The sequence below is a fragment of the Periplaneta americana genome, chromosome 2 (genome assembly GCF_040183065.1).
Source record: "Periplaneta americana isolate PAMFEO1 chromosome 2, P.americana_PAMFEO1_priV1, whole genome shotgun sequence".
Classification (NCBI taxonomy): domain Eukaryota; kingdom Metazoa; phylum Arthropoda; class Insecta; order Blattodea; family Blattidae; genus Periplaneta; species Periplaneta americana.
The window spans coordinates 116,322,217-116,466,395 of record NC_091118.1 but is presented as its reverse complement, the minus strand read 5'-3'; the positions used below and the strand labels follow the sequence as shown (position 1 = coordinate 116,466,395).

Sequence of the window (144,179 nt, the reverse complement as noted above, 5' to 3'; positions counted from 1 at the left end):
TAGGCTTTCGTGGTGACTGATTAGAACTAAGCTTTAGGGCAGCGTTGTCAGACACAGCCTAAATGGAGCGGAGCGCTCCACTATAAAGCCTTGGTTTCTCTGAACCGACGCATGCGACGTGCGAGTTGCGAGGCCGCCGCTGCGAACCATCTTCGCAATGACGCTGCGAGGCTTGTGGTTTCTCTAGCTACGAGATCACGTGGATCAGTCGCTGAGAGCATGGTGGATCTCTTCATCTGTTTGCTAATGCTAGAAGAGGAAGATAATTATGAAGAGGAAATGATTCTGATCCTGCATTATTTTTGGTGAAGACAGTGATATCTTCAAGAATAGGAAAAGCGAGGGTGCTTACAATATTCTTGCAAACCGCCATCTGATTGATAGTGAAACAAAATTCAAAATTTATTTTGGAGTCTCAAGGGACCTCTTCTATAGAATTTTGTATTTAATTAACCCATTAAAGTCCATATTATTTTTATTTAAAAATTAAAAGAATGTATCTATTTCATAAATTTAATCCATAAGATGTCAAGAATCTATTTTGTTTCTTCTGCCGTGCACCAAGTAGTTGAATATCACCCTGTCTATAAATAGACCGCTGGGCACTTATGATATCTGCGTATTCATTTGCAATAAAGTAAATATATTTATTTATATTTAATGTTTTATAACCAGAAACATTTACACCAATATAAATAAATTAATGACGGTTTTAGTATTTAAAGCTACACTACAATGCTGCAGCAATAATGAAATACACTTATTTTAGTAATGTCTGTCTTTACCGAGTGTGGTAAGGCTTAAATCATCTTTGACAGAGCGTTACATCACACTTCTTGCGGAATGTTACTGGTCTGCATTTACACTATTCCATCAGGCAGTGTTTCTGAGAGGGTCGTTTTGCCATGAACTGACCTCTATTATCAAACCTCATATCAAATTTCACTATCGAGGTGATGAAATAGGGCGCCCCATTCTCTTGCAATTCGAAAACATCTTGAGATATTGAACAGCCGAGTATCATCGGAATTCAAGTAGGTCCAGGGAGTCTCGTCAATGTATTTCTCTGTATGTAATCCAACCATTTACTATATCCATATCCAACTTTCTGACAACTCTTTTCCACAGATTAAAGTGGCATATTTGCCTGCTAACCAGTTATCATGCTCCAATCAACCTTTGTACTTACTGTAGTTCTCTATTATCTGTGATCCACACCGTGGATTAACGGTTAGCGCGTCTGGCCGCGAAACCAGGTGGCCCAGATTCGATTCCCGGTCGGGGAAAGTTACCTGGTTAAGGTTTTTCCGGGGTTTTCCCTCTACCAAATATGAGCAAATGCTAGGTAACTGTCGGTGCTGGACCCTGGACTCATTTCACCGGCATTATCACCTTCATCTCATTCAGACGCTAAATAACCTAAGATATTCATAAAGCGTCTTAAAATAAACTAACCTACATCTTCCGGCTGCGAAACGAATCATGTGGAAGGGCGTTGTAATATTTTCTATTTAGCTTTAATGTTGCTATATGATAGCTCAGCACACATCAGGGAGGTTTAAACTCTGTTGCTTGATGGGGACATCTGAAAACTTCGACCGAGTTTAAACCTTCCTGAGATATGATTGCCGGTTTTTTTTTACACATTTTCTACAGATTTACGCTTCCCTATGCTAATCTACTACTATATTCACGGTTATTTGCATCCAGTAGACACTATCTCCCTACTCCATCATCATCATCATCATCATCATCACTATACTCATCATTAATTATCTTGGATTAGGCCTTCTCGTCTGTTCCGCTTCAGACTGAACGCTGATTAAAAGCTGGTCTCTCCACCGCTTCCGACTTTTTCCTGAAAATTTCGAGTATTTGAAAGTATCCTCAGACTAGGGCATTAGTCCCTCATTGAGTGAGTTTCGTGGTGGGACTGTTACCTTAAAACTTCTAAACCTGTCTGCTTTTCTATCTAGTTATGACCCCATAGCCAGAGGATTCCGGTTTGTACGGAACGGACCTACGCTCTCATTCTCTCCCGTTTTCTATAACATTGAACAATAAGAATTTTGCTCCGACTTAAAACAATGTGTTCCTTATGGTTTTGTGTGCGCTGAATCTGAAAATGCACCTAAAGCTAATGCATTTTATGAGTTTATAACTTATTTCCGGTTTCTTATGGTTGTTGGCATTTTATTTTGTACTCGTAATACATTAACATATATTGGTCCCTTCTATTCAGTAAATTTCAGAACAGTTCAACGTGAAGTATACGCAATGAATAAACAAGGGTGTGGTTTTCAGTATTTAAAAGAAAAGTTAACCAGTTTGAGTGAAGGTAAATTAAAAGTAGGCATTTGCATCGGTTCACAAATTCACAAAGTTATGGCTGACTCTTTGTTTGAGGAATAACTTTCCATTATAGAAAAATGGCATGACGTGCTTTCAAAGATGTATGCTGAAATTTCCTTGGAAATTCCATGGCAGACAACTACATAGAACTTGTGGAAGCCATGTCACGTGCATATGAGAAAATGGGGTGTAATATGTCTCCCAAAATACCCTTATTACATTCTCATCTGAATTTCTTTTCTCCCAACCTTGGAGCGGTAAGCGAGCATGGGAAAAGAGTTCATCAAGAAATATCTGAAATGGAAAGACGATATAAAGGAAGATCATCCAGGATGCTTGGAAACTATTGTTCGTTCGTTGTAAAAGAAAGTATCGAGTCTAGTTATAAACAGAAGTGATCCAGAAAATTCGTTTAATGTAAGTTCAAATTTCAAAAATTTTCTTATTATATGCATGAAATATTTTTATTGTTGTTCTGTTTTAAACTATATAACATCATGTTTGTATCCAGTAAACATTTTTCAAATATTATGAGGCGTTTTGAATCCCAAGTGTGGTGTCATTTTACCAGAAGCAGTGAAAAATTAAAAACAAGTTTTTCATTAAAAATTAAATTCATTTTCCGTGGAAAATGGTACATAATGGGGCAATTTGGATTTTAAATTCAGATTTAGGGTACACATAATTATTAGTAATATTCACCTATTTTTGTTTCGGAGCAAGATAAAATATAAAAATTTGTTCAGTGTAACCACAGATTACACTGCCCCGGGGACCACGACGTGGACGTGAATGGAGGTTTTCCCTACTCAACATATCTAAATTATAATAATTTTATTTTCCCATATACTTCATTATTTTCTTTATTTATCTGTTTATGTGAACTCTCATATTGATCTTCAACTTCTCACTCCCCTTTTTTTCGCCTATGACGAAGATAAAACCATTCTACGAAACGTTGTGAATACATTTACAATTAAGCAATGTAAAAATAATCCAATCTACATCTCTCCTATACAACCCGCCATTGTTTCTTCCCTCTAGATGCAAAGCTATTTTCTGAAGCCTCGCAGTGCGCGCCTCGCACAAATTCGGCCGGACGAATCTGTCCGAGGTGACGCAGCGAGACCTCTCTGCGACGCTGCGAGGCCTCTCTGCGAACCTCCGCAGATTGCGCACTTCGCAGCCATAGAAACCACTCACTATCTCTCATGTAGTCCAGATTTGTGCGAGGCGGGCCTCGCACCTCGCACGTCGCATGCGTCGGTTCAGAAAAACCAAGGCTTTAATTGTGCAGTTTTGTGCGCGGATCGTCGGCCTGTGCAGGTTGCATCAATCAGGCGTTGCTCTTACCCGTTCTTAGCTGGAGGGGTGTACAATAATCTATTCTGCGCTGCTAGGGTATTTGGACATTATAAACATAGTTAGCATAACGAAAAAAACACGATTATCAGTGTCTATATTTGACAATTATTGTAATACATAGTACAAGAAACTTTAGGCTTACTCAGTTATACTTCACAAAGTAGTGGTTTGTAAAGCATAATTTATTAATACGATTTTTATATAGTATTTGAAGAAAAAAAATATTGCAGTAATTTCGAAACAAGAAACGAACAAGTATTTCATTTTACGTAGTAGGTACTAATTATTTTAAAGTAATAGACCCTACTCTTTCATTGTTCGTCAAGCATTATTATTTACTGTGACCATTGGTACAAATGTTGAAGAAAATATTATACTCTCAATTAATTACATGCAGTAGGACATTGTGAAGTTTTTACACTGAAATCATTTCTTTGCTGTATGTCAGTATAAATTAATATTAATATTAATAAATATGAATTAAGCTTAGAATTTAAATTCACATATAGTTTATTTGAAAACGTTGAGAGCAAGTATCGAAAAGTTGGGAGCGTTACTCAAAGAAATTAAAAGTGTAGTTAACAAGCTGTGAAGCGACGATACTGTATAAGTATATTGAATTAATATTGTGACGTGAGATGGAAAATTTGCCATTATATATTTTTCCAGAAAATTTTTCCGCCTTGCAAATAGTTTTCTTCTCTCCTTATAACCTTAACAGCCTCACATGTATTCCTCACTACATTCTCATCACTTACCATTTTGTGAAATGAAAGTCGTAAGTCGTCTAACCTTTGATGGCTGTGTTAGTACAGACCCCAAAACAACGCCATTGTCAAGTACGTTTTGCCGTGAGAGTACTGATTAAGAAATAAGCGCTGGCAATATCATATTTTGAGAACTTTACTAATCTGATCTAAACTGTCACCTCACAACACTATTACCTCGACATAGGCTGATGAAAGCCTTTCATTTTAAAATAATTATTATTGTTGACTGAGGAAAAGATTATAACAATTATGTTATATGATTCGTAATTTCTCTTCTCCGTTATCTGTGAACTCCTCACTTTATTTATCATAACTCATTCACAGACACAGCCAAATCGGCACTCGTACTGAAACTGTGTTACTGAAACAAAAGCTGCTGCAGGTATTGCACAGCCCTGTCGCGTTCCCTCCAAGGCGATTCACTCCCTCCAGGTAGGGGAATAGAGAGTGCACATCGCACAATGTGCGCGACTGCACAATGTGCAGGGTTTTGACATGCCTGCCTTAAGAGAAAAGACTAACTGTAGTTAACTTTAGGAACATCACTTTTATTGACGTCATATAAAATTTTATTCCAATATTATTTTTGAGAAGATTACATCCATATATAGGTGAAATTATTGGGATCATCAGTGCGGTTTTAGACGTAATAGACTTGATAAAATTTTTTGCATTCGACAAATATTGGGAAAAAAAATGGGAGTGTAAGTTTGAGTACATCAGTTATTTATAGATTTAAAAAAGTCATGACTAGAATAAGAGAGAAGTTTTATATAATATTATTGAATTTGGTATTCCCAAGAAACTAGTTCGATTAATTAAAATGTCTCTGAAACGTTCGGCGGAGTCCGTATAGGTCAGCTTCTGTCTGATGCTTTTGCAATTCACTGCAGACTAAAGCAAGGAGATGCACTATCACCTTTACTTTTTAACTTACTCTAGAATATGCCATTAGGAGGGTTTGGAATTGAACGGTTTGCATTAGCTTCTTGTCTACGCGGATGACGTGAATTTTAGGAGAAAATCCACCAACTATTAGGAAAAACACAGAAATTTTACTTAAAGCAAGTAAAGCGATAGATTTGGAAGTAAATCCCGAAACACAAAGTATGATTGTTTCGTGACCAGAACATTGTACAAAATGGAAATATAAAAATTGGAAGTTTCTTTGAAGTGGAAAAATTCAAATATCTAGGAGCAACAGTAACATATGACAGACGAGGGGAAATTAAATGCAGAATAAATATGGGAAATGCCTAAAAAAGCTAAAATTTATAAAACATTTTATTATCGATTGCTGTGTGTGGTTGTGAAACTTGGACTCTCACTTTAAGAGAGGAACCGAGGTTAAGGTGTTCGAGAATAAGGTGGTTAGAAAAATATTTGGGGCTAAGAGGGATGAAGTTACAGGAGAACGGAGAAAGTTAAACACAGAACTGTACGCATTTTATTCTTACTTAGCATAATTGAAGGGTTGATAGGAAAAACAACCCATGTCAGTTTTAGCCGAAAATGAGATATTGGTACTAATGGAAAGCTAAAATCATTTGGCGTCTGTGTATGCTTAAAATACAAGCAATATATTTATAAAGCATTGGGGTATTTATACCTATACTTTAAGTTTCTTATCCTTTTTACATAACGAGATATAATGTTTTTTCGCTCCCCTGAAAAAAGTGTTTTTTTGACATGGGTTGTTTTTCCTATCAACCCTTCAATTAGGAACATTAAATCCAGACGTTTGAGATGGGCAGGGCATGTAGCACATATGGGCGAATCCAAATATGCATATATTGGAAGACAGGAGAAAAAAAAATACCTTTGGGGAGGCCGAGATGTAGATGGGAAGATGTTAAAATGGATTTGAGGGAGGTGGGATATGATGGTAGATTGGATTAATCTTGCTCAGGATAGACCGATATGGCGGGCTTATGAGAGAGGCAATGAACTTCTGGGTTCTCTAAAAGCCTTTTGTAAGCAAGACCCTAAACTTTAAACCACAACTTCATGTTTGGAGTGCTACTACATCTGGTTACTAAACTCTTTAAAAAAAAAAAAATAACCGGTTACCATATGCTAAGTCCTCTTCGAGAGTCTTCGGTTAATTCCTTTAGAGCCTAGGTTTACACTTGAACGAATTTCTTAAGCAAGACTGCTCTTTTTTTCTTTTTGTTTATTTTTCTTTTTGTTTCTAGTCTATAACAAAGATATATCCAAGTGGGATAAATTAAATGCAGAATAAACAGCCTTTGTATAGACTTGTGAACCAGGCGCTGCTCGAAGTGAACTTCAGACGCATCACTCTACAGGAAAGCGGTCATTTTTTGTTCAAGGCTCTATACAGAATGAACCGTAATGTTATTAACTTCAGGCGGTTATTCTTTAAGATACGTTAAAGTTTAATACACAGTTTTGCTCGTTTTTTACTTCCTTTTCGAGATAAATTTCCATATGAACCATTTCATAGCGTGTTTTGAGAAAGCCATTGATTTAATTCCAAATATGCTCGGTAAATTTGAGAGCAGTGTATTATGATGAATGATTGAAACAGTTTTAGTCCCTAAAATGTGCAGAAATTTGATTCGAACAAATGTAACGTTTAGTTCTGCAAAGTAATTGTACAAGGCAATATTTGTAGACATTATTACAAAAACAACCCTTGTCAAAATTGCTATTTTTCAGGAGAACAACAAAAAAATATAACACATGTCAGCTGTTTCTGTACAACTGGGGTTTACCTTGTGGCTATTGCACTTGACATGAGTCGTTGTTGGAGTCTATGAACATTTGAAATAGTAGCAAATGTGTCCTTAATTCAATTTCATTAAAAATGACTAGGGCTGTTTTTGTAATAATGTCTTCATTTGTTCGGATCAAATTTCTGCACATTTAAAGAACAAAACTAAAATTATTTCAATCGATTATAAAAAACACTTTCTAAAATTGATCGAGCGTATTGGAAATTAAATTAATGGATTTCTCAAAGCACTCTATGAAATGTTCCATATAAAGAGTTTTTTCCAGAAAACTAAGCAAAAACGAGTGAAATTTTACGAAAAATTGTTTGAAATATCTCGAAGAATAATTCCCTGAAATTAATAACATCACGGTTCATCCTGTATACCTCTTAATTTGATTTGAGAATCTCTAGCAAAGCGTATAACATTACCCGAGGTTTGAATATGACTTTCGATTTATTTCAGATTGGAGTCCCTTGATGCCCTCTACAAACAGTGAGTTACCTCCAAGTGCAGCGTCGCGAGTTAGTGTTTGAGGGATTTACTACGGCGCCGTATCGGGGTATACACGCCATAGTGCGCTTTCAAGTGTGGGCATCGAATCCGATCCTAGATTCGATGAGCGATTACTGTAACCACCGGTAGTACGACTTCGGTGCGGCGCCGGTTGGAAGCAGGATTTTAGGATTAAGAGTCACGGCGGATGTTTATTTTATTTTTTTTTATACTTCACAAGTCTTTTAGTTCTAAGGTCCTCCGCTTCCTCCACGTTAGGCTCCTTTAACGTCGTCTTGCAATTGATGATTCTACGTCGACGTGATTGATGGATTTAGCTTTGTATCCATTAGCCCTTTGCTGGCAGAATATGAATTGTCCTTAGCCCATTGCTGGCACAATATGGACGTTCAATAAGGAGTGTTTAGCTTGTAAGATGCTTTTTTTTTTTTCATCACAGGGAAAACCGTGGCGATCGGACGTTTGCACGCCTAGTAACTTTTTTTTCGTTAGTCTCATTAGGAGACAGCCCTCACATATACAAAATTCTATTTCGGCGGGTTGCCGTAGGACCTCAGTGATGGGGTAGGACGAGCTCTGCCACTCAGGATTCTAGGGAAGGGGGTGTTCGCGTAAAAAAATAGCTAGCACATAGAAAAAGAATCAATATTCAGAAATTCTGTTCAAACATTGAAGTGTGTTGAACTCTGATATACTGTATACAGAACATTTTATTAAGGTTTCAGGCACATTAGTTTCCTCACATACCTTACTCAGTAAATGTAACGAAGTAAATTACAAACTGAATATAAATATTGCAAATGAAGTAATGGCAAAGTAATTGATAACTGAAACTGAATGTAAATATCTATTTAAAAAGGCAGTAATATTTCCCATAATGCAGAGTAATTGAGCCCTTAGTAGACAATACATGTAACGTTTGTGAGGAAACTGTCATCGATTTCATCGATCGCGCCGATTTGAAGAGTCATCCATCTCACAGATTTGAACAGTTGTCGATCTCATCGATTTGATACAGATCAAGAGGACGAATTTGAAGAATATTTTCTATTGATTTCCTCATATACCTTACTCAGTAAATGTAGTGAAGTAAATTACAAACTGAATATAAATATTTCAAATGAAGTAATGGCAAAGTAATTGATAACTCAAACTGAATGTGAATATCTATTTAAAAGGGCAGTAATATTTTTTATAATGCAGAGTAATTGAGCTCTTGGTAGACAATACGTGTAACGTCTGTGAGGAAACTGTCATCGATTTCATCGATCTCACCGATTTGAACAGTCGTCGATCTCACCGATTTGATACAGATCAAGAGGACGAATTTGAAGAATATTTTCTATTGCTTTCCTCATATACCTTACTCTGTAAATGTAATGAAGTAAATAATTACAAACTGGATATGCATGTATTTAAACATGGCATATGTAACAATTGTAAACGAAGTAACAGAAGTAACTGATAATTCAAACTGAACATTTATTTGAAAGGGCAATAATATAGTTCATACTGCACAGAGTAATTGAGCCCTTAGCAGACAATATATGTAACGTCTATGAGGAAACTGTAATCGATTTCATCGATCTCGCAGATTTGATGCAGATCAAGAGGACGAATTTGAAGATTTTGTTTCCTCATATACCTTACAATTTAAATGTAATGAAGTAAATAATTCATGCATATTCAAACTGAATATGCATGTATGCATGGCATGTGACAATAATTGTAAATTAGTTAACAGAAGTAACTGATAATTGAAACTGAACATTTATTTGAAAGGACATTAATATATTTCATAATGCAGAGAGTAATTGAATCGCCCCATGCAGAAAGGGCTTCAGTCCATTAGACCTGGTTTTGAGAAAACTAAGGAAAACAGTGTGTACTATGTATTCCTTTCTGTATAGAACTCTGAGCCTGACGCTTCAGTTTCTGTCTTTCCAAGCATTGGACTGAATACCTTTCTGCACAGGCTGATGGAACCATCCATAAAGATATGATTTCCATCGATATCTCGTTTTTTTCAAAATTTGTGACTGAAGCCCTTTCTGCATGGAGCGATTCAATTGAGCCCTTAGTAGCCAATATATGTAACGTCTATGAGGAAACTGTCATCGATTTCATCAATCTCGTAGATTTGATGCAGATCAAGAAGACTGCTTTGAAGAACTTGGCACACTTGGCAAGTGTTCACTACTGAATGCATTTATTTAAACATGGTATGTGATAATTGTAAATCAGGTATTGACAGAAGTACATAACTGATAATTGAAACTGAATATTTCAAAGGGCAGTCATGAGTCTCAATGAAGTAATTGAGTCCTTGCTAGACAAAACGTGTAACGTTTGCTCACAAACATTTTTCAGATTCATTATTTCTAACTTTTGAATACAATAAATGTAAAAATGTTCAATCTTATGACTTATCAATTTAATATTAACATTTGAAGAGTCCACCACAAGAATGATGGATGTCACTTTCTTGTCGAAAATGAACCAAGACTGTCAATGCATAGCTTAAGACATATAGAATGTACATAGAGAGTTATATGGCATTAACACTGATAGTCATTGTCCAGTAATGATCGGAAAATCTCAGTTAAGCTTTGAGCGCTAAGCATTTCAAACTTTCAATTGCGTCTCCTGCAAAATGTGTTCCAAATGACATCCATCATTCTTGCAGTGAACTCCATTTGTTAATATATGATGAATATAATGTACAAACGTTTTTGCCTTTTACAGCATCAGATACAACTTGCTTCTACCATATCTAAATTATATAGTGGAATTTTTGTTTTTTCTTACAGTAAATCCTCAAATTGGTGTAACAATAAATAATATGTACTGTAATGACTCGAGAGTTTTATGTATTTTACTTGTTGGGAAAAATTTAGGTTATAAATAAGTCTACATTTTATAACTAATTATATTCTATTTAGTATTGAAATACATAAAACACATGTTGCAATGGTTTCAGTTTTTGACAATTTAAAATACACATGTAACTGAACTCATTGTAACGTGAGATTTATGTATTTCAGTACTAAATAGAATGTAATTAGTTATACAATGTAGACTTGTTTATAACCTAAAAATTTTCCCAACAAGTAAAATACATAAAACTCGTGAGTCATTATTACATATTATTACTTATTATTATAACACCAATTTGATGGTTTACTATAAGAGAAAACAAAAATTCCACTATGTAATTTAGATATCGCAGAAGCAAATTATATCTGATGATACCTTAAAAGTCGAAAACGTTTATACATTTATATTTAACATGTATTAACAAATGTTAATATTAAATTGATAAGTCATAAGATTGAACAATTTCACATTTAATAACTGATCTATCTGAAAATCAAAACATTACTTGTAAAAAAATTAACTTCTGAAAATTTGTAGAAGCTGCATTTTATGTTTCTCACAACTTCTTAGGACTCAAATCTTCATTCTATTATAAACTTGTATCGAGTACAATAATTTCCAGCTCTATGCACTTGCTCATAGCATACGCCACCCGGCAATATATTTACTCAGATATTAACTTCTAAATCAAAGTGGCAAATTATCTCATAATTGCTCAGTTACAAAAATTTAGTTTTGAGGAAATACTAAATATCTACGAGCAAACTTCGATGCTGTCTTTTCGGTCTGTTACCGAGATTGTAATTCTCTTATCTTTTCAAAATTTTTCTTTGTGTAGTGGAAGCTCTTAAGAGCCTGAGAAAAGTTTAGATTTGTTTCGGCATGTTCAAACTATATAATATTAGGCTTTAGATTGTAATGCTTGTTGTTGACGTATTTCTCTTTCTCTTTCAGGTCCCGCCCATTATCCCTGCCTCATTGTGGCGGGCGGGTGTAACAAGGAAGGATCCAAAGTTCCTGTCGTAACAGAAATGAAAATAGCAGCAGTTGCATCCTTCCTTGGCTAAACGGGACAAATTATTTTAGTGTAAATTCTACACAGGACTTTAGGAAAACCAATACAATGTTGAAATTTGTTTCATTGGAAAATGATAGGAAGTGGAAAAAGATTGCGAAATTAAAGTTTACTCGTATGTCGAAATTAACTAAAAAATCTTCTTTCAGACTTTTCGAACCACCGCGGTGCACCGGCATACCTCAGGCGGTAGCGCGTTTGTCTGCCTGTCCGGAGTTGCTCTTGGGCGTGAGTTCGATTCTCGCTTGAGCTGATTACCTGGTTGGGTCCTTCCACGAGATTTTTCCGAACCATAAGGCGAATATCAGGTAATCTATGGCGAATCCTAGGTATCATTGCGCCAAATACCATCAACCCTGATCATATATCAGATTGACCACTTCCATGTTATGAAAGGGAAACAAAATGAGAACCATCATCACAGCCTTCAGAATGGAAAAGGCATTTTTGGTAAAGACTCCATGAAATTCCATAAGGGTTATAGTGTGAATTTTGCAACCGCTAGATGGCAGCATAGTGAAATTGACAAGTGGTTGCCTTGAAAGACCATTAGGTTGATCAATCTATTACGTGATGACTGCTATTACGAATTGCATTGACGCTAAATAACCCAGTAGTTGATACAGCGTAGTTAAAGTAAGAAAAAAATTGTAATATAGTTTTCCCCATTAAATTCTCAACTTCTATATACAGAGTGTTAAATGGCATTCAATATTTTTAGGTAGTAATAAAAACAAGAAAAATATCTAATAAACTTGTGTCCAAATATCTCCTATGTTGTGCTTTTAAATTGCATTTTTCATTCAAATTTTGTTGGATAGTTGATATAAAATTGAATATCTCGAATCTAATAATACGGAGCATTAAATTTAATTTTACTGGCATTTCAACATTTTTTCCCCTCGGAATTTGTGGTTTCTTTAGAAATAAAAATTGGTATGCTTAATATACAGTTTGTGCATTACTAAGAAATTTCAATATTTTTGAAAAGATATTGGTTTCTTCTTCTTCTTCCTCTTTTTCTTTTTCAACTTCAGGGTATAGGTCTCAAGGCTTGTTCCGACTTCAAAGGATGATGTCATCTATCCAGCGGGTTCTAGGTCTTCCATCGCTTCTCCTACCAATAGGATTGTAATTGAGGATTTTAGGAAGTCTATAATATTCCATACGTTGAATGAGTTCGTACCAGTTTTGTTTTTGTGCTTGTACTCGCTCATAAATATTATATATATATATATATATATATATATATATATATATATATATATATATATATATATATATATATATTCAACGTATGGAATATTATAGACTTCCTAAAATATATATATATGTAATCTATTGCGTATATCTTCAATTTTTTGTTTTTCTAATAATGTGAGGCCTGCAACACTTCGAAGAAATTTCATTTCGTTGCTAGGTTATTTTTTTAATTACGAAAATCTTCGGAGTATTTTGTTCAGTCGTTCGTACACTCAAAATAGTCTAGAATCTGCAGATTTTGCATGCTTGTATATTTCTCCCATGTGAACAACGTACTGCAGAATTTTTAATGCAAGTGTTTTTGGATTAAAATTTGTGATATATCAATATTTTTAAGTCTACTATATTCCATATTAAAGATGTGGAAGAAGTATACGTGGTGAATCGTAAGTAGTCATTAATTTCAGGAGGTCGTTCTTTGAGTTATTTCAAACAAAAATGTTTGACAATTTTGCTCGTTTTTGCTCCCTTTTTCACAAAAACATTGTTTTGTATGAAACATTTCATAATCTGTTTTGGGAAAATCATTTATTTAATTCACAATATGCTCAGTAAATTTAAGAGAGCACTGTTATGATGATAAATGATTGAAAGAATTAGTTGTGTCCTTTAAATGTGCAGAAATTTGATCCGAACAAATGTAACTTCGTTCTGAAAGAGAATTTAAAATGGTTAAATTTGTTGGGATCAAATTTCTGCACATTTAAAAGACAAGAATAAAATTATTTCAATGATGTATCATAATACACTACTCTCACTGAGAATATTGGGAATTAAATCAATGGTTTTCCCAAAATACGCTATGAAATGTTTCGAATAAAACAGTTCTCCAAAACAAAGCATAAACGAGTAAAATTGTATTATTAAACTTTTTTGTTTGGAATAACTCAATAACACCTGAAATTGTCATTAATTACAGCTCACTCTGCATATGAATACAACATTTCATCCATATCCTTTACATTAAAAAGAAGCTTGGGGACCTTTACTATCGTGTCAGTAAATATCTACGGATTTATTTTCAGACTCCAGCATCTCCAGTTTTGCTTGGCCCCTTCAACCTGATTTCTCATCACCCGCTTCAACCACAGCCCATGACGAGATCTCCAGGACTGCACATTTTGTCCCTTTGTGTTGCTTTATGATCGGTAAGGGTCACTGGTTAAATCATTTAGGAATTCGCGAACAACTGGCAAGATGATTGTAGTTCGCTGTAGAATTTTTTAGTTGTAAGCGTCAAGTTGGCTGGCTTGATTAGAAATGTTGCATAATTACGGACGTTGTCCTACGTTTCTCCTTTTCCCGCCCGTCGGTCAGGTTGTTTTTAGGGCCTTATATTTATCAGGATGTTAGTTATAACATGTGTAAATGTGTGGGGTTACATTGGTAGGGCAGTGTATTGACAGGCTGTGAGAGATTTGGCAACAGTGCTTCAGCCAAAGGCTGACATAAGGCAACAGAGTGAACAGGTGGGAATTACGCTTGCGAAAATACAAAAGCTCTGAGGACCAACAATTTTCAGAAATTGCTCATGAAACTGTTCTGTGTTAAATTTGCTTTACCTACGAACAAAAGTATGGATCATAAAATTTACAATTCTTACTTTGTTAAAATTTTATGATTGCTAATTTTGTTCATGTATATATCAAACAAATATAACGCAGAATAGTTTATTGCATTCCTGAAAACTTTGGTTGTCAGCACTTGCAAGATTTTCCCTTTTGCTAGCGATTAGCTTCTCTCAGCGTATCGAAATGGTGGCAACAAGGAAATGCATCGGAACTGCGAAGATTGATGTACAGTAGATGATTCGTGGAATGCTTTATGAAAGGATTTTATAAAACTTATATCTGCCAAATGGGAGTTTGGCAATAATTTGAAATGCTAGGGTGTTAATTTTAATGGATGAGTGGGTCTGTAAATAATTAAGGGGAGAAGATGCTGAAATGACTAAAAACCAGCAGTTTTATTTTTCTTTCTCTTCGAAATGTGAGAAACAAGTCTTAAAGAATGTAATGATCATTTTGGCCTTCTCAGTCGCTTAGAATAAAATTGGACATGGTTTTTAAGTTGACATCAAACTTTGATTGCAATTTCCCGTGATATTTTTCTTTAATTTTTTTTAATTAAAATTCCTAATCTTTGATATGTGGAACATACATTGCATAAAGATTTAACAAGTCTTTTTTTGTCTCGTCAGCTGCTGTGGTGTCATTGTTAGGTCTTCACCTGCACAAGGTTTTTAAACGACTATACTTCGATCTCAATTTCCCTCGTTCTTTATTTCATACTAAAAGTTTGATATCTTCGGAACAAGTAATGCTGCATGCACGATATTTGGTTTACACTTTCTTTCGGTTACTAGAAAATATTTCTGTGAATAAAAGATCGATTTGGTCGTATTTGAAACGTGCCTCTTCAAAAATACACCACCTCGCTTTTAAGATGTAATTGTTCATCATAACATTTTTCAAGCACAATATTAAAATTGTGCTGAAGCCATCTTAAGCGGTGCATTTAGGAGTAAAATGTTGCAATATATCTTTATAAAAATGGCTGAGATATAGGCCTACCAGTTTTAGTGGGTTTCGGATATTGGACAGAAATTTTATCTTCAAAACTAATCTCGAATATGTTCTTGCAGTAGTGACTTTTCTGCATTCAAAAGATTGAAATTGTGCGTAAATTAAGAAAAATTGAAAATATCACTATCTTCTCTCCTTCAGTGTTGAGTAGCAAAATGCCTGCTACCATTTTATTTAAATTACGAACACTTGCGCAAATATGTTTCCTGTATCAATTTTTTTCAGATTTCTAGTATTAATAAAACTAAAAATGTGCTTTTCTTTAAATTCGTGTCCTGAGACACATTTTCTTGGCGAAACAGGATCGATCTATAGTCCCGACGCTGTTATTTCCGACGTGACTCCGCCTCTTTGCTTACGTCTTAGAAAGTGAAGGCTCTATAAAGTCTAGGTAGGTAGTATCGTTAGCCATTTTTGTTCTTACGTTGCCGAGCTACCATACGAGGAATCTATTTTCCACACCGTTAAACATTATCATGTCGTAGCTCCTATGATAATAAATCAAACGCAATGTAATTCAGCAAATAATTGAGCGGCAAATAACGTCTTCGTGTGCTTTCTGCGAACGCCAACGATAGAGCTAAAATGGCGGGCGATTATATTAAGTATTTATCGAGCCTTAAGAAATGAATCAGCGAATCACAAGACGCACGCGTTTAAATGTAGCCGACCTGCAACGCGATTGGCTGCCGGAAATTAGAGCGACGGGACTAGCTACTTTATTAGAAAGTTAACGTCTTATTTCGATATTATTTCAGGTGTTTGGAGATGGACTACACGTTGTTCTGAGAGTGTTGTGGAACATGAAGCGTACAGATGCATCCTACAAGCTGAATAGCTTGAACATCAACTGGACAGTTTGCTGGTAACTTTTAACGGTAATTTTCTTACAATGGAGTATTACATTGTTGAGCACTGTTGGTAACTGGACATTTTATTTACTAATCTACTTTACAATTGGTTCAAAATTATTTGTAGAAAATCGTAACTTAAACTGAAAGATAGCGAAATCATTAGACTAATCATGTAATCTCGTTAAGGGGAATTAAATTTCCTACAGCAATATTGTGCGGCGACATTTCTGGTCATGTCTAAATTCGTGATGTTGATGTAGCTGTTAATAGCTTGAAATTGTGGCGTAACATTCAGTTCACTTCACTGAAACGATATTGAACATATTATTCGGTCATACAAAATAAAACGTCAACACAATCAGATTTAGATTTAGTGATAAACTTCCACGAGAAATTTTGTAGATGCGTCTAGAGCCATCCTAAGGAATTGTGCGCGTTCCTTTCCAACATTTTTCGGGAACCTATCCACTCGCCAATATTTTAATGACTGTTGCAATTCTGTACTAACAAAGGAACCGTCCCAGGTCGTGTAGCTTGAATTTAATGAAAATGCATATCTAAGTTAAATTTAGTTCGTTAAGAAACGTGGTGATATTCATTAGTTTCGCTTTTTCCTCTTTTACGAAATATGACTTGAAAGTCGATGCTACTTATGCCGCTCCTTGCGCGCACTCATCCTCCGCAACACCGTGTCATAGCTCTCGCATTAACGCTCTAGTCAACTTTCTTTTTCTCTTAACTTACATTGGTACAGTACATTTGCTGAAATACAAATTGAATTTGAATTTAAAATATGTATTAACTTTGTGGCTCACCTTAATATGAGATGGATTCGAAATGAAGTGATCGGCAGAGTTATTGAACAGTACAAACATTTTATATAGGCTAGTTTTTCACACTTTCCTATAAAACACACACACACACACACACACACACACACACACACACACACTCTCACCCACTCACTCACTCTGTAACATGCAACATTGTTGCAAGAACGTTATCAAACTTTCTCATATGTTTCTTAGTCACATATCCACATTTCTGCCACGCGTATATTAGTATGTCTTTGAGGACAGATGAATGAAACAGGTGAATGTAATGTCATTATGAAGCACCTATGGTGCAATGTATCTGAAATTTTTTCACAGATAATTTTTTGTGAAATACTCTTCTAGCCTTCGAATTGAAATTTTATATTGTCTAAAAAAAATACACATCGAAGGGTCGCAAAAATTTGTAGTTTTGGGAGGGATAATTTGTTTTAATTGTCCTACCATGTAAAATATTGTTTACTCCTTCAAAAGTAAACATAGTGTTATCTGACCACTCCAGGAGTCCATAAATAGTAGTCTTTCTTAACATCCGGGAGAAATGCATCTCTTAACCATCTTCTCTTATCAGTTTACCGGAACTACTTGCATCGACCACGACATTAAATGACTTATCATTATCTACATGTTTTACTCTAGGTCCAAATTCCCCTTTCTGTTCTTAAAAGCATAGTATGCATAGTTTGTACATTCGTGTTGCTAGACTTTCAGCTGCTTATCTAATGGATTTGGACGGTGTACGAATGAGTGAAAGATGCCATGGATTTCGCTACTACTTTATTAATGAAAGTTAAGAGAAAAAAAAACTGACTAGAACATTAATGCGAGAGGTATGATACGGTGTCGCGGAGCTATGAGTACGAGTGCGCGGAAGAAGCGGCATAAGTAGCAAAGATTTTAAAGTCCTATTTCGTAAACGAGGAAAAAGCGAAAATAAATGTAAAAAAAGTCAGTTTATAACGATGTTTTAAAATCTGTAAAAAAAAAGTCTTTTAAAATGATTCGGGCATCCTTCAGTGCAAAAATGCATAAATTAGATCTGTTTAGTGGTCTAATTGTTGTACAGCAATATTATAACAAATATATTTACAGAACTTATTAAGCAGTAGGCCGCTTTAGTTAGGGTTCTACTCGTACTTCTGTTTGAGATTTCAGAGCAGCGGCATCATGAATCTTGTCAGACACAGAATCTGACCTCACTAAAGTTGACCTTTGAAGCTTGTTCACTGAATGGATAGCATCATTATATTGTTGAGGTTATCTCGACGCTAAACCTGTTCGCTCAACTTCAGTTTACTGAACTCACGTTCACCAGATGCTACACTCGAGAAGTGTGTCGAAAAAATTTCAATTGTTGAAAACGTAATTATTACTTAAATATCTTTTATGTAAAGAAGTTTCGTGAAATCTTTGTAATATCTCAAAATACCTTTTAAAAATCGTGCTGGGCTCCGCGATCGAGTCCTATCCGCCGCCTCCCCCATCCTCCCCCCCCCCCCCCGCGTATGGGAGACCCTATCCAGGGAGCTTTTCACACACTAATAGTGTGTATAGGGGATAAAATAAAATTACCAACTGTAATTGAAATTCTGGAAAAGGTTAACTTGCTGGTATTGTTAATACTGTATTGTAATAGTAGCTCTATTGAAATTATTCTCGTCTGAGCGATTGTTTCTTCTGATTCTTACAGAATTTCAAATAATTCAACTTTTATTGATGAGGATTTTTTTTCTTTTAGTTTGGAGATGTTTTTATTAAAAGTACCAGGTCTCTTGGACTCTTGCCTTTTATAAAAAAAATATGATTATAGAAATTGAAATATAAACAGGTTAATAAGATCGCCAAAGACGAAGGTATTTGTTACGCCTCTTAGTAAAGGGTTGGCATGAAGTAGCTTATTGCTGTAAGTAGTCTGTAGATTTTGAATATGAGCAACCAGGAAGGGGATATGAAGTTCGTTGTAGAGTTTGACATTGTTTGTGAAATAGTGTACTCCAGTGATTGTTCTGCAGACATCTCTTTGAATTCTTTCCAGACTCTTGAGGTGACGGGGATGAGCATGACCCCATATCTCACAGCAGTAGTGGATGTATGAACGGTTGCTTTCCTTGAAGTCAAGCTTTTGAAAAGTGGTTAGTGTCGTGTATCTTTGAAATGCCTTGCCTCTTATGTTTTGAATGTGATGCCTGTAAGATATAAGTTCGTCTAGAAATACTCAGTTATTTAACTGATGTAGTAAAAGGTTTTATTTGGTTTTGAATGCTCGGTTGATCTATAACACTGGGAAAACGTTTAGTAAAAATCAATTGAGATTTTTCGCCTTCGACTTTTAACGTCCATTTGGTTGACCACTATGTTAATATATTTAGGAAATTTTGCATGTCGACACAAGCTACGTGGATTAGATGAGGATACTGAAAATTTGAAATTCCTTGCTTTCTCCTTGAAATTTTTAATTTTTTTTTGTGTACTGAACAACCGTACGCATAAAATCTAAATTTGAGTATTAGGTTCTTTAAAAAAGGCCCAAAATTGGCAATTAGCCCAAATTTGCAACTATTTACAAAAATTGATGTCAGTTTTTAGATATTTGGAAGTTCTTTTACCATTAGATTCACGAGAAGATCTATTACAAAATAGCTTCACTTTATTTTTAATATGCTTTACAGAAACATTGTAACTGATTTTAGAATATCGTGGATTCCAGTTTTCGAGTTCACTTCTTTGCATATTATTTTCGTATTTAATTTAAACATCAAAATACTAATGAAGCCGAATCCTTTTAAATAATCTGTTTAATATCTGTACAAAATCTTAGCTTCCTATTGTTGATAGTTTGAGTTATGTCAAATTATGATGAGCAAGGTGACCAAAAACAATATGCGGAAAAACACAACTAGTCACTTGATATAAACTTTCATTTGAAGGTCAGGCCATGATTGTTGTGGGATTACTTATTCACTGCATTTTTACATTTTCTGCCTCATTTTTTGAGCAGTTGCTCGTTTTCATATTTTTAAGTCTAGCCTTTTATTTGCTATACAGTACTGTCCATGATTTGCAACTATCTAAACAAATGCACTACAAAACACACAACTACACTAACTGCAACCTATACAGGGTGATTCACTAGGATTTACAGTCGCTTACGGAGCTTATTTCCGAAGACATTGAACAAAAAATGTTACAAACATATTTTGTTCTAATCTCAATATTTTCAAAGTTACATGAATTTGAAATTGCTAGTAAAATACTTTTTTCTTTAGTTTTAAGGGTAAACAAATATTACAAATCGAGAATAAACTATTCAGAAATGTCATTTCTTTAATTGGCTAGTATTCTGAACCTAAAAATGTGTTGTGAATTCCATAGTTGCTTAGTACAGAATATTTTTTTTTTCGATTTTTAACTACAAAATTAAATTTTCTTACGCACCACAACAATTGATACAAATCACATCACTCTTGTAAATTCTCTAAGACTGTGCATTAAGATTCATAATTAACAAAATTACATTTTTTTACGCACCACAACAATTGATACAAATTACATCACTCTTGTAAATTCTCTAAGACTGTGCATTAAGATGCATAATTAAACTGTAAAGAATCAAGTTCCTAAAGTCGTATGATTTGTAACAATTTTTGCGATAGGTACATAATTTACAATTCATTTTTATATTTCAATATGCCTGGTGAATTATTAAATAAGTATATAATAAATTTTCAATCTTAAGACATGCTAACTTGCAAATGTTTATTTGCTATTTAATAAGATATATGAACGTTTTCGCCGTTTGGGGCATCTTCAGATATAACAAAAACATATAATCTGAACATATAATAATAAATTATGCAAATAACAAAGAATAAAGAACAATGTATGTATGCAATGCATGAGATTCATGAGCTTTATGTAAAATGTGACATAATACAGGATAATTATTGATATAATCTTAATTAATACCGGACATGAATTAGGTCATTACCAGAATACATTAAGTATCCTAAAAACATACAATGATAATAAATTCATAAATGCAGCAGAAGAATTCTTCATTGCCTACTACCATAATAAAGATCAAAATATAATTAACGAAAACTTATTAAACTTTAAAAATCCACTGTATGCAATTTAAAATAGACCTATTCACATTGATCTTGATACGCCATTCAAATAGTTCCTTTCAAATCCCTCCGCCACTACATACCTCAATACACACGATTATCTAGGCCTCAGTTCTTTTAAAAACACCAACACCAACACCAACACATAGAAATGTAAGTATTCGAATGCCGTTAAATTCATTAATTACATCCTTCCCTCATATCAAATTGTAAAACAAATTAATATTCTTATTATTTATTTATAGAACATCTTCATTTATATACTTCAATAAATCTGTTGACACGCAATAGCCATAATTAATAGGATGCCATCAAACCAGAGTAATCACCAACGTCAAACAACATCCATTTCATAAGCGAACGATCTCTGTAAGTAATCTTATAATAATTATTATCGCTGCCTTAAATCACTTACATATATTTGGTATTATAGCTCATCTAATTATTACGAATTATAATGTTGATTTTCTCTACTTAACTTTAAGTGAACGATTGAAATTCATACCTAACTTATGATTTATCTATTACGAAATCATCGTATACTCCACGACATCCATAACCAACGAGCATTCATTTCAAATAATATCTCAACAAATCTGATTACACGTAACAGTCATTTATAATCAACAAGATGTCACCAAGTCAGATAATAAATTAAAACAGCAATCTCCAACATAAAATAACATTTAGTTCATTAGCGAACGTTGTTCAGTAAGTAGTCTTATAATAATAATTATCTGTGTCTCTATATAATAACTCGCATATATTTTTCACTTATTATCATTTCTCCATCTCAATTTTCAGATGAAACACATACATAACACATGAACATCAGCTACGCAAATTATCGTATATCCCACGACAATCCTCAACTAATGAGTACTCTTAAAATATCTATTTTATCAATCACCATTATAAATTTTAAATTTTAACATTATTGACAAATTTTAACCATAATTGTATATTTTATTTGTAACATGAGCTATATGTATAAAATATCCGTCCAATTCAATTTCAAAATCTAAAGATTATATCAATAATTATCCTGTATTATGTCACATTTTACATAAAGCTCATGAATCTCATGCATTGCATACATACATTGTTCTTTATTCTTTGTTATTTGCATAATTTATTATTATATGTTCAGATTATATGTTTTTGTCATATCTGAAGATGCCCCAAACGGCGAAAACGTTCATATATCTTATTAAATAGCAAATAAACATTTGCAAGTTGATATGTCTTAAGATTGAAAATTTATTATATACTTATTTAATAATTCACCAGGCATATTGAAATATAAAAATGAATTGTAAATTATGTACCTATCGCAAAAATTGTTACAAATCATACGACTTTAGGAACTTGATTCTTTACAGTTTAATTATGCATCTTAATGCACAGTCTTAGAGAATTTACAAGAGTGATGTAATTTGTATCAATTGTTGTGGTGCGTAAGAAAATGTAATTTTGTTAATTATGAATCTTAATGCACAGTCTTAGAGAATTTACAAGAGTGATGTGATTTGTATCAATTGTTGTGGTGCGTAAGAAAATTTAATTTTGTAGTTAAAAATCGAAAAAAAAAAATATTCTGTACTAAGCAACTATGGAATTCACAACACATTTTTAGCTTCAGAATATTAGCTAATTAAAGAAATGATACTCCTGAATAGTTCATTCTTTATCTGTAATATTCGTTTGCCCTTAAAACTCAAGGAAAATGGTATTTTACAAACAACTTCAAATTAGTGTGATTCTGAAAATATTGAGATTGGGAAAATGTTTGACTTTTTTTCTCAGAAATAAACTCCGTAAGGGATGGTAAATCCTCGTGAATTACCCTGTATAATGCATACTATTTACATACTATGTAACTATAATAACTATTTCTATCAAGATGCAAGAATCACATTTCTACACTTTAGATGAAAACAACTTCCAAGCATGTCTGACAAAAACAACTCCTATCTGGTGAATAAAATAAACTATTGGAGATAAGGCTTCCACACTATTGAATTAAATTGTATAAAATAAACAATCAAAATCAGATTGAGAATGCGGTAAATTTGAAAAAAAAAATGAGATTAGAAAATGAAGTGGGCCAACAGTTTTAAAAATGGCATCATTAGGCGTCATAGCATTGAGTTGAAGCTTAAATTTTATTTGTAATAGGCCTATATTCTCAACAGTAAAAAGATTTTTAAACTAAAACCTTTTTTTTTTTTCAAAAGAATGTGAATTTTAGTAAAATTTCAGCATCTTAAGTTCGAATCACTTCATCTACAATTCAAATTTTTATCTATGAAGAGGGAGTTGCCAGAGGTATAGATATTTCATAATGCAACATTCATAAAATGGTCGTATAATTTTTGTCTGTAGAATTCGTTTAGTTACATTTTGATTTATTGATTAAAACATTTTTCCTACATTAGAAATGTTCTTAATGGCTGGAAACTGTTTAGTTCACTCTTAAGAATCGAACATCTCTGATCTGTTATTTCAGGAAACGTCGCAAGTTACTTGTTCCTAGCGGTCAGACGATGAAGACATTTCAGAACATTGACAGCTTGTAGCAGCACATGAAGTGGAACGAAGATTGTAACCAACAGCAGTGTGAGGTTATGTTCACTGTGGCAATGCAGTGTTACACTTCATGTGAAGCGAGGAAAACGTGTGGACTGCAGAAAAAACTTTGATTTGATGTAACTTTTGAACACTGTAATTTTAAAGAAATAAATCGGTACGTGTTGAAATTAGTTTTATATTTTAATTTTTGTGTATTGACATTCAAAACCTTCAAATTTCCCAGAATTAAAAGGAAAACTTTCATACTAAAGATCAGAACTTTGTCTGGGGTTAAATGTGAACGGATTAATATAATTTAAATATAAGTTCAACTTCTGTTATCGGCACTCGATTATACAGCGCAAAAAATCTAATTGCTTACTGCAAACTTTTATTCTGGGTAATAACGCAGTTGGAGTGATTCTAATTTCGCACAGAATTCATTCATTCATAGTGTTCTGCCCATGGGCAGGTGTTTTACTGGAAACCCAGCTTTCTACAATCTTTCCTATGTTCTGTCTTCCTCTTTGCCTCCGCATATGATCCATATATCTTAATGTCGTGTAACATCTGGTACTTCTGTCCGGAACTCTTCTCCCGTTCACCATTCCTTCCAGTGCATCCTTCAGTAGCCAGTTTCTTCTTACAAGCAAACATTCTGATGGGGGCAGATAAAAAAGTTAATTTTTCCTTCCACCATGTTAATAACGTCAAAAGAAGTGCTTATAAAAATTTTTTCCACTCGACCGCAATTACGAGGCAGTACAGAAAGTGATTTTTCCTGGGGCCGTTTACAGAAAAAAACACAATTGCATGAAAAGATTTATTGAAACCGTTATAGCAGTTGTTGCGTTATTTGTCAACATATCCCTCACCGTAATTGAGACATTTGTCATATAATACCATGGGATAATTTTTTTTTATCCTTTTGTCGTAGAGGTCAGCCGTCTGCACCTCTGTCGATCCCATGATATAACAAATGTCTCAATTCCGATGGGGAATATGTTGAAAAATAGCTCAACAATTACTGTGTCTGTTCCAATAAATTTTTCCAATGAAATTGTGTTTTCTTTCTGTTAACGGTCCCTGGCGAACTTATTTTTTACGGCCCTCGTAATTGTGGTCGAGTGGCCAAAATTTGTATAAGCACTTTTGACATTATTAACGTGGTGAAAGAAAAAATGTTTTTATCTCCCTCCTCCCCCCCCCCCCCCCATCAGAATGTTTGCTTGTAAGAGGGATGAAGTTACAGGAGGTTGGAGAAAGTTACACAACGCAGAACAGCATGAATTGTATTCTTCACCTGACATAATTAGGAACATTAAATCTAGACGTTTGAGATGGGCAGGCATGTAACGCGTATGGGCGAATCCAGAAATTCATATAGTGTGTTAGTTGGGAGAGGCCGAATGGAAAAAGACCTTTGGGGAGACCGAGACTAAGTGAGAGGATATATTAAAATTGATTCGAGTGAGGTGAGATATGATTGTAGAGACTGCTCAGGATAGGGACCGATGGCGGGCATATGTGAGGACGGCAATGAACCTCAGAGTTCCTTAAGAGGCATAATTAAGTAAGTAAATCAGGTGGTCAGCCAATTAGTCAGCTAGTCATACACGATTATGTCATATAGTTATTGAACTCGTGAAAATTACGGAAAGTAGCGTCGCCCGTCTCCAATACAAACCAACCGCTCTCATAAAGCTACCAGGATGTGGAGAGTGAATTGAGGCTAGTAAAAGATATTTGGAAGCATGGTGGACGTATCCGTGAGGGAGTAATGGAGACAACTCGTACGTGTGCGTTATGATAATCACCAGGGAACGGATTTATATGGACTAAAAATATATGAAATATGTAAATATATATGTAGTTATTTTTACCAAAATATGGAATTAAATATGGATTTTTACCAAAATATGGAATTAAATATGGACTTAAAATTATAAAAAAATGACTATGTACGTTAAATATTGGTACATTTTAATCAAACTAAACAAAAAATATAATGGACGTACCTTATCTTCCAATGTAGTTTCAACAAAACACAATTTTTATTGTCTGTTACCATAACAATAGGTTACAAACATTTCTTTCAAGTGCTGAAAAGTGAATCTTCTTCTATTGTCTCTGAGGATAGATTTATACTGACTAAAAGAGCGTTCGACGTCACAAGAAGTAACTGGTACATAATTCAATTTCACAATGTCTGCTCGGGATAAGTCCAAGTTAATCTTCACTGTTGATTCACCACTCATCACAGCAACAACCTTTTGTAGTTCTTCATATCCAGGGTTTTTTGAAAGTACAGTGTCCACCTTAGCTCTTACTGCATCTGCAACTTTACCTCTACCACGATTCAGTTGTTCCACAGTACTATTTATAATTTCAAAACTTTCAGATAGTGAAAGGTGCCTATTTTGGAGACTTTTGAGCGTTTTTATGATGCATGAAAATGTATGCTGAATGTGAGCTAAGTCATTCTTCACACTTATGTCACAGGTAACTGTTTTCGCAGTATCAATTGAGACTGCATCTTCAGAGTCCAATGCAAGGAGAACATTGTTAATAGAGTCTATATGTTCGGCATAATATTCAACTGCTTCTAGCCATGTACCCCATCTAGTTAAAATTGGCTTTGGTGGCAATGGAATTTCAGGGTACATTTCTTTCAACACGTTAACTCTACTGGGAGCTTTGAGAAATACTTTTTTCACTGATGAAATCAACAAATCTACTTTAGGGAAATTGTCTCTGACCACTTCTGCCACACGATGAAATGCATGCGCCACACAAGTAAAATGAGTCAATTTAGGATATACAACAGATAATGCTTGTCCAGCTTTGACCATATAAGGGGCAGCATCGCTAATAAAGAATAACACATTATCGTACATAATACCCTTTGGCCACAGGATACCCATAGCTTCGTTGAACAGTTTAACTATAGTTTTGTTATTGCACTTTTCTAGAACATCACAATGTAAAAGAATTCGTTCAGAATATTGTTCACTTAACAAACCGATAACTACATTACCAACAAGTCTACCTTCTTTGTCGGGAGTCTCATCAATGGAAACCCAAATTGAACTATCTTTAATTTCATCTCTTATCTTCTGTATTGTCTCATCGTAGATGGATGGAGCATACGTCTTCCTAAGTGTTGACTCATCCGGGATTGTATGTTGAGTATATTTTTCAAGGAATTCCCTGAAGACCTTATTCTTTAGTTTGTAGAGAGGAATATCAGCAGAGATGAGAGAACGGCACAGGTCGATGTTAAACTCAGATCTTACATTCGATGTTGTTGGTTGTGTTAAAAACAATTGTCTCTGCTTGGAATTTAGTTGTTTGTTGGCCTGATGTTTACTAGTTGTAATGTGTTGTTGCACCAGGAACTTTTGTGTAGATGATACTGCACACTGACACAAATTACAAAATAATATTTTATTGTCAGTTGATAAACCATCTTCTTTAAATTCTGAAATGTAACTTGTTAGTTTTGATTTTAAATTGACTGAATGACGTACTTTTGGCATATTTACCGTCTTTATAGTATGATTTACAAAACTGAACCTATGTGTACTCTGACTGGCATTTAACTGTTGAGCTGCACAACTGAAGTCTGTTAAAAATTTTAAATTAAATTAATACAGTTTTGTAACTTACTTTCCCATTGTTGATAGGACTGCTAATTTTCAAATAACTCTGATGTTAAAGGGATTACTGAACATGTGTTTAAATCTCTATTGTTGAAATGTATTTTTAAAAGTTAATGGAATTTTGTTTTGTTTTATTGTTAAACCTAATATAATATGGACTGTTTTATATGAAATATGGAAAATATATGGAAATTAACGAAAATATGTACTAAACTCTAAAATATGGAAAAATATGGAAAATAAAAGTAGGATTTTTCAACCCTACACATTGTGAAACATAAAGATAATGCAAAATATAAATTATATTAGCTTTATAAGTAAATATGTATTTACATATAAATCCTTTCCCTGATAATCACCATATCGGTAAAAAAAACTTTATACCGAAATCACTGCATGGAGATCTCGAAAATTTTGAATGTGGATAGCCAGTCAATTATCCAGTCGGTTGGTTAGTCAGCTAGATAGTCGGTCTACCAATAAATCTGTCAGTAAGTCATGTGGTCAGCTACATAGCAAGTCATCCAGTCAATCTTTCAGTCGGTCAATTTGTCAATCAGTCAGTATACAGTACCAGTAACCTATGAGCTACCAGTAAGTCAGGTAATTAGCCGATCAGTGAGCCAGTAATCCAGTCAATCAGTCAGTCTGTCAGTTAGTTATTCAATCCGCCAATTAATTTGTCAGTATGTAGGTAAGTCAGGTGATCCGCCAATTAGTCAATAATCCAATCGATTATTCAGTCGGCCAGTAAGATAATCAGTCAATCAATGTCAGTATATCAGTAACCTGTGAGCAATCAGTAAATCAGGTTAACAGCGAATTAATGATATAGTCGTTCAGTCACTCGGTCAGTTATTTATTCGATCAACCAGTAAATCTGTCAGCAAGTAAGTCAGGTGGACACCCAATTAGCCAGTCATCCAGTCAATCATTCACTCGGTCAGTCAGTCAATCAATCAGTCAGTATGTCAGGTGATAAGTCAATTAGACAATCATCCAATCATTCAGTCGGTAAGTTAGTCAATCAATCAGTAGCTTGTGTGCGATTAGTAAGTCAGTGATCAGCCAGTCATCAAGTCAATCATGAATCAGTCAGTCAGTCAATCAGTCAGATGCCAGGCAATTAGTGAGCGAGTCATCCAGTCAGTTTACCAGTGGATCGGCTGCTGTCAGGCATATACTCAATCAATTGTTAATTAATTGATTTATTATTCCAATCGTTCATTAACCTTCTCATTATTCTTTATCCCTTCACTCACTTTCACGTGGTAACTTAATACTTTCATCCTCAACTATTCAGTAGTTAATCTTTCTTTTATTGATAGATTCGATTCATTCATTCTTCCTGCTTTACTATTTGATCTGCGTCTGCCTGTCTCCCTGCCCCTCCACGTTCAATACAAAGACGACGCTCATGCCACCTGGCGTCGCGGCGCGGAGGCTGGCATCTGCTGGACCGCATCTGCGTCTGCCACTCCCCAGTCGCGCGGGCGATGCTCGCAAAGGTTTTATTAATATCTTCGACCTTCGTCTCGAGTGATGCAGATCGCTGAGGAACTTGCAGCCTGCTGAACTATCGTTTCGGTAAGTAAGTGTCCGATTCATTTCGTAAGACATACATGTGCAGCCAGCAACAACCATAGCCATGCCGCCAGTCATGCCAACTAAGAATTTTGTAGTGGAATCTCATTCATATAAAGAATACATTATAGCGTTAGCCTCCATTTTCCAACCATTTCTGGTACATAACGAGCGTTACCATCATTAGCCGACGCTTATCGTGGACTATGAAGTCATGAGCTTCGGATATATTTTCGTGAGGTCATAAGCCTGTCTTGCATATTTCTTTCTCAATGTAAACATGACAGTTGGTCTTTATTCCAACACTGATGGAGTATAACCTCAGTTCCTCAAAGTTCTGTCAGAAACTCGAAAATAATTGTGACTCGGAACATTATACAACACGAAGAGTTTCCGTTTTAACCATTTACAACGTTGTGAGTGGTCTTACAGTTGAATGGAGATATAATTGCAGTATATGCACGTAGAAGTAGTGTTATTGACTCATTTTGAGTCACTTGGTGTTCTAGACGTATAAGTTCAATGAGCAGAACACTTGAGCGTCGACAAAATACAATATTTAAAATAGAATTCATTGCAGTCTCTCTTTAAATTATATGGAAATGTATAGTGAAATAATAATCCATTCACTTTAGGTTCAAAGAGTAAATATCACTGCGTATTATCAATGGAACAAAGCAAAGAACTGTGCTTGTTGCTAAGCATTGAGAGACGGCGGTAGGCTACGTTATTCCTTGCCGAAAAACGTGACCCGTTTTTTGCGTAAACACCTGACAGCAAATTCCCCCTCCTGTTGGACAGTGAGTACCAGGAAGAGTGCACGAACTCAAGTCATTACACTCCAGTCTGGTTCATGCCTTTACACAGTGAGCGCGTACAAAGGAGCAGCCGTAGTCAACCAGCGTGAAGTGTGTTTACGTATTTATCAAACGAGAGTGAACACAACAGACTGTCAGTATTACGGTTACCTCACCGGAATGAAAGTTTATTTCCAGTTAGCTGCACTCTCCGAACCCTCAGCTTGAGGGCAATTAGAATGGCTAGTGAGTATTTAATTGTTCTTTTATTTCAAACGCTACTTTTAGGACAAGGGTTACCAAACTTTCGAATGTAACGGAATTCTTAAAGCTCATATTTCGTTTTGGTGGACCCCCTAAAATGTTTTGCACAATTTAACCAGGTAAACAAACCTGTTCTAATCATTAAATATTTATATTATGTAGTGAATTAAGCATTCTTTATAAATTGAAAGCGATATTAAATTTGGGTTCTCTATAGCACGTAACACTGAAGGTTTTTTGACGAAAAAAGTGAAAAAAATGGTCCAATTTTCAGAGGAAAGGTAGTTTGGAATGTGAAGAATTCGTATAGGATGTCAGTTGACTTGAAAACATATTAGAAAATAGGTAACAATAGGAAAGAATTGATCGATGTAAATAAGCTAATAGTGATTATTTAACACGTGAAATAAAGATATATATTTTTTTTATTTAGTAGGTTATTTTACGACGCTTTATCAACATCTCATATATATATATATATATATATATATATATATATATATATATATATAACGCGAAACGCACATTTCACTTTACTTAATATATGCAAGGCATACAAAAAGCCTAAACTAATCTAACCTAACTTGCCACTGATTCGTATATGCAAGACATTCCAAAAACCTAAACTAACTTAATGTAACCTGTCACAGACTCGTATCGTATAATATACAAAGTACAGGGACATCATTTTATTTTTACTAACATTTTAAATATTAACCTGTCTATACCTTTAGAGAACCGGAAACACCGCTTGCTCCCCCCTCCAAAACTGGAGTTCGATGATACAGGCGTAAAACACAAATCACTCTACGAGGTATAGGAAGGAAGAAAAGTAGTTCATCCATTTACGTAAACTAGGAAATATCGCGATTTTGAGTTTGATAATTTTCATTAGGTTTTTCTTTAATGAAAGTACAGTACTGTATTAAGAATAAGTGTTTTTACTCACGAAGTGAGTTATCCATGCGAACGTATTCATTATGCGGTGTATATTATACTGTCTACAGCACATTAGCGTACAATATAGAGAAAGAAGTTAAATTGAAAAATAATCATAATATGAATATTTAAACACAATTTTGAAAATGGTGGCCGTTCATTTCGATACAGGCTTCAGTTCTTTTGTGCACATTATCGCACTATAGACTACTGCATCTAATTCCAATTGCCAGTTTCGTCCTTCTTACTAGTAACTCATGTTGAAATAATTCTATACCTACTCTAGGTAATGTTAATTCAATCTTCACTTCTGCCCGACCCGTAAATATAAAATTACTCAGGCATGCTATCTACTGTCCGTCCAAGTGGTTATGCCGCAGGATTGTAGAAAGGTAGGAAATCACGTGACAGTTAATTACTTAACGAGGCCCTTTTATTTAAGTTAAATTAAACAGCTGTATAATATTACGTAAACGCCCAATTCCTAAGAGAAATTAATGTTTTCAGAAAAGAGCTAAGACAGCCCAGCTTTTACAGAGGGGCGAGCAGAAGCAGGTGGGGGGAAATCGGGATGCGACGTAGGCAAACGGACAGTACCTGTGCGAAAATATGATTCAATATTGAAAGCTCTTTCGTCACTGGAAAACGCGAATATATTTCTGGAACGTACTATACTCAGTAACTCAGTACTGCTTACTATCTGCTGTCTTGGCTCTGTGTGGAGTTGGAACTTCATTAGTAGAAGGGGTGGGAGTGAAGTACATTAAAAAATTCGGGTACAATAAAAATTGAAGTAAAAATAAAATGATGTCCCTGTATAAGAAAAGCAACTAAGCTAATCTAACCTAATCTATTACAGATTCCTGCACCGGAGAACGCAGAAAAATTCAAGTTGGAAATTTCAGTGTCGCGTGCTATAGAAAAGCCTTAAATTTAATTTCGTTTTTTGAGTACTACATATGAGGCGTTCCGTAAGAGAAGGCCGAACCCGCCAAATGTACCGTTAGAGATAATCGATGTTCAAAGTATTTTATCTGTAAACGAGATAAGGACGAAGCCGCCAAGGACACGTCTGTAAATAATAATTACTTTGTACACTGAAAAACGAATACCTTTATTAAAAATTGCAATTAAATGTCCAATTTTATATTCCAGCTTAATAGTGGTCATTGATGACATTATGAATTCATGAATAATTTGAAAACGGTATATTAGAAAAAGCAAAGGGCGTAGAATGAACTCAATAGTGGCAGACATTAATAACAATATAATAATAATAATAATAATAATAATAATAATAATAATAACAACACTTAATCGCACTATGACGTGGCATTTACAAAGTGTCTGAAATTATTAATAAACAAAAATAAGTATATGCCTGTCATGTTATTACCCTTGCTATCAAAAGTGGTTTCACTTATTCTGGGAACAGAGGTGCTAATAATCCATTACATCATCTTCATGAAGATGTTCCTCTGAGTCGGTCACTGCTAGTTACACGTTTTTGTTGCTGATCATATCATCCAGAAACGTTCTGTGGCACACAGATAAGGAGAGCTTTCGGATCCTTTACTTTATCAGAAGTGAGCTTTATTGGCGTGGCAAAACCAGCTGAGAGAGGTTGGCCTGTTCTTAATGCAACATCTGTTCACATCAACACTGGTTACGAGCTTAGATATATAGGCATTCTGGAGGTCATAATCACCCAACTTCCAGAAATTACGAAATACAGGTTGTATTTTCTCCACACCTAATGCGTTGAAGCACCTACAAGTACATGGCGGGCCTATACCGCGATCTTGCACATGTTGAGATGTTTTCTTACTAATGTACGACTCACCTTTGTTCCTTTTAATCTTTGCTTGTAAGTTTATCCATTTTTCGACATGTCTCTGACGTTTCCTACAATAACCAGATATGCCTGGTTGATTATCACTGTCACTATTACTCATACTAAGCTATTACAATGTCCATAAATATACGTAATTCCTCACTACGGATGTACCCGTCTGCGTGGTTACAACAACACTGAGACAATGAATGCCGCGCGCCTTCAGACGGAGTGACGTATTCGCCCTTGTCGTACGGAGTAATATGAAAATTATGAACCTGTCACAGACTACGCAGTTTCTCCAACCATACGAACAGTGATAATTTCGATATAGCAAGGGAGAGTCCGCCAACGCCTGCCAGGCTTAAGTTGTAGATATATCTTAAATATTCGAAGGAGTAAAAAAATTTGACCCTTGGCGGGCTCGCCCTTCTCTTACGGAACGCCTCATATAATCTATAAATACATAAATAAAATTTTATTTTATTTTGTACTGTACACTTATCATGTCTTTGCTGTCAGAAATGAAACTAGCTTTTTAGAATTACATTAAGGTTGTCAATGGTATTGTTCATGTTACTTTGCAGCTGTCAGTTTCGTAAGATCTCGTTCGATTGTAGATAATAATGCCATTTGCATCAACATATTAGTGTGAGTGTAGTTACATTTTCTGATCTACTCTTCTACAATTATTATTCAAATTATTTTACTCTTAATAAGAGATTTAAGTTAGAGTAGTCACACTATATTTAGTCTCCAATAATGATTTAAAAAATGTATTTGGTAAAATAAGAATAATAATTATGAATATTATTATGTGTGCAAGTATTCTGTTCGCAGGCAATTGCAATTATTTATTCATGTGAAAGCTGTCATTTCCGGTGGTCTACTGGAGTATTTTTCTGCTATACTCCTGCTGTGGCAGTTTGTTTTTGCCAGTCGAAAGTTAGGTTGACTTTTTGACTGCTGGAGCTTGAAATGTTCCATGCACTTAAGACACTCATTGGGTCCATGAGTACTATACGTACAGCATTCGATTTTTGTTCGAAGTCCGACGGTCGTGACTCCGATGCTGACAGGTAGATCAGCTCTGAGAGAGACATCCTCCATCCCCAGACGAGTATTTGATGAGGTCTCGAATCTCCAATTCCTTAAATAGGCGTATTATATCAGCATCGGAGGCCTGTACTATATTTTGTCGTTCCTGCAATAACTCCTATGTGCAAAATATAAAATTTTTCAGTAGGAAGAAAAATCACATTTATTCATAGGAGACTGTGAATTCTTACATTTTCGAAACAAAGAAATATAATTACATATAGGAGATTTTACTATTTGCTGTATCACTATTTAAGTTATTTAATAGAGCAAAAATCTGAAAATCGATAAATATGCCACATAGGAGTTATTGCAGGAATAACGACGACTTATTTTAACTATTGCAGTAATCTTAGATTATGTAAGGTTAACAACTTCTACTGCGTTCAATAATGCAGGGGTTCCCAACAGGTGTGTCGCGGAGCCCCATGGAGTGTGTCGCGAAATTTTGGAATTTCATTGAAAAATAAATTTTATGCCATATAGAAAGTCTCTTTACAATACCTTTTTATTTACAACGAAGTCCTTGAAATGATACATTTTATTTTGAGACAAACTTTACCAATGAAACGTGAACACCTACAACAATGCTCAGTTTAATTTTTCTGCCTGGCGGTAATTCCAATGAAAATAAACATCTGCAACAATGCTTAGTAATTCGTTTACTCCTTCCACTTAGTAAGAAACAGAGTTTAGAATCGTCAGAACATATTGGTCAGTTTCGGTATATGTCGTGTAAGCGGGTGATAGTGCGACTCTTTTATCAAAAGTGTTTTATTTAGATTTTATCATGGACAAATGTTTAATTGAGGACCGTTTTTGCAAAACTTGCTAACTGCAAAATTTGCAAAATTGAGATTTTGATGGATTCGTTAACATAAGGCAGGCCTCTACATGATGTTCAAAGCGTCTTAGTAAAATTGACTTATTTATCTTCATTGTAGTGTGTCAAAGTATGATCGTTTTTTCAAAACTTGTTTTCTGCTATAAGTGAGAGATACAGCAAAACTTGCTTACTATAGTGTTTTGTCTCTCCTGTAAAATTTAGCTTTTTCAGTTAGCTAGTTTTGCAAAAACGGTCCTCAATTCCAGAAAGACAATCTGAATCAAGTTCTGGGTTAAACTACAGCAATACTAATTCAAATAATGTGAGCGAAAAATCCCTTCAGGGTTCACAAAAATGTACTGCATTTCCTAAATATAGTGATGAATACTTGCTATATAGTTTTACGTGGCTTGTAGATGAATATAAACAAAATCCCGAGTGCCTTTATATGCGGAAATGTTTTGTCAAATCAGTAGATGGTGCCAAAAAAAATTAAAAAGACATACATAACTGCCGTTCTCAACGTCATACTTTTGTGAATCAGAATTTTCTTCCATGAAAATAGTGAAATCTAAACTAAAGAACAGACTGCTGCATCGTGAACATGAACCTAAGTGCAGACTTCACATTAATTTAAATAGGTGAGTTTTCAAAAACTATAATAAAAATCTTTTATCGGACATCCAGCATAGATAGGTTTGGATTTTTGACACATACCTTTGTTTTTTCCTAATGCCACTCCAGTTGCAGGTTTTTTCCGATTGCGTGTTAACATCGACCTATCTACAACACTGGATATCCGACACTACACAGAAATTATTACCAGTGCTTTTTTTTCTGGCGGAACGCGCTGTTTTTAATACCTTGAAAGTCTACATTAGATCAAAAACTACAAAATTCACGTGCAGTGAACAATAATCACCTCCCCGTCCTCTATAAAATATTCTACACCACCTTCTTCTCCAGAAGAAAAGCGCTGTTTATTTTTATTATTATTATTATTATTATTATTATTATTATTATTATTATTATTATTATTATTATTATTATTAGAAACAAGTGTGTCGCGATATCGTGGGCGTTCAGTAAAGTGCGTCGTCAATCAAAAAAGGTTGAGAACCACTGCCATAATGTATGACAGACGATGAAAACATTGCCGGCAGAGGAAGGGAAAATGATAATAGCTAATCAGCCAATGGTAGAGGTCACATTCCAGACTTATCTTGAACTTGGGCGGAGGTAGAACGCTTCAGACAGCCCAACTTAAAGATTAGTCTGTAATTGGTTGATTGGAAATTCTTTCTGCCATCCTCTGCCGGCTGTGTTCATATCGCCTGTCAGACATTATGGAATGTAGTATAGTTACTATACCTTCATCATGTAACTCAATCTAGGCTACCCATTCAAGCGGCCCGGGATCAATCCCCAGTCAGGTCGTGATGCAGTGTGGTGGACAAGGATACGTTACAGAGGGTTTTTCTCTGGGTACTTGTTTCCCTCTGTCATTCCATCTCCATCTTCTCTTTATTTCATCTATCATCTGCAATAGTTAAAAAAGATTGGGGTGGAGACTTTGGATTGTACGGGATTCCGTTGCTGATACAGGATGGGCTTGAGACTCCGGGCCCTGGGGATTATCAGGTCCTCATCCGAGAATGGGACCAGCCTGTCAGGACTGATGCAGGATGGCCCACTTGTCAGCATCGAGTTCACGAATGTCACCCAGGCTACCTGTCTGAAAGTAGGCTATATTGTTATGAAATAAAATACCTTGCATTACAAGACACAACACTGTAGGCCTGCATAATAGTGTAAATAATGTTTGATCAATGTAGGGATACATTCTCTATGACAGTGTAAATAGTAAAATTAGCGTATTCTAGTTTACATAGTGTAAATAATTTAAATTGTAAGTATTATGATAATTGTTAAAATATTTCGTGTTTTGTTCCGCCTAATTTTGCCAAACAAGAGTCGCGTGAGCAGTCAGTCAGTAGTTCGCTTGCTACATGGATGCGTGTCGTCCATTACGTAATAACTCCAGCAACACTTATCCTGTAGCCTCTTGGGGCAAATAACTGTCCCTACTAATAAGAAACCAGCAAATAAGCAGATATGCTGTTCTCACAATACCCTTTTTTTTTATACAAAGTTTAATTTTAGGATACATGTTTATTAGATTTTGTTTTTATGAATACTACCACTCTCAGAATTCATTCATTCATAGTTTTCTGCCCAATGATAGGTCTTTCACTACAAATACAGCATTCTCTAATCTTCCCCATTTTTCGCCTTCATCTGTCTCCACATACAGTATGAGCCGCATGTCTTACTGTTATCTATTATCTGATATCTCCTCTCAGAATAATATTTTTATGGACATTACATTGAGCATCATCTATGTTGTTGGTCAACAAGAACTCATATATCGGAAAATATTGATTTTAGGACCCATGTTTATTAGACTTTTTTCTTGTTCTGATGAATACTACTATCTCTCAAAATATTGAATGACTTTCTTAACACTGTGTACATCCCCGTCAAGCAAGAAGAACCCAAGGACTTCAGTGTCTCTTACACAAATCTGAGTCATGAAGAACACATCGCCACTGCCAATTACCAGTCTTTGGACAAGCCGCTAGAAACACCTGTTGTGGCAGACAATCGATGAGGCGTCACGCAAAATGCACTATTTTTCGAGATGGAGGTGACAATGAAAGGGGACTTATGGAGAGAGTTGTGAAATGACGAGAGAAAAACGAGATAACTTGTCTACAAAATATACAGCTGCGCCTTCACCGAGATTTGAACTTAAATCCGCGGTCCTCGTAAGCTGGTGCTCTGCGAACTGAGATACTGAAGAAGCAATATCGTGGATTATACAGGGTGATTCACGACTAATTACCCAAGCTTTAGGAATAAGTTCTATGGGCCATTTTGAGTATAAAATGTCATATGAACATGGGTCCGATTATTATCAGCCGTTAAGGAGTTACAGTTGATTGAATCCTACGAAAGTAGCAGTGGTTTGAGTAGAACTAATAATAATATACTACTGTACTAATCATAAAATAAAGATACCTCAGTAACTAATGATAATCGGACCCATGTTCATATGAGATGTTATACTCAAAATGTCCTGTAGTACTGATTCATAAAGCGCGGGTACTTAGTCATGTACAGGTAGCGCATTTTCGTTCTCAAACGTACAGCGGATCGAGTAGTTTATTCTGGTAGCTACATCTATTACGTCACGTGGATGCGTAAGCAAGGTCGAATTTCAAGCATGGGGTCATTAAATAACAATGATGTAATGTATTATAAATATGTCCCTGTAACGTCATATGACGTAGAAACAACATTCTCTTAGTTTAAACAAATTTTATGTTACGTTCGTAAAATATTTGCATTTCATAACCTCAGAATATATGTTTTCATTCACTGCAACGGGATAGGTTTTGTTAAACAAATTATTTGTATATATTGTGTAAAATATAAATATTGATAATTTGTATATTGACTTTTGTTATTATTATTATTTTGTCCCTATAACGTCATGTGACGTAGGAAGAACATTTTCTTAGCTTAAACAAATTTTTACTGGCAGTTATAGTAAAAGATACGAATTGCATAATCTCAGGATATATATGTTTTTGTTCACAGTAACGGAGTTGGTTTCGTTAAATGAATTAATTGTATATATAGGTGTATAATTTAAGCTGTTTGTAATTCTAACACTGCTGTCCCCTTCTAAGGTACAGCTGTCAAAAAAAAAAAAAAAAAAAAAAAAAAGTGGCCGCACTCGTGAACAGCGAATATTTTCAAAGTCCACTTCGGGTCGCGGCGATGTTACACGATGCATGTGCTTGTACAAGCAGTTCCGGAACTATGAAAGTGTTCCATATCTGCGCCTCGTAGACCAGCGGTAGAGTGCTTGTTTAATGATTCAAAGGTCGTGGGTTCGGGCCTTCTTCAAGTTTTCATTTTATTTTTTAATCGTTCTTTAGCGATGTAAATGATATTCAAATTATCATTTATATCCAGTTATCGTTCTTTATGGATATCACGTTATTTATATTTTATCGTTCTTTAGAGATATGAATAAAATTCAGGTCATCATTTGTATTCTGTTATCGTATTATAACGATATGAATAATAATTATTATTGTATCTCCAATTGGGATTAGCCCTATTTTACATATGTAAGTTAGGGCTATAGTTTTATACACAAAAAAGATAAGCATAAAGAGAAATGGAAAAGAAAATTAAATTAGCTTACGCGATGTAAACAAAACATAAACAATCCGTAAATTAGGCATTGCGATTGCAAAACAAATATCAGGTATCAATTTGAAACATACAAAAACATTAACAACACACATTCTATAACACAAATACGCAGCTTTCCGTACCATACATCATAAATTAATACACAATAGTCACACAAACACAATCAAACTATAATTACGACATTGCGACGACATCAAGCATCCCATAACTGACTCACATACATAACAAATCAAGCATCCGTTACAACACATACACTTAAACATAGCAACCACACTTTTAAAAGTTACAAATTTGGCTCCAAGAAGAATAAATAAGACAATGTTACTAATTACTATTCTTCTACAATTTCTTAAATACATCTGTAATAAATCTGTGAAATTCCGATATGAATAATATTCACGTTTTTTATATTGTTATCGTTCTTTAGCGATTTAAATAATATTAAAGTTATCATTTATATTCTGTTTCCTTCATTAGCATTATAAAACAATATTCAAGTTATTTATATTGTTATTGTTCTTTCGCAATATATTAATTAAACAAACCGATATTTATCATTTATATTCTGTTATCGTTCTTTAGTGATACTGTATAAATAATATTCAAGTTATTTATATTGTAATCGTTCTTTAGCGATATAAATACCATAAATTTAATATTAGGTTTGGAAAAATCCAGTTGCATAATACTGCTATTAGTTTTCCTTTTTGTATTATTACATTATATTATCTTGAACCACAATAAAATGAAAAGGAGTAACGAGGAATTGAACCTGAGACGTTGACATCTAAATTCCGACGTTCGTACGCTGAGCTACGAGAGCAAAAGTGTGGAAACATTTTCGGAAAAATTGGCCCAATCACACGCTAAGATTTTCTGATGATTCGTAGAAGCTAGTCCAGGATGCGGGGGCAAAGGCTAATTGAGATTTCCCGGTCTCTGACAGGGTCAAACATCCTGATAGAATTAATATTTAACCCTTGCCGTGACTTTCGGTGAAGTCCGGAGGGCCCAATTAGTCAAATCCACTCTCCTCATCTCCACGCTTGGGCCCCCTGGAATTTAATAAGATGCGAAAGAGATAGTTGTGTGCGGAAAGCAACGGGATGTTACCGCATTTAGGCCTATCCTTCCTAAGAAAACTGCAAACATGAACAAAGGAAGCTTTTAATAGAAGAAGAAGAAGGATCTTCTGCGGACCTCTAGAAAAAGAACTAAGGAAGAGACTAGTGAAGTGCTTTGTGTGGAGTGTGGCATTGTATGGGGAAAGAACACGGACATTACGACGAAATGAAGAGAAACGAATTGAAGCATTTGAAATGTGGATGTGGAGAAGAACGGTGCGTGTAAAGTGGACAGACAGAATAAGAAATAAAATTGTGTTTGAAAAAGTGAGTGAAGAAAGAATGATGCTGAAACTGATTAGAAAGAGAAAAAGGAATTTGTTGGGTCTCTGGTTGAAAAGAATAATAGACGACATTAGGATATGTGGATCATATGCGGAGACTAAGAGGAAGGCAGAAAATAGGAAAGATTGGAGATTGCTGGGTTTGCAATGAAAGACCTGTACATGGACAGAACATTTATGTGTGTATGTTCAGAATGCCTGGAATATCGTGTCTAAGAACAGTCGCTACTTGCAAAGACTAGTCAATTCCATGCCCACTCGACTGCAAGGTGATCGAGATAAGAGGAAGATAGACTAAATATTGAATTGTGGCTTTTTGTTTTGTTTTCTGAACGCATAATTGTTTGAATGTTTTAAGGCCGACGCCAATAAATTTGTTATGTTTACGCCACGAAAGATATTTTATTGAGAATAAAATCTTTTTTCTTTCCATTTGCAGCCACAATATCATAATGATATTGATAAAGTCATGGCATAATATATTAATGAACCTGATGTTAATTACTAAAATAATCATAAAAGAGAAAGGAGCCATTATGTCTAGTTTGTCTCTCTCAAAAACATAACAAAAAAGAACATAAAAAGCACGAGGTTGTAGTCGAACGCAGGACCTCATGAATAAGAGGCCTGAACGCTACCATTATGCTATCGAATAACACACAGTATACTTCAATTATAACTGTAGATATCAGGCAACGTGGTCCAACAACATGTAACATCGCCTGTCTCCGAATTATAGCGAAGATACCCGAAGGGAACTTTGTTTCATGAGAGCGGCCACTTTTTCTTTTGACAGCTGTACCTATAATTAAATCAAATTTGTATAATTATATTCAGGTAGGTCTACATAAGTTTAGTTATCCATATCTTCATTCTAACATTGCTATCCCCTTCTGATGTGCCTATAAATACCTAAAAGAATATTTTAGAGCCTATTTTAATATGTTAAAATCTACTTGAGGTGTCTGAACGCGCTATGCTTTGAGCATAATGCAAATGGGTGAACAGAATCACGAAAACCATTTATTCGTATTTAGTGATTATTATTATTATAATAATAATTATTATTATTATTATTATTATTATTATTATTATTATTATTATTATTATTATTATTATTATATACTAGTAATTAGGGATGGGACCTCGATACTCGCAATACCTCGATACCTACGATACTCAGTAGTATCGAAGCATGTCTAATACATCGGGATAGTCCTCGATACCTTTTCGATACTTTCAATTTCTGCATTTCAAATAATATTTAATCCTAAATCCAAGAATTTCAGCACGTGATGATCATGTTAAGATCCTCTCTCCAAATGGCAAAAATCATTGTACCTGGCACGTCATCGATCAGTCAGGCAGGCTATCTGTAACTATCCCCACAGTAGGTTTTCACCTGACGACGAAGAGAGAGTCACTCTTCGAAACGTTGTACTGCAATTTTTTAAAATTAGCGATGGAAAAAGTCCAAACAACTCAACCATTGAACTGGCACCACAGTTCCCTCAATTAGTGATTAGAAAACAGAAATATACCTGTTTTCTGTCCAATACAATGCATGTGTCGCCTCTACCCTTTTCCTGTTATAACAGTTGGTTCAATTAGTGAATACACAATAACAAAAACTGGTGGTGTGGGAAAGTACCGACCTCTCAGCCTATAGCTGTTAACTTGTCAAAACAGCTACAGTAATAAATAACTATATAAACAATACCGTAAATATAAAATAATAAACCGTAGATTCGTAGAACTAGTTACAATACTTGTAATTTATAATAAAAACAGGGAGAGAAAAAGATGGTGTGAGAAGAGACGTAGTTTTTATTTATTTTATTGGGTTATTTTACAACGCTGTATCAACATCTAGCTTATTTAGCGTCTGAATGAAATGAAGGTGATAATGCCGGTGAAATGAGCCCGGGGTCCAGCACCGAAAGTTACCTAGCATTTGCTCGTATCGGGTTAAGGGAAAACCCCGGAAAAAACCTCAACCAGGTAACTTGCCCCGACCGGGATTCGAACCCGGGCCACTTGGTTTCGCGGCCAGACGCCCTGACCGTTACTCCACAAGTGTGGACAAGAGATGTAGTACCTAGCTACCTACAATAATAGTTCTTGGGAGACGAAGGGAAAAAGGGTGTTATTCTTAATGTTTTCAAAATAATTAGAATTCATTACAAAAGACATACCGTCATTTCCCATAACTATGGTCCACGATGCAACTATTCAAGGAACATTGTAGAAGTAACATAGACCGTTCATAGATAACTGCAGTACAGCAAAAATGAATCGTTTATTTCTAAAACGCCACAAGTGACAAAAATAAAACTTTTGGGAAACCAGTAAAAACTGTTTAGTTTCATTATCATACTTTTATTTTAATTGTTAAAATGTATTTAGGAAGTGATATTAGTTGCTAAATATGAGGTTTATTCACCATTAGTTGTGTTTTATAATATATATATAAAGTCCCCAAAAAAGTTAAATTAATTAGAATGTTATGGGGTGTTTCGAACAAACAAACTCAAACTAAGCAAAGCATTGCCTTTTCCAAGTATTAGAGTGAATGAAAGTAAGCATGAACAAACTTTATAATCTATGTAAAAACTACAGTATAAAATAACAAAAAATTAAAGTTTTTTCTGTGCAACAGACATTTTTCTTATCAGGACTTATTATTTTTTTAGTCTTCGCTTCCACTGTCATTACTATTTTTGTTGGTGATAGGCCATGTGTACAGTTCTGTGTAGAATCCTTTCACTTCATCCGGTATGTACTGCAAAATCTTCTTAAGGTCCTCCATTTTTTTAACATTGATTGGTAGCCTCGAGCTGTTATAAGCTAGGTCTGTTGGTGGTTCAAACGGTAAATTTTCAGCACAAACACTTTTCTCAGGAATTCGAATGGTGAATACTTCTGCCGGTATAATGCTGTCAATGAACTCTTTACAAAGAACTTAACCATTTTTGTTCATTGTAGTGAAGAAATTCATTCACCTTCGAAATTTTAAAATGTACCTTTTTATCCTTTGGTACACCACGGCCATAAGGTGAATCAGGCATGCATCAGGTAGCTTATAAAATTTTCGCTACCAAGCTTTGAAGTTAACCACATCATTAGCTGTGACTCGTTTTACCTTGAACTTAGACGAGTTCTCAATAATCCTCATTAGCAACATTTTTATCACTTGAACTAACCATCTTGTAACAAAATACTCAAAATAGATAATAATAAAGACAACACTTAATCAGCAATAGACCATAGACTTACTAAATAACCACTAGACTGCTCACTGGCGCTAGTGTTATGCTCCCAAATTGAACAGCCGGCGGGCGGCCATTTGTTTGTTAGAGCTGAATAAGCACAGTTCTTTCGTGCGCTGCTTTTAATTGCAGTAATGCACACGGATGTAAAGATAAAGTAGGAAGGAATGTTATATTTTACTGATTAGTTAATCCTTCATTTCTAAGACGATTTATTTCTCCATATTATGTTATAGAAGACAAATTATTGTACTTGTCATGTGACACTTTATGCTTCAAGTTTCCTCTGAGTAAAGATTCTATTAACCGAAAGTGGATAGGTGCAATCCGCAGAGAGATTTTCTACCCTACAATGCATCATTCAGTGTGTTCAACTCATTTCGAAGATAGTTTTTTACCTTTCAAACTATGCTATTACCATATACATTGCTATTGTCCTTCATCTACTCCATATCATTCATTTTATTCAAACAGTTCTTTTTTCAGTGCATACATGAATAATTATTCACCGAATTTAAAGCTACAGAAACTGCATAAGTTATAAAATTTTTTTAATATAACTGATTGAAAGTAATTCTTATCTTATTTACGAATTAATTAAACATTTTCTTATGCTACTACTGCTGCTGCTGTTGCTACTACTACTACTACCACTACCACTACCACTACCACTACCACTACCACTACCACTACCACTACCACTACCACTACCACTACCACTACCACTACTACTACTACTACTACTACTACTACTACTAATAATAATAATAATAATAATAATAATAATAATAATAATAATAATAATAATAATAGTAGTAATAATAATAATGCTTTTTGACTTCATGCAGCAGTTTAACCTATAGATTGAATTTAAAAGTTGACATTAATTCTTTTATTAACCGAGGTTATGAATATTCACATTCAGAGTTCCTACGAAAATGATACAAGTCTGACAGCCAGGCTTTCCGGGTATCCCAATTTAGGCGGGATTCTCCCAATTTCCTGGTTGAGTCCCGATTAAAGCGAGTCGGGATTGACAAAAAAACCCGATTTTACAGATTATTATTTAAACTAATTATGTCGGTATTACCTATTATCCGATATTTTTATTTAGGCCTATATATTGACTCAAATGGTAACATTGTAAACATAGAAGTTACCACGGATATTTAGTAATTCTGTGAGGTAGCCCAGCTGATTGCCGTAAGGCAAATAAAACTCGCAAAATAATACCTACTTCTCCTAGTTCTACCGCATTGTTGATTAATCCGTTTCGGTCCCTGGTCGCTGCCCTCACAATTATTAAATATTGTGTACTTTGAGTGCGTTGAGTGGCAAAAAAAGATAGCGTTTTGATATCGTGTAAACAATTGCTGTGTTTTAAAATTTAGTAAACTATGTTTAAACATGGATTCATCGTCAGATAGTGAAACTGTTGCAGTAACGGTTACAAAGTTAATTTAGTAGCAAATGGTTAAAACATATTCGTGGTTAATAAAAGAAAAAATTATAATGTTCATTGTACTGTGTGTCCTTTGTACTTTAGTGTTTATCACGGAGGCGAATAGGCCTATTACATTAAAAAGCACGCAAACACTACTTTGCAGAAAACTGCTATAAATTTTATGGTAAAATGTTGATAAGACTAGTGTCTTATGTTAGCTTCTGATTCCGATTTCCCTCGCAGAAAACCTAGCAACTCTGCTGACAGCAGAAACACGGTATTAAAGGTATCTCGCAAAGTATTGTTCCTTTACACAAAATCATTTAGCTTTAGGATACGCAATACACATATTTAAATAGCGGTTTCGAAATATCGCGCGTTTCCTACCAAACAAATGGCGGATTTCTGCTACTTCAATTTGGGAACATATTTCTCACTTCTCCGCTACGGCGTGGTAGGGGCTCGCAATAGACAGAACAAAACACTGATCCGGACGAGACGATAAAAGTCACCCTCGGCTCTCTTTTTCCGCATGCGCCATCGGTGTAGTATTTCCGCTTCCGGTGTGATGCCGGGCCTCGTTGTAAACATAAAAATTGTTTTATTCACCGCATTCTAGATTCACCTTCGTCACGATCATATATTATTTACATTTCGGTGATACAATTTACGTAATTATAATAATAGTGCATTGATAGATTTCACAATTATTACTCCAGCTCCTGTTATCCAAGTCAAACGTTATTTTCGTATAATTGTATTCCAGAATATTTCCTCATAAGTCTTGATAGGCTATATGTAATAAGAGTTAATTTCTGGTGGTAGTATTGATATTAAACTTGGCTAACACAGTATTCCATCTACAACTTCAGAGGGGCGGCAAGAACTAGCGCTGAGGTAGTTCTGGATATTTCAACTGTAAACCAACTTACGAATCTTGTGATATGCAAATAAATATCACCAAACGTAGGTGCCAACTTCAGAGGGGCTGCAAGACACTTTGTGTCCAAATTTATAAAACCAGGGGCATCACATCCAGTAAAATTAAGAGTGATCTCGACCTTGTTAACAATTCGAAGAGATATTCCTATGTAAATAAAGCGGCAAAACTAGCGCTGAAGTAGTTCTGGTGATTTCGGAAGTGAAAATTGTTGAATTTATAAGGGTTTCTTTTTATGTCGATACAGTTGATCGTATATGCATCATAGACAAATATATGCATGGCGTAACAAAACCCTAAACTAACCAAATCTAACCTGTCACAGATTCGTATATGCAACATGTATATAAGCGGGGAACTACTTCAGCACTAGTTTAGCCAAAAATTGAATTAATTTGTTTGAAAGATGAAGTAGGTTATAGGCCAAAGATTATTATTTGAACTCTATAGAGAGTAGTGGTTTGGTTCGACTGGAACATCTCGGAAAAAAGAAGATATATATATATATATATATCTTTATTATTACCGGTATAGACCTATATTCATTATTATTTATTATTCCACAGTTGAGTAACAAAATGGACAAGGAACCATCCAAAAGAACAAATCGGGACACCCTTAGAACAATAGCATTTTAAATATCATGGTAAGTTAGGAAACATACCACTAACTTTATGAGTTCCTGTAGGCCCTAAATGTTTTTTTATTCATCTAAATCACTGATAGAGGAGGTCAGCTGTCGAACATGTTAGTAAAGCAATTCACAATGCCGCTATCTTTCCTGAATTTGAGATTGGTGAATCTTCACACATGCAACAGAGTGACTCCACTTCTCTATCCATGATCCACATTTTTGTAGTTCAGTTCAAATCTATGAACTATTGGGATCGAACAGTAATGGTCCTAAGTCTTACCAAGCGGAAATAACACAGAGCTAACAGTTAATTAACAGTGTATGGTAATTATTTAGTAATAATCGGCCAGGCCTCCATATTCTCGCAATAGAGGTCCAGGGCACCTTCGTTATCATATGTATTTTCTTTTATTAAATTTCGTTTGTATATGATTAACTTGTCATCCAGTATCCACTTTACACCCTGGATCTCTGTTGTAGTAAGATGATGGCCTGGCCGATACGACCTGTCGATGGTTTGTTTCTACACAATTATTAAAATATATGTACATACTTGGTAATGTATCTATCCTGGATCTCTATTACGGGAAGATGGCCTGGCTGATGATTACTACTTAATTACCCAAAATTTAAAACTAACCATTATCAACACTCGTTTTTAGGTTGATTTTTTTTGTTATGATCGTCGTCGTAGGTGTGTGCTCGTTAATTGATTAGCAACGGCTATATAACTACTGATAATGGATAAATGCTTAATAAAGAAAATTGTCCCCACTGAAAGTGCAGTGAACGGGAATACAATGATAAATTGGGTTATATTAATGACGGTGAAACTAATGGCTCATCGTCGGGTGGCGATCAAAACCTTGTAATTCCAAAACTGGAAATTTTACAAGAGAAAGATATAATATTACTGATACGATATCATGTTCACTTGCTCTATTTTATGTACATGTCTTAAATGTCTGTTTAAATTCGACTGTTTACTAAATATGGTACTGCAATGTTTGTATACCACAGGCATTATTACAGAAGTTTGAAAACTAATCCATCAATCTCGAATGAAAGTAAAAGAAATCCAGTTCACAATTACTGCGGTAAATAAAACATTTTTATGCTTACAACGGGGCTCGGCGTCACACCGGAAGCGGAATTTCTTCACCGAAAGCGCATGCGAAATAAAGGGAGCCGAGGGTGACTTTTATCGTCTCGTCTGATCCGGCTGTGACTGAAATCAGCTGCTGGGTGCGACAGTGCTGCTGTCAGCTAGTGTGGCAGACTAATTTATTTGAAAAACACCATATGTGGTATTAGTTGTGGGGTTTTTACAATAAATGCATATTTCTTGTCAAATTTTTTTACATATTACAATCATGCTAGATATAGTTTTTATAGCAAAAGGTGCGCGTTCATGCTGAAAAAAAAAAAAAAAAAAAAAAGAGAGAGAAGCATTTTGTAAAAAAATGTCGGTTGTGGTGTTTTTACAATAAACGATTCAAATATAGATAAACGAGGTCCTACGTTATGGAGTACAAAATTTAAATGGACCATAGTTGTGTTCCAGACCATAGTTATGGGAAATGACGGTACCATATTATACTTTCCCTAACCCTTCCCTCTCAGCTTCGAGATTTATTTTAGCAGATTATAGTGTTACTGGTCCACACCTGTGGAGTAACGCTTAGCGCGTCTGGCCGCGTGGTCCGGGTACGATTCCCGGTCGGGAGAAGTTACCTGGTTGAGGTTTTTTCCGGGGTTTTCCCTCAACCCAATATGAGCAAATGCTGGGTAACAATCGGTGCTGGACCCAGGACTCATTTCACCGGCATTAGCACCTTCATCTCATTCAGACGCTAAATAACCTAAAATGTGATAAATCGTCGTAAAATAACCTATTAAAATAAAAGAAATAGTGTTACTGTCAGTATTGTAGTGTGTAGTTCATTTGTGCCTAACTATTCAATAGCGTGCAGGTACATTATGTATCATTTTAAAGATGTTTTTAACAACTGAGTATAGAGTATCAGTTTCAAAATTTTGGTATCGGTATCGGGTATTGAGTATCGACAAAAAGCGGTATCGTCCCATCCCCACTAGTAATGTTATATTTTACAGTTGTAGTATTAATATAATGTGACTAAGAGTACTAATAACATCGTAGTAATTTAATTTTTGAAACGCCATATAGTGAAGAGGACCACATGCTGCTTGCTGATGCTTGTCAATATAGCGGAGTAACTTCAGAAACGATCTTGGAAGCGACTCAGAAGTTACATACCGTGAAAAGTTTAAAGAGAAGGAACGCTTCTGTATCTCTGACTTCCTTTTCCTTCCCAGCAAGCCACCGTCACAAGCAGTTACGAGTCGGATGCTAACATTTCACATCGACCCTTGCGTTCAAATTCATCCCGAGTCAAACATTATACAGGATGATTCACAAGGACTTACCGCCACCTACGGAACTTACTTCTGAAGACATTGAGTAAAAAAGTCATATAAACTTGTGTTCTAATTTCAATATTTTCAGAGTTACATTAATTTGAAGTTGTAAGTAAAATACCTTTTTTCTTTAGTTATTACAAATAGAGCGGTTGTTCTATATGGTTGTGAAGCTTGGACTCTCACTTTGAGAGAGGAACAGAGATTAAGGGTGTTTGAGAATAAGGTTCTTAGAAAAATATTTGGGACTAAGAGGGATGGAGTTACAGGAGAATGGAGGAAGTTACATAACGCAGGGCTGCACGCATTGCATTCTTCACCTGACATAATTAGGAACATTAAATCCAGACGCTTGAGATGGGCAGGGCATGTAGCACGTATGGGCGAATCCAGAAATGAATATGAAGTGTTAGTTGGGAGGCCGGCGGGAAAAAGACCTTTGGGGAGGCCGAGACGTAGATGGGAAGATAATATTAAAATGGATTTGAGGGGGGTGGGATATGATGGTAGAGACTGGATTAATCTTGCTCAGGATAGGGATCAATGGCGGGCTTAGGCCTATGTGAGGGCGGCAATGAACCTCCGGTTCCTTAAAAGCCAATAAGTAAGTAAGTATTACAAATAGAGAATGAACTATTCAAAAGTATCATTTCTTTAATTGGCTTATGTTCTGAAGATAAAAATATGTTGCTAATTGCTTTGCACAGATTGTGTTTTTCAATTTTCAACTAAAGATTACATTATTCTTACGCATTTATCACAACAATTGTCACAAAATAAGAAGTTGATTGTGTTGATTAATTGCGCATCCTACTGTACAGTTTTGAAGAATTTACAAGAGTGGTGTGATTTGTAACGATTGTTGTGATGAGTGCGTAAGAAAAATGTAATTTTATAGTTAAAAATCGAAAAAAAAAATCTGTACGAAGCAACTATGAAACTCACAACACATTTTTAACTTCAGAATACTTGCTAATTAAAGAAATGACACTTCTGAATAATTCATTCTTTATCTGTAATATTTTTTTATTATTAAAACTAAAGAATAGTGGTGTTTTACAAACAACTTCAAATTAATGTAACTCTGAAAATATTGAGATTAGGACACATGTTTATATGACTTTTTTGTTCAGAATGTCTTCGTAAATAAGCTCAGTAAGTGGCAGTATATCTTCGTGAATCACTCTGTATAATATAAAAGCACAATAACGATATACACAAAAAAGAATAATAAATTAATTCATCCGTATACGCATAAAATATTTCTTTTAAAAATGAAAAGGGAAGCAATGCTTCCATCACATTAATGGACGCTACGCCCCTATTGTAATTGTTAATTCTCGAAATAATGACTCCTAGATCCAGGTATATAGATCGACCGCTGTACAGCACTGGCGCAGACAGCAACAGGACAAGACAAGGTCAGCCTGTATATGCACTATAATGGGTATTCAGTTGATCGCGTGCTTTCGTGTGACCGAGACTTGAGGATTTCTGACTTTTCTTTCTGCTTAAATTAATTTTTAAAGAATTTTTCTGTACGATTCATATGTGTTAACTGACTCGGCACGTGAACTTCAGAGACATTTCAGACTACGCGACGTTGAGGTTTCACGTTGTGCTATGGTACGCAGCTTGTTGAATCAATTTCGGGAGATAGAAAGTGTTGAAGGAAAAAGAACTTCAACAAGAGGGAAGAGTACTAATCGAGGAGACTTCGGATGACATTAGATTTCGATTTGAAAACTCCTCTATCAAATCGTTTATGATTCAGTGCAAAGTGTTAAAGTAGAGGAGGAAAGACCTGTCTTGTGATCTTATCATGTGCCATGGCTACCAATGGGTATGGAGGCAGAAGATAAGTTTTTGTTTCAGATGAACTTCCGTGTCAGTAGATTGGTATAATCATCTTGAAAGAAACTCTCTGAAAGCTAATTCTTTCCCCTGTTACATAGCTCACATGCCAGGTCTCGCCTCTTCAGCTATACAAAGTTACTGAAGTCAATGATACAAAATTATTGTGACATAAAACTACAACCTGGTGTTCCTTAACAGATGCAAGTAGATCTATGTATTTCAAAATATCTAGTTTTAATAATTTGTTACGGAATCGGCTGCTGTTATGTTACATTAGCTTGTATGGCAAACTTGCGTAAGACAGAAAAATACCCAGCAATTTGGCACAGCAGAGAAATAACGATTTTGACAAGCGAAAGTAATTTAAAAATGTATTATTATCCGCGTAAAGTTTCTCAAATAAAGTATAATACATTTTTTTATGTACACTTGGTCAAAATTAAAGTGGCCGGTCTCTTGAGCAGTGAAAATTTTCTAAATCCCTTCGGGTGAGCGCGCAGTTCACTACTTTAATCCTCCGTGCGCCGCTTTAGTTAACGCCATAATACAAGGCGCTGATTTGGGCTACCTCCACAGAATGCTTCGAATCTCCGTAGAGAAGGTTTTGTTTTGTCCTTTTTTTATTTTTAAAACTCCTTTTAGTGTAATATAATCAAATAATTTTGCTTATGTTAATTCATGTTACTTACAGATAATTACAAAATTGGTGAAAATTTGTGGTTATGATTTCAGGAAATCAGGATATATTTAGTCATCAGAATTACGGTTTTTCTTCTTGTTTACAATTACTACGTTTAGGCCCTGATGATCACGAATTTAGATTAGTATAATAATCATATTCCCTATAGCAAAACTTGCAAATTAATTATTGCCAATTATTTAACAGTCAACATATTTACTGAAAGTTCCTTACGCAATAGAGCGCAAAGCAGCAGGTATTAATAAAATAATTAACACAGCATTTTAATATGAAAGCCCTTAATTGTCGTCTTTAGTGTTACTTCCATCTAAGTCAGAAGTTTTTATTAACACGAAAAAAATAATAAAGTGAAAAGTATTCTAAGGATAAAAAAATGACGAAAACTTTTATATTTTCACTGATACATTTAAAAGCCAATAAAAGAAATTTAGTAATTCCACGAAGATTTGAACTTGCAACCTCACGAAGTCTTAGCTAACGCTCTACCACTGCTGTAAGAGTTTTACTGCAGTCAGAATGGCATTGTAACGAGCAATGGTCGTACTTTACTTGAGAACCTGTTACACAGTATATAGTGTTAATGTTACGGTATTCACTGTTTAAACACTCTGAACGATCTGTCTGTTTTAAATCTCGTATATGAATTATTTTCTCGGAAGATTTGAGTGATTAATAGGTTGTGTTCCCCATTATAACTACTAGAAGAATATACGCAATCTTTTGAACAAAGTCTGGCTGTCCCGAGCGCTCACGGAAATACCCGATTCGAACTTGACTCGCAGATGCCGGCCACTTTCATTTTTACCAAGTATACTTACATTTTATTATCAGACACTACATCTCGCTTGACGAGATATGTCAGAGGAAGAACAAAAAAGTTGTTTTGTAGCATCTGAAGTCTGATTAGTGTAATATGTTAGCGATGTGTGCAATGGAGGGGGAAAAGAACTGGTCACCTTACTCCATTATCTCTTAATTTAATTTCTTGAGTGGTGCCTTGTTGGTGCCACTTATGAGGTTCAGATCTGTCTTCGAACAGTTGACTAAGCAACAAAAACAGTCCTTTTTCTTCTTTTGATGCGAGCATTGGATGTTTATAAATTTTCCTCACGCTTCGCCTCCTCTTTGTTATTAACAGAGCAAGAAGAAGCACAGTTTCTTCCGATGACATTTTCTCAAATGAACAACAACAGCAACAAATTTCTTTTGCGTTGCGCCACCAGTAGGTGATACATTTTTTCACGTTGGCTAGCGAATTTAATGCTGCAGCTGCACCAGTTGCGCCGCCGGCGCCGGTGACGTAGTCTAATATTGGCCTTAGTGTTGCTCTCCAAATTCATCACAATGAGTGGGCACCGGTGCTATATACTGGAAGAAAATTAGACAAGTTCTTGCCACATGAGAACTCGAAGCAGAGCTCATTCCGTAATGTTAGTCCAAGACATGACATCTTGGACCATGCAGTTACGCCACCGGACAGTAGTAGCAGTAGCAGCAGTTTCCTAAACCGCACTTACGGCAGCTGATTCATACGTAACGACGCTACCATATGCGGAGGATTCGTTCCGCGCTTTTGTGGTTAGTATTGCGTAATGATGTATTTACCGAATTCACAATTCATGTTCGAAATGACGTCCTTGTGAATTTGGCAAGCTGCATATATCTTGAAGACATGTCCAGCAACTCGCCATAGTTCTCCGAAATGGCTCAAATTTATATCATGTAGCGGTTGTTCGTGAAAACGGTATGGATTTTCGCTCTCCCAGTAACGATTGTTTTGAGTGTTCACGTAACCACTGAGGTGGAAGCATGCTTCGTCACTATAAAAATTAAGGTGGGATCAAATAGTCCATCATACACTGACTGTTGGAATCACATGCAAAAACTAAGTCTGCCATAATCGGGTTCCATTAACCTCTGAATTACATGAATTTTGTAAGGTTTTAATTTTAATCGTTTCGTACCTCTTATCATTGAAGACTAAGACACACCTACCTGCTGAGCTAAACGGCGGGATGATGTCGTAGGACTTTTCTGTTGTCGATGGTCAATTTCATCTAACATCTCCACAGTCAGAACTTGGTTCATACATGTTGGTTTCTTATCCAATACTGATCCAGTTGTACAAAATTTTTTCACTAAATTGTAAAATCATTTCTTTAACCCCTTCATTCTCTGCGACAGCAACTTCAATGCCGCTTCATGGACAATAAGTTGTTGAGAGCGAGTCCTCTCAAGCGGACAGTTCATATCTGGAAATCCAGGCATCATGCTGTAAAAATGAGACTGTGGGAAATTCACAAAAACTTAAAAGGAGCCAAGAACAAACAATTAGACTTTTCCAAATAAAAACATAATTCGTGACTGAAAGGGTTAAAAGGCTCTGGCGAATCAGGGAATGACTGACTGAAGTTTGTTACAACTGTTCTCCAATATTCGTATTTCACAGAGTTGTAGTAAACAAACACTCGTTCAAGGCTGTATTTCATAATGGACAGACTTCTGCATTCTAAATGTACGGTATACAGCTTCACCCTCACTGTGTGAACGTGTTTACGTAACTAAACATGAAACATATGCGAGCAAGAGGTCTGATCACTGCGACGGCGCAGCAGTTACTACGCATACGACTTTCCGGTCACGCCGGTCTAGCCCTGGCTGACTCATTCTGTATTAATACAATGGAAAATTCAAGATTATCGAAACAAATTCTAACTTGTCAGGGACATGGGAAAGAAGGCTGGAAATACCTAAAATAAAGATGGCATGAGAACAGAACAGGTTACTCGGTCTAATTTCCCTGATAGGAAAGAGGGTACCGGTAGTAATAATTCTTAACGGCTTCATCTATTTGGCCCGTTTCATCCTCATTCTTGTGAGGGCTGTGAACCAACAATAAACATTCATAAGTATTGGGGCCCTTGGTCATGCAGTCAGCATAATACAATTACTACGGCTTGAGACAGCATAAGAGAAATACAAGGCATTGGACGGAAGCTCACTTCCTATGAAAGAAGGGTAAATCTTCACTTCCTACTGAGAATGGAAGACTTGCCCTAACTAAATATAAAAACGTAAATTTGGCATGCACATGCTGCATATGGTGAGATGATTTATATTGGTTCGAATACTAAATTAGCGATGTGCAAGTATGGCTACTCAGACCTGGCACGGGAATGGAGGTCGTCCACCACGACTAGGTCACTCGTCACTTGCTTGGCGTCTGCCAATTCCAAATATTTTTCTTCAATCGTAGAGGTAGGTCGTAAAATGAGTAACATTATTAGATTCGTCGGTATCGTTGCGTGCATTTGGTTTGATTGAGCTGGCCTTGAAGTTAGGAGCATATTTCAGGTAATTATGGAGTGATAATTTGTAAGTTACAGATAAAACTTTCGTGAAGTACGGAGTTACATTTTCCTGTTCTACGAAATAAATACAGTCTTATAAATATAGATTGTTACTAAATACGTTGCATGTTGTTAGTTCGTATTTGGTACGAATAATGTCATAAATAAATTATTTACATGAACGTAGGCGTTTTGTAGACTTTTGTTTTTGTAGTTGCCGGGCCTGAGTTCGATCCTCGGTCTGGTCATGATGGAATTTGTGGTGGTTATATCAGACTTTACAGAGGTTCCTTCTCGAGGTACTCCCGTTTCCATCTGCCATTCCACCAACATACTCTATCTTTCCATTATTTCAGTTACCATCTGCAGTAGTTAAATAAAAAAAAAGTGAGGTTAAGTCTTATTAGTAATATGGTTCTCCGATGTTGATGTAGAATTTGAGGGCTTGGTGTTCTAAGCTCTCACGTTCGTCAGAAAGAAATCTAGGTATCGGATCTGACTCTGGCAGGGTTGAGGTAGGATGGCTCGCCTGTCAGCATGGAATTCACGAATGGAATCCGGGTCCCACCTATCTGACTAGAACAACCATTACATATTAGGGAGCACAAGGTACATGGAAACATCCCTGGAATAGCCATTCAGTCAACCAATCAGTATGGGAATATTAATTGATTTCTAGCTGACAGTGCTTTGATTCTACGAATAGTTTTATGTACAGAATGGGCGAAAAGTTCTGGTACACCTGTTTACTTTTCCTGCAAAACAAACTGTACCTGAAAATTGTATTCATGTTACTCCTATTACATTGGCGGACATATTTCGAGGTGTGATCATGATTGGAGACATCTGGTGGATCTGAGGGAGACCATAACAAAAGGAAATTCCCAGCTATTCCAAGAGTGCAAGATGGCGAAGTGAATACGAGAGTTTTTAGTGTGGAGGAGAAACTTGAGGCTTTTGTATGGGTCCACGAGTGGCCACATACCGAAGAAACCATGAATAACACCATGTAGGATTGCAGGGCTGGTATTGGTAAGACGCCACCGAGCGGAGATAAGTTGTTGAAGTGAAAGAGAAAAGCTTTCAGCGCGGGATGCGTTAAAGACGCGATGGTCAATGAATTAACAGGCAAGAATTTGGACAGGCGCATGACACACGACTATTTATTGGTACTCATAGTTTTTCAGGTATGTGACCGCTCTTGAGACCACACAGAAGCCAAAGTCTCTTCTCCAGAAAAACTCGCTCCCAAAAAGTCTGCGTTTGCGTGTTGTAATCCAAAATAGTTGTCACTTATGTACCAAGAAATTAGGAAAAACTCTCTAATTCTCTTCACTAATCTGTTACCCTCCATAAGATGAATATGTTCATTTCATTTAATTTTTTTTTGTTCATTATCTAATTATTCACAGGTTCAATTTTGCATTCATCCCTAATTTTGTCGCTTCTGATTTTATCTCTTAGTGATTTTTGTGTAGTTCTTCTTAAAACCTTCATTTCTGTTGTTTTATTTATCCGCTTATTTTGTGTTATAGCTCTGGATTCACACGCTTAAGTAAAGGTCTAACAACTGATTTGTATATCCAAGTTTTGGTTTCCTTTCTTAAATTTTTATTATTCCATATCGTTGTACTGAGCCAACCTCCAATTTTGCTTATTATACTATTTATATGTTAAAAGTATTGACGAACTGAAAGAATATAGTCATTTTATAATAAATAATTTGCAACATTAATTTATTAACGACGTGAAGCAGTTTCATTTATTCAATGAACTTAAAAGTTGATTGAATAAAGAAAATGATGCAATGCCTGATAGTTCTGCAACCGAAACAGTACTTGTGTAAAAGATGTTGCCGTCTCAGCAAAGTATGGTTTTTACACTTGCACACACAGCGTCTAGTTTATATCTCAAGTAGAAAATTGAGCTTGTCAATGAAGTGCAATAGCGCGGTGGACTGAAGTTTGGAAACGCCCTGTCTTTCTTGTTACTCATGTTATTCAGAACATGGTAACAGCTTTAAAGTCGCTTAGTTATTCTTCGTACTGTTAGAGGTGTCCATTAGGGTGGAGTGAATCTATGCTTGAAATTGTTTTTATCTGTTTTCTAAATGTAATAGTTGCAAAAATCTGTATTTTCACCTAACATAAAAACATGGAGTTTCTATATTTAATTTTTGAGGTGCCCCAAGGGCTTTGAAGTTTCTTAAAATTATAATTTTTTTGCCTCTTTGTATATTTGTTCTATTATTTTGTTTTTAATTACATAGCTAATGAATTACTGTAAAACCACATATTTAATCTTTATTTGGAAGACTGTACATTGGAGTTGCAGTATATAGTATTTTGAGGAGATCGAAAGGGACAAAATATATAATATTTTACATAAAATATGACAAAAATTCCATTTCACCCCATTTGGTTTTTTAGTTAGAATTTATTCTTGTTTTATTTTTCATTTCTTTCTAAGTGGTAACTAAATTAACAGGTCCAATTATCATCCTTTCTGTTCTTTGCGCTAGTAAAACATTATTTCTTGTTTTGGAACATGGCGGTCTTTATCACAATTAGGCCTACAATATTTTTTTTTTTTTTTGCATTTGCATCTGCATATATGAAGTAGTTTGTTTGCTTCTTCTTTGAATTTTGCAATGTTGTCATTTTAGTTGCCGTCACTATGTCGTTTCTTACAAGGCTTCATTAAGTTTGTGTATTGATCATGGTAAGCACGAATCAGTTGTAATATTCTTGTATGACTGACTTTAGGAATTTATGCCTTTACCTGAATTTCCTTAGTTTTGACTACAACTCTTTCTGAAATCTATCCAACAGTAGATTCTTTTGATTTGAAGTCAGATTTTAATTCATTTTTGACCCATAGATAATATTTCATTACGTCATGATAGGTAGGTAATTGTGATTGGCTCAGCCGCTCTGGCATTGTGAATACAGGGTAGAAAGTCAGACTTCTTGTATTAATTAGAGATATTCTGATTTAAATACCCTGCAACATAAGAAGAATGAATTTCCATTAATTTTATTATATTAATTGAAGCGTCGGCTGGAACAACGTTGTAAGTTAAAAAATTTTCATTCGGCGTGTTTCCGTGTAATAATGTAAGTCATGTTACCTTGCTATACTCTTTGGCTTGCTTGTCCATCAATGCAGTACGTGAAATATGTCCACTCAAAAGTTTGGTACCCTCATAAGAACAACATTGTACGCGTACACATTTTTACTGCTCCTATAAATTTTACCAAATGTAACTTATAACGTTGTTCCAGCCGACGCTTCAGTTATGTCGCACCTAAGAGTTTTGTGATTATTCCCAATTCTCTTATAAATTGAGGTTTTTGTGACACTTCAAATTAAACAGGGGATCAAAAATATGCCGAGTCTTTCATCATATACTTTTTACATGTTCCTGGTATCCTGTTCAGATTAGATCACTGGAGAATGTTCTCTCGCTAAAAATGTTGAACCTCAAATTTTTTTTTCAAAATTTTATGAAAATTTCAAAATATGGTGCTCTTGAGGCACCTCTAAATATTAATCTAGAGAAATATATTTTGCATTGTTCTCTGATATCACCCCACAACTTTTCCCTGGTATTACATTTTGATTCCATAAGTTTCATATTTTCACTCCACCCTAGTGTTCATATTGAAGTATGCTACAATAGTTAAATATTTGAGAGTTTTACCAAAACTAATGGTAAGGCGCACGGAGTTGTTAAAAAACCACTGTCTTCTGAAACCCCAGGAGAACATAAACTCATACACATACACACATTGTACTTCATCTGTCGTTTACACACAGCTACTTTTAAATAATTATTTTACGAATGTGTATGCGTGAACAGAAGTGTTAGAGGTGTGAGGGCTTGACGAATTAAATTTACTCAATTTACCATAGAGGACAATCAGAATTTTGTAGGTGGCACATAAATGTCCTTTACGTTAATTTTTAGTGTGTAGATTTCATTGTTCTTCATTCATATTTAATAAATATTGCTTGAAGTAATCGTTACTGTTTCTTATTTAGACAGAAATTCATGATCAAGTACAGTAAAATCTTGCTGAAACGTACTTCCTATAAAAAGGATACCTGCACAAACGAAAAATAAATTTGGGAACGGAATGATTTTCTATGTAAAATAATACTTTAGAGCGGAAAACTGCCTAACGCGGAAACGGAATCATCTTTGGGCACCATTTAGGTAAGAAAAACCTGACTAAAACGGATAATTTTGAGTGTAACTGTTGCTAAATTCTTTCAAACCATATTTAATTTTGCGATAATACTGTAAGAAGCATGACATAATTTTTTGTGTGTCTGTACAGCTGTCAAAAAAAAAAAAAAAAAAAAGTGGCCGCACTCGTGAACAGCGAATATTTTCAAAGTCCACTTCGGGTCGCGGCGATGTTACACGATGCATGTGCTTGTACAAGCAGTTCCCGAACTATGAAAGTGTTTCATGTCTGCGCCTCGTAGGCCAGCGGTAGAGTGCTTGTTTAAAGATTCAAAGTTTGTGGGTTCGGGCCTTCTTCAAGTTTTCATTTTATTTTTTAATCGTTCTTTAGCGATGTAAATGCTATTCGAATGATCATTTACATTCAGTTATCGTTCTTTATGGATATCACGTTATTTATATTTTGTTATCGTTCTTTAGAGATATGAATAAAATTAAAGTCATCATTTGTATTCTGTTATCGTTTTATAACGATATGAATAACAATTATTATTATTGTATCTCCAATGATGGTTAGTCCTATTTTACATATGTATGTTAGGGCTATAGTTTCATATACAAAAAAGATAAGCATAAAGAGAAATAGAAAAGAAAATTAAATTAGCTTACGCGATGTAAACAAAACATAAACAAACCGTAAATTAGGCATTGCGATTGCAAAATAAATATCAGGTATCAATTTGAAACATACAAAAACATTAACAACACACATACGTAACATTTCTATAACACAAATACGCAGCTTTCCATACCATACATCATAAATGAATACACAATAGTCACACAAACACAATCAAACTATAATTACGACATTGCGACGACATCAAGCATCACATAACTGACTCACATACATAAGAAATCAAGCATCCGTTACAACACATACACTTCAACATAGTAACCACACTTTTAAAAGTTACAAATTTGGCTCCAAGAAGAATAAATAGGACACTGTTACTAATTACTATTCTTCTACAATTTCTTAAATACATCTGTAATACATCTGTGAAATTCCGATACGAATAATATTCACGTTTCTTACATTGTTATCGTTCTTTAGCGATATGGATAATATTCAAGTTATCATTTATATTCTGTTTTCCTTCATTAGCATTATAAAATAATATTCAAGTTATTTATATTGTTATTGTTCTTTCGCAATATAAATAATCTGTATTTTATGTAAGTAATTATTATAACACAAATAACCATCTTTCTTTGTAAAATAGGTTATTTTATTTAGATAATTAAATAAGTATTATATAATATCTTATATTAATTAAACGAACCGATATTTATCATTTATATTCTGTTATCGTTCTTTAGTGATACTGTATAAATAATATTAAAGTTATTTATATTGTAATCGTTCTTTAGCGATATAAATAACATAAATTTAATATTAGGTTTGGAAAAATCCAGTTGCATAATACTGGTATTAGTTTTTCTTTTTGTATTATTACATTATACTATCTTGAACCACAATAAAATGAAAAGGAGTAACGAGGAATTGAACCTGAGACGTTGACATCTAAATTTCGACGTTCGTCCGCTGAGCTACGAGGGCAAAAGTGTGGAAACATTTTCGGAAAAATTGGCCCAATCACATGCTAAGATTTTCTGATGATTCGTAGAAGATAGTCCAGGATGCGGGGGGCAAAGGCTAATTGAGATTTCCCGGTCTCTGATCGGGTCAAACATCCTGATAGAATTAATATTTAACCCTTGCCGTGACTTTCGGTGAAGTCCGGAGGGCCCAATTAGTCAAATCCACTCTCCTCATCTCCACGTTTGGGTCCCCTGGAATTTAATAAGATGCGAAAGAGATAGTTGTGTGCGGAAAGCAACGGGATGTTACCGCATTTAGGCCTATCCTTCCCAAGAAAAACTGCAAACATGAACAAAGGAAGCTTTTAATAGCAGAAGAAGGATATTCTGCGGACCTCTAGAAAAAGAACTAAGGAAGAGACTAGTGAAGTGCTTTGTGTGGAGTGTGGCATTGTATGGGGAAGGAACATGGACATTACGACGAAATGAAGAGAAACGAATTGAAGCATTTGAAATGTGGATGTGGTGAAGAACGGTGCGTGTGAAGTGGACAGACAGAATAAGAAATAAAATTGTGTTTGAAAAAGTGAGTGAAGAAAGAATGATGCTGAAACTGATTAGAAAGAGAAAAAGGAATTGGTTGGGTCTCTGGTTGAAAAGAATAATAGACGACATTAGGATATGTGGATCATATGCGGAGACTAAGAGGAAGGCAGAAAATAGGAAAGATTGGAGATTGCTGGGTTTGCAATGAAAGACCTGCCCATGGACAGAACACTTATGTATGTGGGTATGTTCAGAATGCCTGGAATATCGTGTCTAAGAACAGTCGCTATTTGCAAAGACTAGTCGATTCCATGCCCACTCGACTGCAAAATGAGCGAGATAAGAGGAAGATAGACTAAATATTGAATTGTGGCTTTTTGTTTTGTTTTTTGAACGCTTAATTGTTTGGATGTTTTAAGGCCGACGCCAGTAAATTTGTTTTGTTTATGCCACGAAAGATATTTTTATTGAGAATAAAATCTTTTTTCTTTCCATTTGCAGCCATAATATCATAATGATAAAGTCATGGCATAATATATTAATGAACCTGATGTTAATTACTAAAATAATCGTAAAAGAAAGGAGCCATTATGTCTAGTTTGTCTCTCTCAAAAACATAACAAAAAAGAACATAAAAAGCACGAGGTTGTAGTCGAACGCAGGACCTCATGAATAAAAGGCCTGAACGCTAACATTACGCTATCGAATCACAGAGAGAATACTTCAATTATAACTGTAGATATCAGGCAACGTGGTCCAACAACATGTAACATCGCCTGTCTCCGAATTATAGCGAAGATACCCGAAGGGAACTTTGTTTCAGGAGAGCGGCCACTTTTTCTTTTGACAGCTGTACACTCAATGATCTGGAAGATTTTCGCTATTCTTTGTCAGGCGTTGGGGTGAAGCCTCTCTAATCATTTCACTATTCTGTGCTGATTGTCAAGGACCCGGGCAGGTTACTGACTTCCTGTACCATTACTTCTTCCAACCCTTTTGTATTTTCTTTAATTTATTCTCAGTTTTGTTTTAACAAGCCAATACAGTGATAAAGAACAGTATGAGTAGAATAAAACTGTGAATAATTGTAGTGTAGTGTCAATTTAGTTTCACATTTCTGTTTATTTATTCTCAGTTTTGTGTTAATATGCCAATACAGTGTTAAATAACAATGCAAATAAAGTAAAACTGTGCGATTTAAAAAAGCCTAGATGACCAGTTCTATCATGGAAGAGTAGCTTCATAATTTTAATGGAGCAATGAAACGTCAAGGTCGTAAGGTCATACTGTTTTTAGACATTGCTACCTGCCATCCAAGGATGACTTGTCTAACGTGAAGTTAATCTATTTTCCATGAAACACATATTCAGTTACACAACCGATGGATTACGGCGCAATTTACACTCTGAATTGATGCAGGACGCGAAGGAAATCCTTCAACGTTCCCTAAAAAAAAAAAAAAAAGTCGCTGCAATGCACTTTAAAAGAAATGTGGGGCCAAGAAACTAGGGCGCAGAGAGAGAGAGAGAGAGAGAGGGGGGGGCTGCAATTACGTAAGTTAATTATGAAAGTAAAATTCACTTTGCAAGTACTGTAGTAAATTTTATTTCAAATTATTTCTTCATTGTATTCTTCCTACAGTGGGCATATTGCAGTAGTCTATTCTTAGTTTTGCCAAAACTCAACCCTTTGTAAAACGAAAACCTGTGAAAACGGAAAAAAAATCTGGAACGATCGCGTTTCGTTTTAGGGAAGTTTTAGTATATAAGTATAAGCTTGAGCAGTTACGTGAATTCAAATGAGTCCCACTGCAGTACATTCGGCTTGGTTTGGCTTATCGAGGGCTGGTCATATGAATGCGATAATTGTCTAAGTGCAACATTGGCTTAAGGCTTTCGTGAATCCGAGGCTGACAGGTGTGTCGTCCTGCCTCAGAGCTAGGTCCCATCTTCAGACGAGTACCCGATAAGCACCAGAATCCGGAGTCCCAAGTCCTTCTGTGTCGGCATCCGTACAGCCTCCCAAGACTTTACTCCAGCCTATTTTTAATTATTGTAGATGATAGATGAAATGAGAAGATGGAGGGAAACGGAAGTATCCCGAGAAAAACGTCTGCAACGTCTGCTTGTCCATCACTAATTCCATCGGATCCTGGTTGGGGTTCGAACCAGGGCTGCTTGGATGGAAGATCAGCGCTGTAGCGTTGAGTCACAGACGCGGCACTTAGGGTACATACATTGTTTCCGTTGTGTCATCTTCTCTATTTTCTTGCATGGATGTCTGCGTTTTTATGACCTCGCGCCATGGGGAATCCCTCCACGGTGTGTAATGCCAGATAGAAAATGCACTCCCAAAAAGAATGGGTTAAGGAAATAAACCCTAAACGATTTGAAACTTCGGATGTAGCCTAGTAGGCCTACATAATAATATAGGCTTGACTGTGTGTGCTAACATTCATTCACTTCTCCGCCGTCATGTGCGCAAGGAGATCCGCGCCAATTCAAGGACATGTCCCTTGCAATGCAAGTGTAGTGTATTGAGGGTCAGTGACGTCACTTCATACGAAACACATTGAGGGTGGACGGATACATTGATGGGGTTCTTTGACGTCACGGATGCACCTTCGGCCTTGACCGATAACTGGGGTACCAGGCGCACGTAAGACACGCTGTGTGATGTATTGATCGTCGGCAGCAGGGTCGCCAACGTTATGCAAAAATTCTACAATGTGATTTGTATAATTGTATCACTTGATTTTTCAACGTATTAATTTGAAATTTTCAATAAGCAAAGTATAATGTCGATTTTGAGAGTTTTGTGAGATATCTATACCACCCACAATGTAGAAAAGCTGTTTTTTTTACATAGTCTGTCCTTCCATTTGCAACATTTTATCTTGCTCTATTGGATAAACTTTACTAATATTCGTTGTATGTAATTTCTTGCAGGAAATATGCATAAAAATTCTCTGAACATCTCTACAGAAGATCGTTAATTAAAAATAAATTACGATTTTCTCGAAATGGACTGTATATTTATTTTTACATAAAATGTATACACCACATTAAACGATTTACAATTTCCATACAAAAAATGTTTTACTCATAATTAGTTGTTGCTTATGATATTGAGAAAGACGGTATTTTCTGTTAAAATAGGAGATGAAATCTCCAAAATATTTTTCATTCATAAAGGACTAAATTATCACTCAGAAATTACTTAGACAGTAAGATTCGCTGGGATGTATCTTGTTTAATACAATTAGTATGGAGAAGATTAGATATGCTAATATAAACACAAGAGGTACAATATATAGTAAAAGTATCATTCAATTATTATCATAATTGTGTTGATGATACAAGAATTCGAACAATCTTACAGGTGATGTATATTACAGTTATTTCTTGAGTATTATTATCTAAGAAGACTAACTTTCATTTACCACAGTACCTAATGGTTATTTATGTATACACGGAGTTTCAAAAGTGACAGTCAATAATTTAGAGATGAAAAGTACAAACTGAAAGAATAAAAAAGTTCAAATAAGCATTGGTCCACAAATTAACCGTTCATGCGACATTCCCTTAGACCAGTGATCGTCGGCACTCGCTGAAATGGGTAAAGTGCAAGGAGTGTAACAAAATGTGCTCCGTCGTGCAGAAGAGATAGAGAGACAGCATACCCGGCAGCAGCCACTGATGCACGCTAGTGTAATTATTCCGCGGGTAAGAGGCATTAGCCCGAGAGTGCACTGTGCTGATGATCGCTGCCTTAGACAGAGGAAGGCCTGTACAGTGACCTCCGATGTCACTGGATTTAAATCCGATTAGATTTGTGTTTGGGATCATATAAAGAGCCTGGTTTACACGTCTGAGATCAACACATTTTAGGAATTGCGGTTTTGGATTGAAAGTGCCTTTCAGCAAATAATGAATGATCTATGACTGCCCGAGAGAATTCGGAGCCCACTACAGAGAAGAACACAACGTTACATTTATATGCATGGACAGCATTTTGAACAACTGCTCTAGGTATAATTCAGTTAGGGATGTCTGCACGTCTGCTCTTAGCGAGGAATCTCAAAATTAAGTGTGCATTATCTCGACAGCGGTTAATTTGCAGATCAATGTGTATTGAAGATTTTTTTGCTTGGGTTAGTGTGTACTTTTCATCTGTAAATTATTGACAGTCACTTTTGAAACACCCTGTATATAAGGATGCATCTATTATAACTTTTTTGTTTGGAAAGGTATTGGAATTTTTTATTTTGAGCTTTATGTTAGAACGAGGGGTTAACATGAGTGTGGAGATTTGGAGCATGTAACTACATTATGGTACAAAATACACGTGACGTCATCAATTTTTCAAATAGCACTACATACTTTAATCATGTTACATTGATTACACATATTAAGACGAGTTCAAAAATGTATCACAATGTCACTATCCTAATCAATAACAACGAAACGAAACAAAAACGTACTTCCAATGTGATGTTATGCGTTGATAGTCACAGAAGATATTCCAAATGGGACAATTCACATTAATACACATTCGAAGGCGTTCCCCGAAAGACCGTATGACTGCCCGGCATGTTGCTGGCTGAATAAACACACAAGCCTGTCGAATGCGTTTCTGCATGTCATCTGGTGTTGTCAGAATGTTCTGGTACATACTGTCCTTTACAGTTCCTCACAGGAAGAAATCGAGTGGCGACAAGTCCGGAGAACGTGCAGGCCATTGTACGTGGATTGCGGCATTCGACAGTTGTTGTGGTTTGTTTACATGTTAGACAGCAAACACACAATACACGACGTGTACGGACGTCATTCGTCTTTCGTTTTGTGTAAGTTAATGTACAAGATGAATAGGGGACTACAACAAACGACACATTCTGATGGCATTCATTTTGCATTTTGTTGTTATTGATTGGGAAGGTGACATTGTGATACATTTTTGAACTCGTCTTAATGAGTGTAATCAATGTAACTTGTTTAAAGTATGTAGTGCTATTTGAAAAATTGATGACGTCACGCGTATCTTGTACCATAATGTAGTTACATGCATCACATCTCTACACTCATGTTAGCCCCTCGTTCTAACAATTCTCAAAAACAAAAATTCCAACACTTATCCAAACAAAAAAGTTGTAATAGGTGTACAAGATAAATGAGATACGCTGTGTTTATATGTTAATTTCTTAATTATTAGTATATCTGTAACCCGATATCTAAAATGAAACAACAAGCTTTATGAATTATTAGAAAGTCAGTTCCTTCCTACTTGACGTCGCGAGTAAGCGAACGACGCGGAACTAGGAATTGGATTGCAAGCACTTTCGGAAAATCAAATCTCAAAAGAGTTTAAAATATAGTACTTGTCTTCACAAATGAGTCGCTGTGAATATCTGGAATCTGTTTACGCATGATCAGCGCGGTAATTAAATGTGGCGGCTGTAGCGTTATTTTCCTCTTTCGTGACGTGTTCTAGGACCTGCAATATAATTTAATTTGTGTGTGTTTAATCTATGACCAACTTGTACTGTCTTGCAGGCAATGGCAGTGCAGATCCTTGACGAAGATCATCTGGCGATCTCCGCCATCGTGACTGTCACCTTACAGGTGATCTTTTTCACCATTGCGGCAATCTTCCAGTTGGATAAGTTGACGGACTTCGCTGGCGGCACCAACTTCATCATCCTGGCTCTGCTCACACTCTTCCTCGCTCAGGTAACACGCCATCACCATCACCATCACCATCACCATCACCATCACCATCATCATCATCATCATCATCTGCAGGAACCGAGCGTATTAATCCGTTCCGTCCTCAAATTTCTTCCAGGGTGGAAACTTTCTTGTGGTTGGTAATCTAATATTTGGTATGGAATCCTGTCTAATGACATTGTCTCTATGTGGTGTAGTCTGTACTCTGACTTTTTTTCTTTTATTTGTCCGTATTGCCTTTTTATTTGGAATTCTTCTCTTAATTTTGCATTTCTTTTCTTGTCGAGTAAAGCATTGTCTGCAACAGTTACAAGTAGAGATGAGTCGGAATCGTTCATTGATGCAAGCTATCTCTTTGACTCTCGTGCCTTTTGAGGAATCGTTCAAAAGAGCGATACAGTACTCTCCCTCTTCCCCCAAGACGGTATTGGTTCAACGGAACAAATTATGACTGTTCTCTGTTGTCTCGGAGTCGGAACATGCCTTGCGCAACGCAGTACTGCAGGCCCGCAACAGCTGACAAGTGAGCAGCTCGGAGTCGGAACAGTGTTATTTCGGAACAGGAGGTTCCGACCTACTGTTCATTTTTGCAACAGTTCCAAAATAACTGTTGTGTTATTTTTTACCCATCTCTAGTTAGGAGGTGATTCCACTCCTTCATATTATCCTAGGATGACCAGACGTCCCCGATTTCCGGGGACAGTCTCCGGTTTTGAGTTGCTGTCTCCGGGGAGCAAATGTCCCCGTTTTTGTCCCTGGAAATTAATTTTGTCCCCAGAAGCTTTTATTTTGTTTCAATAACATTTTACTAGAACTGCAGCGATTCATTCATATTTCTGAACGGTTCTCAGTATGAGACAGAGAAACCAGCATGCACAGTACTTATGTATGAGATATTCTGCACTTTTTGAGAAGAACATAGCATCTTTGTCTTTGGTCATCTTAGCATCCGCGTTGCCCGGAAGCCTTAGAACTGCCGTAGCGTCCATTTTCAACTAATTAAAAAATGAGGAATTTTGTGACAAACCAACAGATGAAAAGTGATATGATGTTTTTCAATATTAAAAAAAAAATCCATTCAGTTGAAAATCTTCTCAAAATAGTGTCATTAATGACATGTCTCTGTCAATAATTCATAAGTTTGAAAGGCTTTTCTCCACAATGAACTGAATCTGGACTAATGAAAAGTCAAGAATGAAAATTGAAACAGTTAAAACTTTGTTACAAGTGAAAACAAACTTTCATTTGTCATATGAAGAACTTAATGTGAAGCTGTTTGGGAATGAACAGATATTTAAAAAGATACATTCTTCAGACAAGTACTTGCAAAATGTGTGTGTTAGAGTTCAGTGTGTACAATTTTACGTATGTGAAAGACTTCCATGCATGCGTCAGTACTGAAATTGAATTCTTTAGTGGTTATAATTATGTATAGGAGTTTATGCATTTAATTTAAAAAGTTAAGATACTTTACAAATTTAGTGTACAAAGTTCTATCATTGTACTACAGTTACATGTATTTTCTGCAACATTTCAATGGAGCGTGACAAGGTAAGCTTTTATGGTTTTTCTAGAAATAGCCGATGTCCCCTGCTGGACCATAAAAATTCTGGTCAGTCTAATTATCCTGATAATTCGTCCTCAGATTTCCACCTTTTCCGATCTCTATCCAACAATCTTCAAGGGACTCTTTTGGTAACGAAGATGCTTTACAAATTTGGTTTGACGACTTCTTTAACTCCACACCAGCAGATTTCTTCAGACGCGGAATCGAAAAATACCCCAGCGTTGGCAGACAGTCATGGATAATGTAGGAGAATATATTACTGATTAATTTCGGTCTTCTGTTCATCTCAAATAAAAAAAATTGTCACAGCGAAAGAACACAATGAACATATGCACCAACCCAATACATTCCCTTGTATGTAGTCAATACTACGTAGTAATTTGTCGTTCTTCGTACCAGTTTAAGGCTTGTTATGTGTAAAATTCAAACAGCTGTATGTCTACAACCATTGGAAATTAGACACGTTTATATTAACTTTTTACTTAGAATAGTCCACACTACCAGCCTCTAAAATAATATTATTTCACTTGAACCGCACTGCATGTTAAAAGTAGTGGACGGGTTTCTAGTTTCGTACCTATTTTGTTTGACCATTCTAAACGAGTCATGTGAACTGATGCCTATATGGGCAAGCGCGCGCCGCGCGCTTTAGAGTTCAGGAGAGCCTGAGCGCTTTACAGCGGAAAGGAAAGGGACAGACGAGTGAGGTAGTATTTGCCGCTTGGTCGAGCTATATACAGGGATGTCCAGCACTGATTCAATAGATAATGGGAAGAGAACTGATTAAAACTGTATCCATGTTAATTTTTAGATTTGTCTGAGAAGTATAAGTGCGTTATAAGAATGTAAGTTTCAATTTTAATGCCCATTTTTCACGAGTTTCCTTTTTATTCAAAAGCAGTATTTTCAACTTTTTACAGGAAGGTGAAATTTTCAGATATGTTTATTTAGTAGCCTTACAGGTACTGAAACAATGTTTTCGTAAATCTAATATATCGTAAATATGTATTACTGAAGATGCGTATTGAAAATTTTGAAAATATTCGCATGGAAAATGTTTGTAAGAAAATAAATTAACAAAGGAACTACTGTTACATCATAAACAAAGATATGTGCCCAAGTGTTGTAAAAACGTCAGCTCTATAGCTTCAGCAGATTTCGAGAAAATGATTTAATATTCTGATGATAGGAAGTTGCGCACCAACATCACCTTAAAAACATAATGCGATAAGAGTTTTGTTATGTAATATTAGTTACAGTTGAAACATATACCTAGGTAACTTTGCTTTGTACTGTAATATTGTTTTTATTAGTTTATTGATTACTTTATAAGGCTAAATATACCATTAATATCAATTCCAACTTATCATGTCATACTTAATCTTTGGGATATCACTTTCTTCATGAATGTTGTTTCATTCACTTAATATAGTATACGTGTAGTTTTACTACTATGAAATTTATGTGCATATTCTTTCTTAACTCTTCATTATATTATTAACTGCAATATTAAGAAACTGGTGTTAGTACTTTGTTTTACAGACAATATAGATAATATCAAACAGCTAATAGCCATATAAAATAACGACATAAAATTTCACGTTCTGTTTGAAGTCTGTACACCACTGTTTCCTTAATCCAACAGGCTCCTTATTCATATACATAATCCTTCCTCCTTCTATACCTAGTGCTTGATGACCGATCACGACGTCAAGGTCAGAAAAATGCGCTTGCTTTGACATATCCTAGACTATGTTATTTAGATATCTCTACGTTTCATGTAGACTATACAGAATACTGCTGTTAAAATTCTATAGATCCTAAAACGCCTAAATGAACCATAAACTCCTATAAATGCCTGAAACCTCTGCTTGTGCCTGAAAAGCGACTTTTTAGTATTTTTCGTATATTTCAAATAAAAATATCTGTACTAAAAACAGAAAAAAATGCCCCAAAACTACAATAATGGTACTTAAAATTAAAAAAAAAAAAAAAAAAAAAAAATCTCTTGCAGACAGAGAATGGTCTGGCAAGTTCGTTCCTTAGCATAAAACTAGTAGTAAGTTGTTCAGGTTAGGCGAGAGCTTACAAATTAGTTTTCGCGTCAATGCACCCTCATTATGCAAAATGAAACTGACCAACCAGCAATCAATCTTTTTCACTGATACAATTTGAGTCTTCAGTCTAGTTGTGCTCATTGTCAGCACCAGTTCATTGTACACAAATTGCATCTAAAATGAAACATTTATTAGGCTAATTAAAATTAAAATTATTAATTGTTAATTTCATATAATGTACCAGAAGTCCTAAACTGGACTTTATAAAGTTCTAAATCTCTGTTTTAGCACCTAGAAATCTGTTCCCTAGTTATAAGATTCTATCAATTTCTAAACCTCCAGGATAATACCAGCGAGAGCTGGACGATGACAAAGAAACATAAATAACAAATTCAAACCTTATGAAATATATTTCCTCAGAAGAGTCGCTGGTTATAAAAGAACGGGCAGAAGAAAATATAGTTATTAGACAAGAAATTAAAATACTTAAAATTAACAAACCTATCACTCAGAACAGGACGAATTGATTACAAGATAGGCTGCAGGTAGAGTACAAAAATTAATTTTAAAGTAAGATAAAAATATAAACGAAAGAACAGGAGTAAGGTTTCTTTAACACGAACGAAAAAAAAACGGGACACAGAATGTATTTATTTATGATGTATCCCAGAAATGCGTGACCGCTCATAACTTGCTTCTATGTTAATTGAAGCAAAACTAATTCAGCCATAAACAAATCATAAATTGAAAGCATGTTATTGCCTCTTACCATACTTAATGTTTTATTTTGTAGGCCTACAGTTTTAAAATTTAATTGTTATTAAGTAACTAGTCATATTTTTTCTGATATCTGTTGAGTCCATACATTGCTATTTATTATAATTTCCTTGAACTGTAACTAAGTGACAGATCTCATGTCATAATAAACCTGTAGAATTATTCTGACAATTTTTGAAAGCTGTTTATGTTCATGTCCACTGGGCAATAAAAAATCCTTTCCACATTAATATCTTGTCCAGCCTTCGAAAATTGAAACAGGTGTACATTTGCCTGTCATCTAAATATATGACATGGAATTTAGTGACGTCAATAAAAAACTTGTAATAATAACGCATTTCGCATGCAATCAAATTTCGCTGTTCTTTCGTAGAAGCTCATTTAAGTCCACAATGATGATCTTGTACATAATTTAGCGTATTTATAAGCCATTTAAAATAATTCGGAACTTTTTTTTCTTCCTGACGGGGAACGTTTTTGCGAGCTTTAAAACTACACGATTCACCACTGCGGAATAACGGTTAGCATGCCTGACTGTGAAACGAATGGGTCCCGTTTCAAATTCTGGTTGGAGCAAGTCACCTGGTTGAGGTTTTTCCGGGGTTTTCCTTCAACCCATTAAGAGCAAATGCTGGTTAACTTTTCGGCGATGAATCCTCGACTAATTTCGCCAGCATTATCACCTTCATATCATTCAGACGCTAGATAACTACAGCAGTTGATGAAGCGTCGTAAAATAGCCCGCTAGAAAAAAAATATAAAAAATAAAACCGCACGTTCGCGGTTTCTTGGAATGTTTGGCAAACCTGTAACGGTTACTTTCGTTTTGAGATACCCAGGCTATGCTGTCGTCCCCCTCATCATACATGCTTTCTACTATACATCATTTTCTACATACAACTTGATGGCTGCTTTACTCAATTTTATTAACTGTTTAATTTCATATCCTACTTTTAACATTATTTTAACTAGTTAAGACTAAGTGTTCATTTTGTTAACATGTTCCATTCGACCTGAAGATGCCAATATAATTGGCGAAAACGTTTGTCGTTAAAATATATGTGATGTTAATTTTGTTATAACATAATTTAATGTATTTCTTACTGTTAAGTATTGACTGAATTACATTCTTCTTTTAATTAATATTATACTTAACGGACCAATATACCATTGAAAAAAACAATGGAGCTATATTAGTGGAGTGAAAGTTCTAACGGAAACTGAGGTTTCCGGAGAAATGCAGACTTGAAACGGCTTTCCTACTACAGAATCACACACGGCTGCGAAACAACTGCTGGAGATCTAAACTGATTTCCTTACAATGTTCTGCACAATGATTTCATGTTTTGTGTTCCTATAATGTGTTTCGAATTTTTATTTCCATGACTAGCGTTTGCAGAAATGATGCAATTAGATAGGAAGAAACAAATTAAACTTAATCAAGTTGATTGTCCAATGAAGTGTGTCCAGTGGGTGAGCCAGTCTGGATAATTGTTGAACAGCCCTAGCCTGTTTGAACTTACGATAAACCACTTAATCCTACTATACAGCATACAAGTTACAGCTTAAATATAAAATACAAATTTTGGAAGAAATTTGTTACTTAGGCCTAATGTAAATATCATGAAATAACTAATTTGTCTAATGTCGACAAAATCGACAATAAAAACATTGTAATGTTTCCCTAGTTAAAATACGTTCTGTTAAAACAACCCTAAGGGTTTGTGATTTTGATGTAAAACCACGTCTTTCTTCTCACTAGGTAAGTATAGGTGAGGGTAACTTGGAAATTGACTGTCACATAAAAATGCTCAATTGTTTCCTTGTCTTCCCATTGTTATCCTTATCTTCCGTTGTTTTTCTTGTCTTCCCGTTGTTCTTCTTGTCTTCCTGTTGTTTTTCTTGTCTTCCCTTGTTCTCCTTGTTTTCCTAGTCTTCCCTTGTTCTCCTTATCTTCCCCTTGTTCTCCTTGTCTTCCCCTAGTTCTCCTTGTCTTCCCCTTGTTCTCCTTGTCTTCCCCTTGTTCTTCTTGTCTTCCCCTTGTTCTCCTTGTCTTCCCCTTGTTCTCCTTGTCTTCCCCTTGTTCTCCTTGTCTTCCCCTTGTTCTTCTTGTCTTCCCCTTGTTCTCCTTGTCTTCCCCTTGTTCTCCTTGTCTTCCCCTTGTTCTCCTTGTCTTCCCCTTGTTTTCCTAGTCTTCCCTTGTTCTCCTTATCTTCCCCTTGTTCTCCTTGTCTTCCCCTTGTTCTCCTTGTCTTCCCCTTGTTCTCCTTGTCTTCCCCTTGTTCTCCTTGTCTTCCCCTTGTTCTCCTTGTCTTCCCCTTGTTCTCCTTGTCTTCCCATTGTTCTCCTTGTCTTCTCCTTGTTCTCCTTGTCTTCCCCTTGTTCTCCTTGTCTTCCCCTTGTTCTCCTTGTCTTCCACTTGTTCTCCTTGGCTTCCCCTTGTTCTCCTTGGCTTCCCCTTGTTCTCATTGTCTTCCCCTTGTTCTCATTGTCTTCCCCTTGTTCTCCTTGTCTTCCCCTTGTTCTCCTTGTCTTTCCCTTGTCCTGTCTTCCTTGTTCTCTTTTATTCTCATTTTCCTCCTTGTTTTTCTTGTTCCCTTGTATTCCCCTTATTTCTATTGTGTTCCCCTTGTTTCCCTTGTGTTCCCCTTGTTTCTCTTGTGTTCCCATTGTTTCCCTTGTGTTCCCTTGTGTTCCCCTTGTTTCCTTTGTGTTCCCCTCGTTTCCCTTGTGTTCCCCTTGTTTCTCTTGTGTTCCCCGTGTTTCCCTTGTGTTCCCCTTATTTATATTGTGTTCCCCTTGTTTCCCTTGTGTTCCCCTTGTTTCCCTTGTGTTCGCCTTGTTTCCCTTGTGTTCGCCTTGTTTCCCTTGTGTTCCCCTTGTTTCTATTGTGTTCCCCTTGTTTCTATTGTGTTCCCCTTGTTTCCCTTGTGTTCCCCTTGTGTTCCCCTTGTTTCCCTTGTGTTCCCCTTGTTTCCCTTGTGTTCCTCTTGTTTCCCTTGTGTTCCCCTTGTTTCCCTTGTGTTCCCCTTGTTTCCCTTGTGTTCCCCTTGTTTCCCTTGTGTTCCCCTTGTTTCCCTTATGTTCCCCTTGTTTCCCTTATGTTCCCCTTGTTTCCCTTATGTTCCTCTTATTTCTATTGTGTTCCCCTTGTTTCTTTTGTGTTCCCCTAGTTTCCCTTACGTTCCCCTTATTTCTATTGTGTTCCCCTTGTTTCCCTTGTGTTCCCCTTGTTTCTCTTGTGTTCCCCTTGTTTTCCTTGTGTTCCCCTTGTTTCTCTTGTGTTCCCCTTGTTTCCCTTGTGTTCCCTTGTGTTCCCCTTGTTTCCCTTGTGTTCCCCTTGTTTCTCTTGTGTTCCCCTTGTTTTCCTTGTGTTCCCCTTGTTTCTCTTGTGTTCCCCTTGTTTCCCTTGTGTTCCCCTTGTTTCCCTTGTGTTCCCCTTGTTTCCCTTGTGTTCCCCTTGTTTTCCTTGTGTCCCCCTTCTTTCCCTTGTGTTCCCCTTGTTTCCCTTGTGTTCCACTTGTTTCCCTTGTGTTCCCCTTGTTTCCCTTGTGTTCCACTTGTTTCCCTTGTGTTCCCCTTGTTTCCCTTGTGTTCCCCTTGTTTCCCTTGTGTTCCCCTTGTTTCCCTTGTGTTCCCCTTGTTTCCCTTGTGTTCCCCTTGTTTCCCTTGTGTTCCCCTTGTTTCCCTTGTGTTCCCCTTGTTTCTCTTGTGTTCCCCTTGTTTCCCTTGTGTTCCCCTTGTTTCCCTTGTGTTCCCCTTGTTTCTCTTGTGTTCCCCTTGTTTCCCTTGTGTTCCCCTTGTTTCTCTTGTGTTCCCCTTGTTTCTCTTGTGTTCCCCTTGTTTCTCTTGTGTTCCCCTTGTTTCCCTTGTGTTCCCCTTGTTTCATCTTTGTTTCTCTTGTTTCCCTTGTGATTCCCTGGTTTCCCTTCGTTTCCTTTGTGGCCTCTTGTTCCCATTTTGTTTCCTCTGTTTGTCTTGTGATCACCTTTTTTCTTCCTTTTGTTTCTCTTGAACTCCCCAACTCCCCTTGTACTCCTTCAATTCCCCTTGTACTCCTTGAATGAATTCCCCTTGTTAGGTACTCCTTGAATGAATTCCCCTTATTAGGTACTCCTTGGATGAATTCCCCTTGTTAGGTACTCCTTGAATGAATTCTCCTTGTTAGGTACTCCTTGAATGAATTCTCCTTATTAGGTACTCCTTGGATGAATTCCCCTTGTACTCCTTGGATGAATTTCCCTTGTTAGGTACTCCTTGAATGAATTCCCCTTATTAGGTACTCCTTGGATGAATTCCCCTTGTACTCCTTGAATTAATTCCCCTTGTTAGGTACTCCTTGAATGAATTCTCCTTGTACTTCTTGAATGAATTCCCCTTGTACTCCTTGAATAAATTCCCCTTGTTCGTTACTCCTTGAATAAATTCCCCTTGTTAGGTACTCCTTGAATGAATTCCCCTTTTTAGGTACTCCTTGAATTCACTGTCTTCTGCTAAAGAAAATGTGACAGTCCCATTCATGACTCGAGGTTAGAACACGTACCTGAGTCATTTGCATAATTTAGGGGTAACGAGTTTGATTCATTACCATAGGTTGTATAAAAGCGTGGTTGAAATCCCATGTCGCTTGACTACTTGATTGTTTTTCCTTTTCGAAGTTTTCCCGAAAATGCAGACTGCATGAAGAATCCTCGTACTCTTCTCGCAAATATTATCTCGTTTATTATCACCAGGGAACGGATTTATATGGACTAAAAATATATGAAATATGTAAATATATATGTAGTTATTTTTACCAAAATATGGAATTAAATATGGATTTTTACCAAAATATGGAATTAAATATGGACTTAAAATTATAAAAAAATGACTATGTACGTTAAATATTGGTACATTTTAATCAAACTAAACAAAAAATATAATGGACGTACCTTATCTTCCAATGTAGTTTCAACAAAACACAATTTTTATTGTCTGTTACCATAACAATAGGTTACAAACATTTCTTTCAAGTGCTGAAAAGTGAATCTTCTTCTATTGTCTCTGAGGATAGATTTATACTGACTAAAAGAGCGTTCGACGTCACAAGAAGTAACTGGTACATAATTCAATTTCACAATGTCTGCTGGGGATAAGTCCAAGTTAATCTTCACTGTTGATTCACCACTCATCACAGCAACAACCTTTTGTAGTTCTTCATATCCAGGGTTTTTTGAAAGTACAGTGTCCACCTTAGCTCTTACTGCATCTGCAACTTTACCTCTACCACGATTCAGTTGTTCCACAGTACTATTTATAATTTCAAAACTTTCAGATAGTGAAAGGTGCCTATTTTGGAGACTTTTGAGCGTTTTTATGATGCATGAAAATGTATGCTGAATGTGAGCTAAGTCATTCTTCACACTTATGTCACAGGTAACTGTTTTCGCAGTATCAATTGAGACTGCATCTTCAGAGTCCAATGCAAGGAGAACATTGTTAATAGAGTCTATATGTTCGGCATAATATTCAACTGCTTCTAGCCATGTACCCCATCTAGTTAAAATTGGCTTTGGTGGCAATGGAATTTCAGGGTACATTTCTTTCAACACGTTAACTCTACTGGGAGCTTTGAGAAATACTTTTTTCACTGATGAAATCAACAAATCTACTTTAGGGAAATTGTCTCTGACCACTTCTGCCACACGATGAAATGCATGCGCCACACAAGTAAAATGAGTCAATTTAGGATATACAACAGATAATGCTTGTCCAGCTTTGACCATATAAGGGGCAGCATCGCTAATAAAGAATAACACATTATCGTACATAATACCCTTTGGCCACAGGATACCCATAGCTTCGTTGAACAGTTTAACTATAGTTTTGTTATTGCACTTTTCTAGAACATCACAATGTAAAAGAATTCGTTCAGAATATTGTTCACTTAACAAACCGATAACTACATTACCAACAAGTCTACCTTCTTTGTCGGGAGTCTCATCAATGGAAACCCAAATTGAACTATCTTTAATTTCATCTCTTATCTTCTGTATTGTCTCATCGTAGATGGATGGAGCATACGTCTTCCTAAGTGTTGACTCATCCGGGATTGTATGTTGAGTATATTTTTCAAGGAATTCCCTGAAGACCTTATTCTTTAGTTTGTAGAGAGGAATATCAGCAGAGATGAGAGAACGGCACAGGTCGATGTTAAACTCAGATCTTACATTCGATGTTGTTGGTTGTGTTAAAAACAATTGTCTCTGCTTGGAATTTAGTTGTTTGTTGGCCTGATGTTTACTAGTTGTAATGTGTTGTTGCACCAGGAACTTTTGTGTAGATGATACTGCACACTGACACAAATTACAAAATAATATTTTATTGTCAGTTGATAAACCATCTTCTTTAAATTCTGAAATGTAACTTGTTAGTTTTGATTTTAAATTGACTGAATGACGTACTTTTGGCATATTTACCGTCTTTATAGTATGATTTACAAAACTGAACCTATGTGTACTCTGACTGGCATTTAACTGTTGAGCTGCACAACTGAAGTCTGTTAAAAATTTTAAATTAAATTAATACAGTTTTGTAACTTACTTTCCCATTGTTGATAGGACTGCTAATTTTCAAATAACTCTGATGTTAAAGGGATTACTGAACATGTGTTTAAATCTCTATTGTTGAAATGTATTTTTAAAAGTTAATGGAATTTTGTTTTGTTTTATTGTTAAACCTAATATAATATGGACTGTTTTATATGAAATATGGAAAATATATGGAAATTAACGAAAATATGTACTAAACTCTAAAATATGGAAAAATATGGAAAATAAAAGTAGGATTTTTCAACCCTACACATTGTGAAACATAAAGATAATGCAAAATATAAATTATATTAGCTTTATAAGTAAATATGTATTTACATATAAATCCTTTCCCTGATTATCTCTAATTCCACTAATCTTACATTAATTTGCAGTTGATATACTGTAGAGTCACCTTAATAATCGATTTACATAACATAATGTATTGTGGTATTGTTGTTCAATCAGAATAAGTATTTCTGCTTGAATAAAGATTTAAATATTGTTGAAGTCGCACCGTCAATTAAGTGAATAAAAACAGGCTATTAAATAAATCAAGTTTGTTATATACAATCATAATGCTCTACCATTTTGAAAGCCACCACTTTGGATGCAACTTTAAAATTTTTTTAATTGAAAGGCGGTCACGTGACCACCCTAAATTATGCAGAATTTTATGAGTAAACCAATGATAAGTTCGGTTTTCAGACATCTTTATTTCTGTTGGTAATATCGCACGACACCCATAAATATAGATCAATGTCACTGGGTTTTTTTCATGGTTTCCCTCAGTTACAAAGGCAAAGCAGGATTGGAAATTTACATACCATGGTTCATCACCACCTCAATCACCATACCATAAACATTAATCAATATATATAATGAGCTACGTGAACAAAAGCCATGTACAACACAAGAAACAGAAACTCAGCAATAGTTAAAACGGCCTACTGATATACCCACAGATTCTAAATACGCGATATGATCACAGACGTTAAAGCACGTATAGCTTAAATAAACTAAAAACTAATAATATGCATCTTTAACATGATGAGGCCTTTGAATGCGGTATATTATGTTTATTTCTGTAGTGTTGACAGTTTTGTCAGTAATATATAAAAAAAAAAAAACTGTCCTATGTTTATTTCCATGGCAATATATTTTCCGAAATTGTTTGTTGACGCAGAAAAGTCGTATTCAAGTGTGCTAAATTTGACGTCCAATGTTGAGCGAGAGTATTCTAATTTTAGTTACTGTTGCTTATGGAAAGCCGCTGTAGTGGTTGTTGACGGATAAAGGCTGCTATGGCGCCATTTGCGCGCGCTTCTTCCGGACACGGCTCTCCAGGTGATATCCCGATGCTGTTTTTTTTTTTTTTTTTTCGAATTTTTTTTCGGCCTTCGTGAACCTTCCTCTGCCTCCTCCTTTTGTTTTCGCTAGTTTATTTGCTTTTGTGCGGCAGTTAGTCTTGACATTGTGTAGAAGAGAAATAAAATTTAATAAAAATTTAAAAAAATTACGTTTTTTATTTCTTAAACAATTTTATTTTTGCATGTTGTTAGGCATCGTTAGAGCTTTATAATCAGTGTTTAATCGTTAGCGTATGTTGAGTGTTTCACGAGATATTAAATATTTCAGATGGCGAGAGTGTGAAAATCATAACGTGGCCGCCATTTGGACAGTTTTCAAGATTTTTCAATGTTTTTTTTAGCGTGTACGCATATTTATTACTTTCAAACTATGTGTCGTTCACTGCTCTAGTCGAAGTAGACGCGTAGCACTGTGAATAAACATAGACAACGCAAAAGTTCGACACCGCGAGCGCCGAGAGACCCCCTCCCTTCCTTGTGTACTGAAATGTATGATGTTTAACGTTAGAAAGTGGATTAGGAAAATAAATCATGTGTGGACAATGCTTTCATTGTGACAGAGATTAGTTAAAAGCATGTAGAATTTAATACACAAACTTTTAGTGCCTTCATTGACGCTGAGAAAGCATTTGATCAAACAAGTACAATAAAGTTACAGTATGTTCTTACATATGAAAGGTTACTTGACCGTCTAATAAGAATAAAAGCAAGCTCTGAAACACTGTGAAATCACTTCTTCACAAATAGTGTAAAAGCTCAAACAGCACCTCTTCTGAAATAGGTATCAACTATTTTGCTTTCCCTTTCAAGTAGAATACCTTTCATAGACGTTTGGAATTGTAAACCTGTAATTATTTTTTGTGTTAACAAATCTATTGTAGAGATTTTATTACGATTTTCTTTTTGTAATTTCATTCGGGTGCAGTTCAGTATTCTGTGGGCCATGATTTCAATACGTGCTTGGGCGCATGTTCGTCGAGTTTATAAATACTAATTGTTACGGGTATATTCATATCTATTTACTCTGATTATGTTACTAACTGTTCGAATGGTTATTTCGCCTGTATCTACAAAATTTGAAGAAAACGCATAAGATCTGGTTTCGGCTATTACTATCTTTAAAAAACAAGCAAATCATTACAATTGTTTTGTCAGAGGAACTTTCTGTTCTGAAATGCTTTGTAGCTAGTAAAATATAGCGATCGTAATTTTTTAGAGTTATGTTACTAATTGTTCGTTTGATGCCAATTAATTTCAACTTTGTAGTCGAGTTGCTTTAAAGCTTGCTATATGTTTGTTTCTTGTGCTCTGAATATTTTCCTGTTTATTTTGGAACCATGGCAGATCAAAGAAACTAAATTTCAACGCTTTTCCCACATCTTTAATGGCTGAAAAGAAACAAGTTGCATACAGTGTGGAAATAAATGTAATTGCAAATCTTGCCTGCATGGAGAATTTAACAATAAAAATTATCACATTTCCGTAATAGTCCCATACGAAGAACTTCATACTGGCGTCAGTAGAAGATACACAAATATAATACCTACAAGTATACAAATATTATTGCTCCGCAGTTACACTTAATTGTAGTGCTATTACCCTCAGTATTCGCGTGGCATACATTTGTAATCCACTGCTGATTATTACATCATTACATTTCTGATAGTGTGAATGCTGATAGCGTGAAACTTTCAGTATCTTCCTGTTACAGTTCAGCTCTGATGTTTGGCGTGTATGGATGTAATTGTGACTTTTTTTCTGTTTAGCTATATTATACTGTAGGTTTTTAGAATTATCTGCGAGAGTGCTAACGCCAGTGTTTTTAACAGAATAATATAAGAACATATTTTCGATTTTTTTTATTTGTAATTTGTTTTATTCCTATAAGCCGTTCATAAGACAATTTTACACGTATTTTCTATTGTTGTAGTCCTTATTTTATCCCGCAATATAAATGATTACGTGGACCTATTGGACCTATTTGATATTCAGAGACCGGAAGTTTAGGCATTATGAATCAATAAAATAGACAGGAAAAAGGCATCATAAATAGCTAAAATAGGTAGGCAAAAAGACATTATAAATAGCTAAAATACGCAATAAAAGGCAATTACAAAGACCTTGCACTAGACCCACAACCTTTAAACTTTCCACAAAGGGGTTTCGGCAGCAAGAAAAGCTTTACATAAGTCGAATGCAAATTGAGATTTTCGACTCGATGTTGCAATTACTGTTGGAAGCAAAGAAATCATCTTCCCTGTAGCCTTAGGAAGTGCATTTTTGTATTAGGTTGTACTGATATGTTGCGATATTAAATATTTAGCTAGCTACAACAACGTCGCAATGAAAACTGAAAGAAAAATAACCATTAAAGATAACGTTAGAACCGCACTCATTGTTGCCTTGTCAAAAAAACACGAGCGATAATTAAAACGCTTACTGTTATACATTTTTGCACGGCAGCACTCATTGTTGCAAAGAGAATATGAACTGACTGAAAGACAATAATATACATTCGGTGAAGTCACTTCCATTGTAGCGGTTATAGAACTAAATTAAAATACACCTGTAGGCAATTTTTAATAATAAATTAATAAATAATAGATAAATAATAAAATAAAGGCAAAAACACTTTTTGTGAATTAGGCATTTCTATTAAAAAAGGCAGAAAAGGGCAACAAAAAACTGTGACGTTTCAATCACAAAGGTATAGTTTGTACAGATTTACTTTCAAAATGAAAATAGATTTAACACATTTTAAAAGGCATTCTGCCAAAGTTCCGGTCTCTGGATATTACAGAACAATGAATTCTTCTCGTATGAAACAGACATGTACGTGAACCCAAAAGAGATTTAAATTTTATGAGTAGTTAAACTAAAAAATAAGTCTAAGGTATATAATAACCATAGAGTTTTAATTACATCCCTTGCATCATCATATCACTAATTATATTATATTGGCATCACTGACTTAAATACTAAATTCTAAACATAGTTACACTGTTATATCACAAACAATTTAATAGAATCAGTAAAGTAATATTACTTTATTGTAAAATTACATATTCATACGTACAAAAGAATTGATTATTAAAAAAAGAGATGGATTACAAATGTAATCCACGCGAGTACTGGTGTCACAAATTATAGCGCGAGTACTGATTTTTTTTTTCATTTTAGCAGATTATTTTACGACGCTTTATCAACAGCTTAGATTATTTAGCTTCTGAATGAGATGAAGGTGATAATGCCGGTGAAATGAGTCCGGGGTCCTGAAGGGTTGATTATAATTCACCTACTGATTCGGAAATATAAGATCGTTCTATTCCTATAGTATGATTAGTAATGTATTAGTTATTAATTGTATTATCTCTACATTCCATTTTAAATCCTGTTTGTTTACACATTATAAATAATTTGGAAGCAGATAGCCTACATCGTTATTTGGCTCTCTTATTTACGTGAAATAGATTTATCATGTGTGACTGATTATTATGAAAGAACTGCAACCAGTATAGGGTAATTTTTAATTACTGGGAGTGATCACAAAAAATTCCAGATGCTTATGACGAAAATATTTGTAGTTTCTAACTAAAGCTCTTTTTAATAATTTATTTAATGGGACTATTTAAATTATAACCAGTTCGATTTCGAGCGTAACATGTTTTGGGCGAAGATTTAGCCTATATTAGTGTAATAATCACAACTGAGCTTAATAAACGGAATCTGTGGCAACTGGTGGGATGGTTGTTCAACATAACGAATGGACAGCAGATAATGCTTCCATCACCGAAGAACTCCCGACGACTAATGTAAGTGCTGCTGTTAGTCATAAGTGGAGAGACGGGAGATATTTAAGAGTGAAAGAGAGAGAATTTGTGTTTTTTTTTTCTAATTTTTTTATAAAGAGTAAGGTCTTCATAATACTAACTTAAGCCCAAACACAACAGCCTGACATATTAAATGCAACCACTCTAAATACATGCATTTAAAGGCAACCGTAAAAACGCAAAATAAGGAGCTCCAAGCTTCTTGTTTTAGTTTGGGTCAAAGCTCAAAGTGAATGTCAGCAATGACAGGACAGGAGTGGCCCTGTAATGGACAATCGAACGCAGAATAAACATATCGTATTTACCGGCGTGTTAAATGTACCAACAGGGAACTGAGTAGCACTACTTAGATGCCCCTGCAATAGAGTTACCGCCCAAACTCCATGATACAAAATCAAACAAGATGTTAAAAAAAAAAATATTCATTCGACAACCAGAAACAGAGTACTCCTCCCAAAATTGATTTTGTTTATGTCACTCAAAAGCCAGTGGAATTGATTATTATTCCTTACGCATAAGTTTCTCATACTGAATATGTACCGGGACATCATTTTATTTTTACTAAAATTTCTAATATTAACCCGGCTATACCTTTGAATTAAAGGTTGAGGATCGGAAACACTGTTTGTTACCCCTTCCACGATCGTAGTTTGATGAAACTAGCTTAAAATAAAAACAAATCACTTTACTGGGTATAGGAAGGAAGAAAAGTAGTGCATCCATTTACGTAAATTAGGAAATATTACGATTTTGATTTTTACAATTTTCGTTCGATTTTTATTTACTCAAAATATAGTGCAATATTAACAATACGTGCTTTTTGCTTACTAACTGAACTATCCAGGCGAACGTATTCATTATGCATTGTATAGTATACTGTGTACAGCACATGAGCATACAATATGGAGAGTGCATTTAAATTGAAAAATAATCAAAATCTGGATATTTTAAAAAATTGTTGAAAATGGTGGTCGTTCATTTCGATACACGCTTCAATTCTTTTGTACATATTCTTAAAGACGTTTTTAAGCATATCTTCGGAAATTTAATGTATTATTTCTTGAATGTAATTTTTTAATTCTTCTGTTGTAGGATGTATAGCAAACACAACTGTTTTACAGTAACCTCAAAGAAAATAATGCAAAGCACTCAAATCAGGCCACATGGAGAGTCATAATCCTGCTCATGTTGAAATAGTTCTCTACCTACTCTATAACAGTGTATCTAACATACTGTAAATTCAATCTTCACTTCTGTCCGATCCGCACAGAAAAATTTACTCAGACATGCTATCTGTTATCCGCCCAAATGGTTATGTCGCAGGGTCGTAGAAAGGGGGAAAATCACGTGACACTTACTTAACGAGGCCCTTTTATTTAAATTGTTTTTAAATTTTTTTGTATAATATTACGTTGTCACTAGCCTTTACAGAGAAACCGGGATGTGACGTAACCAAAGGACGTAACAGTACCTGTGCGAAAATACCTATGATTCAATAAATGAATGCTCTTTCTTCACTGAAAAATCCGACCATATTTCGGGAACGCACTGTACTCACTCAGTGGTGTGTACTGTACTATGACCGTATAACGCTGACTGCATATGTGGCCTTGGTTCTGTGTGAGGACGGGTGGAAGTTTACTAGTAGAAGGGGTGGAGTGAAGTACATTCCAAAACTCAGGTACAATAAAAATTGAAGTAAAAATAAAATGATGTCCCTGTATAATACAATAAAATGTTTTTTTATCATCCGAGTGTCTCCAGCGCACTTTATTCTGGAGACTTTTTTTTCTTGTTAGGAGGGAGGGAGGGAACATCCCACGCACTACGACCTGAGGTCTATTGTGGGATATGGAATGAGTTACGTGCCCACCGATCCTCTACGCGCACCGACCTAACCAGTCCCTACAGCCAACAGAATCCATGTACTTAATTTAATTTTCTTCCAGGTGTAGCAAAGTCTCTCGGCTTTTTCTCAACTAAGGATTTCCAAGTAATTTCTTGGATATCATTTCTTTCTACTGCTTTACAGATTTCAAACTAGTTCCATCCTCTCTATGCTGTTACTGGTTTTTATTAATGCGTGACCTATTCACATCGATTTCCTTTTCTTTATTTCTTCGCACAACAATATTTGTACTGATAAAAAAAACAATTCCTGGTTGCTGTTTAAATTTGGCCAGTAAATTTTATATATAGTTCTTAAATAGCAATTAAGAAATACTCCAATTCTATAGAGAGTTGGTTCATTGAATGTACAGGTTCCACATGCGTATAATAGGCTATATTTATTTTAAAATTATATTGGATATTAATTAGTTTACAAAGTGGATGGAGCATTTAAAAGACAAATTTTTCTTTGTTTAGACGGCTTTCTAACCACCATTATTTGCCACATTTCACTCAACTATCAATTTTTCAATTGCTATATGAATAATCAAATTTTATTCTTTTTATGTTTTTGTTCACGTCAGATTATTATATTGACGTTTAAATTTTCATTTTTAATATTTTATAAGAAATACAGGGTTGTCCATATATGACGCTCTCCTCACAGCGTAAGTCCAGAGGTATTTTCTGTTACACGCCTCACACATTTTCCGAGAAATCGGCCGCTGTTTCTACAGTAGTTACTCGTACTTTAGTTTCTGAAACCTGGTTAGCAGAAAAATGTTTACAAATAACATAAAATTGAATACAAGTTCATTTTATCACAAGATATGTTCAAAGTGATCTGCTTCAGTACATTTTTGACACCTGCGAAAATTGTTCCGAAACATTCGACTAATCACTTCTTACGAAATGTTCGAAATTACTTGAGGGATATTTTATTCGACTTTTTTAATACCTAACTTAAAACTAATAAAACTCGCTGAAATATTCTATATACTATTCTCAACCATTAGAAATTAGTAATTCCTCCAGTGTTCTCAAAAATAAATTACAAATATATGTATAGTTTGCACTACATTAAGAATGAATGAGTAATCTCTTCAGTATGTCACAAAAGACTGAAATGAACTGCACACATGCAACATCCGACAAACGCTCTTGAACTTTGGCGAGTACTGCATGCGCAATGTGAGAAGCAACGTTTCTGTGTGTCCAATGGTGTCATATAGGATGACTCTGTACTTCGCTGATGTTGTTGAACTGTTTGATTACAGACTTACGATAATCGGCAGCTGATGGTGACAGCCTTCATCTGCTTGTGGGGCGTCCGACTGTCAGGGTATCTGCTGTATCGTATTCTTAAGATTGGACGCGACAAACGTTTCGATGATAAGCGCAGCAACGTGATCCGTTTCGCTGTTTTCTGGACGTTCCAGGTGGGTGTGTGTGTTTGTGTGTGTGTGTAGTTTGCGAAAATATTGTCCGTGTCAAATTTCTTATTATTTCATTTGATGTTTTTTTTTCTTTATGTTCTGGTTTTGTTATTATGCAATTTTTTACTTTTGTTGTTTCTGCTCTAGTCCCAGTCCCTGTCCGTAACCTAATTATTCTTCTAGATGAAATCTTACGAATTGAACTTATGAATATAATTGAAGAGTGTGATCCCAAAACGCGTTCAGTCCGTTTTTATGAAAACACTGGGCTAGTTTTTATCCACCAGACTATGGACTGAACGAGTTTTCAAGTGACATGCACAATAACACAAACTTTTAGACAAGGATTTGGGGTTGTTTTGGAAGGAAATGGAGCTTAAAAAATAAAGATAGAAGTCTCAAAAAATCATATATGCATAAATCATAAAAATGTCCAAATGGACTGAGCGAATTTTGGAATCACACTCTTCAATTAACGATGACTGATGATTATGTAAAATTGGCTTGTACGTAAATCATACATACAGTCAACTCTGGATATAGTCAACTCGATTATAGTGAACATTCGGCTATAGTGAACCTAAATCGTTCCGTTTATAGTGAACCCTCACTTCGATTTTAGTGAACATTAAAAATTCAAGTTACAAGACTTGTATCCTACAAATTCTTATTTGAAGTCAGATCTTCTTGTATAAAATTGAAAGAATGTGTTGAGAACAACAGTCTAAGTTTCTTACTCCTTTAGTCAAAGGACAAAGGTATGATTAGTGATTCCTAGACAGTGAACTGTACTGTAAATCCAAGCATCGCGTGACGACTTTGCCTCACTCCACCGTCGAAGGGTTGCCATTCAGTTCTCAGGCACACTACTCTACTGTTATTTCTAATCCTCCACCGTCAAAAGGTCGCCTTTTGTTCTCAGAAACATTTCCACTATGATGGATAGCATCGAAACAATGAAAAATGAAATTGCCTTCTTTTATTAAAAGGGGATGGACATTATGTCCAGATCATAAATGAAGGTAAGAATGCGATGGCTTTCAAACTCCATCAACCCCCTTCCAGTTTCCATTAAGTGACCTGGGAAATTCCAAGACTGAGTACACAATCACACCACAATAGCGTTTACCATTTCTACCTGATCAGTATGTTTCTAGTGTTCGAACAGGGAATGTACTGTTTAAAAATATCGAAGAGTAAGTGTTTTCTTTGGAAGCTAAGGCGAATATTATAAGTGACATTGAACGTGGTCTTTCGCAAGTGGACGTGGGTCGACAGCATAGTTTAAGTAAATTCAACTGTGAGTAACAGTATGCAGTATATAGTGTAATCCATTCGACAAAAATGAAATATTTTAGTTACTGTAGCCTATAGTATTTTATTTTCTTGTTCAAATTTCAGTCATTCCTATCATTTAATGTTAGGGGAGAAACACTTCGGATTTAGTGAACCTCGGATACAGTGAACGAAATATGCAAGTCCGCAGAGGTTCACTATATCCGGAAATATACGTACAGTTTCCCTGGAAAGGAATGAGACGATTGAATATTCCTAAGTCTCAGATGTAAGACACTGTGCATGATCGGAGACCAGAGCACTGATACACAAGATAACGAATATTGAGTTACTTAAATGCAATCTATTTGGTTTGTTACTACCATCGTTCCGAAATTCACTTCAAATACTGCAAAAAATATGATAATATTACGTAGATAAAATATAAATATATACGTAAATCGTGTAGTTAAATCGACAATGGACCTTCATGACTAGATCGACACTCCGCACAGAAAGGAAAGCTTTCGTGTCGTTTCAATAGCTCAGACGCTAAGACTTCTGCCTGTTGTGTAGAAGAGAGCGAGTTCGATTCTTAGTCTACATCAACGATTTTTTTTTGTCTAAATAATGTTGAAATAGCTAAGTAACGTTGAAATAGAGTTTTACAAAGCCCTGAGATTAAGTGTTAATGATCACAGACAATACAAAATTACAAGTTAATCTAGTGAATGCATTTATACACACACACACATATATATATATATATATACAATGTAAATGCATATATATTAAAAACTAACACTTAAAATGAAATTAAAAAATATTCCTAAGCCACACAGACAAACTTTACAAAGGTTTAGAGTCCTTAGGCTATGTCATTTGCTGAGTAATTATTACAATATTTTATTAGTAGCTTTCCCATATGTGTAAGAAATGCACTCGCACAAAACACTTTTTGTTAAAAGTGTGGCTTTGGATTATTTCATTCTCACCCCTTCAGTTCATTTTAACTATTTTATCTACGTGTTTCCAATAGTGTTTAATTTAATGTGCATTCAATTTTATTCACGTTATGATTTAATGAAAAATCAATGTTGCCGTTATTGACTAATTACATATATTAATACTAATTATTAAATGCAACTGTTAAGTAACCAATTGCAGTATCTTTTGCAAAATCTTTAATGTTTAAGTTGTCAATAATTTTTCTGCACCATATACTATAAGACGTTAAAAGACTTTGCAATAGATTTGGAATCCTCTACTTTATAATCACTTGTTTTAATGAAAAAAAAATTTTCTTTCTTAGAATATCTACAAGTTTAACTTCAATAACATTCCGAATAGCTTTAATTGCATTATCTGAATTTTGCACTTTTCTATTCAAATGTATTCTATTTCTCTCTTTCATAATTTTTGATAAATTACACTGTACTTCTTGTAGTATTTAAGAACATGAGGATCATTACATTGCAGCTCATTACATAGAGATTCTTCTTTTTAATACATGAGATTTTTAAGTCCCTGCGTTATTAACATTTTTTTACTTTTGAATTTTTTCATAACATTGAGTGGAGAACATCCACTGAGGTGATTCTGAAATTAAGTGAAAGATACAATACATTTACTCTTAATATTAGTAGTACCAGTATCATATACGCTTTTCCAAGATTCATTTTGTAGACATAAATGTAAATAATCACTAGATAGGCTACAGCATTTACGACCCTTTTTTAGTTTTTAAATTAATATTTTGAAATTGTTCAGTGACATTGGAAACATTTAGGATTTGTTTATCATGTTCAGACAAGCCATTGATTATAGGTTCTGTCGAATAGAAATTCAGTCTAATTCTGTGTACAAAACTTTTATCAATGGCTGTGCTACATCAGCTTGTATGCTGGTGGAAAAATTACGCTACGACTAAGGTTGTCAGTTTCAAGGAGTGAATTTAATTTACTTTTACGGAAAAGTTCAGAGAGATAATCTATGTTTATGTCACTACAGAATAGCCACCTATGCCCACCGACGCCCTCGAAATCGAGACGAATTGTGGAGTCAAGTTGTTGACACCTGGGAAGATCTCGCCGGGGATCAGAACCTATTCCACAATCTCGTGACATCCACGCCGGATTGACTTAGAGCTGTAATAGAAGCTGATGGCATGTGGACAAGATTTTAAGTTAACAGGTCTCTTTTTGTTTCTTATGATTATTGTTTGAGGAAGAATACTTTTAACTTCCAAGGAAGATTTTTGACGAGGTTCAGCCCACTTGTAAGACCCAGAAATTGGGCATAAATTATTCCATATTTTTCGACAAATTAGACAGTCGAGGAACTCTGAAGAAAATAATTACATCTCAATAAAAAAAAAGTTTTACCCGGGATCGAACACGAGACGTTTCGGTTATACAGTGGAACCGACACGCTACTATATGAGCTACCGAGACAAGACAGCGACAGCAGCAGTCCAGAATGTAGATCCCATAGCAGGCGTTTGCCATTCGGTACAGAGAAGCAATTATATTTTGTGACTCGAGCTATGTTGTGAAATCGTGGCCTTAAATGGCTATCTTCTTCGTGATTCTTATTCTGGTCCTTGTCCTTGTAACAATTCTTGTTGTATATGTCATGGTATTTATTGTTACGTCGATATCGAGTGAACCGCGCTGTAGAACTTTAACTTCCGACGACCAAGAGTCGTCTCATTCCTTTTAAGGGTAACTGTACATACATACCTGAAACAAGTTATTAGCAGAAATATTCCTGCGCCTATCAGCATTATAAATCTCTTGGGGCTCTTTGAAAGAGTTGGGCACTGTTCTTCGGAGTTGAAGATTGGTTCTGGCATAATTATCTTGTTTATATAAATACAAAACTAATCGAATCTGAGTTGCCGACATTTATCCGAACCATGAGGCTTTCCCGAGTTCAGCTCAGAACATAATGCGTGGGCTTCCTTGTTAATTGTTTACATTAAGCTGAGGACGCAGCTCTGTTGCCACATTACATACTGTCAATCTCTATTACTAAGTTATTTGAACTGTACTGAGAAAGACGTACTTCAACCACATTTAGATACACAGTACAAAAAAGCATTTCCTCCGTTGAAACGTATCTACTATGAGTTGTGTTGACGTAAGTTTCGGTTACGTTTTCCGGAGGGTACGCAACCATCGAAACATTGTGTTCAATTATTAAATAGGCTAAGTGACGAGAAACAAAAGAAATCTATAAGATTCTCAAAGTCATTTCAGTGTAGAATGTCTTCTTGCCAGTTGTAAATATTTCGCAGTTGAGATATGGTAGAGATTCATTGTAACACCTAATCTTGTGAGTCTCTCACACAGACCTCTCATGTATTTGCTGTATTTTTAACTAATTATTTAACGACACTATATAAATTGCCCTTCTTTTGGTGGAAATGATGATAGCGAGATGATATTTTGGTGAGGATTCGTCATAGGATTATCTGATATTCATTTTACAGTTACGGAAAACATCTGAAGCAACACAACTAGTAATCATCTCAAGCGCGATTCGAACTCAGGACCGACCGCAAGACTCGGAGCACGAGTCCAGTTCGCTACTTCTGGACCACGTCAGTGCGATATTGACAAGGGATACGTGAACGTCAAAATTGAGTTGCAACATAAAATTCGGTGGGTTTAATAGAGAATGCAAATACAGTAGTCGCGGAGAAAGATATGACTTTTGACATCTCTAGTAAAGTACGTGGAAGGAAGGAGTGCGACGTTGCAACTAATACCATTCCATCTTTCTCGATGACAGACAGCTCGATGACGGTGCACGAACGGACAGGCAGGAAGGAAAGTAGGACATGAAGGGAATATAACTATGTAGCAACGTCGTGTTCACTTCCTATGTGGTACCAGAAAGGCGAGTGACGTAGCCAGTTCCTAATGAATGAGGGATCCTGGGAACGGATGGGAGTTAAAATATACCTTACAGAGCTGTCACAAGTTGCTTCTTTGCCTGCTTGAGCTTTAAATGGCTTATCTGTTTAAGTACAGAGGATTATAAGGATAGCGGCGAAAGAAGAAAGTGTTGTTAAGAATCTGTACGTTTAGAAATATCACTATGAATTCTTCCGAATGGACAAGAATTTTGTGAACTGGGTCGTTTGCATTAACCACATCCGGACCGTGATAATATGTATCCAGACTACTCAGTACTCCTGGCTTCACAAAGTCCATTAAACATGCCTTCTTATAGTTTGGTATGTCAAAATACACTATCTACCAAAAGGTAATTGGGCACTGTTTTTACCCCTTTAGAACCTCGTGGTACCACCTCTTGTTGCTGCAAAAGCAACCACCCTGTCAAGCATGCTCTCCACTAGTTTGTGTAGGATATCCACTGGAATGCGTCACCAATCCTCTTGCAACATGGCACTCAGTTGGACAATGGAAGTTGGCCGCATCTCCCGAGACCTCAATCGCCGGTCCAATTCGCCCCTAAGGTGCTCAGTGGGATTGAGATCAGGACTCTGTGCAGGCCAGTCCAACCGGTGAACATTATTGTCTGCATACCACTGCATAGTAGCCGCCGAAACATGGCACCTAGCATTGTTATCCTGGAAGTAACAAGGGTTCATTCCATAGAAACGCCACAGTGTTGGGAGCATTTCTTTATCCAGAATTGTACAGTATGCCTGTGAATTCATTGTGCCACGAGCAACCACCAGTAGTCCCACACCGTAGTACGAGAAACACCCCCATACCGTCACTTCACTGGCACCAAATTTCCTGGTAGGCACTATACACTCTGGTAGAAGCCGTTCCCCGGGTAGCCGCCCATACCCATACCCATATACGTCCATCAGACCGAAATAGTATGAATCTCGATTCGTTACCCCATAGAACCGATTTCCACTGCTCCAGTGTCCAGTTGCGATGGTCCAAACACCACTAGAGTCTCTGAGCTTTATTCGTATTCGTGATATGCGGCTTATGTGCCGCTGCTCTTCCGGAATATCCGAGTGGGTGGGCCTCTGTTCGCAATGTTCCAATGGAAACAGACACGTTTGTCGCTTCTTGAAACTCCTGTCTGTTGGTAGCCATTGGTGTGTCCTGTTCTTTATAATCTCACGTTTTAGGGTTCTGTGACCTCTGTTGGTCAGAATTTTCGGTCGCCCTGAACGTTCACCATTGTCACAATGTCCATCGACCTTCCACTTACGCAGGACGAATGCTACTGTTGATTTGGGCCTGTTTACCTTAGCGGCTATTGCCTTGCTAGACAGTCCAGTGAGGTGGCAGCTCACAATTATGCCCTTATCAAAGTCTGATGGCTCTCACCACGCGCCATCTCTTTCTCAACTGGTTCTTTTGCTCACTGCAACACATACCGGCGACAAGAGTCAAATTACATACTAAATTAACTAAAATCATGGGTGCCCAATTACTTTTTGGTAGATAGTGTATATCCAAGTCGGTTCAAGGCTCCCGTTGAATATTCATAAGAGGGGATGTACACCTTTCGCTAATATAATTTCACTATATATCAACATTTTCTTCCTCACAATCTATAAATCCTCTGAAAATAATAAGTGGCCTGCTTAATATACACAATCTGTACATACTTTTAATGTTTTAGATGACCTAATTGTTATTTATTTTAATTATGAATTCGTGGAGTATTTTGTTAAAGCGGGCAGCATTCACATGTTAAGGGTATGAAATATACTGGGTGTTCAGATCAAAATGTGTCTTGGCTCGCTGTATGCCGTCATGTGGCTAGCTGATGAGCCTAGAGAATTCAATCTTCCTACACTTCCGCAGCTCAGGTGTATAACCTAAGAGGCAGAGAAGCTGGCTAGCAAGTACGGCGTTCATTCTGAAGAATACGTACCGATACGTACGGTAACGCCGGTAGTGGCAGAAATGTGAACTGTTTGGAAATACGTACTGTCGGGATATGGGGAGAGGGTTAAGACGATTACTTACGTATTTGTTGACATTAACTTCGACGGTCAACATGGACACGGAGCATTTGATTTGTATTGTGGAATGTTACCGTACGCAACCGATGATAACAAATACCCTGCGTACGACTTGCCGGCGCAAAACACAGTTGGAAAGAGGTTATGGTAGCACACAGACCATACAGACCGCCATCTGTTGCTACGACGTTCAAGTTATACCGTACACGTTCTCAAGTTCAGATTGAAGAACGCCTTAAATAATAGGCAACTTCTCTAACATATAAGCTGAAACTCGCTTCAAATAGGTGACCCAACAACAGTGACGTCATGACACACTTTGAAATGAACACCCAGTATTTTCTCTTCATATGAAGCGAACTTTCCGAAATGAGTCCTAGTTCACAACACATTTTTCACTGTGGTTCACTCAAAGTGTATCGTACGTATGTAGTACCACTTTAATATGACATAACTCGCGATTACAAATCAAACGAGTGGTCGCACAGGTCTAGCTGCTCTCGATGCCGAGATATTACTGAGAGAGACAGGGCAGGGCAGCACTGCTAATTTTAAACACAAATTCAGCACCCTCATACCCATACTAAAGGGTGGTAGCGTCATTGGGCGTGCTCAGAGAAGTTAAATTTGTTGATGTCGTAACTATTATATAGTAACATTATAGTAACATTATCTCCGCTGTGTCTCATAGTTTGTTACAGTAAGCATCTGAATGTGTGTCATTTTATTTTGTTTCACTACTGATCCCAGAACGGGTGTCCATATCCTGTGTGCAACTGATTTCTGTGGAAACCTTTATGAATAACTCCCACACTATAAACGAACTTAAAGAGAATATAAGAAAAGAAATTAGAAGAATTATGAAAGAGAATTTTTGCGCGTTAATGAAAATTTTGTCAAGAGTATGAATGCAAACGGACACAGCTTTAAATAACTCCTATGATACGGATTAGTACTTGCTATGAAATAAAAATGTATTTGTTAGCATGTTACCGGATGGACGAGACGAAACGCCACCAAAGCTGCAGAAAACTAGTCGCCGGAGTGCCACTACCTGCTCCCGGGTTTATGGCCCTGTTATTGTTGGACTAGATCCAGCGCAAAGTACATATGAATTAGTTCGCAAGGTCTAATTGAATAATTAACAGAAATCTAGCAATAATTCATATTTTTTACCGTTCTTGTGCGCAGTAATAATGGGTCCGCCAATTTACTCAGACGTGTGCAACAATCGAGAGAATATTTTCGGACTACCAGATCCCGCGCAACAAAATATTGCAAAAAGCAGTTTTCAATTTTGTGCTGAGTGCCGAGTGTGTAAGTTGTGTCATGAGGTACAGTACAGAACAATGCACTTTTATTTGTAGACTAATACTTTCGCAAAAAGATGTTCGTGGAGAAGCTGTCGTCGTAAGTTCCGTCGGCAATTTCCCGATTCCCCTGTGCCGGATAAAACAACAATATATCGACTAGTAAAGAAATTCAAAGATACAGGTTCCCCCGACCTAAATCCTTGTGATTTTTATTTGTTGGGGATATTAACGAGTGTAGCATGCAGAAACAACCCTCGCACCTTGAATGAACTTATGTAAAATATCCAACAAGAAGTCCGGAACATTAGTGAAAATGAACTTCAAAAAGTGTCAGGAAATGTGCTCAAAAGATGTGAAGCTTGTTTGAATGCAGAAGGCCCCATTTCCATCAATTACAAGAATGAAGTAAGCTTTTATGTTTTTATCGTACTACATATTACAGTCGCTTTGGCAGTAAGCTTTTTATGTTTTTATTGTACCGCATATTATTATCGCCCTTTGACGGTAGGAAGACCACTCCTATAGCATGCGGGGGCCGCTAGACTTCGGGTTAAGATATGGCGTTTCCTCTCGTCCACCCGGTGTAATAAATCAAAGTTTCATGACTAGAGGAAGTTACGGATCGATAATGACTCAACTTACGCCTACCACGCATGCATGGCTCGTGCGCGCATTCCAAGCCGAGGGACCGAATGGAGTGCTGTGTATTTTTATTTGCAATTTTCAAGCCTCGAAAAAATAGAAATTAGAAGGAAGTTAATTCTCAAAATAGCCTACTGAACTACAAATAAATGCACAGGTATTCAATAATATTCTAATCATGGTGATAAATTATGTGTATTTTTACTTTAACCGAAATGAATTTAGTGTGTTCTGTGTTACAGAGAATATTGCTGTATGAGGGATGCTATGAGAGCTGCAGCAGTGAGATGCATATTTTAATTACTGATGTTGTTTAACTGATATAATTACAGGCAATCTGGGTGTACGTGGTGAGTTTGCCGGTGATATTCATCAACTCGCCACACAACGCAATCCCTCCCGCCCCCCGCACTATGACGACGCTGGACTCTGCTGGCACGGGGCTCTTCGTCATAGGACTTCTGGCAGAAACTTACGCGGATTTGCAGAAGTTCCAATTTCGACAGGACCCTGCCAACATCGGCAAGTGGTGCAATGATGGTGTGTACCATTATGTTTTGCCTGTTTGGTACAAATTCAATTCTCAGTTTTTTTGGGGGGAAAATTTGAATCATTTAACGCTGATTTCCTAAACATTTCTCATTTTGACATGTGAATAGGACCTGCGTTTGTTCAAGCCTGAGACTAATACGACTACACGTCTAGAAAGTAAACATAAAAGGGGAGCTCTGACCTCTGACGTAGCAAAAGAAATGTGTTTGCTGTGAATATGTGTAGCGAGTCTATGCAGATCGGTTCTACTCCAACCTCGTACATAATCTATTGGCCGGCGACTATGTGGTCATACGCTGGAGTATGGACAGGTCCGTACACGCTTCCCTACGCACTTCCGCACCACGGGCGCTCCACACTACTATCATATAGACCAAGCAGAAGGAAATGACTACCTGAGAGTCCTGAAACCGGTTTGCATAGGAACGCTCTGTATATTACAGTACTGTGGGTTGGGTTGGTTTGCTTGCTTGGTTTGTTTGCTTGGTTTTGACCGGTGGCTTGCTTGGTTTTGGATGATGGCTTTTTGATTTGTTTGCTTGGTTTTGACCGGTGGTTTGCTTGATTTTGGATGATTGCTTGTTTGATTTGTTTGCTTGGTTTTTACCGGTGGCTGGTCTGGTTTTGGTTGGTGGCTTCCTTGCTTGTTTGTTTTATAATTACATTGTTGACAGTTTCATTATTGTCAAAATGTACTATCATACTATTTCACAGTAGCACAAATTACCTACATTATGACAAAAGTTTGAAATTATTCAAAAGTTTGATTATTCATAAATAATTAATTGAAATGTAGCTTATCTGCTTAATACCTCTCCTTAATAATAATATTCGTACTTCACAACACACACTATGTTGGCCACAACTTACATCTATATTCAACTTGAGAAATATCACTAAATTTGTAATACTTGAGGTTTCCGGCGCTGGGTATGGTGATAGTTGTTTCGAAGCTTTCGATGACTAGCTTTGCCATCTTCTTCAGGGATTGAAGTGCCGTGGGACGAATTAATTAATTAAAGATAGGGAAAATGGGAGAAGAAACTTTAAAAGGTACGCGAAAACGTTTCCTTAAAAAGGAGTTCGGGGTTGATAAAAACTGAATATGTGAGCTCCAAGCCTGTTGGGCACTTGTCTCACTCCAAGTTTTTTTGCTCCACTGAAAGAGCTCTAGAACATTTTAAGGGGAAAAAGCCGAAAATGTACGTGACCTACTAGCTATCACGTAAGTGAGGGGGAGAGGAAGGCACTGGAGAAGCTGACTGTAGGATCGGAAGAAGTTTGGGTGAAGTTCCTGGGTAGCTCAGTCGGTATGTGTTGGCGCGCTCAAAGGTCCCGGGATCGATACCGGCCCCGGAACGATTTTTCTCTTGAAATTATTCAAGTCTGCTTCACAGGGAGCTTCACCTGAAAGCTAGATTTGCATAATATATACAGTACGTTACTGCAGGTACGTTAACAAAAAAACACAATTTCAAGACATACAAAGTTTGAGTGAACTCCATGTGGGTTTCTGGAGTCTTGTCACCCCACTCGAGATATGTGGATATAAAGGGAAAAATTGAGACGGTGTCGAGTGAAGCTTCTGTGTAGCTCAATCGGTAGTGAGTTGGCGCGATCAGCCAAAGGTCCCGGGATCGATACCCGGCCCTTTAACAATTTTTCCCTTGAAAATATTCTGGGTTTAATATTCCTAATTATGTCAAGTGAAGAATACAATGTGTGCATTTCTGCGTTGTGTAACTTTCTCCATTATCCTGTAACTTCATTCCCCTTACCCAAAATATTTTCCTAAATATCTTACTCTCAAACACCCTTAACCTCTCTTCCTCTCTCAAAATGAAAGTCCAAGTTTCACAACCTTACAGAACCGGTAATATAACTGTTTTATAATTCTAACGTTCAGTTTTTTAGAGAGCAGACTGGATGACAGATGCTTCTCAACCGAATAATAACAGGCATTTTCCATATTTATTCTGCGTTTAATTTCCTCCCGAGTGTCATTTATACCTATTACTGTTGGTCTGAGATATTTAAATTTTTCCACCTCTTCAAAGGATAAATTCTTTTTTTTAGATTTATTTAATAATAACATATACATAAAAACGTTACATTAAAGTACCCCGAAAGAGCAAAGCTCGTGATCGGGGACAGTTCCGTTACATAAATAATCAAATACTTTGTTTTTCGAGGTTTACTTCAAGACCTATCTCCTTACTTACTAGTTTTCCCTAATCGTTTTTTTAATTTTTTCTAACATATTCACGTCATTCGCATAAACAAGCAGCTGATGTAACCCGTTCAATTCCAAACCCTTCCTGTTTTCCTGGACTTTCCTAATGGCATATTCTAGAGCAAAGTTAAAAAGTAAAGGCGATAGTCCATCTCCTTGCTTCAGCCCGCAGTGAATTAGAAAAGCGTCAGACAGAAACTGGCGGACTATGTTGTACGTTTCACTGAGACAAATTTTAATTAATCGAACTAGTTTCTTGGGAATACCGAATTCAAAAACAGTATTATATAAAACTTCTCTTTTGACAGAGTTATATGTCTTTTTTAAATTTATGAATAAGTGGTATATTGTGCCCTTATAGTCTCATTTTTCTCCAATATCTGTCGAATACAAAAAATCTGATCAGTAGTCGATCTATTACGCGTAAAACCACACTGATGATCCTCAGTAATTTCATCTACATATGGAGTTAATCTTCTCAGAAGAATATTGGACAAAATTTTGTACGACGTCAACAAAAGTGATATTCCTCGAAAGTTACTACAGTTAGTCTTGTCCCCCTTCTTGAAGATAGGTACAATTATGGACTCCTTCCATTGATCTGGCACAATTTCCTTTTTCCAAATAGTAAGTACAACCTTATAAATTTCACAAGATATTGCGCTTCCACCCTCTTGTATTAATTCTGCTGAAATTTGATCGATACCTGGAGACTTGTACTTTTCAGATTTTCTATCGCAATTTCGACTTCAGAAAGTGTGGGTTCGGGTATAAATGGCTCAGCAGTTTGTATTTGAATTTTGTACCGATCATTTCTATTTGGCCTATGTACTTACATTTTATAGTTGCCCAAAATAGTTTTTCCATCTGTTCAGGATTAAATGAGAGTCTGCAAGCAAGTCACTATTCTCACCTTTGGCACAACCATTGAAAAGTATACATCTAGAAAATTGGCGAATCCAACAACCATGCGTATACAATACTTACCCTTGTGTTATGAAAGAACTTTAAATTTTATACCTCCAACTGTTGATAATAAATGGGTTAAACTAAAACTGAAGAGTGTTGTTAAAAAAAAAATCCAGCATATTCAAAACTCTGTGAAGTGCAAAATGAATTAAATAGCGAAGAGGCACAAGATAGTACACAACATTATAATACAGTAAATATCAACTATTTCAAATTCTCACCAATAACATCGTGTGATATCTAAAGAACATTTTCTCAGTTTGAGTAACAATGAACACAGGTTTATAGTTGGCAATTTACGAATGTACACAGTTGTACATTGCAACAAAATCAGTGACATTTAAAGTACACTATTATTATTTTTTTAAATATATCACCGTCTTCTACAAATAAGAGGATGAGGTAAGTCACTTTTGTAAATGTGTGTTACAGTCTATTTGTTTTAGTCTCCTAACTATACCGAGCAATGTTTTGATTCAAGCATTTCAGTCTCTGTACCGAACCACACTGAGTTAGTGTAAAAAACACGATGTGTATAAACGCGAGTTAACTTCATGGGTTCGGTGTCCGAACTTCCATCCCTACTCATGAGGCAGCTTAGTTGATGAGCCTTATTAACTAATCGACACATAGGTGCTGCGCACAAATCACTCTGCGGTACTGACGTCGATTCCTTCTCTATTTCGTTGAAAGTTAACTTTAATTTAATATGTACAGGAGTGGCAAAAAAACCGGACCAACCCTTGTAGCTGATTTCAGAGCCTTGTTCACAGTGACAGCTCGATAGACTGGTAACTAAGACTTTCGTGGTTCGAATTCTGCCTGGAAAGGAAACTTTTTTGTTCCTTATTCAAATTTATTCCCAATACTTTTCGATTGCAGCGATATTTTACTACGTAATTAACTTATTATTCCCAGAACATAAATTTTACCAGATTATTTTCTAATGGCTTTCGAAATGGGCTACGTAAGCAGTAGAAACTACAATAATTTCAATAGATTACTCGCTATCTTGTGAATGCGGGCTTGGCATGCGCAGTGGCTCATTTCGGGGACTTTGAGTATTCCGTCGGTCCGGTTTTTTGCCACTACTATACAAGTAATTGATGCAAGTTTTCATAACTTCTAAAATTTGGTTTCAAGAAATATAATTTTGCAGAGGGTGAGTATTGCTATGGCTGAAGCATTTTCGGATGAATACAGGCTATTTTGTTTCATTGAACAATATTCATTGCATAAATCATCAAGCACAAAGTCGTTTGTCAATTTTTTGTATGCTCACATTTTATTCTCTTTTTTAATTAAATACTTGTGCATACTTCTCGAATGAATTGACTCTAGGTATTTGCATATGAATCAAATCTATTGAAAGGTTTGTGCATAGACAGACAGGCGACAGGCCACAAACCATTATTTTCGATTTTGAGAATGCAAGATCAGATTCCGAGAAATCGGTATTTTTATAGCACCACAATAGTTTCTTTATACTGGACCTACATATAATGAGAAGTAAAATAAATTAATTTTTCAGTTGACAGTCTTTTCATGGGCAAATATGAATTCTTTACTTGTACAGGGAGAACAGAGTTACCATATTTTAACGACCAGGCACTTGTATGATGTATCGTAAAGTATTTGTTATTACTTTTTTCAGGTCTGTGGAGACTATCACGACACCCTAACTACTTCGGCGAGATCGTACTGTGGTGGGGCATCTTCATAATTTCGCTCAACGTGCTGGAGGGCCTGGAATGGTTCGCCATCCTGTCCCCCATCTTCACGACCCTCATCATCCTATTCTTGTCCGGGATGCCTCTGCTCGAAAAGTCCTCAGATGAGAAATACCGCGAGTAAGTCTGCATTTTAATCTCCTGAAGAGTGGTCGTGGTAGTAGTGGTGACAACAGTAGCAGCAGTCCTTTCGTTCCGTAAGGATCATAGTGTGTTTGAGAAGCACGTCCATCAGACTGTTGCCTGCCAACACGTTGACTTCGCTCCACGGTTTGACTGACTAACTGACCTCTTCGAAGTTTTCTTCGGTCTTCCTTTTCTTCGTACACCTTTGGGTTCTAATCGCTTCCAGGACGATAAGTCCATTTATACCATATCCATATTACATATCACGTTTACACACATTCATGCCCACTTTTGTTTTTGTTCAGTTTTATTTTCGGGTCCATGTGACCTATGTCCACACAAGTTTATGTTCATTTTTATTTATGTCCAATTTTCATATATATATATATATATATATATATATATATATATATATATATATTCACTTTTATATTATATGTTCATTCGCGGAATGTGAAATGCATAATGTGTATTTATTTATTTATTTAGGCAGAGTTAAGGATGCAAGGTGCTCCATCAGGCATAATTAAACAAATACAGTGTATGCATCATTATTATTTATTACAATTATTCTTAGATTTCTGTTTTATTGCTTATTTAGACTATTTATCGACAAAATCCGCGTATTAAAAATAAAATTTGACAAGTAATATCAATTCCTTTTGTGCCATTGGCACATGTTCAGGTTGTTTTTGATAGTCATATACAGGGTTATTCAAAAAGGAAGAGCAGATTTCAAATATTTATTTTAAACAAACTATAAACAGTAGAAATGCTTACCGCACACCATTGGATAGAGGAAGGTTTAAAGTTTTATAGTCCATGAGGTTCCAAGCACTCAACATGCGCATCATGTGTTACGCGACAAACATCAAAACGGTGGTCCATTTCTTGCCACACAAGAATCAACTGGTCCCTAATTATGGAATTCACGGCTTCAACAATTCGATGTCGCAGATCTTGAAGAGTAGCAGGGAGGTGTGGTACAAACACCCTGTCTTTTATGTACCCCACAGATAAAAATCACAGGGGGTAAGGTCGGGGACCTGGGGGGCCACATACGATGAACACGATCTTCTCCACCTCTTCCAATCCAACGTCCCGGAATGGTGTCGTTCGGATAATGCTCCATTAAAAAGAAAGTTCATACACTTTCTTTACAGAAACGGCGCAAAAAACATTCACCTTCAGTGAGTTCTTGCAACGCAAGAATTTTCAGTCCCTCAAATTCGGACTGGCGAGTAACTGCGGCGGACAGGCCGTTGCTGTTTCCGCTTTGCTTATGGCCCCGGATCGAGCAGCGCGTGCAACCAAACGTTAAGAAAAAAAAAGTGAACCTTCCTCTATCCATTGGTGTGCGGTAAATGCTTCTAGTATTTATACTTCGTTTAAAATAAATATTTTAAAGCTGCTCTTTCTTTTTGAATAGCCCTGTAGATAATATTGAGACTGAACTGATGGATTTAGTGAGTCGAACGAATTTACATAAGAGGAACATCTGCTCGAGGAAGGAGAAGAGAAATATCAGCAAGACTGCAATCTGAAACATGGAAAACTACGATCATGTTGTGACAGGACAATATCAAACAACTAATTTAGTTCAAAGAAGACACAATCCTTTCCAAAAACACATCGTTACACATCACATATCGATATGAATTCATTAAGAACACCAAAAGAATAATTAAATTATTACAACACAAGTGCTGGACGGGGATCGGAATTTGCGCCATCCCATTAAACCAATGGTCGGCATTTTATATCTTCGGTCGTGCTACAGTGATCGCAACAAACCTACTACTAGCTCATTCACCTCGTGTAGTCGGGCCAGGGCATCGCCCTGGTAGTTTTTTAAACCAGAAAAATAAAACAATACTCACATTTGTGAGAATTATAATGGCCAGTGTCAAAAATAGCAGCTTGCCGCTTGTAATTATCGTCTGGAAAAGGGATTGTTCAGCGCTTCCAAGAAAAGCAAGTAAGGGTGGGTGTGGTACCGTTAAGCCATCAATGCCAATAGGCGAGGCAGCGACGGCCAATGATCTTGAAGGTTCAGAAGAGGAATTATTTCGTATTTCTAACGGTTGCAGTATTAGTGAGACGTTAGACGTGTGAAGAGAACTAGTGAAAACAAAGTAACTAATTATTTCTCAAAACTTAAAAGGTGTATTATTATTATTATTACCGATATTATTATTATTATTATTATTATTATTATTATTATTAGTAGTAGTAGTAGTAGTAGTAGTAGTAGTAGTAGTAGTAGTAGTAGTAGTAGTAGTAGTAGTAGTAGTAGTAGTAGTAGTAGTGGTAGTGGTAGTGGTAGTGGTAGTAGTCTCTCAACTTATTGAGAGCAAATGCTCGATAACTTTCGGAGCCAGACTCTGGGTTCATTTGACCGTAATTATCATCTTCATCTCCATCCATCCTGCCTACTTCCATACTCACATGTAGGGACCGGATTTTTATGTAATATCAAGGTGTGAAATATGTACATATTTATGTAAGAAAAATAAGCTGAATATGTACCAAAATATGTGAAATCATGAAAATATTTGATATCAATATCTGGTAGGTATAGGATAGGTAAGACTCTCCAGTTGTGATTTCATAGAGCACTCGACTTTTTTACCGCACATTACTATTTTTCCATTTGTAGTAAAAGCTTCATCCATCGCAATCCATGATTTTATTTTGTCATTAGGGGCAATTTTAGTTAGTTAAAAGTAGTAGATAAACTCACTTGCACTTTATACTGTAAGTACTAAAACTAGAGAACTGAGTGAAATGAATAACACAACAGTACTACAAGCACTGTTTCGCTTTACTGGATTAGGAGAAAATGAGAGGAGATGTGGAACACATGCATTTTCGCTGCTCCCTGTAAAAAACATGCTCCCTGTAAAAAACAAAGTACTGTACCTACTAAAACCTCAAACTATAGGCATTTACAAACTGTTGTTTGTAAAGTGACATTCCTGTCTCATTCAGGATTATTCCAGCCGAGAACCATACTTCCTAATTACTCGGAAAATTCCATTTCCGTATAGGTCTACTAAATTTAAAGTAAAGATGTCAAACAATAACCTGAAAAGCTATTTATTTAAATCTTTCAACATCTTTCCAGTTTGTTCCTTTACTCCAGCTTCTTTTCAAAAGTCGGCTACTTTATTGCGGCTCATGTCAAACTTGACACGGGTTTTCCCAGGAAGGATTAGGAAGAGGATTGGTAAGGTTACAAATTGCATGGAAACGGCTTGCAGAACGTGTGCAGAACAATTTTATTATAGTCTGAGACAAATCATCTCATCCTCGTCCCACTCCACCGCAAGAAGGCATCGCTACTTCCCCAGCAGAAGTTTTTCCCCCCTTTTAGAGAAGTAAAAATGAATAAAAACCCCTAAATATGTACACTTATGTAATATCAAGCCATAATATGTAATATGAAACAAATCATCTCATCCTCGTCCCACTCCACCGCAAGAAGGCATCGCTACTTCCCCAGCAGAAGTCCCCCCCCCCCTTTTAGAGAAGTAAAAATGAATAAAAACCCCTAAATATGTAGACTTATGTAATATCAAGCCATAATATGTAATATGGGGTAAATATGTAAAAATATGTAGTATCAAATTTTAATATATTAATGGTAATTACAATATTCGCAAAGATTTGCTATTTATATACGGTTAGGTTGAAAGGAATATAATATGTAATTACATAAAACTCCGGTCCCTACTCATATGTCATTTTCTCATACGGGGCGAACATGATCAGACATAATGAGTGCCCCAATCTCAGAATATGATCATTCATCATCATCGCCAAAAAGTAGGCAGAGGCGCAAATAGCTACGCGCCAATATGTACAGCGTTAGATAAAACATTAACAGCCATACAATATATAGAATTTAAAAAAAAAAAAAACATTACTGATAAGTATAACGCTAATGTATCAAAACTTAAAAATGACAGTAGGCTATTTGAAACAAGCCCTCTGTCTCGTGTGTTGCAGCAACGCTGAGTACCGCTATTACAAAGCGTCCACGTCGCCGCTGATCCCCATCCCGCCTTCCTTCTATGTGGAGGTGCCGCGATTCCTGAAGCTGCTGTTGTGCTGCGAGTACCCGCTGTACGACTCGCTGGACGTCCCCGTGCCTGTCGCGGCCAGTATTTCGCCGACATAGCTACAGCAGTCGGGCCCGAGCTGCATCACCACCACCACCTTGTGATGTCAATTACAACACAGCAATACAACTACATATCTACGCTGGGCTAGCTATTTACTTGAATAATTTTCCCCACTTCATTACTGATGGACGCATCATTGAAGGCAGGTGGTTTGTGATGGGGAGCATTTCGAGGAACTAGAGGAATTATTTAATGTCCCTCAGAGGTGAACTACTTCAGTTACATTGTAATGAATTCGTTTATTTTTTAAATCTGTTATTTAACGACGCTGTATCAACTATATAGTTATCAACCGTGAATGGAATAATTGTTATAGCGAAATTACATTTGGTAAGGTGAGTCTAGGGTTTAAATGAGATTACCTAGTATTCGCCTTACAGTTTGGAAAATCTCGAAAAAGAGCGAATCAGGTAATCAGCCTAAACTACAATAGAACACACATCTAAGGCCAATCTCGGACCAAAAATCCTCCTTGCTATTTCTAGGCTATGTCAGAATAGTGACTGGAAATTATATCGGATGAAGGCGATGTACATAGTTGATAACCAGATATATCCAGGTACGAATCCAAAATATTGTACGAAACTGCAGTGGAACAAAGACTTCATTATAAGATAATAGCAGCTTCCGTGCTGGTGTATGGAATTGAAATGTGGACAGCAATAAAAAAAAAAAGAAAGGCGAGAAAGCGAAATGAGATTTCTTAGGCAGATAAAAAGAATAAAATCACTTAATCGTAACGACAAAGAGTACGGTACAGATATTAATAAACATTCTCATTTATGAAAAGACGATAATATCCTTGTCAACTCAGTTGGCAGAGCATTGTTTCACGAAAACTGCAGACAATTATGAATTAATTATTAATTTATCATTATTTCAGTAGTATTAATCCGAAACAATGACCATGATAGTGCTATGACTGAACACAATCTGAGAAAATGTACAAATTAGAGATGGGATAAACTGTTCTTTTTAAGAAACAGTTTCGCCTGTAACTGTTTCATGAACGAAGCTGTTCCAGAATAACAGTTTCAAAGAAACAGTTTCATAAGAATATGTTTACAACATCAGTGCCAACTGTTCCAAGTGTTCCAATTGTTTCAACTTCTCATCTGCTTCAGGAACATGTTTCAAAGCACTTAAATCGCCTTTAAATCAGCTGTTCAGTGTATTACGACGACGGAAGTCATTTTTCGTAGGTTACTATTAAGGTTACAGTAAATAACTACAATTGAAAATGAATCGATTTTAGTAAAAATAACGCATATAACTTTAGGAGAGTTTAATAACAATAAGACATTAGCCGATGATATTTTTAATAATAATTAACACTATGTTAGGGCACCATAAACATATTCTCCATCAATCGGCAGCTAATAATTAATATCAGATTTATTGGAGAATTTGATTCGTACAATTAAATTGCACGGTCCTACATAGGCTACTGTTGCACGAAGGCCATGTGGAACATAGAATATGTTGTTATATCTACTTTCGATTGGAGGTCGATGATAGCGCTACACGCTGCCTTCGCAGATAGCAAAGAAGAGGAAAACTGTTCAGAAATTGAACTGTTTATCTCTTGGAACCATGTGGAACGTTGAAGTAATCACTAGACCAGTGTAACACTCTTTGGAACAGGTTATTTCACGAATCTGTTACGTATTGAAACAGTTTCAAAAAAACTGTTCCAGCTTTTTTTACCAATCTCTAGTACCAATAGTACATTTTTCGGGGGGCATGGAAGGACACTTTAATAGGACTCCACTGGATCCTTAAGACGTACAGGCTGAATCGACAGATAGCACCAGACAATTGAGTCACGATTTCTGTAATATCGCGACTCTTCGAATTTCAAAAAGTCATTCCCAATATAGAAGTGGTAAAACACAAAAGGCCACTAGCGGTTTCATTGCTAGCCTTTAGGCCATTTCTACGTAACAATAAAATGAGTGAGTACAATGTGATGTTGCTAATCTCTTTTAGAATGATTATCAAGGTAAAGGTGAACATTAATTTCACGCAAGTGACCATATTTTAAACCCACCTGCCTTCATCGGCGCGTTTTATCCTGAGACATAAAGAGGAAGACTAAACTTTAGCCGAATAGACGAGTGTATGAAAACTGAAGAAATAGACATTCAAGTTCAGTGATGTATAAACATAGCATAATATGTATATATTGCAGTACTAAGCGTTCCTTGACGCGCGAGACCGTCTGCACGAAGTTTGCATATGTTCGAAAATGTGATTATTCTGCCAACTAGCATTCATGTCAGAATTTCAACAGTGAGTAGGCCTATAAAATTGTTGTTCAAAATGACATTAAGATAAATGAGCTGTGGTATAGATTTTCTTATTATAGCGATGTAATCAGCTCTGCATTTCATAAACTTGTGACTGTATTTTAGGAAAAAGATGAAAGTTCAGAAGAATTATTGTTATATTATGTCTTAAGCATAGATCTGAAGTACAATGGAAACTCGACAATACCCTATGAAAATTTTTATATAGGGCGAAGAGGAACTGGCAGACAGGCACTCTACCATACGATTATTTTGGGACATAACGATAAGACCACTAAAGGCACGCGCTCATTAACTGGAACGGATTCGTTCGGCGCGTTCGGATTTTTATTCTTTGCATTATTTTAAATTGAGCATCGCCCACCTGACCGTATAGCCTCTTTCCATATGACCGAATTCCGTCCAGAATTCTGGCCGAAAATTTTAGACTGATTTCCGTATGGACCAAGATCAAAATAAAATCATGACAATATATCGATTTCAAGGCCTCCAATTGCGGTAATATTGAATAAATAAATAAAATAGATGACACGAAGCTTAATTTGTTTTTTTCTTCTAAAGCTAACGAATTTAATAATACATAATACATTATCCTCAGAGCTACTGATTTTTTTTTCCATGTTTAGTCGAGAACATTACAAAGAAGTAATACGCTCGTTTTTGCGGTAACAACACTATTAGATGATTAATTCGGAAATGCAGACAAGTGAGCGATAATCTAATAAAAATTCGAAAGCGCCGAACGAATCCTTTCCTGTTAGCGCGTACCTTAAAACAAATATTTACCGATGTTGCTTCTGAGAGTGTAATAATCTAGCGATGCTGTTTGGGTGAATGGTTATAACCATTATAACAATAGACTGTCGGGTTCAATTCTGTTGACTTTTTGAAATCTAAATTTTATTAATGTAGTGTTAACTTATTATTAAAGCAAGAGGACTAGAATTAAGTTTTGGGTTGAAAATGTTGTTTAATCTTGTGTAATACGTAATATATTAATTGGTAACTTTAAAAAATAAACAAAAAGGAAAATGTGTTACAATTTTAATTTAAAAAAAGAAGTTCGGTGATTGCGCCACAACTTCACCAGTGCATCCAAACGATTCGATGGAGTATTATATTTCTAGGAGGAGTACAAGAATATTTACAGTGTTGCCATATTCTCAACTTTAATAAATTATTTTACATAGAAGAATTCAGTGTTGGGAATTTATGTAAACAGAAAATTATAATTTTCATCGAAAAATTGCATGGTGGAGTGCTTTCCTTTCAATTTTTATTCGCACAGTATAAGAACGTTAAGATTTTAACATTGATGTATGTCAGAATTTCGAAGGAATAGAGACAGAGACCTTGAGTGTCATCTTGCACGAATGTGGGTTTGCACAAAATATTTAGCATTTTAACGCACCAGTTCTGTCCCTGATAATTCCCACATGCTAATTGCCAGGGATTGCACCAACTGCATAACGGACCCGCGCGTGAAGGAACTACTCGTGTATGTATAATATTTGCAAATCTCGTTTATACGCAATTCAATTAACAGCTTAGAATGAGTTAGTTCATACTTTGTCATGCTGAAAGGCGCTTACAGTCACATGATCATGTAAATTAGGTTGGTGTCGTCTTTTGCAAGAGCAGAAGGGGAAAATTGTATCAGTAAATATGACAGTACAGTCAACTCTTCATTCTTTGTGGGTGAATTTTTTTAAGATGGAAATTCGAAGGAGACCCGTAAAGAAAGTATGATCAAGCCGTTAAGCCAAAATAACTTAAATGATTCTATACATGCTAATTTCCAGCTAGTCGATTGGAAAACTATGCATTCTCTTGCATTTTAATTCCTAAATGTGATATTGTACAGTAAGCTCGTAATGTTTTCGAAATGTGGAAACAGATAAACACTGAAGTCGTTAAAATTATGGGGAATAGTCGACTTTTTCTTCTTCCACTGCCCCAAATAAAAAGGAGTTGACTGTCCTACCTTTTCTTATTAGAATATAGACATATCGTGACGCAGATTGTTGATATTATTATAAATATGCCAATATACGTGCTGTTATTATATGATCTTGAATTCATACGGAAAACATTTTCTCGTCCATTTAGTCACATACATTAAAACGAGTAGATATCATTATATCGAAATAGAAATGTTAAATAGAATTGTGCGATATACATACAGAATGTTTGTCCCTATGAAAAATCCATTTGTAACTCACTTACGTCAGCGAGTCTTGTTAAAATTATGTTCATTTTATTTGATCAGGCACATGCATTAAATCCATGAGTTAGTATGTATTAACCCTTTCATTCACTGCGTCTCTACAGCAACTTCAATGCCGCTTCATGGAAAGTTGTTGACAGGTTCTTTTAATCACCTTGTCCTTTCAAGTGGACAGTTCATATCTGGAAATCTAAGCACTGTAAAAGTGAGACTGTGGGGAATTCACAAAAACTTAAAGGAATCAAGAACAAAAATTAGACTTTTTAAAACAAAAGGCATAATTCGTGACTGAAAGGGTTAAAGTCTGTGAAGAAAATTAAGAACTAATGTTTGAATTCTCGTTTAGCCTTTATTTAATCTTTGATTTAATGTAAGTCTGTTTCAATTATTTTGCTCAAATAACATTCTTTTCAATCAATTCCGAAATAAATCCACATTTTTGTAATATTTTAGGGAAGTCGTAATGTCGCATGAAGTTATTCTATTCGCGGAGATACTTGACAATATTGCTTAAATGAAAATAATTAAGGATTTTCTGCATCGAGTATCATGATGGCATGAAGCAGTGAGGACAACTTCTCATTGACCATAGGACCACACGTTTACTTTGTAGTTATGCATACAGAATGATTCAAAATGTAGATGGTGAAAGATATGGCTATTTAGAACAGAGAATATAAATTACTTTTTTTTTTAATTATGACATCATTTCAGAGATGCAATTGTAATTTGAAACATAGCAATATTATGATGCTACTTTGTTATTTTTAGTTAGGTTAGGTTACAGAAGGGTTTTTAAGGAGTATTAAAGGCCTCTTGCACGACAACCTGAAAGGCATATTGTGCATCTGGAAGGGATGCTAGCATTGTCTTCCAAAATCTTTCCAGTCAAACAGGATATGCGAGGCAGTCTCCTCCTCCTGTTTGCACATTCGACAGATGGGTTCCTCATTACAGAGTCCCACTGTGCGTAGATATTTCCTGAAGTGACCATGCCCAGTAATTAGTGCAACTACACTTCTCACTCATTTTCTGTTCAATTTGAGCAGAGATGAGGATAGTTGTTTGGATCTAAGACCAGTTTCCTAGCCAGTTTTTGTCCAACATAGGATTGCCACCTAAATTGGTGTCTAAATTTGATCCATGTCTTAACCAAGGTCTTGACAGTGACTAAATAGATTCCAACCGGGTTCAGGTTCAACAAAGGGTTCAACTTGTTGCCTTCCAGCCACCAAAGACATTGGATCCACACCGCAATGCACATTTTTTGTGTTTAATCTTCATACAAGATACTACACTGAATCATGTGGTTTTCCGTCTATTGCCACAGACTGTTCAACAAGTTGTAGTCCGCACTTCATTTTAATATTTTACTGATGTAACAGCTTATATAAGCACTTCATTGATGTTTTAATTTTAATCAGATTTTACAATTGAAGGGCTATTAGCAATAAGGGGAAATGTCCACTTTTGTCAGAAATTGAGATATTAGCACCATCCGTTTCTTTATTCGATGTAATTTGTTTCACTAACGTTTCCAAGCAATAATGTGCACGGTTACAAATATATCAGGTCTTGTTGTTTTTCTTCTTTTTTGAAAGAAGGGGGAATGTCCAGAGGTTTATACTGAAGAATGGGGAATGTCCATTGATGTACGATATGTTGTAAATGTTGCAATCTTGTAATTATAATTAAGCTAATTATTCTTTCCAAATGCTTCGACAACGTACACATTATTTTGTTTCGTTTAAATGACTGTGGAGTGTGGCTTAATGTTTAAATGTGAGTTAGTTACACAGTATTACAGAGTTATTTAATTTCAACGTAGAAGTTTGTGAAAAATGTCTTTCAGTAGTGAGAAAAGCCAGGCAAAATCTACATAGGCCAAGAAACGACCTAGACTGGGTAGATTAACTGATGTTAAAAAAAAAACTCCTAGCTCAGAGCAATGAGACTGGTGAGGATTGTAAATGTGTAAGATATAAGTGCTTTCAAATTATACCGAAAGTTGACAGAGACCAGATTATTAAAAATTTCAACAAGTTAACACACAATGAACAAAATTCGTATCTTAGTGGACTTATTACAGTAAACTCAATAAAACGCAGAAGACCTAGGAAATCTGAGTAAGATGCTACATTTCACGGCAATTCTTATGGTTACAAGGTACTGGTTAAGAGGGAGGATCCAGTGACTGAAGTCCCTGTATGCAGCAAAGCTTTTGTGTCGGTGCATGGAATTACCAAGAAGAGGCGAGAAGTAATTCAGAGGTATTTGAAAGAAGGAGTCTCACCCAAAGATCGCCGAGGTAGTCACAAAACCAGAAAAAATCGTCTAAGTGAGGATACGTTGAAAGCTGTGTGTGATCATATTTCGTCATATAAAGGGAGACAGAGTCATTATAGCTTACATGATTCCAAACCCATATATCTTCCAGAGGATTTGAATGTCACTAAGATGCATAATCACTTCAGAGAGCGGTATCCAAATCTGAATGTTTATCAGAAGTTTATTGCAATATTTAATGACAAATTTAACATGAAGTTTGGTTATCCCAGAACTGACACCTGTAGTGGATGTGATGAGTTTGTAACAGAAGTTGAATCTCTGAAGAAAAAATTACTTAATGTTCCAGTGTCTGATAATGAACATGAATTAGTTGAGAAGAAAATACAGGATCTTACCACAGCCAACAGAATCCATAAATTGAAGGTCGTTGTTTTTTATACAAGGAAAAGAGCAGCTCGAATAAACAGTGAAAAATGTTCGGAACGGGAGGCAATAGCTATGGACTATAAAAAAAAAATTGGAATCTTCCCAATGTTACGTCGAATGATGCATATTATCGCAGACAGCTTGGATTTTACAGTTTTAACATTCACGTTCTATCAACTAAAGATTCATTTTTTGTGCTTATGACGAAACCATTGCTAATAAATGTGCAAACGAAGTATGTTCATTTCTGCATCACTTCATCATGTGCCATATGGATCAAAATGTTCAATATCTTGAGGTATTTTGTGATTCAGCTTGTGGCCAAAACAAGAATTGGACTGTTTTTAGACTAATACATTACATTGTGCATCACACTCACAGATTACACTCAATCAAAATAACGTTCCCAATACATGTTCACTCGTACTTAGAGTGCGATAAAAATTTTGGGCTAGTTACACTGGTTAATGTCAAATTCATTTTTTTCTCTATGAATTATTCTAATGGGAGAAATACTCATGTACCTTTTCCAAGAGATCAGATATTCCGTAAGTTGTCAATAAACTAATAAAAAAAATTGTGGAAATTGACTTATGCCACTTTTCCCAAGCATTGAAGAATTGATGAAAAATTAATTTCATTCCATACTAAGTTTATATAGTTAATGTGATTTCTAAAAATTAAACAACATTCACTCTTCAATAATGCAATATATAAGGACATTCCCCATTTTTAACATAACAAAATGTGAGTTTGGGTTCTATTTTTTATTTAACTAATAAGGAATGTGTATCAAGGCTATAATATACTGTTCCAGATATGTATATTTAATAAAGGTATAAGCTGAAAATAAATTCAAAAATAAAAACTCATTTTATAAAAAAGTACAAAAGATTTAAACTTTAAAACCTTAATATCTCAAAAGCAATAAAAATGGACATTCCCCCTTTTTGCTAATAGCCCTTCAATTGCATTTTACAACAGAAGTTTGCAACTTGTTTAATGTTACATTATGTAAAGATTATACATATACACACTCTAATCTACATATATCTATGTATTCAAGGGCATAGTTTCCGAAGATGACTCAATAGAGTCGAAAAAGTTCAACTCAAAAATGTGACAAATAACTTTGTTAATTGTCCTAAAAATAAGCATAGACGGACTTTCTTCATTCTCATGTAATGTGCCAGCTTATCGGTTTTCAATATGCCTTTTAAATTTACATTTTTTAAGGTTGGTTATAGTGACACTTGCGGCGGACCAGGTCGCAGTTGGAGTTTTCCCCTCATTCCGTCAATATTTCTAAATTTCGTCATCATTCCATAGCATTCCCCAAACGCTGGCTGGCTACGCATGGAGGGTGCTGACCTAAGGATGAGTGGGGTTGTCTGCTAGGAATCCGGGTACGCAGCAAACTTCAGTGTGGTCAGTCGGTGTGGGTTGGAAATGCGCTTAGCTTCGGAATCAGCGCAATGGATCTAATAAGGTTGCAGGGATGAGTCGTAATATACACCTCCCACAAACTCAAATTCAATTCAATTCGATTCAAGGTTGGTACGATATTTTTACTTATTCTGAGTCTCCTGATCTGGCAACCCTCGCTGCGCGTTAGTCATTCTCTTCTCTGCCGATCGCATACTTGTACTGTGTTTCTTGAATATTGACTTGTGCCACATTCGCTGAATGGAATTTGAATTTGGAGTGGAATTTGCGGGATGGGGCACTAGGGCCCAGTACTGCGACCTATTACGATCTATTGAGCTGACTCTCAAGCTAGGCGCATTCCCAATCCCACACCGGCTGACTATACTAAGGTTCGCTGCGTACTCGGGTATCGAGCAGGCAACCCCTCGTCGTCCCTAGGCCAGCCCCCTCCGTGCGTCGCCAGCCGGCGATCGGGGAATGCTGTGGAATGATGACGAAATGGAGAAATGGTGACGGAATGATGTAGATGCCTAATATTGGGAAAAACGGGAGAACCACCAGAAAAACCCAACTGTGACCTTGTCCGTCACAAGTGTCACAATGATTTTTCGACTAAAAATCGCAGACTTCACCGAGACTCGAACCCAGATCAGCCTGCGTGACAGGCTGAAGGTCTGATCACTCAGCCGCCGTAGGGGTACGCGTCCGTTCACCCTTTTTAGTACACTTTTCACTTTTATGTTTTCAGTTTTTGCTACGAAAATCTTTACTATTTTCATTCCCTTGCCGCACACCAACGGATCATTCGCAACCGCTGCACTCCGGTTGAAAATTGCTAACCTAGAATGTAAGTTTAATAATAACATAATTAAATCGAGTTCATTCACTATTCAGAAGAACTGTAAACATTCTTAAGGTTAGTGACCTGTCTTATCTTCTTGTAGATTTGACCACCAAAGTTAAAAGTTTGTTTACGAAACAACCCCCTTTAGAGTCATAATATATGGACACGTAAAGAAAGGCTGCTATAGTCCTACACGATAATTGACATCGTATATTGAAATATTTCAAGTGTAATTATTTCGGAAACTATTCCAAACAATGGATTTGTCTATTTATATTATTTATCCCAAATAACATTATCTGTCATCACCTAGCATTTCACAAATCCTTTTGAATGACCCGGCAAGCTTATAACTAGGGGGCGGATGTTGATGACCTACAAATCTACTTAAAATGATCATTAAAATGTCCTTAAACTAATGGAAAAATGACATGAAAATTAAAAGAAAATGACATTTAAATATTATTCACCATATTCGCACCACAGCTTCTTAAAAATTAGTCACCTTGTTTCAATGACTGCCCTGCAAATCTCGGAGAGAGGAAGCAACTTCCTTGTATTTGGCTAAGACAACATGCAACAAAATGAAAGTTTTAAGGCAAAACTATAGATTTTAATGGGCGGTTTACAATGTGTTTCAATCAGGGGTGGTCCATGTCAGTGCCTTCATTCTCCGTCTCCTCCTCCTTCTCCGCTTCACTTTTGTTAACAGATCTTCCAGATGAGGGAGTGTGAATGACAAAACAAATTGTGGGCGCAGCGTTCATTGCAATCTTTGTGTTAAAAATACTGTCTACTACACTAGACATCCCTTCCGAACCATGTTGAGGACACAACATTCTGTCCAAGACATGGTGAAAGTATCCCCCCTTCCAAACATAAATTTTAAAGATACCCTCTTACCACAAAAGAACAGTAGCAGTCAAAAGTCCTCACTTAAACTAAGCTGTTGTCAAGCATTTTGTATTACTTCCGTTGTGTGAAATGAAGCCTTAAGTGGTAGAGTCTGTTCCAAACTATAATACTCAAACTTCACTGTTATTCACTTATTCAGCAGGTAATTACTAATGACTTGATTAGAAAATGATTTAACAGATCTATCGGTAAAGAAGAAAGAAAATGCATTCCAAATGATCTAAAAGTTCTTCAAAGTATTAAAAATGACCAAAAAATGGCGAAAATTATAAAAATGACCTATTAGTTAAAAAAAAAAGTAAAAAAAATGCAATATAAGAAATTACCTTTTTACGTTGATATTAACATAGAAAGAATTTCCATATTAATAGGCATCTTCCTAATGTGAAAAATAAGATGATGACTTTTCATCAACATCCGCCCTCTACTTATAACTTATCATTATGTATTATAAAATCGATATAGAGATTATTACAAGAATTCTCGTCTTCCGCATCACTGATACCAAAAGAAATATGGCATGATTTCTGTCTTTCTGTCCCTTTGTGAACAGTTTCGTCTCCTACAATACTGAACGGACTTTGTCCATATTCAATAAATATTAATATGAACAATGACCGCATACATTTCAAAATTTTTCTCTGAAAATAGGAACAATTGATTAAAGTCCTTATACAAATATATCACAAAATGACAAATTGTTTTTAGAGTGTGTGTGTGTTTGTTTTTGTTTTTTTTTTTTGTATTAAAAACGGCATGTTCCATTACACTGAGCAATACTACATGCACTGAGCTCTCTTATAATATTACAATTATTTACAATCATCTATAATAATTCAAAGTTTACAATCTAATTTGAAGATTAGATGATTTTGTTTTTACCATTCATTTATTTCTCTCGAAATATATGATGCATTTATATTGATTTTCTGCAATTTGAAATTTACAATCTGATTTGGATTATTTTGTTTCCACATTTTCTCTTTTTTTTTTTCCTCTATAAAAATGTTCTAAGGTCACAATTAATTATAGCTATCTACCGGCGTGTGTGTGTGTGTGTGTGTGTGTGTGTGTGCGTGTGCGTGTGCGTGTGCGTGTGCGTGTGCGTGTGCGTGTGCGTGTGCGTGTGCGTGTGCGTGTGCGTGCGCGTGCGCGTGCGCGTGCGTGCGTGCGCGCGCGCCTCCTGTTACCGTGACTTTAGAAACACATTGTACTTACCAACTGGTAGCCACCATTAAAGGCCCCTTCCGGTTAAAAACGCCTATTTATTTGTATTGATTGTTAAGAAAGCTGAAAAAACGGCACTTTTCTACGATGTCTAGAACACTGGTTCGTTGTAATATGGCATGTTATAGTCGATGAAGTAACATCAGCCTGGATTAATGTTGCGCGTGTAAACAAAGAGACACGAAGCAGTATATAGCTGTGCTTATTGTCCTTTAATCAGTATTTCTAGGGCAGTAGCCTGAATTAAACCTACTAGTTCGAACCCCAGAAGAAACCTAGTGTAGAAGTACCAGAAATTAGTTAACTTTGAGAACAGGAATGGGCCCTAACAACACAGAGTGGTGTAATTGAGGTGAATGTAAGGTAATGCCAACAAGTGAAGAATCTTTTTATTGGTGCGAAAGTATTACTATAAAATGCTGTTAAAGGCAGTGCAGTGTGTATAAATTTTCAAGATTCTTTCGAAATTGTTTTTATAAATACAGACACTAAATACGGCTAGATATTTAATGATGAGTAGGGCAGAGATCTTTAGATAACGGAGAAGTAATCAGTGTTTTAAACACCGATTTTTTCAGTTCGCCTTTAATACACCCTTCTGAAGTACAACAAAATCTATAATGCCCGTCATTATATCCATTGCAATATACGATATGTTGCGTATTTTCCACTGAAACCAGGACTCTCATTTTGGCCATCACAGCTACCCAAACTCTGTTTTACTTTCCCATAATTTAGAACTGTTTAATTATTAACCCCTTTTTTGTCCTCCACTCTTCTCATTCCAGGATCGATAAGCCTGTATGTTTTACTAATATACAGGGCTTTCATTTCAAAATTTCCCAGTCTAAATTATTTAAATTCAATTCATTTAAAAAAACACTTCAATTTATTATTTTAATGTACGAAGTACATATGATATTTCCATGCAGATATTCTGCGTCATCATACGATGAAAGAGTAATGGAACTGAGAAAAATTCTCTCCGGCGCCGAGATTTGAACCTGGGTTTTCAGCTCTACGTGCTGATGCTTTATCCACAGATTAAGGCCGCCCTCTGCATTACGTCATAGATGTCTATGAACGTAGGACTAAAGTCCACACATGTGCTGAGGTGCACTCGTTATGAGGGAACCCAAGAGTTGGAACTTAATCTGAGACGATTCTGTCCGGCGCCGGGGTGGGTATCCGGTGTGGCTTAGTGGATAAAGCATCAGCACGTAGAGCTGAAAACCCGGGTTCAAATCCCGGCGCCGGAGAGAATTTTTCTCCGTTCCATTACTCTTTCATCGTACTTCAATTTAGATATTGAGGGGGACATCTGAAACCAGACTTAATTGCATTTTACATTTCACCCCCAACCCCCCAGCCATCCTCACTTTGAAATTTGAAATGGTACCCCTATATTTTTATACTTAAATATGAAAGAGAATGCAATTGTTTATACACTTCGTTCATTTATTTCACATCTTTTGCCTGGCAAACTGACAAACAGTTTATTTTGCACTAAATCGAGTGTTCAAAATGTGCTCCATTCTTGGTTAAACAGTAATTCAATCTGCAAATCAAGATTTCAGGTATAACTCCCTGTAAAGTTGATTTGAATAATTTCGAGGGAAAAATTGTTCCGGAGCCGGGTATCGAACCCGGGACCTTTGGTTTAACGTACCAACGCTCTACCACTGAGCTACCCGGGAACTCTAACCGACACCGATCCAATTTTTCCCTCTATATCCACAGACCTCAAAGTGGGCTTGACAACCGTCAAGCAACCAACTTCGAGTGCACACTAACTCCGTGTGACTTAAATTGTGGTTTTCTGTTAACGAACAGTGACGTGTATTATTTAAATCAAGATTTCAGGTATAACTCCCTGTAAAGTTGATTTGAATAATTTCGGTAGAGCGTTGGTACGTTAAACCAAAGGTCCCGGGTTCGATACCCGGCTCCGAAACAATTTTTCCCTCGAAATTATTCAAATCAACTTTACAGGGAGTTATACCTGAAATCTTGATTTGCATAATACACGTCACTGTTCGTTAACAGAAAACCACAATTTAAGTCACACGGAGTTAGTGTGCACTCGAAGTTGGTTGCTTGACGGTTGTCAGCCCACTTTGAGGTCTGTGGATATAGAGGAAAAAATTGGATCGGTGTAGGTTAGAGTTCCCGTGTAGCTCAGTAATACAATCTATTTTGGATCTTCTCGCGAACGTTTTGGTGCGTTTCCTTACTAATCCAATTACATTCTTGGATTATTCTATTTTTCAGTTCTCGAATATTCTCAGGCGGAGGAGTATAAACAACTGATTTCAAATGACCCCATAGGAATAAGTCAAGCGGCGACAGGTCTGGAGATCTCGCCGGCCATTCTACAGCACCTCTCCTATCAATGCATTTTCCAGGAAATCTCCTATCCAGCTATTGTCGCATAGATACTGCATATTGTGGCTGAACTCCATCCTGTTGAAAATGCTAATTTTGTTCCTCCAACACCAGGTTTCCTTTATTGACTTAGTTCTCTAGCGAAAATGTGATAAGTGGATCAATTACACCTAATATGTTCAGATACAATTCTCCAGTCAGGTTTTTTTCAATGAAAATCGGTCCAACAATATCATCCCCAAAAATTCCAGCCCACACATTGATCTGAGGAAACTGGGTATTATCTTCATGAAACACATGAGGATTTTCAATGTCCCAATACTTATAATTGTGTTCGTTGACAGACCCACTTAATAAAAAAAAAAGTCGCTTCATCAATAAAGCAAATATTTTGTGTCAAATTTGGATCATCTTCAATTCTCCGAGACATTTGTTCACAAAATTCTGGTCTTCTATCAAAATCGTCTTCGCTGAGCTGTTGGTGACTTTGTATTGTGTAAGGGAAAAATTTGTTCATTTTCAGCATTTTACGTATGGAACCAACCGAAATGTTTGTTACAGTAGCTACTTTTGGAATGGAGGTGGTGAGTTCATTAATAAAATTACCTAGTATTTCAATCTGCGAAGTTTCATCGAGTTTCCTAGGTTGGCCATTTGCTTTATTGCACACAACCAGTTTCTTCAAATTTCCGTATTAGATCTTTTTTTTTTTTTACTTGGTTATTTAACGACGCTGTATCAACTACGAGGTTACTTAGCGTCGATGGAATTGGTGATAGCAAGATGATATATTTGGCGAGATGAGGCCGAGGATTCGCCTAGATTACCTGACATTTGCCTTATGGCTGGGGAAAACCTCAGAAAAAACCCAACCAGGTAATCAGCCCAAGCGGGAATCGAACCCGCGCCCGAACGCAACTCCGGATCGGCCATATTAGATCTATGACATATCGGTGACATACATTTTTCTCAGGATGTCTCTCGTTGAAAGCTCTAGCAGTTCTACGACCACAACGGTTTTCAGCTCCATAAATAAACATGATTTTTGTTCTCTCTTGAAGGATATACACCATTTTACGATAATTTAATACACGAACACATCTATTATAAGAAATGTACAATGGTATTTGTAGCTTAAGCTCTAATCATGTGAAATAAATGAATGAAGTGTATAAACAATTGAAAGCTCTTTCATATTTAAGTATAAAAATATAGGGGTGCCATTTGAAATTTCAAAGTGGGGGTGGCTGGGGGTGGGGGTGAAATCTAAAACGCAATTAAGCCTGGTTTCAGACTTTCCCTTCAATATCTAAATTGACGTGTTTTTTTTTTTTTGTTTAAATTGAATTCAATTTAAATAATTATTTATTTAGACTGGGAAGTTTTGAAATGAAAGCCGTGAATAATAGTTACTATCGTGTCCTAGAGTTGCTAGTTTCACAAAAACATTTGAAAATAAAAAAACTCGTACCATTTACATAATAGAAGTACAGTGAAACCTGTCTAAAGCGGCCATCTGAAGTTACCTTGTAAAATGGCCGTTTTATCAGGTGGCCGCTGGATTAAGGTTGCGATTTTTTTATGAATCAGCATGAAAATACTGAATTTCACTAACTTTTTAGGACTGTACGCGTACAACAATCATGTATATTAATGTCAGCCTCTTCCATTCTTGCAACTAGCCTTTTCAAAACTCGCTTGCGGTACCTGAATTTAAATGACTGGATAATACCTTGATCAAGGGACTGAAGGTGTGATGTATTTGGGGGAAGAAACACCAATTTCACGGATCACATTGCGATTTTGTCGTTTAATCTTAGAATTGAAATCGCATAGCTAATTCTCAAACAATGATGATGTCATCCAAGCTTTATTGTAGGCAGTCCACTTCACCTCCAATAAGCCCATGTTAATATTTTTCAAACATCTCGGTTTTAATGATTTCCCTATCATTAAGAGTGGTTCTTTTTCTCCTGCAGCATTAAAACAAAAGAGCATAGTTATTCTGTCTTTTGCCAACTTCCCCCCGTTACATTCTTTTTTCTTAAAACTTAAGTTTTGTTAGATAGGGCCCTGAAGAAAAACCTGTTTCGTCAACATTGTAAATGTCTCTGAGTTGATATTCCGCAAGAATTGAAGGCAATCTATTTTTTCCATTCTTCAATAACACTGGTTGCAATGTCACCTCCTTCACCAGACAGAACGAAATACAATGTTATGCCGTTTTCTAAAGCACTCTAACCACCCATTACTAGCAACAAAATTTCTTACATTGAGTTCTTTGGCAATTTCAAGAGCTTTCTCGTGAATCATAGGCCCACCTACTGCAATTTCTTCGCCCTCGCACACTTGAACCATTCGTAAACGAAATCATTCACATTACTAAACACAGATTCTCTCTTCCTCCCATTCCTCTAATATTTCATCTTTATTCTTAATTATACCGTTTATTTGTGTCCTTCCACATTTGAATATTTCTGCAATTTTTTCGCAGATGTTCCCTTCTCACTTTCTTCAATCATTTTTCGTCTCACCTCTAAACTTAACACCACTCTAAATTTATTGTTAGACATGATTTCTCTCTCAAACTAACTTCACAGTTCCTCTGAATCAAGTGAATGAGAAAAAGAAAAATTCGTAAAAGCTGATCCATATAGAGAAAGATAGAATGAGGAGAAAAAAAAATTAAAAAAATTCGAATGGTAAACTACCTAAAACATACTGTGACATTTTCGATAGAAAATGTCCGTGTTTCAATCCTTAAAAAACGAGTAAGAATTTATACCTGTGCAGGGTCGGAGTGGAAAGTGACAAAAGGGTCATAAAACAGTAACCAACTAACCCCAAAGATATGGAGGGTGTAATGTTGTACACGTAGCTATTGCTTCCTCTCCTCTAACCAACGAAAAAATAGGTCAGACAGTATCCGTGAAATGATTTTTTGTTGGACAGTGACCGTTATAGTCAGGTTCCAATCCAAATAGACCCCGGCCGCTGGCCGGCGCATGAGGTGGCCGCTAAATAAAGAGAGAATTTGTATTGATCTTATGGAAAATCCAATTGGTTCCAGAGAAAATTGGCCTTTTGGCCAGGTGGCCGTTTAAATGAAGTGACCGTAAAGGCAGGTTTCACTGTATATAAATTAACACACTGAAAAATGTCTACTCAAGTTTTATGTTAACACTGACCTGTGTACTTAGTTTAAACACGAAAGTTTCAGAATCGTAACCAGTTTACGACATTTCATACAAAAATAAATAAATAAATAAATAAATAAAAACTAAAAGGGACATGACACATTTTTACGTTACAAAGAATATTTTATTTTTTCCCTCCTTCACTTAGACAAGCATATCATTTTTACTTTTTTCTTCGGTTCCACCACTCTCGCTGTCCGATAGTGTGAATGGTTATCCTGGATTGTCGCTGTTCCGTTACAGTTCTCACTTTCAATTTTTTTAAATATATATACAGGGTGATTCACGAGGAAATGTAAAAAATTTAGGATACGATATCTTAGGCCATTTTGAGTGAAAAAGTTCGTATGAACATAGGTCCGTTTTCGAACGATGGCAGAGCTAGGTGCATTGTTTTGGTAAAACGCCTCACCCCAATGTGAAGAGTATTTGTGAACCTAGAAAAGGCTTTTAACAGAGTGGATTGGAACAAACTGATGAACATCCTGAAGAAAATAAGTGTGGATTTTAAAGACAGGAGGCTGTTCAGTAACCTATAACACAACGAGTCAGAGTCAGGATATGAGAAGAATGTCTGAAGGAAGTGAAACAGGGAGAGGAGTACGACAAGGATGCCCTTTATCATCTACCCTGTTTAACATCTATTTGGAAGATTTGGTGAAGAACTGTTTTCAGAACATGGGAGGGGTAAAAGTAGGAGGAAGAAGAATAAAGTGCATAAGATTTGTTGATGATATGGCGTTGTTAGAAGAGGAGACGATATGCTACTGGAACTAAATGATAGCTGTGAGCAGTATGGGATGAAGATAAATGCAAACAAGACGAAGACCATGATTGTCGCAAGAAAAATAAAGAAGGTAAACTTGCGAATTCTAAATGACGCAGTAGAGCAAGTGAACAGCTTCAAATACTGGGATATTCTATAAGCAGTAACAGGAGCTGCAGCCAGGAAGTCAAAAGGAGAATAGCAATGCCCAAGGAAGCTTTTAATAGAAAAACGAGCATCTTCTGCGGACCTCTGGAAAAAAGAACTAAGGAAGAGACTAGTAAAGTGCTTTGTGTGGAGTGTGGCATTGTATGAGGCAGAAACATGGACATTACGACGAAATGAAGAGAAAAGAGTAGAAGCTTTGGAAATGTGGATATGGAGAAGAATGGAGCGTGTGAAGTGGACAGACAGAATAAGAAATGAAGTTGTGTTGGAAAGAGTGGATGAAGAAAAAATTATGCTGAAACTGATCCGAAAGAGAAAAAGGAGTTCGTTGGGTCACTGGCTGAGAAGAAACTACGTACAGAAGAATGCATTGGAAAGAATGGTGAACGGGAGAAGAGTTCCGGGCAGAATAAGATATCAGATGATAGGCGACATTAAGATATGTGAATCATATGCGGAGACTAAGAGGAAGGAGAATGCTGGGTTTGCAGTGAAAGACCTGCCCATGGGCAGAACACTTATGTATGCATATATCCGTTTTCCGTAATTTTTTCCTCATGCCAAACTGAACACATTTAGCCTTGATCATATAATATGATAATATTTTTCATGTCCTCAATTTCTATTTTGTAGTCGTGGACTCGCATTTTCGTATACGATGTCACTACTACATTCATTACATATGTTCACTTACAATTCAGAACGTTCTATATGCTTATGTTAACACAAAACGCTTTTATGCCGTCTTATCGCATAGGCCTAATATAAACAACCAAATTCGCGATTTTGAAGCCATGGTTATTTGAGAAATATAACATGTAATATTCAAGTATGAAATCCCCACGTTGGTAAACGCATGTTAATTTTAAAGAAGCGAGGCTTGGTGAAACGGTCAACTTTTAAAGATCTACTTAAGATTAAACAACGCGTTTGTTGACAAGTCGTTTGTGCTGATTTAAAGAAGCTTGGTGAACCCGGCCATTAAGGTATAACATGAGGGCGAAAACAGCGGCTGTTTGGAAAACCACGTAGCAGAATGCGTGGCAGAAATATGAAGGGTAGAACAGTTTATTTGCGTTTGAGTTTTCTACATGTGTGTATGAGCAAGTTCGGCCAGGGTGCTAATTATAATTTCTGTTGAGGGGGGGATAGAATCCTAAATAGGGAATAGCATATATAAAATTATTATTATTATTATTATTATTATTATTATTATTATTATCATCATCATCATCATCATCATCATCATCTACATGAACAGGCTTAAGAAAAGTATGTAATTCCCAAGTAATTTATTGATTGTTGTCAGCTTGCCGGTGATAATACATCAATTTATTTTATTTGCTTACTTTATACTTTATAAAGTATACCCTTATTAAAACAATTATAATTTGCGAGGGGGATAGAAATTATCCCTGCCAGATGTGTTAATATGAATTTATGAGAGGGGGATAACTCTCTAACAGAGGGGGAAATCCCCCCCCATCCCGCCGTTAATTCGCACCCTGATTCGGCATCAGAAAAAGAGAGTTCATTGTACTGACAATAGCCTAAATTTTATTTCGAAGTGAAATTATTTTATGAAAATAGCATAGAACGATTTCCATCTTAAATGGAGTCATGACAATATGTCCATGTCCTGTAACATTTTCAGTAACGTATTGGAAATCTCGAATTTGTCTTGTATCACAGGGAGAGAGGGTAACGACAATAGGAAATTGTAAGTAATTTTGCAATATATTGTCTATATTTTATTAGAGAAAAACGCACACTACAGTAAACGCACAAAATGAGTGAATGAGTTAGCTTTGTACGTATGTATCTGTGTGTATGTAATGAATATGCAGTACTTACATATACAAAGAATATGCTGTGTATGGACGGATGGGCGTGCAATGTATGTATGTATGTATGTATGTACTGTATTTTATGTAGTTATATATGTGTGTATGTACGCGATTGAATCATTTCTATAATGGAATTACGATACTCAATGCAGTTGCGCACAAATAAACCCAAAAACGCATTTTCTGAAAACTTGAAACTAATCTGAACTGGAGCTATCCAACGTTATATTCCAAGATACCACAATATGAACAATCGGATTTTGTTTCTTGCAATATTGACTTTGTTACATGCTTCGATATTCTTGCAGGTCGAGAATCTTGCCAAATTTCTTTTATATCTGGAGTGTGCAGATGTGATTTACAATGAAGTTTCTCCTCATCTGGTGAAAATTCTGATTCAGAAAACCTTGACTTGCCTAATTTTGAGTTACCGGAATTGATAAATACTAGGTTTACTTTATTATGTAGGCCTGCGTTAAACATCATTCTCAGTCTTTTATTGTACCTATGCACGAGTCTGATCAAGAACTATAACTAGGACTTTGATTCATTACAGTTTTGGTGTTTTACAATCTGAAGTGATCCAAGAATTTGAGTTTCATTTTTATTGATAATGGAATTGATTAAATTGTAATTATTCACTTGATGCTTTTACTTATTGATTAAACATTATTCTCGGTCTTTTATTGTACCTATGCAAAAACTGTAGCTAGTACTGATTAAACATTATTCTCGGTCTTTTATTGTACCTATGCAAAAACTGTAGCTAGTACTTTGTTTCATTACAGTTTTGGTGTTTTACAATCTGAAGTGATCCAAGAATTTGAGTTTCACTTTTATTGATAATGGAATTGATTAAATTGTAGTTATTCAGTTGATGCTTTTACTTATTGATTAAACATTATTCTCGGTCTTTTATTGTACCTATCCAAAAACTGTAGCTAGCACTTTGATTCATTACAGTTTTGGTGTTTTAAAATCTGAAGTGATCCAAGAATTTGAATTTCACTTTTATTGATAATGGAATTGATTAAATTGTAGTTATTCACTTGATGCTTTTACTTATTGATTAAACATTATTCTCGGTCTTTTATTGTACCTATGCAAAAACTGTAGCTAGCACTTTGATTCATTACAGTTTTGGTGTTTTACAATCTGAAGTGATCCAAGAGTTTGAGTTTCACTTTTATTGATAATGGAATTGATTAAATTGTAGTTATTCACTTGATGCTTTTACGTATTGATTAAACATCATTCTCGGTCTTTTATTTTACCTATGCACGAGTCTGATCAAAAACTGTAACTAGCACTGTGATTCATTACAGTTTTGATGTTTGTTTAATGTTTGTTGTCTCGTTTATTTTGAAGAATTGTGAATGTATTGAAATGAAGTGATAAATTTAAAACTAAAACTCGTAGTTTATACTGTTAGAAGTCAGAGTCTCAGAAACGACAATAACTGAACTCTGATTTGGGAACTAAACTAGATGTTGTGTGTTGAACTGCACGCAGAGTACAAAGACACAGTTTCAGTATGTTCATATTTATACCAAGTCAATGAAGAGACATGTAAGACTTTCCGAATAACTGGAAAAGAAACATCAGCATATTCTAGTATTTGGGGAATCTCTCTTCAAAACGTCGAAATTGAAGTATCTTACGCCGCTGTGTGCAACTGGGCCCTTCAATTGTGAAAGAACATTTACGTACGGTACCTCAATTTGCATCAGTGACATCAGCAGCGTGAAGAAAGAAAGATTTTGAAGACAAGAATTTGAAATTAGTTTTATTTTTAAAAAATTAGCCAGTGTAAAGACGAAGCAATTGAAATTTAATGTAGGTTGTTGTATTCAAACTGCCTTCTAAGTTTAAGATGCTGCTAATTTAGGTATGTCGTTAGAGAACTGTGTAAGACTAGTCTATCAACATAAAAATGCAGTCTACAAATTATATTTCCACATAAGAAATAGGTCAAATATACATTGAAGAAGTCTGTGGGCGTATGAATAGTTCAGTAAGACTAGATTTAGAGCAACAGATTATCACTTATCATTGTATATACTTAAAATAAGTGATTAATTCTCAGTGGTTGGTTGAACGAAATTCAGCATAGTCGAAATAAATTTAAATCTGTGTCTCTTGGCTAACAACATTGTCGTTGAGCTTTGCTTTAGATGACCGACTAAATTTCCACAAAGAAACTGTTGTTACTCAATCTCTTATAAAGTGTATTTGACTGATTCTTTGGTAGACTTGAGTCTTAAAATAGTTATGTAAGTTGAGATTAAAATGTACAATATTGTTGGTCAGAATCCTGTTTACATAACTGGAAGGGCAGAAACAATAATTAAGATCTTCAGCAAACAATGTGTGCCAAATACTGCTCTCAATAAACTGACGCTGAACACTTCTTAAAATGATATCTTTTATTTACTGAAAATTACATGATCCCATTTTACTTTCTCAGAATATGAAACATAAAGAGAAAAAGTATTGCGATAACCGAAAACGGTGGTGTAGTCGTTAACACGTCCGCCTTGTATCCGAGAGCTCCGGAGTTCGATCCCAGGAATCATTTGTTCTGGTTTTTTTTTTTTTTTTTTGTAGTTTCACAAGCTCTCCAGGAAAATGAGGGAATAGTACCTACCATTACCAGTAAAAAGAACTACGACCGTTTCCTTCCCAATCCTCCATAACATCATTTCGTATGCAATCTTTTAATTTTATGCGACAGGTCAGCCATCTGTCCGAGAAGTATCGCAAATGGCTCAGTGTGCTCCCCTCTATCGAGAAGAAAGAGCATAAGAGGCAACTGCTGAAGGGTGGAAATGTCTAACAAAAAAAGGATATTGAGATCTTGGAAAAAAAGATCGAGTTAAAGGTTTTCGTGGGAATGTGGGTTTTGAACGTTTCCGATAAAAGTGGTTGTGCCTTCTGTTACCTCTGCATAACGATTAATCCTAAACAATTCCACAAATTTAGTACTTACGAGCCAGTTCTTTCGAGAATTAGTAAAAAAAATGGATATTTTAAATTAAAAAAACGCACTTCGGCGATTCTGTTTCCTGTTCAATTGAAATCTCAAATAATCTTTTTCTTTGATTTCTTTTACCACGAAGAACAAATCGACAAATGATGTTAGTGTCTAAGGAGAGATATTTTCGTAAGACAAAATTAATTCTTCTTTGAGTTATATGAGGGCGGTAATGAACCTCCGGTTTCTCTAAAAGCCATTTGTAAATATAAGGTTTATTTTTATTAGTTATCTGGAGGTTTTCTGTATTAAATGCATATTTATTCTAGTTTGCATATTCAAGATGACTTACACGTGAATGCATGGAGAGTCATTATAAATCTCCTAATACAGTCGACCCTCGATAATTTGTGGTAATTATTGCACGAACTTCCGCAAAATATCGAAAATCGCGAATTATCCTAAACATTTTTTTATTATCATTTAAAGCCCAGTTAAATTTACTCTGACAGTTCAATTGCTAAAATACACTTCAAAATCAAGTGCAAAATGTGAAACGGTGTAAAACATTTTGAAACCTAATAATGCAGTGAAATAGATCTTCACGCAAGAAACACAAGTTTTACAAAATATCATAAGACACTTTAAATTAACAAAAATAATCTATCTCTCTTTGTTTCTTAGAGGATTATTCACTTTGTCTGATTTTTTTAGACTGCAAATTTCTTAAGAGGTAGAGACAGAGAGTAAATCGAATAAGAACGGAAATAAATATGTCACATTGCCCAAAAAAGAAAAAAAAAAAGTTCGCGTATTATCCGCTAAGCGAATTATCGGGAGTGTACTATATTTAAACTTTAACGCACAAAACTAGCAGCCCTGAATTGACGTAATTTTCGCAACGTTACAATGGATAATTTAGCCATTTTTTTTAAGATGTAAAACATTTCAGGTGTATGTTTCTTTTCCTTACTCACTATTACATAGTATGTGAAAAAAAAATCTTAAATTTTCATGTACTGGACTTCACACATTTCAAAAGTAGCAGTGCAACCAACAGTTCGGTATATTGACGTACAAATGTTTTTGTTGTAAAATTGATTTATGGAAATAATTTATCAAAGACAATCTTAATACTAACTGTACATTCCAAATCCACTTCAAATGTCGTGTGGAGGAGTAGTTTCTCGACAGTGAGTTGGCAATCTTGTAGTGATTGTGATTTGTTCTTTAGTTAAAAGTAAGTGATTTGGTAAAAATGGGAAAGCCAAGTTATTAATGAAAATTTCGTAAGGAATGATTAAGTGATTCTACTTTTAGATATTAGTTATATGAAGTACCAGGAGAGCTAACAAAAGCGTGTTGTAAATTTTGTGAAAGTATTTTTTTTTCTTCTTCAGCCAACCACTTCGATCTTGTGGTTTAGCCTACATTAAAAGTGTCAGGTAGTGGTGCGTTATCGTCCAATAGGAAGTTAGACTTCTTTTATCTGATAATGATACAGACAAAAATAATGCAACAGAAGCTGATTTAAGTCTTTTCGTGAAGTGTCATTGCACTATTAGAACCGTGGATCACCTGTAAAAATGGTGCAAAAAAATTAAGTGCAAAAAGACAAACTACACCATTCTAATTGTACATTATAAAAGCATCCTAGTCCACACCTGTAGAGTAACGGTTAGCACGTCTGGCCGTGAAACCAGGTGGCCCAGGTTCGATTCCCGGTCGGGGCAAGTTGCCTGGTTGAGGTTTTTTCCGGGGTTTTCCCTCAAGTCAATACGAACAAATGCTGGGTAACTTTCGATGCTGGACCCCGGACTCATTTCACCGGCATTATCACCTTCACCTCATCGCTAAATAACCTGAGATGTTGATAAAGCGTCGTAAAATAACCTACGAAAAGAAAAGCATCCTAATTCCCCATTTTGTAAACAAGTTATTGAATGATACAGATGATGATCCATTCAGTCTATCATAGGCGAGTCAACTGATATCAGCGTATCTAAGGTGCTGGGAATAGTGATTGTACGTAAGTTTCAGCAGTGCAGAAAGGAAACTTCGGGAAAAGTTTCTCGAGCTTAGGTGAATTAACTGCTTGCGACCTTGAGTCCATTGTTGACGCTGCTCTGTAAAGTCGAAAAAAAGCTTAAATAAGATTTAAAACTATTGAAAGGAACTGGAGTGAATAATTAAACTGTCAATATAGGAATTCATAATGGCTTTCATGCAAAGATAGTTCAGAGATAGTAATGATTCGATGTGTTTGCCACAGTCTACAAGACAACCAGGGCTGCCGAGAAGGGGGGGAGCAAAGAGGGCGTGTGCATATGGGCCCGTGAGCAATAAAGTCCCGTCAGATTACTTTTTTATTATCATGAATAATTATTTGTAGATACATACGGGTAGGCCTACTATAAAATTTTGTAACAACATTTGTTACATAAATTTGACATATTAACTCAACAATAGTAGAATTAATACAAATTACCACTTCATATGTAAATATTTGACTTTTATATAATAGAATATCGGTTTCCCGCATTAACGTTCACCGACACGACAATTGAGGGCCCCGGCATTTGCCTGAACTATGTTCCTGTCGCTTGTACCGAACAAGTTCAATTATTTATTGGCTTGTCCTTTTTAACCACCAACCCTCCGCTGGCCCACCGCAATATGCTAGTGGACTCTCCCAAACCGAAGTCGCAGGATACGTTTCCTTTTCAGTACATTGTATGTTTCATTTCGAAACTTTCGTCTTTTTGTTGTTTGTCTAGTAAATTCTGTTCATTAGTATTACCGGTTATAGTTTAACTGCACAATGGACAAGCACGGGCATAAGTGGGGAGCTGAGAAGCACATGGAGACACAGAAAAAATTGGAAGATATTAATATGGGTGCTAGATTGCGTGAAAAATATTATGAAGACATTAACAAAGAGATCAGTGATGAGACGAAATATTTAAAATCAATTCATGTCTCTAATTTAGGGCCAACCCCACTGAAACCTATGAATATCCTAAATAGTCTGAGGGTATTAAAACTGAACAGTTTATTTCCAAATATTTTTATAGCCATTAGAATATTCTATACAATTCCTGTGACAGCTGCTGATCCTTCAGCAAAATGAAGGAAATAAAAAAAATGTATTCAGATAAACAATGTGTCAAGAATGACTGAGTAACCTTGGCCTCCTTAGTCTAACCTAGCGATCTTGCTAGTTCTTTAAATTTTGATGATTTTTCATCAATGACGTCAAGGAGAGTTGTTTGTTGATGTTGGACTGCAAGTTAGAAATTACAGGTGTTTTGGAATGCTGTTTTATGAATATAATATATTGTGCTAATGAGAACTTTTGCTAAAAGTTTTCAGTGTAATAAAAGTGTATATTTTTAAGTTCGTATTTGTGTATGGGGTTATCTTTTATTTATTTTGCAAATAATTATTATGGTTAGAATAACTGGTAACTTGGAATTGTTACTTTTTTCAACGGGGGCCCGAGAACAGTATTGCATAGGGGCCCATAAATTCTGTCGGCGGCCCTGAACACAACTATCAGTGTCATCGGCTACAGTCTCTCATATAAGCCCTAACTTATAGCTTTCAGTTAGAGAAACTTATGCATGGTTTAGTAATTCATTTCTAAAACATTTCCAGAGACGATCCCAAGAGAATCATTCAGACATGCCAGACCCGTTGGATCCCTATCGAAATGGTTCTTAGCTGAATACTAGACCGTTGGTTGGGACTCAGAACAGTCTTTTAGATTTAGAATTTTGGAATCAAAAGAAAATATATTACACAGCTGGATTTCCGTATGAAACATTCTCCAATGAGAAGAATGAAACCTTCATACTGTTCTTGCATCCTATTCTGAAAGAAATGCAGAAGGTACTAAATAAATCATTCAATGCTGAGAATGATTATCCTTACAAACTCATCGATGATCTCTGTACTTTGGTAAATATATAACTCCAACACATTGGTCCCTGAAATTATTTTTCCTACATAACCAAGTACCCCCTCAATTGATTATCTTAATCAGCGGAGGTGGCTGCAGAGCGAGTTGAGAGACCAGTAACATACCACATTTCGACCACCCAGCATTCTTACTCAGCAAGTGTCGCGAGTCTGCCGTTTTCTTTGTGCTGTAACTGTGTTGTAAGTGGTCGATTCTCTTCGTATTTAGTATGAACATGTCAAGTAGTTCTTTAGGTATGTAAATACATGTTTCTGTCACATTTAATTTAGTTATAATACGTCAAATGAGCATGAATGGACACGCGACATAATATAAATTTAACCATTGAGTGCAGACTTTGCTAAGGTAGAGGAAAAAAATACCCTTTGTTCCGTCCAAAAATGATTTTTTATTCACTTCCTCGAGTATTTATGTCTATTTTAAATGATATCTTTAGAAGCGTAGATTTACGGAAGTAATAAATTATGCGCACTATTCTTTTTAGGTGCAGTTGTGCAATTTTTCTCGATTACAATTATTTTAATATATGAGAACCGAATCTACTTCCGAAGTACAATTCAGCGAATACAAGGTGACATTTTGTTAATTATGTATCGAATGAGCTTTCCGAGTGCCCAAAAGGTGCAATAGTACGTAACTAAAATGTTACATTTTCCCATAAGATAATTTATCGTTGGAGAACAAGAGGATAAAGTAGGCCTATACGAGTTTTTTTTTACGAAATGAACATTGGCTTAGTGAACTACTTATTAAATTAGGTTCTCATCGTGATAGTAATGAAAATTTAGGGAAAACTTACCCCAGAAAAAAGTCATGGCCGCCCAAGAAAGCTTTTCCGTTAAGCAAGCACGAGATCGAAACAAGACAATCCAGAGAATTAGTTACTTTGTGTAGTTCAGAAGAACTGGCTTTTGCAACGCAGATACGTTTTTCCAAGGAAGGTAAATGAAATGTTTTATCTGTTACTAAAAAAAGTAACAATAGGAACTCCACGTACGATTCGACCAATGAAAAGAATTAGGCCTACCGGTACGCCTACGTCTATTTATGCTTGTCCATACCAGAAGAAGCTCTGGTATTGTTAGTGAATCTAAAACTAACCAGACACCGATAAGTGTGTCTGACAGAAGAGTACAGAAGTAGAAATTTTGACAAATACCATGCTTATAACAAAATTTTATAAGTGAAGAACATTGTTACCCCAAAGAAGAATCAATGACCCACTATTACAGAAAAAATGGCAGAGGTAGAATTACAAAATATATTGTTGTCTATAGCAGTTTAACGTAGGCCTATATATATTTTATAAAATAAAGTCATACTTAGTGCAATAAGGAGAGAAGGTAACTGTTCATTTCAGATGATTCATAAATGGAGGTTTGACGGTAGTTCTGGTCACTCCCTTCATAAGCAAGCATTTTTCAAAGATTTGAATTCGACGGACTCTGATATGTTACTAACACCTGTGGCTCCATTGAGATTGGTAACCAGAACGGATTTCACTGAAAATATACTTATTGTTAGGCAAAATCCGAGAACATTCTTCACGAGATATTGCCGAACAATAAGATTACAATTTGTTAAACAATCTACAAAAATATTAAGAAAAGAAAATGATTATATCGAAACCTCAATTTCCAAATTAAGTCATATTCGACACAAAAGTTGTTAATTTGTGTAAATACACCCTCCTAAGAGGCAGTTCCTCTTACACAAATGTAATTAGAGTTTGTCCACAAAACAAATATGCAGTCTGTAACTACGGTATAAAGTTTCATGAAAATATGTTAGATGGGAGAAAATTTACTAATTTTGTCTAAATGTACCCTCCTATAAGGGACAGTTACCCTTATACAAATGTAATCAGAATTTGTATACAAAAGATTTGAATCTACTACTTGTAACTATTGCATAAAGTTTGATGAAAATCTGTTAGATGGGAGAAAAGTTATCAATTTTATCCAAATGCACTCTCTATAAGGAGTAGTTTTCCTTATACAAACGTAATCAGAGTTTGTAAACAAAAATATACCACCTGTAACTACTGTATAAAATTTCATGAAAATATGTTACGAGAAAAATTATTAATTTGGCTAATTTCACCCCCTTATGAGGGGTAGTTCTCCTTACATCAAGGTAATCAGAGTTTGTATACAAAATAAATATGCTACCTGTAACTAGTTTACTGTGTAAAGTTTCATAAAAATTTGTTAGATAGCTAAAACGTTATTTGCGTTTTGGATCATTATGAGCTGAATAGATTTTGGAAATAAGATAAAAATATCTAATAATAAAGATATGTATCCTTATAAGATATATAATTACAGTGAATTTTTATAAATTAACGTTACTGAAATTTGAAAAATATGGCCTAGCCTAACTGGATAGATCCATTAATTCTGGCTGAAAACCATCGTAGGCCTGTGACCTAAATAAAGTGCAATGTACTGTAACAAACTGTGCTTAATATTCACGCCTATGAATTGTGGCCTATGTGTTTAAGTTTTGTACATAATGTAATGGAATATTTTTATAAATAATATAAAACTATAATATGTGGGAAATCACTAAAAATAATTAGAATATGACGTACCCCTAGCGAATTCTTGCATTAAATTACAGCAATTTTTTACGAGTTAATATTATTCAAGATTTTAAAACTATATAAAAGGATTACTTTACTTAGTTTCAAATGTATATATCCACCATCTATAACTCGTAATGTATTATATTGACTTCTTGTACGACGTATGATTTAATTTTTAACTGCTTTCTTCTGATATTAACATTAAAACTCTGGTTCTGTCGGTGAAGTATGACTGACAAGAGCAGACGATACAGTGTTGCCAAGGTGATGCTTCCGATCTTCTACTAGAGTCGACGTGCACTGGTACGCTACGCCGAGGAGATCGCTACGCCAGCGTGTACCTCGCCACTGAAGATGTCTGCTGCAGTAGACGATACGTCTAGTAGCAACACCACTAGTAGATCAGGGCCTCTGAGCCCAGATAATTCTTGTTCCATTGACGCCGGCCGTGAAAGCCTACATGCTAATGTCAGCAAAATTGTCAATTATGCAAAGTTACTCTGACAGATTTAATTACTAAAATACATTTCAAAATCAAGTGCAAAATGAGAAACAGTGCAGAGCATTTTGCAACATAAAATATTATACAGTACTGCAATGGGATAAAATCTTGAAAGAACCTGATATGCATGTTTTACAAAATATCATAAGATATTTTAGTTTAACAAAAATAATCTGTCATCTTTTTTTGTTTTGTTTCTTAGAGAATTATTCTTTTTTTTTTGTCTGATTTTAGATCGCAAATATTTTAAGAGATCGAGAGAGCGTAAATTGAGTAAAAACGAAAATATACGGATCGAGAGGCGAGACCTGGCATGTGAGCTACGCAAGAGGGAAAAGAATGGGAGATCAGAAACAAAGTTTGTTTCAGCTTGGTTAATATTACACGAATCTACTGACACGGAAGTTCATTTCAGACTAAAAACATATTCCCACCTCCATATCCACTAGTGATATAGTCACGGTGCATTTAAGATCACAGGACAGGTCTTGCCCCTCTGCTATACCATGTACATTGTATATAGAACTATAAATACAAAATAATAGTTGAGAAATATCAACAAGGACTTCTCAAAATAATTAAATAGGCTAAGTGATGAGCGTATCAATTTTGTTCTACTATAAACCTATAGTCTTATCAATTAGCCTACGCATTGAAATATTCATCATCAATACTTCATTTGTTTAAAGGACTGTAAATACAAAATTGTAATAAAGAAATATCAAGAAATTCTTCTCATAGTAATTATATAGGATAAGAGATGAGCGTATCAATTTGTTCTGTCTATAGGCTAAACCTACAATATATTATCCTCTGATTGAGCTTCTGGCTGATATATCAGATCTATTGTCAGGCAATAATAAAATTTCACTTTACGATACCGTCAGAAGAACAACTTAAGCGGTGAGATCAATAACCATTCAAGTCCATTTAAGTTACACAAGTTTCGAGAAAAATGCAAACAACTTTTTTTATTTCTTACCTAATTATTATTTTTGTACATAATATTTCTGGTTGTTTTAGAGATCAAGACAAAGTAGTATATCAACTTTTAAAATCGTAACACTTGTGGAAATATAAAAAAAAATTAATTTCAAATTTGCAAGAAATGAATGACTAGAAGTGGACTTGATTATTGATCTCACCGCTTCAATTGTTGCATACATCTCAAGTCTGAATAGTGAACTATGTTACTTCTAGTCAGCGATGTATGCAATGAAAGGGGAAAGGAACTGGCCACCCTGCCCCATTACCTCCTGGCTTACTTGTCCCGTTAGTAGGTTTGTAATGTTGGGGTCCGATAGGGTGCGTTACGGTGGTTTCAAGTTTACTATCCGTTCGTCAGTCACTACTGTAGCATGCGTAAATAGTGTACCTGCTGAATAAAAATGCCGAAGGTTAAAGGTTCTTAGGCACAAACTTTTGCAGCGAAATTTGTTGAGGTACTGAAGGTGTGAGTTGTTATGCATTGTATTTGTACGGACCCTGAAGAAAAGGAGGATACTCGAACCCAAGAATATTTCTATGATATAATACTTCTGCACATAACGGAAGGTACGTAAAAATATATCTTTGGAATGCTATGTAGCTTATATTTACTTTCAGAGCTGTCCAGATTTGTTTATGTTCACCTTGTCATTCCCGTAATCGATCGCAGATCCAAGTCACTGTCCTCGTATTAGCTCACGTCCTCGGCCTATGTACCATGCTGCAGTCAACTTGTGTAATCGGTCCCCAACATTACAAGCCTACTCAAGAGTGATGAGTGATGCCTTATTGGTGTCACGAGATTCCAACTAGTCTTCGTACTGCTGAATAAACATAGCCTATATACAAATATTAAAATGACAGACACTAAAATGACAGAATGTTATGTAAATGAGATATTAAAAACGGAGCCCTTCATTCAGAATCTCCATTTAAAGGCCTACGTTTCAAATTTGCCACTAGTCCACCTGTGCAACGGAGATTATAAAATCACACAAGCAACACTCGTAAAAGTAACTCGCTATTTTCTATTCTGACATCACAAAATATTGTTTATAAAAATGTGAGGGACAATAATGTAATTTTGACGCGCCATGAGAATTACTTTACAGTAATGTATATTCACAGCTCCGCATCCAACACCTTTTCTTCCAGTAAAATTTAATTCCTCTACCTACAATTTAATTCGAAGATGGAGGTCATTATTCCCTGTTGTAACATGCCATTAAACATTTAATTCCTATGGTAATCACATGAATAACTGAAACATTTGCTTAACTTTCAACTTTAATTTATACCGGTATTCCAAAAATAGTATGAGTTAGTTGACATTATAGAAGTTAATCGTACTAAAATTGAAACATAATTCATTACGAAATACTGATTAGTTAGAAGGTCCTATTTCAACTACACTTATGTTCTTCGACTCTGAAAATCTGTATGAAAAGACAGGAAACTGAGTATGTAAAATATAAAAACTTTTGCTTTGCACAACAGTTATCTTGGAGCAGCATTGTGCTGTGTTAAGAATTTTATGCTAATAATTAGCTATTGCTGTTTATCTGTTGACTGAAATTAATCACATGGTTTGCAAACTAGCTGAGCAATAAACTCGATGAGTGTTCTTGTGGGCCTGCCAGACATGCCTTTCTGGAGATACACGTTATCGATACCGTTGGCACACATAACACCGTAAGTGTCCAAATGCATCCACTCTCCGCACGGCACAAACTGTCTTAGAAACGCGGCTGCTCTACAGGCTCCTCCACCTTTACCGAAACCCACATTTCTGGCATCAGCAGAATGAGATACAGTCACTTGTTTAGTGTAGTAGTCCCACAGGGGAAATCGCCACATTCGATCGCCAGTGTGTACACCAGCCATGCGAATCTGTTCCCACAGAGCGTCGGAGTTGGTAAAGACGCCTGTTGCTCCTGAACCCATTGTTGTCTTCATGTCGTTGGTCAGAGTTCCGATATCGATGACGAACCTTGGCCAGAAGTTCTGGGAGTAGTAGAGAGTGTCAGCAAGGACCAGTCGTCCCTCACAATCCGTGTTTTCCACTATGATGTTTTTGCCGTTCATTGCTGTTACGACATCGCCTGGTTTTGCAGCCGAGCAACCTGGCATGTTCTCGCATAGGGGAATGAGCCCGCGTATGTTGATTGGGAGTTGCAGATGGGCGAGCGCTCGGGCTGTTGCCACGACGCAGGCGGCGCCTGCCATGTCACCGCGCATGTGCCTCATGCCATGTGGAGTTTTGAGGCACACACCGCCGCTGTCGAACGTGATGCCACTGCCCACAAGCACCACCGGTCTCTCGTCATAAGCAGCTCCATAGTAGCTCAGCTCCAGGAATATCGGAGGCTCACACGATCCTTTTGCAACACTTAGAAATGCTCCCATTTTTTGTGTTTCTGCCCATCCTTGGACCTTTACTTCTACATTTACGCCCGACTTACAGAGTACTTCCACAGCATTCTGAGCGAATATCGTTGGTGTCATCATATTCGATGGCGTGTCCATCAATGAACGAGCGAGGTTTTGGGCGGCGGCTTTCTCTAAGCCTATGTGCCAACCAGTAAAGTCGCAATCGTCGTGAAGTTCCAACTGAGGCACTACTAACTGCCGATTTTTCTTCTTTAAGTCTTGGTACAACCATATTCCAAGAGCTGCACCCTCGGCTGATGATTCTGCATGCCCAAAGCCTTCTACATGTATTTTTTGCAATCTTAAGCTCTGCAAAGCTTTACAGCCGGCTGCTGCTGCAATACGTATTGACTCTTTACCGTCATCACGTTCTTCAATGTCATTGTAACCTTGACATTGCTTGCCAAGACCGGCAACTGCCACACTTGCAAATTCAGGTTCTAGGCTGTAAAAAATCCTAACTTCACCCCTTTTCGGTGTTGGGCCTGAAGCTCTGAGAAGTTGCTCCAATCTTCCTTTAACCAATTCATTATACTTATCTGCTGAGGGAGTAAATTTGAATACAGTTGAGTACTGACCTTCCGCATCATCTGTATATACTCCAAGAACTAGTCCCAAATTAGTTTTCACGTCTCCAGCACATGTTTCACCACCAGCACTAGCAAACCGTTTCAGTATTATAGAATGAATATTCATCCTCCGAGTGATGTGACTACTGAGATTAACAAATACAGGCAACATTTTTATAGTTTAAGTTCCACTGAAATTTAATTTGCAAACCTATTTGAGGTGCAATTAGGGCCTAATGGTATGTTTATACTTGAAAGCAATATGTTGTGATCTACATAATAATTTTGAAGTGTTGGGTTCCGATGCCCAAGATCGTAAATTATTTATGCGACACCATAATTTTGAATAGACCGGATTCTAATAATCCCAATTGTTATGTAAGATTACTATGGCTACTGTGTCAATTTTCCCAAACTACAAAAACCAAATGCAATATTAACTGTTTGCAAATTTATGGGGAAGAGGAAGTATCGATAAATATATTTATTTAAAATTCTCCACAAAAAATAATAATGGACTTTCAACTTAAATATTTGAAAAGATCAAGAAAACCATCCTAATTGTAACAGTAAATGATTTTAATTTCATGGCTTCAGTGTGGCTCTACTGTGTTTCTACATAATGGCTGCATGGATTACATTACGAAAGTCTAATCTTTTCTAATTCGTCAAACCTCGGCCGTCATGCACAGAATATCGAACATGGCGACTGTAGTGTTTTGTAATCGCAGTGCTGCGAGGTTAAAATTAAAAACTATCACTAGCATACTGGGTTACATAAAGGTAATACAGCTTCTCGAACAACTTTGTTTTGTGACATGATTTTTATAAGTGTGTCTTCTTAAGCAACTGACTTTAAATCGAATTATTCTTTAGCAAAGAGTCCATTAAAAGGTCGTGTTAAATTTATAATATTTACCTGGACGAAACAATAGGGATATAAATTTGCAATTAATTTATATATTTGAATATAAGGGAATTAATATAAGTAAGTGTGGAATATTGTGTTGCCTTACTGCTGTTTGTTGCTATAATTAAACATAAGTTGGTATGTATAGGTTAGGTTCATTAGGTTAGTCAATAAATAAATAATGGTTTATTTAACGACGCTCGCATCTGCCGAGATTATATCAGCGTCGCCGGTGTGAGGTTAGTCGAGTTTAAATAGAAACGTTACCTGAGAAAGCTTAATTCCTTTATGAAAAGTTACTGACAATAAAAATTCAGGTGTTTTAATCCGTTATTCAAAGACATTGCCTAAACTGCAGGTTATTAAATTGCCAATGAAATTTTCGATGACATTTTCGCGAACTAAGTTCGAGAATTTTCATCTTATAATTAGTTCGAGAAAATCTTGATAAGTACTTAGCCCGGTAGTAGTCCAACTAAGATTGAAATTCATGCCATATTACAGTTTTTGAGCACGTATCCCATTTGCTAATTTGTAGACAGTGCTGGTGGCCAATGTTAAGCAGTGTTGAATGTGACAGTGGGGTCAACGAATGCGGATTCTGCATTCGATTGCTTCTGAAACATAGGGCTATATTTGATTGAAATACAATTGGATACGGTATAGGTTGAACTCAGCACCTTAGGTAATTTAAGTATTAGAGAAAACGTAAGGTGGGAAAATGTGTCGTCTTTTGGATATGTGCTTTTACTAAAGTAAATCATAAATAAATACGGAAATACTACAACTTGTCCAAATTGCATTCATTTAATAGGCTTAACGTAACTTTTAGGAAGGAGGCAATTTAGCAGAGTTCTAATACATAACGGAGTATATTACATCATTTTTATTTCTTATTAAAGAAACAAATCTGATGTCTTTCGTATAAAAGCCATTTGACTAACATGCATACTGCAAGTAGAGTATGTACAATGTTTAAAATCCAGGATTGAACAGAAATGTTAGTAATTCATTTGTTGATATAGGCCTACAGTGCATACAATTTATATTTTAACGCTCGCGGAAGTGCAGAGGAAGTGGCAGTGCACAGCACAGCTGCCCACAAGCAGCCTGCAGTGACCGCTTGGTTGAGAACATGCGAGATAGATTAGAACGGACTGTTTTCTTTACATTTTTAAATTGAGACGATACTAAAAATGCTTACTGACCCCGTAATTTTGAATTTATTTACAACATTCAAGGTAGGGCATCCACCCGCCTCTGTAAACAAATATTGCACACTTTTATCCCTGCTATTAAGGTAGAGCATCCACTCGCCACTTTTATCACTGCTAAAGTGGTGCTGTAAATCAAGTACATGTTGAACAGGGTAGGGGATACAGGGCATCCTTGTCTCTATTTTGCTTCCCTCTGACATTTCGTCTCCAATCTTGACTAGTTCTTTCATATGAAGATTACTGAACAGCCTTCTCTCTTTCCAATCACATAAATTTTCTTCAGGATTCCCATAAGTTTATTTCATCCCACTCTGTCAAAAGCCTTTTCAGGTGAACAAATACCTGTACTATATACACTTCTTTGTTCTTCTATAGGTATCTTTCGCTGATTGTTCATAGCAGTCCAATTGCATTTCTTGTACTGTTTTTCTTCCAAAGCCAAATTGTTCTTCCAACTCTCCTTCCATCTTAGGATATAAACATGCTTGCAGGGTAGTGCCATATGAGTTGAATATTTTAGTAGTTGATGGTGTTGATTAGTCAACTTCGAACATATACTTTTACGTTTATTATAGCTTATAGGATTGATATGTATGCCATGTTTATTGTAACTGTAATATATGATTTACTGTACATACATAACTGCATACAGAGTTTCGCTATTTTTTCTTCATAGATTCAATAAAGTTGCTGTCACCTCTTTCCTCTTCCTTCTCCCTCCCCACTATGAGTCACTGGCATAGCTCAGGAGTCACCGGCTGACATGTGACCAAAGATTGCACTTGGGCGGGAGTTAGAATTCTGTTTGTACTGATTACCTGGTAGGGCTTATTCCGAGATTTCCCTGACTACAAAGCGAATGTCAGATAATCCCATGACGAAGACTTGAACTTATCTCGCCAAATGGCAGCTCACTGTCACCAATTCCACTGATGTTAGATAGCTGCACAGTTGGTACATTGCCGTTAAGTAACTGATTAACAAAAGGAAATAAGAAAGGCTTTGAACTGATTTTGATCGTGTCTTCTGGGCCCAGTTGTTTAACTTTCAAGGAATGAGATTAACTGCTTAGACGTGATCTTGACTAATTTCATTTGCATGTCTCTCATGGTTAAAAGTGACTTATGCATGTAGAACATATACAGGATCAACTGAAGAAATTTAAGGGGTTGTAGAGGGGTCCTAGGTAGGCCTAAGTATTTTGAGATTGGGAACTAGGCGTCTGGGGGTAACTTGCACGTAATGGCGTAAAATATTTTTTGGGTCAGTGTGCCACTGATTGAACCTGCATGTGGCATAGGAATACATTTGGAAATGTGTCGGATACAATATTGCTATGTCTCTGTGACTCAATCAGTAAACATTGTAGATGATTTCTGTCAGAGGATGATGTCGAAAGTTTGAACTTCAGCACGTACTTTTTTAAGTTAAGTCTCGTTCACACTTTCCAAGTAACTTGAATTTATGTCACGTGATTTCAAGTAATCTGAATTCAAGTCGTAGTTCAGACATATTCAAGTTATTTTGTTTTCAAGTAGGATAAAAGGCGTCGATGGAAATTGTGCAATTAGGAATTCCTGTAGTAGCAAGCCTCCGTGCTAGGGAAATGATAAATATATTGAAGAAATGGAAGATGCATTGTTCAGTATGGGTTAGGAATTGGATTAGTAAGAGAAATACACGACCATTGACCATTACAAATAGAATAAGTGAAATCTTCAAGCACATTTAATCATTCGTAATGTAAATGTAATCAAATATAAGCAGGTCTGATTTACCATAATTGAAAATGATTATCTTGAAGCTGTTACAGTTCCCCCCCCCCCTCAAAAAAATCTATCAACCACATTGAACTATGCCAGTTTCGGCCGATAAATGTCATCCCTTCAAACAACACTCTTCTTATTCCCTCCTTTCTTCCTCACTTATTCTCTATCTACAGTTTATGGTTTTTAATTATCTTTCATATCTCGTCTGTGTCCATGTTAAAATCTCTGCTGTTCAATTCTTCAATGAACTATTCCTTTCTTGGCAGCTTCTTTTGTTTTTCTGTCACAATACTTTGCAGTTTCAATAATCCACAGGGCTTCGTGGGTTTTATGCAACTTAAGAAACTCAAATATTTGATCATTATTTCACTTACTATTGTTTCCTATTATTTTTACGTTCTCA

At 36.0% G+C, this 144,179-nt stretch overlaps 2 protein-coding genes and 1 pseudogene across 4 annotated transcripts in view; 2 read left to right on the top strand and 1 right to left on the bottom strand.

Moving 5' to 3' along the window:
* The first annotated feature begins 29,031 nt into the window (after positions 1-29,031).
* On the top strand, positions 29,032-117,016 carry LOC138694534 (uncharacterized). 3 transcript variants are annotated; one of them, XM_069818357.1, is made up of 6 exons: positions 29,032-29,175; positions 67,157-67,333; positions 86,668-86,829; positions 96,357-96,564; positions 101,433-101,628; positions 105,646-117,016. In XM_069818357.1, exons 2-6 carry the CDS (start codon positions 67,160-67,162, stop codon positions 105,815-105,817), a joined length of 912 nt encoding a protein of 303 aa, XP_069674458.1. In that variant the 5' UTR covers positions 29,032-29,175; positions 67,157-67,159; the 3' UTR covers positions 105,818-117,016. The 3 variants fall into 3 exon arrangements, with proteins under 3 accessions (XP_069674458.1, XP_069674460.1, XP_069674459.1); XM_069818359.1 differs by having other exon boundaries at positions 29,047-29,179; XM_069818358.1 differs by lacking the exon at positions 29,032-29,175 and adding an exon at positions 30,020-30,215.
* Positions 117,017-137,843: 20,827 nt separating this feature from the next.
* LOC138694533 (cytosol aminopeptidase pseudogene) lies at positions 137,844-140,241 on the bottom strand (annotated as a pseudogene).
* A 263-nt stretch (positions 140,242-140,504) lies between these two features.
* The window catches only part of OXA1L (OXA1L mitochondrial inner membrane protein), a 43,434-nt gene continuing 39,759 nt past the window's right edge, over positions 140,505-144,179 (top strand). Inside the window, exon 1 of the mRNA XM_069818356.1 lies at positions 140,505-140,663. Within this exon, the coding sequence (XP_069674457.1) occupies positions 140,565-140,663 (99 nt within the window). The 5' untranslated portion in view covers positions 140,505-140,564. The remainder of the gene's footprint in view (positions 140,664-144,179) is intronic.

What these genes read in the sequence shown, in the direction of transcription:
- LOC138694534 (XM_069818357.1), top strand. Translation starts at nt 67,160, where the DNA reads ATGGCAGTGCAGATCCTTGACGAAGATCATCTGGCGATCTCCGCCATC. An exon ending in TCACACTCTTCCTCGCTCAG is followed by an intron (nt 67,334 to 86,667) that starts GTAACACGCCAT and finishes GTTTGATTACAG; the next exon opens with ACTTACGATAATCGGCAGCT. An exon ending in TCAGATGAGAAATACCGCGA is followed by an intron (nt 101,629 to 105,645) that starts GTAAGTCTGCAT and finishes CGTGTGTTGCAG; the next exon opens with CAACGCTGAGTACCGCTATT.